Raw genomic sequence first — 144179 nt, forward strand, 5'->3', positions numbered from 1 at the left:
TTTTCGAATTCAGGCATTTTGCAGCATCGAGGCATAATAAATCTCGAAAAAGTCACGTTTTTGCCCCAAAAAACCTGACCAGATAAATTCAAGGTTTAGTAAATAACCCCCTTAATTCTGCACTGTTTCCACATGAGCACCTTTGCCATTCTATTTAACTTTTATAACAGAACATTCAGATACAATGGTCCATGAATGAAAAACCCACAACACTGCGGCATGTGAGTCTTGGACAGTATGAATTAGTTGAGTGTTTTAGATAAGCAAAGCTTAGCAAGGCAAAAAAAAACAACTTTTAATTTAATGAAAATTTTGTAAATACTGTAACTTAAATCGACTTGGTACTTATTAGACGTCCATTAAAAGTAAAATAGAAACATTTAGGAAATTTGGGATCAAAGTAACCATTTAATTGTTTTATTTAACTCAACTCATAAGGTATGATCATCACAGCATGGACACACTTCCTACTGCACCTCTGAATACTTAAACCCTTATATTTTCAGGCATGTAAAGGCAGGTGTTTTGCATCATATTTAGGCTTATTTGCATTTCTGTGCTTTTTTAAATATATTTGTGATAAATGTATTTTGGGCATGTGATGCATTCCAGAACCACCTTTTGGCTGACAGTATCTATGTGCGCCTGACACAGGCACCTTTTCACGTACCCAAATTAAATAAACAGTTTTTATGCAGCTGTGGATTATCCAGCAACGTAAATACATTCAGCAAACCATTACCGATCATTAAGTTTTTATGCACATTCTGTGAAACCTCTCCAGGACAGTTTGGCACCACCCTAGAACTGAGTAGTGCCATTTTCATCGCCCAATATGAACACTGCACATACTGATATGAAACAACAGTTAATTGCAGGTTTTTTCTTTCCTTTGGGTGTGTTTCACTCTTTCTTTGCCTTAATTAGTTACGGTGTGCTTTAGTAATTAATCTTCTGGGCCTCTGATTTCCTGTTTTGTTTTCTGCTTTTTTTGTTTGTTTTTTCTTTTATAGAATGGAAGGGCTGGAACATATATTGTAGGTTTGGCTGCTTACTATTAACTTATTATATTAAAGCACCACACATAAAGTTACAAAGACTTATTTAGAATACAATGCAAGGCATTGGTTAATATTGCTGCCCCAGCAGAATTCTGCACTGAAATTTTTCAAAAGAGCAAAAGTTTTTTTTGTATTGAAAGGGGATGTCCAACATTTTTTTCAATTCACTTGGTTTAAGATTGTTCAACAGAAATAAAGACTTTAACCCCTTTAAATTTGAGACATGTTGTTAGTTTCTCATGTGCCCTCAGTCATGTCACTTATGTCACTGCTGCACTGCAAGTTGGAGTGATATCATCTTCCCCTCCCCCAGCAACCAATGGGAAGGTAACCAAATAAAAGCTTCCTGGTAGATATGAAAATAACACTGAATAGTAAAAATCCAAGTCCCATTGCAACATTACATTACATTATGAGAATCAATAACTTATCTGAAAACATTTCCATTGTAAAGTGCTGGCTCTTTCTGAAAGCACAGGATGGCTACCTACACACCAATATTACAGCTAAAAATATATAATAGTTCAGTAATAAAATTATATATGGTAAAGTGAATTAATTGTAATATAAGTAGTGTAATTTAGGAAAAATCCCTTTAAATAGTTTATAGTTATTTTAGAGAATCTGTTATTAAGCAGGCTATACTGCCGGCTAACACTGATGTGATTTTTGCCTGATGGGATAATCCAGCAAGTTTATTACATACCTTTTTGGGAGGCCATTGCTTTAGACCCATACAGGGGAAAGTAAACCGTTAACGTGAAGTTAGCAATCTCCCTAGGTTGAACTATCTCTTTTTCTTGAACTCTGGAACAGTGAATATGCATTTTCTAGTGTAATAAATCCTTATAGCATCTTTAGCAGCTAGACTTCTGCTGGCATCCACCAAGTCCAGAAGCATCCAGTTGAGTTGAGTACGGGTTTGGTGAATATCAAGAGAATGCTAATTTAATAATTTTCATAATAAACATATTTCCAGTGCTTTACAGAGATTATAAATATGGTGTAAGTTATAGCAGAAAGTGGGGACAACAAGGAAACACAAATATAATAACATACTTTCTTATAGACCTTAAGCACATTACCCTATAATATATATATTTATATAGATACACATATACACACTGTATCTATATGCACATATACTGTGTATCTGTTATAGATACACTAGTTTACAGATAATTATACAGGTAAAGGATCCATTATCCGGAAACCCGTTATGAAAAAAGCTCTTAATCATGGAAAAGTGGTCTCCCATATACTCAATTTTAATCAAATAATTAAAGTTTTTAAAAATGATTTCCCTTTTCTCTGTTTTCTTAATTGATCCCAACTAAAATATAATAAATCCTTGATGGTGGCAAACCAATCCTAATGGGTTTAATTAATGTTTAAATTATTTTTAAACAGACTTAAGTGTATGAAGATCCAAATTAAAGAAAGATCCATTATCCAGAAACCCCAAGCGTTCTGGATAACAGGTCCCATACATGTAAACAAATAAATATACTGTATAACATTAAAAAGCTGTAAATCGTAAACAGAAGGTACTTATATGATGTTAAGTTCTTTGTGGCAAATATGGATGCAGTTCATAGTTGAAACAGTTGCCTATAAAGAAACACTCTAGTATATGCATGTTGAGAAGGTCAAGGTTTTATGTCAGTAAAAGTGATTGGTATAAGAAAAAATCAATTGTACTGCACAAAGCAAAGATAACAGCTTTAACAGTCTAGAAGAAATGGAAAGTTTAGATGATGCAAGGCCTTCCGAATGTAATCCATGAACGCAAAACTTAAAAACAAATCAAATTTTTTTACATACCTCAATTTGCTTTAGTACAAGTGGACTTTGGTTTGATTATAAGAGACCTCTGAATGGCACTTTAATACCCTTGACCGGTCTGCCTTGTTGATTTTCTTTAAAACCCAGGCTGATTATGACAGAATAGTATAACATTAAGTATAATATTATATAGAATTATCTCTGTTGTTATAAGTCTATTTGGCACACCGGGAATTTTAAGAATGTATTTTCAAATGTCCAAAAATGCAGTTCTCAGTTATAAGGGTTTAACATGTTTAATTTAATCTCAGTTTTAATTTTTGTGAACATAAAGTGATGTTTGGATAAAGCACTTGCATTGCATTAGGAACAAATACATGATCTCACTTTAGCAAAGGGATCCAGTTAAAGCTAAAGCTTCCCTAATACAGGTCAACATTACCTGACAGCAGCTCCTAACCAACATTTTGGTGGCCTGTGTATGTATCCAAAATGGTAGCCTCCCTAAAATCAATCAAGAGCTTGGAAAATGCCATTGAGTAAGGGCCACACCAAGCCATGGATTCAATACCCCAGGATCAAACTGATACCAGAGTATCAGATCTCCTACTGAGCCCAGGAGTGGGCCCATAAGCAATAGCAATTCCCACCAGCTCTATAGTCCTAAATAATACTTATGTTTAGCACTATCTACATTAAAGGGATACTGTCATGGGAAAACATGTTTTTTTTTCAAAACGCATCAGTTAATAGTGCTACTACAGCAGACTTCTGCACTGCAATCCAATTCTCAAAAGAGCAAAATTTTTTTTTGTTTTCAATTTTTAAGTCTGAAATGGAGCTAGACATATTGTCAGTTTCCCAGCTGCCCCCAGTCATGTGACTTGTGCCTGCACTTTAGAATGGAACTACTTTCTGGCAGGCTGTTATCTCTCCTACTTAATGTAACTAAATCAGTCTCAGTGGGACTTGGCTTATACTATTGAGTGCTGTACTTAGATCTACCAGGGAGATCTTATCTTGTGTTAGGGAGCTGCTATCTGGTTACCATCCCATTGTTTTTTTGTTGGGCTGCAGGGGGGGAGGGGGTGATATCACCCCAAATTGCAGTGCAGCAGTAAATAGTGACTGAAGTTTATCAGAGCACAAGTCACATGACTGGGGGCAGCTGGGAAACTGACAATAAGTCTGGCCCCATGTAAGATTTCAAAATTGAATATAAAAAAATCTGTTTGCTCTTTTGAAAAATGGATTTCAGTGCATATTTCTGATGGAGCAGCACTATTAACTGATGTGGAAAAAACATATTTTCCCATAACAGTATCCCTTTCAGTACTGTGAACCCCTACCAACAGGTATGCACAGGGTCCCTATGTCATTAGTTCCTTTGGCCCACCATGACTGGACAAGCGCCCAGTCCTCTTTGAGATATAAGTTTACAACAAAAGCAGCATTACAGCAATGTTCCAGCAAAATAATTTGCTCACAACTGACACAATAGAAAATGTCTGTTCTGTTATTAGCCTGAGACAATGATACAAGGTAAAAGATGAGCTCATGAATGAAAACGGGGCAAAATAGATATTTTAATCAATGCATATAGCTGAGTAAATATATTTTAATAAAAATAAATTCGCAGTTTGTGTGCTTCTGTTATATGCAGGTTTTAAAAAACATACACATAAGCAAAAAGCCTGCCCATACTGTAAACGGGGGCACTGGGTGGCTTAAAGCATAGTGTAAATACCTGGTTGTACCTTAACAGTTTAAACATCAGGCAGGTTGTATAAGTCAATTCCCGTGACAGTAAGTTTTGAGAGAAAATCAATAAGTGGTTAATGTGAGCATTGGCGACTGTTGGATATCTGACTCAATAAGTCTGCCCAGTTTTGGAACTGTGGAGGTACCTTCAGGTGTTATTGAGGCAAATAAACAGGCATGCAATAAATACAGAAGCTGACACATAAGTTTATTATTACTTCAATAAATTTAATAAGATATAAACATTGACCCTAAACCCTTTCACCACCAGCTGCTGCTAACACACTATATATGTACACATTGCTACCATGTTTGTTCACAAATGCAAAAGGATTGGCTAGTAAAATCTGCAAACTTGAATAACTGGCACTGGATAAGAAATATGATGACATTGCTAATTGCTGAAACATGGTTCAATAAAGTTGACCATACCATTTGAGACAAGCACTTATTTGGCCAGTTTGCCATTGGGGAAGGATTGCATGCCGATGCCCTCAACATTCAATGGAATTTTCAAACCTGCCCTAGATATACTGTATAGCTGATTTTTGACAAGATATTGGTTGGGCAGGCCCTCCCAATGTCCCATAGAAAGACCAATAAGCTTGTGAATTGGTCCGGGCAGGGCCGCCATCAGGGGGGGGGACAGGGGGGAGAGTTGTAGGGGGCCCGAGGGTAAGGGGGGCCCGGCCACGTCACACTTACTTGATTAGCTGGTCCCCCCATCTTTCTGAGAGCTGCTGACTTCTGGAAGGCATGGAAGTTTAAGGGGCCCTGGCCACCAATTTTCTTATAATGTGGGCCACCCTGCCCACCAATTTTTTTTCTCATGTGGGGTCCTAGCCACCAATATTTTCTAATTTGGGGGCCCTGGCCACAAATGTTTTTTTATGGAGGGCCCTGACCACCAATATCTTTTTATTTTTTATAAACATGTGGGAACCCTAGCCACCAATATTTTTTTTGTTTGGGGGGCGGACCTGTGGGGTGGGGAGGGCAGACCTGTAGGTGGGGCTTGTGGTGTGCGCAGCCCAGGGGGCCCAGGAAATTTTGTCGTATGGGGCCCTGTGATTTCTGATGGCGGTCCTGGGTCCGGGTGCTGAGTCAGCAGCTATTATCAGCCTGCTATGGCCACCTTAAAGGATACCCATGACTATGACACTTTTTCTAATAGAAGACTATGCAGGGAGGAAGCAGACAGAGGGGCTAGTGGAGGGTGGCAGATGGTAGCTTTTAACTTTAGGAGGTTTCATTCTCTTTTAAGTCACATTAGTGTGCACTATTTATTGAGGGCTGAATATTGCAGATTGTTGAGAATGCAAATAAAATTTGTGTTTAATTTGGGGGGTTATTTATTAAAGGTCGAGTTGTGTTTTTCCAGAAAAATTCAAGGGTAGCTTCACTAAATACTGAAGATTATGCAAATTATGGATTGGATTCGGTTTGTTATGCAGCCGAATCTTTCATAAAGGATTTGAATCACAAAATAGTGGATTCAGTGCATCCCTAAAAGGAAGCCACTTTATTGTACTCAGGCCCAGATTTGTGACAATTTGTAGGGGCGACATGTCGCCCAGCCGCATCTATATTTCCAGGTTCCTACAGGACACCCACAGCGGAGTTACAGGGGGAGCGGAGGACTGGAGCCAACTGGAACATTTGCAACATTAACTGGCGCACTAGCTCACATTAGGAGGAGGGGGTGCAGGAGGCAGCCAGCCTAGGGTCTACTCATTCACAAATCCGGCCCTGATTGTATTGAATTATCAAATGTGCAAAAGTTACTGTTTTTAAGGGGGTTATTTAGCAAAAGTTGAGTTTGTAAAGTTTGTGAGGTTTTTTCTATCGCGAATAAACTCACAACTCGAATGTTTCCTTATTTATGAGAAAGCCCATATGTAAAAGACGATTGAATGCAAAGACGATTGAATGCAAAAACCAATAGGTTTTAGCTGCTGTATTTTTGGAGTTGGGCTTTTAGCAGCTTGGGGGAATAATAAATCTCAAAAATTTTTAGGTTTTTTTTCCCCCCAAAAAATTTAGTTTTTAGTGAAACTATCCTCGGAAAATTCTAATTTTTTGGGAAAAACAACTCGACCTTTAATAAGTAAAGCACTGCGTATCTTGACAGCGCTATATAAATAAATGATGATGATGAAGTAACCCCCAAGTCTAATTAGATTTTGCCAAAGCTTTTGATACTACGTCATTTATTTTGTAAATGAAGGTCCGTTTGTTTTGATTCGTTCCAAACATAGGGTTTATAATTTACAAAGTTAATACAAATTCACAAAAACAGGAAGAAAATTAATCCTTTCGCAGTTTTTCTTTAGCTTTTTTTTCACTAGGAATTTAAATTGCGCATTGTGCACTTTTAAGACATGCTTGAAGTTGGCGTAATCTTTTGGCGCAAACAGAAAATCTTTTCCATTAAGATCTATTATATATATATATATATATATATATACTGTGCACTATCACAAACTTTAAAATTCACAATCCACAATAAAATTCCTCCACTGTCAGAGTGGTCGCTAAACAGTTTGGGGGGTTATTTATTAAAGGTCTTTTATGGGAACTTCTGTCCTGGACTAAAAGGGACAATGGAAGGGAGCACATTGTAGATGTGTGAACATTGGAAAGAAAAAAACAACATAAAAACATTTCTGAGCAATTTAAATAGTTGGCTTTTAGTGCATCTCGTGGTTTAATAAACAAGAGCTTATGATTCCACATACTGGCTTTATACTTTGATCGATTGAAATTAAATGTGACTAAGTTAATGTCACGCAGTACCAGATGCCAACAGACTATCACTGTTTATAATGAGATAAAAGTGTTCAGAGTCGGAGTCACTATCAGAAACTATAAAAGTCCATAAACTTAAAAAGAAAAAAAAAGCCTTTATATATTTAATGGGCAACATATCATGGATTGTTCTGCAGATAGTATGATTCACAACACAATGCAAATTTAACGCTATTGTTGATGTATAGCTTGCACCAAAAAGGGGGTGACAAATTATGAGGTGCACTCAATGACACACATTCGGGGGGGGTTGATTTTTTCAGTCCATGGGGCAAATTCACTAACCTGCGAAGTTGCGCTAGTGCAGGGTTCACCACACTTCGCCAGACGAAGTTTCGCCAGGGCGCCGCTAATTCACTAAAATCCGAAGTTGCGCTCAGGGAGGCGAACGGTAGCGAAGTTTCGCTAGCGTTAATTCGTCAAGCAAATCGAAGTTACGCTAGCGATGCCTAATTTGCATACGGCACCAAGTTAAAGTACAATGGACGTATATGTAGCAGCAAATACATTACACTACACAAGCCTGGGAAACCTTCATAAAATAAAATAGAGTTGTTATTTTGCCCTATACATGTGCCCACTGTATAGTTTAGGTGCCATATGTTAGGAAATGTAGGGGGGAAGGAGAGTACCCCCAAAATAAATTCGATCTTTTTCAGCCTATCACCCATAAAAAAAGAAAAAACGCCAGCGTTTTTTGGGACTTAGAAAATTTTTTAACTTTTTCTGAAGCAATCCCTATCTACTCTATTGCACTTCGCCTGGTCTGAGGTAGCGAAGGAAGTCTTACGTAAAAGGTAACGTTCAAAATTCGCCCGTCAGTGAATTTGCGTAGTTACGTCCGTTGCACAAATTCGCCAGGCGTAAGGGTGCGAAGTAACACTAGCGCATTTATGCCAGCATCCGTTAGTGAATCGGCGAATTAACGCTAGCGTTAGGCGCTTCGTCCTTTAGTGAATTTCCGTATTTCGTTATCCTTTCACAAAGGATTCAGGTGTTCAGCTAAATCCAAAATAGTGGATTTAGTGCATCCCTATTAACCACAACCTCTCCAATTATCCAAAAAAATTGATTGTTTTTTTTTTTTCCCTGTTCCAGATTGTTGGTAGAAAAGTGCATAAAACTGCCTTAAAAAAAAAAAGATTTACTCTAAGTGTAAGTTCCCCATAGGTACCCATTATTAGAAATATTAATGCTCCAAAACCCCTTTTTGGTGACTTTTCATATCAATAAATATAATTTTGCAACATTTTGTGCTATAGATTTAAATTGTGTTCATTGTCTCAAGACTCGTGAGCTGTTTAGGATGAAAAACAAAATAGTTCGGTAAACGCTGCAAATTTAAAATAGATTTTTGAGATTTTTTTTGATTGGAAGACACATTTTTGTACAAAAAAATGGGAGGAATTTACATGTATTTAATTAAATAATTAATTTTAAAAATTATTTTATAGACTATCATATATATAGTGAATAAAGTACCCCCTTTTGTAAAATATAAGGATATTATAAGTTAAATACAGGTCATGGAACTCCGAGGTGACTTCTAATATACTCATATTTTGCAACATGGGTACATTATATTATTAATATTATTATTATATTATAATACATATTATTATTATTATTATATTATAATACACAAGTTTCAGTGAGTCCTGTGACAGATATGACATCACTAAGCTCTGATTATATATATCACTAAGCAGCATTTATAAGAATATAATATGCAGGATATTCATGGCTTTTGTGTATTATATATATATATATATATATATATATATATATATATATATATATATATATATATATATATATATATATATAAATAAAACAAACAAGGGAAAGTTGTGCTCACCACTATTTTTTAAAACCATTAGGCGGGGGTGCAATGAGGCTGTGACCACAAAATACATATAGACAAATACAAGAGTCCTCTGCACTCAACCCATTATCAATATATTTAAGACAGAGACATTTTGTGCATACTGCTACTGAAAAATGCCTTACCCTTTAAACAAAACAGGGATTGTTTGTCCATATATTGCAATATATTTAAGCTGGCCAACTACGTCAAAGTCATCCCATATCTGCCCAGTTCTACGCTCAGTTTATTGATAATGGGTTGAGTGCAGAGGACTCTTGTATATACACCCACACACCCACACACACACACACACACACAAAAATGCAAATCTAAGCAAAATTCAAATCTATATGCATTTTGGTTTGAAATCATTAAATTCAAATTGCAGGCTGTCTGGCTATTATTGTCTCTGCTTTCCTGGTTCTGACTTCTGAAACAGTGTATCAAAGTCACAAATCCAACTCAATTAGAATTTTACTTGCTTGGGGGGGGGGGCTGTCCAGATGTAAATGAGCCCTCCAGTGTTTGTTGCTTTTGGTGGGGCAATTGAAATAAGTTTTGGGTCTGGTGCAGAAGTGAACAATGAAACATCCTTTGTTAACCTCTGCATAATTTATATAAATAATTTATATAAATAAACCTAATTGTCTACTTAACTGTGTTATTACATTCTTTATAAATACTTAACAATTGCTAGTTTGCTAGTATTTTTTTTTATACAAAACAGTGCTCTTAAAGGGAACCTTTCATACCTATAACGGCTCCATTATGCAGGCTGACATGTTACTTCAGACCCAAAGGGAAATTCTTATGCACTCCCTGGCCTTTCCGTGATGCAATTATCTGGTGCTCAGTCCTCTAGGGAGACGGCACTCCCCTGGATCCACAGGAAACAAGCAAATGAGGAAACGGCACACAGAAGTGAATGCAAAAGGAGATAGACCCCTAAGGATTTATTGTGTCAAACAAGCACAACGTTTACGGCTGACCAGCCATTTCCTCATTTGCTTGTTTACTTCAGACCCAAAGTCTTGCTATAGAAATAGGTTTAGTGTTTTGCCACTTGCTGCCTGTGAAGACTATGTATGTCCCTATGATTGGGAGTTATAAACAGCTGAATGTGTCGGTTTTATACACCCAATAATATCTTAGTACAATGAGAGAAATCGGGTAATATGCTTTGTTACACAACACAATGTAATATAATGAGGCCAACACTGCAGGAATGAGTCTTGAGACAAATGTCTGTCGGATATCCTATAAAGAGAGTCCAATAAATACTAAAACCATGTTATTAGGTCTGCCACACTCATAGATCATAACAAAAGAAGGAAATTGTGGTAATAAAAGTTACTCTTCCCCCCAAGTGTTGCTAATTGATCTGCAATTAGTTTTCAGAGCAGAATATAAAGTAAAATATGGGATCTTGTTTACTAATTTGGCAAGGTGCAAACAGCTGGCCCCATCTGCCATGTTTTTCCCACAATACTATTCCCACAATTCCAACCTAATTGCACCCTGTCATATAGCACAGTTATAATGTGCAAAGGTAGCCTTGTAGTTCCTTCTGTTAAGTGACAGGTGTAAAGCAGAGCTGGGATCATGATCGGGTACATGGACCATGGTTGGCACATAATGGAGCAGGTCCAAGGTGCACACAAAATACAAAACTGCCAGATGCATAACTGGCATTGTCACCTTTTCTGGAAAAATTCCAAATTTTCTACCTGTCTTATATTCTGCTTGTTAAAATCACTTGGCCTTAAGTGTTATTTTTTAGGCTTGGCTGACCTAGGTGGTAATGCTATTCATGACATTTTCTTATAAAAAAAAACATTTCTAGTTTTTAAACCTACACATTACCAATTAACAGCACATTATTGGCACCACTTCAGCCCCGTGTCTCTAATTAGGACCTCTCTTTGCCCTCTCAATTCACAATTCCATATTTTTGATTTCTTGTTTTAATGCTTCCATGTTGGGCCTCTATACGTGTTATCCCCGACTTTGCTGAAAGGCACCTTCACCATGTGCAAGATGTATATCGGCTGCCCCGCTTACATCTCTTTAAAGGCAGTTCAGCGTACTTTGAATTCGGTAATTAAAAGGTTCAACTTCATGGACTTACGCAATAAAAGGTACAAAGTTAATAAAATAAATTGAAAATGTCCATTTGCATAAGAGCAAAAATCCACGTGTCTATGAAGGTTTACACTTATCCAGGTCATGATATACAGTATCTTGAGATAAGTACCTAGAGATAAGTCTAAAGCAACTGGACTTTCTGAGTGTTCTTGAAAATGGAGTGGTGAAACGTGTTCAAGGAAACTCCGAAAGTCCAGTTGCTTTAGACTTAACACTACTAGTTACTGTATAACCAAAACTGACATTTAGTAAGGCTATCTTCTTGATTAGACAGTTAGTACAGAACCCATTATCTAGAAAGCTCTGAATTACGGAAAGACTTCATTTTATCCAGACAATCAAAATTTTTAAAAATTATTTCCTTTTTCTCTGTAATAATAAAACAGTATCTTGTATGTGCTCCAAACTAAGATATAATTAAACCTTATTTAAAGCAAAAATTGGCCTACTGGGTTTATTTAAAGTTTTAATGGTTTTCTAGTAGACAAAGTGATACTGACACTAAAAAAATACTTTTTAAAATATGAATGTACATTAAAAGTTACCTATAGGTCATGTTGATGTTTTTTTGCTGAGAGGTTTGTTTTTGTAAGTAATTGTCACTTGAAGTTTCTAAACCTGACTGTTTTGCCAACAAGACTGTCCCATCTCAGCCTGACAGTTGAAGTTTCTAATGCTAACGGACTCCTGCTGCACAAATATTGCAGCCCCCTCATACAGGAACATGGGGCATCAGACAGGTAATGTAAAAGCATTGTGTAAATACTTTATGGCAAAGTTATAAGTAGCTTTCAAAGGCAATATTATCAAAGATGTAAAAATGAGTTTAATTTTTGGTGTCAGTATCTATGTATGAAGATCCAAATTACCAAAAGACCGTTATCCGGAAAATCCCAGGTCCTGAGATTCTGGATAATATATAGTGAATAAAGTACCCCCTCTTGTAAAATATAAGGATATTAGAAGTTACCGAGGAGTTTCATGACCATATAAAAACACGAGGCCGAAGGCCGAGTGTTTTTATACAGGTCATGGAACTCCGAGGTAACTTCTAAAATCCTCATATTTTGCAAATGGGGGTACTTTATTTATTATAATACACAAATTTCAGTGAATCAAGTGACAGAAATGACATCAGAACTCACCGTTTATAACTGATGACATCAGAACTCACCGTTTATAAGGATATAATTTACAAGATATTTATAGCTTTTGTGTATTATATCTGTATTATATGATGCACAACCTTTTTTCCCACTGGTACATGGGCTGCTAAACTCCTTTGCATGTTTGTAAAACAATATAAAATTTGAGCAACAGAAAACTTATTTGCACAGAGCAAAGATTGTTTGCATCCAACTTTTAATATATTGTCCCACTAGAACTATAGCACACTTTGGGGCCAATTCACTAACCGGCGAAATTCGCCAACGCTGGCTTTGTGCACATCGCAACACTTTTTAACTTTTTTTTGAGGAACTCCTATCTACTCTATTGCACTTTGCCTGGTCTGAGGTGGCGAAGGCAAGTCTGGTGATAGAGGTAACGTTCAGTAAAATCAAAAACTTTGCGTAGTAACGCTCTTTCGCCACCGAAAATTTGCCTGGCGTAAGAGTGCGAAGTTTTGCCAGAGTCTATCTCCTTGGCCAAATTACGCTAGCTACCATTAGTAAATCGGCGAAGTGCCAAAATGACGTCACGCTGGCGAATTTTCCCCATCGTTAGCCACTTCGCCCTTTAGTAAATTTCCCCCTTTGCATCTTATTACCGCTTTAACGATATGCCAATTTCTGCCTTGTGTTGGCCACTACATCAAAATGCCGCTACTTGCCCCAGGTCACTGATTGGTACTGTGATAATCATGGGTGCTGGCTGATCCACAGCAAATGCTGGTGGTCTATGGGATACATTTTCAAAAGGTGAAACCACAATTTAACAGAAAGAAATCTTACTGCTATTTAAGGGGCTGTTTCTCCTTAAATTCACATTTAGGGCCAGGGCAAACGCTCGGATTCGAAGAGATTAGTGAGTCGCCTGGCGACAAATCTCCTCTTCTTCGGGGCGACTAATCTCCCTGAACTGCCTTCCACCGGCTAGAATGTAAATCGCCGGCGGGATGGCACTTGGATCGCTTTGTTTTACAAAGTCACCAGCAGTTGCAAACTTCGGAAAATGAAGCGCTCGGAGTGCCATCCCGCCGGCGATTTACATTCTATCCGGCGGGAGGCAGTTCTGGGAGATTAGTCGCCCCAAAGAAGAGGAGATTTGTCGCCGGATCTCCCTGAATCTGAGCGTGTGCCCTGATCCTAAGTAGGATATTGAGAGTGATATTCTGAGACAACTTACAATTGGTTTTCATTTTTTTATTGTTTATGGTTTTTGAGTTATTTCGATTTTTTTACAGCAACGCTCCAATTTGCAATTTCCGCAATATGGTTGCTAGGCTCCAAATTACCCTAGCAACCATGCATTGATTTGACACTGGAATATGAATAGGAGATGTTAAATAGAGAGAGAAGTCATTAAAAGTAACAATGTTGATACATGTGTAGCCTTACAGAGCATTTGGGTTATTTTTTTTTTTAGATTTGAAAGCTGGAAAGAGTCAGAAGAATAAGACAGATAATTAAAAAACTATAAAAAAAACAGTGTCTTAGAAGTGGCCATTCTATAACATATACTAAAAGGTAACCTACAGGTGAATCATCCGCTTTAACGTTATTTTTCACACCTGAGGTACTTTCCGTCCCTCTTAATAGACACAACAAACATAATAAAGACATGTGAAATCGCCAATAGCGTGTTTATTTAAACAAAAAACTAGAAAATGATTAGCAATAGATGTGTGAGGAAAAGCGGCTTGTTTGCCTTCAACATGACAGAGAAACACTTGACTACCCCCCTCACAGCGTGTCATGGACGCACCCAGGCAGAAGCCTCACGTTACATGTCGGTACGACAGGGGGGTCAGTGAATTCATTTCCAGGGGGTGCCCTTTAGTCAAGCAGAACATTATCGATCCGCTGCCCTAAAACTGTCGAGAGGACGATTCACCACCGGGTGCAGCGATGCGTTCGCGCCTGTAATAAAGTCCCACACAGAGTCGCCTCCTGGCTGCCAGCCCGCCCACTCCACGTGCATTACCAGACACGGCGGCCTTTCCCGGCCATAGGGCACCCGAGGAACTACTGATGATGATCACTAAGGAAGTTATCTCCCCACTCATCATGTGCTGCTGAAAGTGCTGATGATTGAGATGGGCAGGATACTGAGGCAGCAGCAGGTAGGCAGTGCCCTGGGGTGTCACCAGGTTACCTGGGTGTGTCACGTGACAAGCTCCCTCCTGTATATATAAAGCCTTGGCTCTGGTACCTGGCATCCCATCCTCTCTCTCCTACACTTGTCCCTACCTCTCCTCTCCACAATCCTCAGGTAAGATGCACAAATATATATACTGGCTCATATACTTGTATAAATGTTCAGTTTTGTACCGCTTTTATCCCGATGTGCCATTTGTATCTGTTTGCCACTAGGCGAGACCACCTGGCGACTTTATTCAGTATCATTTATCTTTTTCCCCATATAAAGTACAGAGCAGGAGATTAGACAGACGTCCGCACTTGTCTGATGGAGGTCTGCTGTCCAACGACAACTCCCAGCGTCCCTTCAAGTGCAGAGAGATGCCGGGAGTTGAAAGACAGCAGGGATGTGGGTAGACATTTATAACATGTGTAGTATGTTTGTATGCTACAAGTTTAGCACCCAGTGCAGCAAGGGAAGGCAAACAGGAGCCCAGTCGCCGTTAGGGGCTCGTAGTGTTGTATCTTTAAACTATCGCAAAAATGAAAATTTTATATAAGCTTCATCACACTGAAATAAGAACTTTCTAGATACAATCAATTAAATATTCTGCATTGTTTCTGAAAAAATCAAGTTTATGTTCACTATCCCTCTCTCTCAGCATCAATTTCTTTTCATTCTCTTCATGAAGCAGCTGGGTGTCAAATAGTCATTGACAGTTAGATCCAATATATCTTATAGCTTCCTTTCCCAGCAGATGTATGAGAGCTCACTCAAATAAATGATTCCAGTACAAACAAAATAGCTGCCTTTTGCACAAATTCTGCACGTAGAGAGACAGGATTTCTGGTGATTTTAATAGAGTGAGCTCTAATACATCTTCTAGGCACCTATAAGATATATTGGATCTAACTGTCAATGAATATCTGACACCCAACTGCTGCATGAAGACAGAATGAAGAGAAACAGATGCTGAGTTAGAGGGGTGCTAGGATGTGTAGTTTTGATTACTAAGTGTAACTATTTCTTTGAAGTAAATGCAACTTTCTTTGAAAAGAGAGATGCTCACTAGCAACAGCTTCGTGCAAGTAACTGCCAGGGGTTTGTGTGAATCAGTATAGAATCATTGTAACGCTACATTTATTTAACCCACTATTACCTGTGTCCGTGATGCAGTTGGTTTTAATTGCAAAGGAGAACATGCCAGGCTGTGTGGTTCCAGCTCTCATCAGCTAACGGCATTCCTGCTGTGGGAAACCGTTCCAAGATATCCTTCTGTTTATCTCTCTGTGCCAATGTGATAAATCTGAGACGTAGCATAATCAGGGTTTATGGCCGGGGGGCAGCTGATGCCACTCACCATACAGGGAGTAGTTTGCCAAATCTTCCTGAGTTTCATTTATATCTATAGGGATGTTGTTGCTTTTCCTTAGATCGCCCCTTTCCATGCTTATGTTATCCACTTGTTAAACTGCAGCTCACAGACCTGGGATCGCATCAGACATGTACATGTTTACCTTCAGTTCCTGTTATGAATATGCTGTAGCTGCAGGCAACTGTTGGCATTTGTAAAAACAAAAGTATGTTTAGTAATTACAGGGTGCCAGACAATCAATGTCAGTCCCTTTCATTCTGATGAGGGGGTTCAGCTTGTCTCCAGGTGAAGAGATGCCCCAGGCTTTGAAATAGTTTGGGAAATTAAAAGGGGATCTAAAGCCTCAGTGTCAGTTTTCTTCTAAAAATAACCTTTATGGCATAAGGTAAGCTTGCCCTCAATACAGCTTTAATACAGATTTTCCTACTTTCTGGGTTCCATCGGCATGCCCCTTAAAGGGGTTGTTCACCTTTAAATTAGTATGAAGTAGAGAGTGATATTCTGAGACAATTTCCAATTGGTTTTCATGATTTATTATTTGTGATTTTTGACTTATTCAGCTTTTTATTCAGCAGCTCGCCAGTTTGCAATTTCAGCAGTCTGGTTGCTAAGGTCCACATGACTCTAGCTACCATGCACTGATGTGAACAAGAGACTGGAATACGAATAGGAAAGGCCTGAATAGAAAGATGACTAATAAAAAGTCGCAATAATAATACATTGTAGTCTTACAGAGCATTTGTTTTTCAGATGGGGGTCAATGACCCCTGTTTGAAAGCTGGAAAGAGTCAGAAGAAGAAGCCAAATAAGTCAAATAAATAATGAAAACCAATTGAAAAGTTGCTTTGAATTGGCCATTCTATAACATACTAAAAGATAACTTAAATGTAAATCACCCCTTTAATGTCCTGCCACACTGGGCACAGCAAGGAAGGGCCATGCCAGAGGAAACCATTGTAAGAGAGGCTGGTTTTGCAAGCTTATATCATGCCTTTAGTTTCCCTTTAATCCCATGGTATGCAAGGATGGGCTCTGTTCTACCATGCCTTTACCTACTGCCATGTCTAGTGCAGTGCTCTGGGCACATACCCTGTTGGTAAGGTAAGGTTGGCCCCTAATTGCTCTGCTTACAGACCATGATCTATCCTCCTTCACTTTGAAATACTCTTCCCTCTGGATTATAGCTCTGAAAAGACAATTCTATTGCCATAATAAGATATTCTACTTGTTACAATTTAGGCAATAATATATATTTATTAATATAAATGTTTTAGAAATGTGTCTAAGTAACATTTGCTTCCTTTTGTTTGACCCAGTACGTCTGGAAGTAGCATTACCATGGATAACAAGGTACCCTTGCATTGGTGAAGGGTATGCTTGCAGGGAAACCAGTGTGCACTTATTTGTATGACATGGTTTTTATTCTGGGGGGGGGGAAGAGTCTCTTTCAGTCTCTTTCTGAAAATACCCAACCTGTCTGTAGAATCTAAATGTCACCCAAGAGAACATGATGCCATTCTTTACTCTCTAATACACATAAAATCCACATGCTGCAGGGCAAATCTTTATTTCCTTAGGAAACGTGCCATATTATACTGTACATATAAGCAGACTGATAATCAGCAGTGCAGTATGGGAACTGTATAAATCATTGTTACAAAGGGACAGAAATGCAGTGCACGCCATATCATATGGGGATAGATATAGGAAGTTATCAAATACCAAACCCCCCCCCAGAAAAAAACCCCCAGTATTTGGAATAAGATGAGATGAAGCTTGCAGGTGGAGGCAAAATGTTCGGGTTGCCACCTCACCCGTTTATAATAGGATACATAGAATCCACATCGGAGTGGCTTATTTAATATTTATTTTAGAGGCTTGCCGGAAAGTGGATTGGTTTCTGATATTAATTGCTAATTGGCCACGCACTTGTGAATTTCATCCGAATACAGATTTAAAGAGGTCAGATGGCAACACTATAGCTATTGTGCTGCACTTTGCTTGTTTGGTTAAAAGGAAAATTGGTCAGACTGTTAGTGTGCAGAAGCTGTAGTTCAGCTACACCTGCAGATCCATAGGCTGCAGATCCCTGACCAAGATTATTCAGTATTATAAAAATATATATTTTGAGACGAGCAGTGATTGTTTCTCTCCAATCAGGCTAAACCGGTTGAAGACACTCTCTGGGAACAGGCACCAATTGTAATTAAAAGATAATTGCAATACATTTGAAAGGACTGCCCATGTTTTAGGGCTCTTACTGACAAGCGGTTGTAGCTGCGCTCCCCTGCGTTCCGTTTTTCTGCGTTCAGCCGCAGGGGAGCGCAGGAATAGACGTATTACGTTTTTTCCAATGGGGCTGTACTCACACAGGCGCATGTAGGCGCCCAACGCAGGAACAGTTTACAGGGTCAGCGACCCCCCTCCCAGAGCTGCTTTAGCAGGTGAAAAATGACACTTTGCACTTCAATTTTAGAAATACAGTCACACAAAGATAATAGAAAGTAATTGAAAAAGGTTATTTCTGGTGAACAATTTGAAAACAACTAGGTGTTTGAAGGTGAACTTGAAGGAACTCTGACTGTCAGCTCCAAGGGTGCAGGAACTGATGAACAGTGTCTGTATCAAGATCTTCATCATATGCTGGGGGTTATATAAACAAAGGCTTAAAGGAGAAAAAAACCCTAAAAACCAATATGACTAAAAATACATTATATTTTATATGAGTACTGCACCAGCCTAAAACTTCAGCATCTTTATAACAGTAATGACCCAGGCTTTCAGGGGTCACCATCTCGGATTTCGTTAGGAGTGTCAGTGGCACTGTACATGCACGGTGTGCTCTGGGCAGCTGTTGAGAAGCTGAGCTTAGGGGTCGTCAAAATCACCCAGCATACTAACATACTGTTAGTGATTTAAAGTCTTAGAGTCAGTCTCTGTGTAACTTAGAAAACAAACATAATACATCACATCATTTTATTATATTTTTGGTGTAAAATTAAGGGCACCAATCAAGTGCCCCCTCACTTTGTGCCACCTGCAAAACAGAAGTCAAGCCAGATGGAGACAGTAATAGCCTAAACTGCAGCCCTTCAGTTGTTGAGTTCCCCATCACCAGCATCTGAACATTTTCTGCTTTGACTTGCACTGGCCAGCTTTTTTTTTTAAAGTGCTTGGAAACCCAAATTTTCCATAAGGGAAGTACTGTATATAATTCTACGCACCTTTTCCAATTATGCATTAATTACAGATTTTTAATGACTTGCAAAGTCTTTTGTACATGTAATTGCTATTGGAAGCTGAATCTGTTTGCTACTGCCTGAACTGCTGGTTCTGACTGCATGTACTGTATCATGTTGCAGTAAGGCGTCTAAGACCCCCAAATGCTGTAATTCACAGTTGCAGTGATAGGGACCTGTTTATATGACGTTATCGATGGGATTATTAGAATGCCTGTACCTGTTTAATCACTTTTTATTTCATTTTTAATTATTGTTTGATGATCTTTACCCGTTAAGGCAAGGTAAAATGTTAGCATAGCAAAGGGTATTGTGTCTGACCTCACTGCTTTTTTAAAAACCTAAAACAATTCCCTTTGCATGTGAGTAGATTCCCAGCAGCATTCCAGGCTAGGGAAATGTGGGTCAATAAACCATGACTTATCAGATAAGGGGTCATTGTGTTCCAGGCCTAGCCCCACATTGATCAATCTTTACCTTGTTCCAAAGGGATTCCATCTATTGAAATAAATCTTGTGTTAAAAGAAAAGTCACCTGCTAGAACAGGTTAAATCTATAGGAGCACTGCATTAGCTTTGGATTCTTATCTGAAAGGCATCCATCATCTTCCAGAATAGATTGCTAGCCCTGCTTTGTCCCATACAATGCTCACTGTGTGATTCTTCCATTTTAATTATTTCGCTTAGTGACCCTGTTCAACATGCAGTCATCATATACCTGAATGAGCTTCCTTGGAATGATATGTAAAGGGCTGTTCAGAGCAGATACTGAATAATAAAACGTAGTATTTGATCAAAGGAAAGAACACAATCTGTGCTACCAGTGATATATAGACAGGTACAGGTATTCTGTACATTAATATATAAACGTTGGTCTTTTTCGTGCAGGCTCAGTCTTGATAAATCTTCCTTATTGACCCTTGTGTTGGGGTTACGTACAATTTAGGTGCATTTTTATAGGTGGTTCACCATTCCAAAATGCATTTATTAGTAAAATTCTACATTGTTTAAGCAAGGCAGTTATAGGGGCTCATGGCCAGCTTAAAGGAACAGTAACATCAAAAAATGAAAGTGTTTTAATGTAATAAAATTAAAATGCAGTGTTGCCCTGCACTGGTAAACTGGTGTGTTTGCTTCAGAAAAACTACTTTTGTTTTTATAAATAAGCTGCTGCGTAGCAATGGGGGCAGCCATTCAAAGGAGAAAAGGTTCTTTTCCACTATTTAACCTGTGCCATATAGCCTTTTTCAATTTCTGCCATTGCTACTCAGCAGCTTGTTTATATGAACCATAGTAGTGTTTCTGAATCAAACACACCAGTTTTACCAGTGCAGGGCAACAATACATAATATTTTCATTACTTAAAAACGCTTTCATTTTTTGGTCTTACTGTTCCTTTCATTTAACGTAAGTGTCAAATTGGACCAGTGCAGTTACCTATAGCAGCCAATCAGCAGCTTGTTTTCATCAGTCTACTACAATTTGGAAAGTGAAAGCTGATATCAGATTGGATGTCGTAGGTAGCTGTTGTAGGAAGTCTAATCAATCATCTGGGTTCTAATTTGCTGTGATTACTCTTGCTCTCTCTGGTGTCATTTTTGGACCTGATGCGTGTATTGTAGGAGTTTTTTTTAATCCTCCTCTAATTATTTGTACCGTTATGAACAGAAAATGCCACCGTTTCCTGAAATAGACAACCATGGCTTCAACACTGGAGACTACGTGGATGACTCTAAGCCTGTTTGGTCTACAGGCATCAATCCTGTTCCAAATGGTAAGTGTCTCCCTATAAACCCCCATATGTAATAAAAAGCACTAAGTTTGCACTAAGTTTGCTCAGGATCAGTAACCCATAGCAACCAAAAAGTTGTTTTCTTTTAAACAGGTGACCAGTAAATGCTACCTGCTGATTGGTTGCTATGGGTTACTGCTCCTGGGCAAACTTAGTGCCGTTTATTACATAACCTGCCTAATCTTCCATTGGTATTTTGGCTTACAGTGGCACATTATTACAGTCTACCCATTTCTTATTCCAGACGGCACCCCTTCTGACCCAGAAAAGGAGCTGTCTCCTACATACTCGGCTCTTTCTCTATGCAAAGAAACACCGGAGCCAGAAGAGGTTGATCCTTGGGACATGCCAGAACTCAAGAGCACAGGGCCCAAATGGGCAGGTACAGTAGAAAATTGTCCCCTGTTATTTGGCATTTGTTCAACCATTTATGGTGAGCAGTTGGAAGGGAGATGGTGTGCCGGGGGATAATGATCTTCCTCCCTTTTTAGGATTGCCCTGAGACAGTAAATGCTTTATCTTCTTGCTTTACAGAAATGACCACCAAACAACGAATTCTGTCGGTGCTCCTGGGAATGGTAAAGTCTGTCCTCTTGGTGACGCTGTTGTACTTTTTCGTTTGCTCTTTGGACATTCTGAGCTCCGCATTTCAGTTAGTTGGAGGTGAGAAAGGATTTTATGGCGTTGGGTTTTGACTTATCCAGCATTAAAGGGATACTGTCATGGGAACACATGTTTTTTTTAAAATCAGTTAATAGTGCTGCTCCAGCAGAATTCTGCACTGAAATCCGTTTCTCAAAAGAGCAAACAAAAAATGTTTTGTGCTCTGATAAACTTCAGTCACTCTTTACTGCTATATTGCAAGTTGGAGTGATATCATCCCCCTCCCTTCCCCCCCCCCCAAAGCCTAACAACAGAACAATGGGAAGGTAACCAGATAGCAGCTCCCTAACACAAGATAAAAGCTGCCTGGTAGATCTAAAGGTCCCCATAGACGCAAAGATTTCTCTTGCCGAATGACCGATTTTAGCGAAGTCTGACCAATACTTCGAAATTATCACGCAGTTAGTGGGATTCGAACGATCGTACATCTTACGATTTTTCGCCCGACATCTGTCAGAAAATTGATTGGCCAGATTAAAAAATCTTTATCGGTCCCAGTGCAATCTATGTTTGCAGGGACAAGCAGGCAGCTCCCCTTTGTTTTCCTGGCAATATCGCATGAAATGGTCTTTTTAGTTGATGGACAATTCGTACGATAGTTTAGAAACAATCGTGGTCTCACGATGACGATCAGATCTTTTAAAAATCTTTACATCTATGGCCAGCTTTAGAACAGCACTCAATTAAGTAAAAATTCAGGTCCCACTGCAACACATTCAGTTACATTGAGTAGGAGAAACAACAGCCTGTCAGAAAGCAGTTCCATCCTAAAGTGCAGGCTCTTTCTGAAAGCACATGATCAGGCAAAATGACCTGAGATAAACCTACACACCAATATTACAACTAAAAAAAACGCTTGCTGTGTAGCTGCCGGCACTTAATAGTTTATAATGAAAGTGATCTGGGTTTGGTTTTGGGAGTTTATTTTGCATATTAAAGGATTAGTTTTAGGTTAATGCTGTGTTGTGTGTGGGCAGCTGTATAACTGCTTGCGATTAGGTGAGGAGGCAGCCGCCCAGGCGGGAGGGAAAACAAGATTTAAATTAATAAGTGTGGCTTATTTTGATAAATATGTTGGTCCTGTGTTCTGTTTGTCCACAATGCATCTCACCTGTCTTTTCTATTGGTACAGGTAAAGCTGCGGGAGATATATTCAAGAACCATTCTGTGTTGTCCAATCCTGTTGCTGGGATTGTTATCGGCGTTCTGGTGACTGTCCTCGTGCAGAGTTCCAGCACATCCACGTCTATTGTGGTCAGCATGGTATCATCAAATAGTAAGTGTCATGGGAGTGGGTGGGGCAAAATGACCTCAACCATTAAAGGAACAGTAACTCCAAAAACAATTAAAGTGTTTTAAAGTCATGACAATATAATGTTTCCCTGCACTGGTACAACTGGAGTGTTTGCTTCAGAAACTCTAGTACAGTGATCCCCAACCCGTAGCTCGTGAGCAACATGTTGCTTTCCAACCCCTTGGATGTTGCTCCCAGTGGCCTCAAAACAGGTGCTTATTTTTGAATTCCAGGCTTGGAGGCAAGTTTTGGTTGTATAAAAACTAGTTGCACTGCCAGAGTCTCAATGTAGGTGGACAATCCACATAGGGGCTACCAAAAAGCCAATCACAGCACTTATTTGGCTCCCCAAGAACATTTTTCATGCTAGTGATGCTCCCCAACTATTTTACTTTTGAATGTTGCTCACGGGTTCAAAAGGTTGGGGATCCCTGCTGTACAGTTTATATAAGCAAGCTACAGTTTATATAAGCAAGCTACATGGGGGCAGCCATTCAAAGCTGAAAATGGAGAAAAGGCACAGGATACACAGATAAGCTCTAATACAATGGGATTCTATAAAACTTCTGTGCAGGGCAACAGTAAATTATATTTTCATTCTTTAATGTTACTGTTCCTTTAAGTAGTAAATATTATAGGGTAAAAGATTTCTGTTATTATAGGGTGTATGCTTACATATACTATACTTGTTTCTTTCTTTTTTTTTTCTTTAGTTTTGACAGTCAGATCAGCAATACCGATCATCATGGGGGCAAACATTGGCACATCTGTCACCAATACGATTGTGGCTTTGATGCAATCTGGAGATCGCAATGAGTTTAGAAGGTACCTAAATTGTAGTAAAAGCTGTCACTTGGTTAATAATAATAATAAAGCCAAACACAAGAGGTCCTCTGGACTTAACCCATAATCAATATATTTAGTACCTTGAGACATTTTTGCCTTAAAGGAGAACTAAACCCTAAAAATTATTATGGCTAAAAATACCATATTTTATATACTGAACTTATTGCAGCAGCCTAAAGTTTCAGCTTGTCAATAGCAGCAGGACTTTAAACTTGTCACAGGGGGTCACCATCTTGGAAAGTGTCAATGACACTCACATGCTCAGTGGGCTCTGAGCAGCTGTTGAGAAGCTAAGCTTAGGGGTCGTCACTAATTATCAAGCAGAAAATGAGGTTGGTCTGTAATATAAGCTGATGCTACAGGGCTGATTACTAAATTCTGGTGATAATTGCACTGGTTTCTGTGCTGCCATGTAGTAATTATCTGTATTAATTACTAATCAAATACAAGATTCCTCTGCACTCAACCCATTATCAATATATTTAAGACAGAAAAATTTTGTGCATACTGCTACTAAAAATGCCTTACCCTTTAAAAAAAACAGGGATTGTTTGTCCATATATTGCAATATATTTAAGCTGGCCAACTACGTCACTGTCATCCCATATCATATCCTACGCTTAATTTTCATCTGATTCATTAAGAATCACTATAGTCAGGTGATCCCACTGGTGTCTAATAAAAGGGCAGCCAAGTTTGGGAGTTTTACTTTGAAAGCAGCTAGTAAGTTGCAGGTAAAACTTAGTCCCTTTGTAAAATATATAATGAAGCAATAGAATTCTTAATGAATCAGGTGAAAATTGAGCATAGGACTGGCCAGATATGGGATGACTTTGACGTAGTTGGCCAGCTTAAATATATTGCAATATATGGACAAACAATCCCTGTTTTGTTTAAAGGGTAAGGCATTTTTAGTAGCAGTATGCACAAAATGTCTCTGTCTTAAATATATTGATAATGGGTTGAGTGCAGAGGACTCTTGTATTTGTCTATATGTATTTTGTGATCACACCCTCATTGCACCCCCGCCTAATGATTTTAAAAATTAGTGGTGAGCACAACTTTCCCTTGTTTGTTAATTACTAATCAGCCTTATATTGTGACATTTTTTTTCTATGTGTACTACATATTGTGAGTCAGTCCCTAAGCTCAGTAAGTGACAGCAGCACAGAGCATGTGCAGTGAATCAGCAGAAAAGAAGATGGGGAGCTACTGGGGCATCTTTGGAGACACAGATCTTTACTGCTAAAGGCTGTGGTTGCCTTGGGCTGATACAAAGGCCCAAAACTGTGTGGTTGTGGTTTTTTTGGGAGCTCCGACTTATACACAACAACATATATTCAATCACAGAGCAACTGTAGAATGTTACTGTGCAGTTATGGGCAATATCTTATTCTGCTTAGACAGGAATGGCGCTATCCTCCAATTACTTGAAAACATAAATTGAAAAATATTGTCCCTGTAGCATGCCTAAAAATATTGTGACCCTATTAATATACTTTGCACTTTACTTTGCAGAGCATTTGCAGGAGCCACAGTGCATGATTTCTTTAACTGGCTCTCAGTGCTGGTTCTGCTGCCCATTGAAGTAGCTACGGGCTATTTATTTCATCTAACCAGTGTCATTGTGAAATCGTTCAATATCCAGACAGGACAGGATGCTCCAGACATGTTAAAAGTTATCACAGAGCCTCTCACAAAAGGGATTATTCAGGTATGTTCAGACTAAGCTGTCAGCAAACATTGGCAACATGGAACACACAAACACTTGTGGGGTTATTTCCGGATATTCGAATTTATCTCAAATTTTATTTAAAAAAAACACGACCAAACTCCCATGCCCGATTTTAACTTATTTATTAATAAAAAAAACTCATTCTATTGCGAAAAAACCTGATAAAATCGAGTGAAAACTTGAATTTTTCGTGAATTGCTCGAGTTTTTCGAGTTTCTTGCCTGAAAAAGTCGGATTTTCTGGCAAAACCCCGAAGACCCCATTAACTTCAATTTGAGAGAGGTGCCTCCCCAAATGACTTATTCAGGACCTTTGTCAGGTCTGAGATGGCGGATTTTTGGATTCAGGTTTTTTTGCAGCATCTGGTTATAATTAATCTCAAAAAATTCTAGTTTTTTTTTTCCTTTAAAAATTTGAGTTTTCTATTGAAAAAAATAACCCCCTTGATATGGTATGTTCCTCAGCCCACAGGTAGTAATAAAACCACTTCTAACTTGCTTTTTTCTGTTTTACTGTAGCTGGACAAGAAAGTCATACAAGATATTGCCAATGGAGACCCCCTGGCTCAGAACAAAAGTCTGATAAAGAAAGAATGCAGTTATAAGGTAGGGTGCATGCTCTATACACTCATTATCTGAGCTTCTGATGCAAAAGCTTTTGTAATCTCCTCATATCATCGACTTTTATCAAAGAAGTCATTGTGACACCACAGGGAAGTCATTGTGACAGTGTAATAACACACAAGTAATATTTTCCCATTTTAAATCCTTTTCTGCAACCACAGGGGTAATTTATATGTAACTGTCAACTGCAAGGGCCAAATAATATGCATAACTATCAACTTCGAGGGGTAGTTAATAAGCATAATAAACTGACATGTTCAGCCAGCCCCAGGTTAAAGGAAAACTATACCCCCCAAACAATGTAGGTCTCTATTAAAAGATACTGAGTAAAACAGCTGATATGTAAAACCCTGCTTCATGTAAATGAACCATTATCATAATAATATACTTTTTTAGTAGTATGTGCCATTGGGTAATCATAAATAGAAAATTGCCATTTTAAAAAATAAGGGCCGCCCCCTGAGATCGTAAGATTCACTGTGCACACATACAAACCACATGTAAGGTCACATGAGCCAATTAACAGACAGAGTTCTGCCTTTTGCTTCCTCACTTCTTCCTGTTACAGATAGTGTTGTAGTATTTCTGGTCAGGTGATCTCTGAGGCAGCACAGATACAGTCACGAAATGGTGGTTCAAGGCAAGAGATGTAAAAGGGCAATATTTATTTAAATATACATGCCAGTTTGGTAAGATTCTTTAATATGTCATTCAATTTGATATAAACTATCTGTTGCTTAAGTATTCATTTTGGGGATATAGTTTTCCTTTAAACGTTAAAAGCAAAAATGTCATTAGTTGCCATGGGTTACTGCTTAGGTGCAAATTTGCCCAGTGTTGATAAATGAGATACAAGGATCATTTAAAATGTTGATGGCAAAGGCAAGTTGATATGTAATTAATAGCAGCTAGGGTCAATTTATAGGTAACTATCAGCAGGAAGGGTCTGCTTGCATGTCAGTGATAGCGGCAAGGGCCAGTTTGTGAGTGTCAGCTGCAAGAGCCAATTTATAAAAAAAACTGCACTGTGTGCTTTATTTATTACCGTATATAGGTATCACATTCTAAGGGCTCTTACTCACAAGCCGTTGTAGCTGCGCTCCCCTGCCTTACGTTTTTCTGCGTTCAGCCGAAGGGAATAGACGCATTACATTTTTTCCAATGGGGCTGTACTTACAAAGACGCGTGTTTTCGCCGAATGCAGGTTGAGACGCAACATGCTGCATTTTTCCTGCGTTCGGTGCCTACACGCACCTGTGTGAGTACAGCCCAATTGGAAAAAATGTAATGCGTCTATTCCTGCGCATCCCCTACGGCTGAACGCAGAAAAACGTAACGCAGGGGATCGCAGCTACAACCGCTCGTGAGTAAGCGCCCTTAAACTCATTAAAAAAACTAATTTTTAATTAATATTATTATTAGTTCAGTGTGTCAGTGACTCAATAAAACAAAAATGTTTCTTTCTGTTACAGACCTTAGTGAATATAAGCTTGCCAAGCGCTGAGAACTGCACGTCTGCATCACTCTGCTGGACCGACGACAACAATGTGACATGGACTGAAGGCTTTGAGACCATCAAAGTTAAATGTGAGTGCAAAGATAAGCCCAAGGTTATGAATCTTTTTTTTCTTCATAGTAAGCGTTGTTACAGATTAGTACAGCTATTTCCTGACTTGTATTTCTTTAGCAGGTGAATAGAATTACTGATTCTATATTCATATGATTTCATTCTCTAGGTTCCCACCTGTTTGCTAGCACCAATCTGCCAGATCTCGCTGTTGGTCTCATACTCTTGGCGCTGTCACTCTTTGTTTTGTGTGTCTGCCTGATATTGATTGTGAAGATCCTGAACTCCTTGCTGAAAGGACAAGTGTCTGTTCTTATCAAGAAGGTCATCAACACTGGTAAATATTAACACGTCCCGCTGGTTTCCTCAATGGCTGCCCAAACCTGTATATTAGGGAGCTAGCACACAGGATATTTAGTCGCCTGGTGACTAATCGCCTCTTCTGCGGGGCAACAATCTCCCCGAACTGCCTTCCCCCAGCCTTCCACCTGCTATAATGAGAAAACGCCAGCGTCAATGCACTCGCAGCGCTTCGATTTCCGAAGTCGCCCGAAGTTTCCTCGTGAGGAGGAAAGGCAGTTCGGGGAGATTGTCGCCCCGCAGAAGAGGCGATTAGTCGCCAGGCAACTAAATATCCTGTGTGCTAGCTCCCTAAAAGAAATTATTTAGGAAATAGAAGATACAAATAAAGCTGTAGTTTTCCAGAGGTGAGGAATTATTTACAGACGTGACATGCTCTGTAGAGGACCATGAATAAGCAAATAGGCTATTTTTCCTGAAAACACAGCGTAGCTCGAGGAAATGCAGTCAAACTTCACTAGGCGTTTCATAGATATATTTTAAAACGTAGTTGTATTATTTTAAAGATTTCTAATGGTTACTTAAAGGGGAACGATCATGAAAATATGTCTTAATATAAGCTTCATCATACTGAAATAAGAAACTTTCTAAATACAATCAATTAAATATTCTGCATTGTTTCTGAAAAAATCAAATGTATGTTCACTATCCTTCTCTCAGCACCTGTTTCTCTTTATTCTCTCTTCATGCAGGAGTTGGGTGTCAGATGAATGATCCAGTATATCTTAAATGGGGGGAGGATCCCTTTCCTAGCAGATGAATTAGAGCTCATTCAAATAACTGATTCCAGTACAAACAAAATCTAACAAAATAAAATGATTCCAGTGCCATTGAGCAATGTAGAATGTCCAACTACAGCACCTCTGAGTTGCTTGCAGCTGGACAAACAGTTGAAGTGTATTAAAGGGTAACTGTCATGAAAATTAGAATGAAATATAAGCTTCAGCATACGGAAACAAGAAACTTTTTAACTACAATCAATTAAAAATTTTGTACCATTTCTGTAATAATCAAGTTCATCTTCACTATTCCCTTCTCAGCATCTGTTTCTCCTTATTCTGTCTTCATGCAGGAGTTAAGTGTCAGATAATCATTGACAGTTAGATTCAATATATCTTATAGAGGGGCTCCTTTTGCCTAGAAGATGTATTAGAGCTCACTCATCACCAGACATCATGTCTCTCTACATGCAGAATTTGTGCAAAAGGCAGTTATTCAAATATTAACTTATACAGTATCTCCAGTTGTGGTCAAGCCCATATACAGGATGTGCACTGGGCCCCCACTCCTCCTGATTTACACTCCTGACACACACTTCCCTGTCATTCTATATCTCTCATGTGCTTCAACCCTCAAGCCTTGCTATCAGCCTGGGTCTCACAACTGGTTTGCAATAAGACAATTCTGCTTCTTCAAGCAGATGTTTCTAAACTCACAGTGTCCCACCAACAGCTGAAGTCTGGGAGTTGTTGATCCAAAACATTTGGAGCACTAGAGATTGGCACTTGGCAGGCCCTGATCTAACAGTGGGAAAGGCTAAGCAGTATATTATAGGTATTGAGGTCTTTTTACAAACAAGAAGATCCTGTGAGATGTTGGCAATCCTACCCAGAAAGCTATACATCACCAATAAACGATCTATATCCAGGAAGGATTCTGTGTATTTTTTATTTGCTTCTCAATTTTACAACATCACACTGACATATTTTTTTCTTCCCTTCGTAGATTTCCCATTCCCTTTCTCATGGCTAACGGGTTACCTGGCAATGTTGGTTGGAGCTGGAATGACATTTATCGTGCAGAGCAGTTCTGTCTTTACATCTGCAATGACTCCCCTTATTGGTGAGATGTACAGTATTTTCTTGCTTCCAAACAGAAAGATATCATACTAGCTGGTGCACCCTCCCCATGATTGAAAGCTTTTCTGGCGACCACTCTCACATCCCACAGCCACTAAGTTATGTCAGTAGGTTGTGTGTCTCCCTAGTCAAGGCAATTAATAACAGACATAGATTTGTCAATGCTTGCTCTCAGTATGTTTCATTTCATCTGTTGTATACATTTAGGCATTGGAGTCATAAGCATTGAGCGCGCCTATCCGCTGACACTCGGATCTAATATTGGAACCACAACAACTGCGCTACTTGCAGCTTTAGCAAGTCCTGGTGAAACATTGCAGAACTCTGTGCAGGTTTGTATTATGCAGTAAATCATTTCTTGAGTTAGAGACATCAGTAAAGCAATATATTTTTGTTGTCAGGAATGAGCAAGAGGGATGCCAAAGACCTAGGGGGTTATTAATAAGTCTGAATGCCAAAAACTCAAAAAAGTATAGTTTTTTTTTACTATAGAATCCAAATTTTTTTTTGAGATAAATTATACCCCAAGGATTGAAAATCCGGTATCTCAGACCTACCAAGGTTGTATATAAGTCAATGGGAGAGGTCTCTATCCTATTTGGAAGTTTCTGTGGTCTGCACAGGAATTAGCCAGAAAAGTCTGAAATAGTCTCGATAAAATCAAGCGATTCGGGAAAAAAAATCCCCAAAAAACTATTTTTTCGTGTTTGTCCCTGATCCGATTAGATCAGCACTTTTAATAATAAATAAGGTACAATTGTTAATTCTAGTTTGGTCAGACTTTTTTGATTAAAATATTCTGAAAAATTCGGACTTTGATAAATAAGGCCCCCAAAGTCTGTAAAGCAAAAGGCATCTCAGGTTGGGAAAAGAAATGTATTTAAGACAGGCCATTGAGTCAGGTCCAGAAGGAATAGACGGTGATTAAGGGGTGATATTGCATACACTACATACATCATTTTGCAGTAGGCAGTCAATGAACACTGTCAGAATTGTACAATTGGAACTGGGTATATTCTCTAGGTGGGGGCATTAGTAAACATGTTGGACATGCAAATGTTTTACCAAATGAAAATATTTACATTTTTTTTGCAGATTGCATTATGCCACTTTTTCTTCAATATTTCTGGCATCATTGTCTGGTATCCCATTCCTTTCATGCGTATACCCATTCGACTAGCTAAAGGGCTCGGTAACAAGACGGCCAAATACAGGTGGTTCGCAGTGGTCTACCTGATCTTGTGCTTCTTTTTGATGCCGCTCTTGGTCTTTGGTTTGTCAGTTGCCGGCTGGCAGGCCCTTGTTGGAGTGGCCGTTCCATTTGTGACCATGATTGTCGCTGTGATTTCTGTCAATGTTTTGCAGTCAAAATGGCCAAGAATTCTGCCAGATTTCCTAAAGGACTGGGACTTTCTGCCTAAGTGGATGCATTCTCTCAAGCCTTGGGATGCTTGTATGTTAGGGGCCTCTCTGTGGTGCAAACAGTTCTGTTGCTGCTGCTGCGGCAAACATTGCAAAGGGTGCAAGTGTTGTAAATGTTGCCATGACAAAGAGGATGAGGAGTGTGACATTGAAACCAAACCCCAAGCGCTGGAATGGCATGACAATGTCATCGATCTTTCTGACGAAATCAAGAAACCTGAAAGTGACGAGCAACAGAACAGTCAGAATCTCACCTCATTCTAATAGGAGGTGGACGGGGTTCTAGAACTTTGTGGAACCATTTATATTCTACGTACCTGACTTTAGTCTACATCTACTGAAATTAACATCTCCCTATACAACGTTTTATATTGTAGTGCTGATATGTCTCGTGAAAAAAAAAAATGTACAGTAGAAGGAAAAAAAGAAGAGCTGAGAGGAATCCGAAAATTTCATCAAGGTGTATTTTTAGTGATGGACTGGGATGTCTTTCAACACTAGGGCCCGACAAACCCAATTAAGTCTTCTTCTGTCTCCACCAAGCTTGGCCGTTTCTCTTTTGTCATAAACTCCTCTAGTTTCCACTTTCTCTTCTTTTCTGCCTTTCTTACCTTTGCACTCACACTTCCATTTGTCTTTCCTCTTCATTTCTAATGTTTCATCCACTGTTTTTTCCCTATCACTTTGTGTAGGAATAGTCAGGCTCCATGAAAAGTCTCCTGGAATGTTATTGGGTCATTCTGAGTCCATGTGTATGTACATAAGACCAAGATGAAAGCAGAAAAGCGAGGCCATATAACATACATATATATTTAACTTCTATATTTGTTTTTCTGCTATTAATAGTTATGCGACAGCTTTTCCACTACTGAAGGGTTTTCAACCAAATCTCAAGCAGCAGTTTGCATTTCTGTAGTGAGATGTTGTAGCATCACAGTAAAAATATTTTAAGAGATTAGTAATGCATCGAATCCAGGATTTGGCCATATACGGGGAGGCCCATTTATCAAAGGTCGAATTTCAAATTCATGTGAATTTTTTTTTTAGTTTGAATATACTCACAATTTGAATGTCTAATATGCAATCTAATGGTTCCAACTCAAATATTCAAATTGTATTTGATTTGTACGAATTGAGTTTTTTCTCCAAAAAAAAAAAAACTTGAATATCAGGAAGTCTATTAACATCTCCAAATGGCTCAACGGACCACTGAGTTACACATGTACTCGGCAGGTTTTAGGTGGCCAACATTTGAAATAGTACTGTTTCCATGATCGATGTGTTATAAATTTAACATTCCAATTTACATTCAAATAGGGGGATTAAAATTCGAATGTGTGAATTGGAACACCAAAAAAAATTGAATTTGAATTGAATTTACTATTCGACCCTTAATAAATCTGCCCCTTAGTATTCAGCCATACCATATCCATATTTTGAGACCTATGGCATACTAGGATTTATGCACTACACTGCTGTAAATGCTTAGTGCATCATGGCCCCTGATGTCATGTGAATTTATAACATTGGACAACAAGTTTTTTTGTTCAGAGATACAATTTTTTTGGTGCTACTAAAATACAGCTATTTCCACCCAAATGTTTGCATTTCCGCCATTTTTACAGTTATTATAGTGGATTTTCATGTTGAAATGACTTTTAGTATGTATGTAAAAGTTGATGATGTTCTAAGATGCTTTGCCATTTTAAGGTGAAAATCCCTCTTTAAAGGGATACTGTCATGGGGAAAAAAAAATTTTTCAAAATGAATCAGTTAATAGTGCTGCTCCAGTAGAATTCTGCACTGAAATCCATTTCTCAAAAGAGCAAACAGATTTTTTTATATTCAATTTTGAAATCTGACATGGGGCTAGACATATTGTCAATTTCCCAGCTGCCCCAAGTCATGTGACTTGTGCTTTGATAAACTTCAATCACTCTTTACTGCTGTACTGCAAGTTTGAGTGATATCACCCCGTCCCTTTTCCCCCTCAGCAGCCAAACAAAAGAACAATGGGAATGTAACCAGATAGCAGCTCCCTAACACAAGATAACAGCTGCCTGGTAGATCTAAGAACAGCACTCAATAGTAAAAACCCATGTCTCACTGAGACACATTCAGTTACATTGAGATGGAAAAACAGCAGCCTGCCAGAAAGCATTTCTCTCCTAAAGTGAAGGCACAAGTCACATGACCAGGGGCAGCTGGGAAATTGACAAAATGTCTAGCCCCATGTCAGATTTCAAAATTGAATATAAAAAAATATGTTTGCTCTTTTGAGAAATGGATTTCATTGCAGAATTCTGCTGGAGCAGCACTATTAACTGGTTCTTTTTGAAAAAATTTTTTTTTCCCATGACAGTATCCCTTTAACAACTTGGAAGGAAGCAAAGCATCAAAATGGCATCGGCCATGAAATATAGGGCTAAATAAGAACTGTTGCAGGTTTGAAGAAGAAGTTTTAGAGTATTGTGTTATAGTAAATGCTAGACCATAATCATGCTTACATTGTATCACCTGTACTTGTAGATGATTTGAAGACTTAAACCAAAAGAGCATTGATTGCAGAGAAGCAGGATCAGTCCAATGTAAATGCAACGGCCTCTTTACAAATTTCACTGTGTACTGTGTACATGCTGTAGATATTGAATTTGCTATGTATATAAGAAAAATAAATTCATTTTATTTGAAGGTGTGGTTTGCTTAATTGAAGCTACATATTGGGATCATTATGAGCAGAGTATGACCACCACCCAGCACTGCATAACCCTGACACCCAGGGGCCGATTCACAAAGGGTCGAATATCGAGGGTTGGTTAACCCTCGATATTCGACTGGGAATTAAAATCCTTCGACTTCGAATATCGAAGTCGAAGGATTTTAGCGCAAATTGTGCGATTGAATGATCGAACGATTATTCCTTCAATCCAACGATAAAATCCTTTGAAACGAACGATTCGAAGGATTTTAATCCAACGATCGAAGGAATATCCTTCGATCAAAAAAAGTTAGCCAAGCCTATGGGGACCTTCCCCTTAGATGGCGAACTAGGGGGTCGAAGTTTTTTCTTATAGAGACAGTACTTCGACTATCGAATGGTCGAATGATTTTTAGTTGGAATAGTTCGAGTCGTAGTCGAAGGTCGTAATAGCCCATTCGATGGTCGAAGTAGCCCAAAAAACACTTCGAAATTCAAAGTTTTTTTACTTCGAATCCTTCACTCGAAGTTAGTGAATCGGCTCCTAAGTATGAGAAGGAACCCCAGGTGGCGTATAGACAATACAGAATAAGTCATTGCAGATACGAACAAGCAATGGTGAGTAGGTTGTCTCAAAGAATGTGGCGATTAATTGAATTTTGGAAAAGATAGAATGGATTTCAAAGGGTTTAAAATTGGATTTGAATCTAGACACAGAAGAATCAACAGCAAGCAAGTATGATAAGATGTTCACTGCAGCTTAAAAGAATCATCTTTTTTATGTTCATGCCACTATCAAAGAGAAAGTCATATCAGAAAGAAACAGCATCTGTAGACAGGGGAACTGACTGCTTTCCAGCATGTACGGCCCAATACAACCCAAGACAAGGGGGGTAAGAAGGTAGATTGAAAAGAACAGACTTCACAATTCAGGAATGGCAGGAACATGAAATACATGACTCTTCTTTTCTGAACATGTTCTGGGTCCTGAAGAGTTCAGAAGGCAAGTAATAAAAAATGTGCATCAAATCAAAAACTCCATTTGCTACAGAAGCTTAAAAACAATTGCAAGAGATAATCTTCAGAGAAAGCTTGTCAGATGTAAGCAGAAGAGACTCGGGTGCTTGCCTGGATGGAATTTGGGGATAGAAAAGATAGATAGTATCAGACCCCTCAAAAGAAATGGGTGACTTCAAGTAGATATTATGGCAACACCAAAATATGAAACTCTGGCTATTTTGCTCTCACGTGTCCTTTTCCCCAGAATGAATAAATAATATTTTCATCTAGCCAATATCTTATGCCCCATTTCAGTAGTTCCATACACAGGGGTCATCTACATCTAAAGAAAAGAGTTTTGATGTTAAAGGGATTGTGTCATGATTTTTATGCTGTAGTTTTTATTCCTAAATTACGCTGTTTACATTGCTTAATTCACTCTACAATATAAAATTTCATTCCTAACCCGACAAGTGTATATTTTTAATTGTAATATTGGTGTGTCGGGAGCCATGTCAGGTCATGTGCTTTCAGAAAGAGCCAGCACTTTAGGATGGAACTGCTTTCTGACAGGGTATTGTTTCTACTACTCAATGTAACTGAAGGAGTTGCAGTGGGACTTGAATTTTTACTACTGAATGCTATACTCATACCTACCAAGGAGCTGTTATCTTGTGTCAGAAAGCTGTTATTTTGTTACATTGCCATTGTTCTGCTGATTGGCTGCTGAGGGGGGAAAGGGAGGGGGTGACCACTCCAACTTGCAGTGCAGCAGATTGAAGTATTTCAGAGCACATGACTGGGGGCACCTGGGAAACTGACATGTCTAGCCCCATGTCTAATTTCAAAATTAAATATTTAAAAATCTGTTTTCTCCTTTAAAAAACGCATTACAGTGCAGAAGTCTGCTGGAGCAGCACTATTAACTGATACGTTATTGAGTGCACTTAATGTTTATTCTGACTTCCAGGATCTGTATATCACCTGAAGACTTCCATGATAATTCCATGATACGGGATCTATATGTTTTGAACAAAAATGTAACCAACAGATAATCAATAACATAAAATTACGATTTTATATTTTTTTATGTTTTCAAATGTTAAAAAAAATTAGTTGTATCTTTTACTTTGAGAGACCATTTTGTCATGTTCTGTAAGTCACTCATTGGGTTTGTTTACTAAATTTGACTTTAAAAGTTAATGGGTTTGCAATGACCTAATCACTGATCACCACGTCATCAATCCCACCCCCGATGTCATCAGCCCCGCCCAGACTTTATCAGCCCCGCCATGAAGTCATAGCACCCGCCACCGTCACCTACCCCACCCTGACGTCACCCAGCCCAGAGTTGGGGAAACAAAAAGGTGACAACCCTATTTAGGATAGTGATCATTGTTCGAAACCCTTCTAGGCAATGATGTGCCTCCTACTGCATGAGGGAAGGCTTTTTCCTATTTTGTATTAAACAAACCCAAATGAACACCAGTTGGTTATATTAAAAATGGCAACTGCAAGCCAGGTCTGATTGGCCAACATCAATGCCCATCCCCACTCATACTTCTGGGCTTGAATAAAACCAAATCCCACCAACAATGTTCCAAACTCTTATGAAAGCCTTCCAAGAAGAGACTTTAATAGCAGCAAAGGGAAAGCCAACATCATGTTTTTCCTCTTGGTCTCAGAATGGAATGTTGGAGAGGACGATGTCTGAATAATAATAAAAAAGTACAGGTACAAGGTTGTTTTGGGTCACAGCCAACTATGACTGGGTTATCTCAGGATTTAATTTGATTAATTTACAGCATTCCACAGCCAACTTCATAAGAATTCACATCTATAATAATGTAATTTGTGCAAATCGTCTGTCACTTATTATCCAAAGGCTCAGGTGATGTCTGCCCCCAATGAACTGTTCGAGTGAAACTGAACTTTGCACCTTTATTGTAAAGCAGGAAGCCCAGATAGAGATATATATATATATATATATATTTATATATATATATATATATATATATATATATATATATATATATATATATATATATATATATATATATATATGCATCACAGTTAAAAGGGGAATCAAAAGATACTGCCCATCATCTCCCATCTACAACTTTTAATTACATGTCTGTGCATTTATATACTGCTTCATTCCAGCAGGCTGGTTGTCAGGGTCACTGACCCCAGCAACCAGAAACTGTTTCTGGAGGAGGAAGATTTAGATGATAACTTGGCAGACATCCTTTGTATAAAGTGGATCTACAGTCCATCCCTCCAGGCCACTGTACTCACACACAAATCAAGGGCACACATATGCGCACAAAATATAGACAAATTTGTCGCCAAATATGTTTTCGGCAGTTTATTAACCTGCGGTAACTAGAATATGTTTTCGCCAGTTATCGCATTTGCTTAAAATAACGCTACGTACACATTAATGCCTGGTTTACTAAACAGCGAAATGTATGAAAGACAAAATCAGCGCCAGAATATTCGCAAAATTTTACCGCCGTCTATATAGTAGGGGTAATTTATTTTTTTGCCAGAAAATTCTCAAGGGGACAGGAAGTATCCCAGAACACCTTGTTTTACAGGAGAAGAGAGAAGGGACAGGATAATGAAAGATGTTTTGGATTATTCTTTTGTCTGCTGCTACAGCAGCTTCTTCAGCTGAAAGCCGATTTATTATGGCTAGGAGGGACCAAAGGCTTTGTCAGCCTGGATTAAACTACATTTATATGATGCACACAGATTTATTGGTAAAACTTGTGTATGAATTTTATTTATATGATTCTATTGGCAGGGGGTAAGTCTTGTGACTTGGATGTATTGAAATGTGGATGTATACGTTGCACACGTTTGATTGGGTGAAATCTGTTTACTGTGTTGTTGATAATATCTATAAAGTTTAGCAGTTTTGAAGATACATATCTGCCCATGAATCATGCCATAATAAACGCCATAAAACAAAACTATTTTATAGCATAAATATTCGCAAACGTAATTTGTCGCCAGAAAATTGAAAAGTGCTAAAATTACAGCTAACGTAAGCTGGTTCGCTAACGTAGTTACCGCAAGTGATCGCAATGACTTCTGAGCGCATCGCTGTTTAGTAAACGTAGTAGCTGCGAATATTCTGGCGGAAAAAATATTCACAGTGATAACATGCGGAAACTTAGGGGCAAATTTACTAAAGTTCGCCAGAGTGACGTCATTTCGGAACTTCGGCGACTTACTAACGTGCGCAGGCGTAAATTAACTAGCGAAGGAGATAGACTCTAGCACTACTACACACGTCAGGCGAATTTTTGATCTGGCGAATGGATGTAACTACGCAAATGCACTAAGATGCGGATTTCACTGAAAGTTACCTCTTGTGCCAGACTTGCCTTCGTCACCTCAAACCAGGCGAAGTGCAATAGAGTAGATAGGACTTCCTCAAAAAAAAAAGTTCCAAAAAACGCTGGCGTCTTTTGCTTTTTACAGGGTGATAGACTGAAAAAAACCCATAACTTTTCCCCCCCACATTTCCTAACATATGGCACATAAACTATACAGTGGGCACATGTGTAGGGCAATATAACAACTTTATTTTATTAAGGTTCTCTGGACTATTAAGGTTCTTCGAACTGCTTATCGTATTATCGAATTTTAGACTAGGATCCCGGATTCGGTTTGGGGGTTGGCCTTTTTCAGTAGGATTTGGCCGAATCCTTGTGTCTGACTGAACCGAATCTTAATTTGGAAGAGAAATCACGCGACTTTTCGTCACAAAACAAGGAAGTAAGAAAAATTTTTCCCATTTTTTCCTTTCCCGCCCCTAATTTACATATGCAAATTAGGATTTGGATTCGGTTCGGTATTCGGATAAATCTTTCATGCAGGATTCGGGGATTCGGCGCATCCCTTTTTTAGACATAAAGCATGACGGGACTGCTGCTGTTTGAGGAACAAGAATAAGGCTTAGCCATTTAATTGTACTGTATTTCTCTATGCAAATAGAAAAGTTACTATAACTGGTATAGTCCGTGCAATGTAGTTCTAAGCAACTATTATGTATTGATTTAAAATGATCAGTGCTTGTAAAGTTATTTGTAAATGTCATTTCTATTTCAAGCAATATCTGCCTGGTTGTCTGCTTTTCAGGTTTTGACTCTCGAAATAATTTAGCAGGTGCAACTGATTAAGAGACCAGGAGATAACCAGACTTCTGCCATGCTGATACATTATACATTCGGCTTACAGTAAACTACATCCTGTGCTATTAAGTGCAGCATATCAGCAATAAAAAGACTTAAAATGGCCATACACGGGCAGATTAAAGCTGCCGACAACGGTCCTTTAGACTGATTCGGCAGCTTATCTGCCCATGTGTGGGGGCTCCCTACTGAGTCCTCCCAATAGGCCAAAAATCGGCCAGATCTCGATCGGTCAAGTCTGATTTTTTTCTTCGATCCAGGACCTCATTGGCTAGTTGATGTGGTCCTGTGACCCGTCAGAGCCCATACCTACCATTGTAATCTGATCGTTCAGCCGCCGGGGCCTCACGTTCGGATTCACCCGATATCGCCCAGCTGTTAGTGAGCGTATCGGGTTAAGATCCACTCGTTTGGCGACCTCGCCAATCTAATAGCGTAGGCTAAGAGAGCATGTCAAATAAAAATGAAAATATTTTATTTATCGGAGCCTCTAAAAAAGCAAATTGGCTTAGTGATATCTTTTCCTTAACGTACAATGTTACAGGACTCGTACTGTAGCAGGGAAGAAGGTTTATCTGCTAAAATCCAAACTTAGACAGGGATTTCTTAAAAAAAAAAGATTAAGTAAAATAACTGAGCTATCTGGCCAAAGCGTTCACTTATAATGAAGTGGAAATCTGTTTTGGGCCAGAAATCAATATATATATATATATTTATATACACAATGGATGGAGAGTAATTCAATAAAGAGACTGAAAGGGAAAATTTAAAACACATCTAATATAAGGCTGAAATTAGCCAAACAGCATGAGAATAACTCTTCCCAGAGTTCTACACTGAGTTTATAGTAGGGATGCACCTGATCCTGGATTTGATTTAAGATATGGCAAAATCCAAGCCTTTTTCAGCAGGATTCGGATTCAGCTGAATCCGACTTGACACACAAGCAGTTGGGAATTTGGCCAATTCTTTATTAAAGATTCAGGATTCATCCGAATCCCAAAAATAGTGGAGTCAGTGCTTCCCTAATTTATATAATTGTAGTGGAAATGTTAATACTAGATTGTTCTTGAAGGGCAATGCAGTAAAGTTTTCAGCTTTTGTTTTCAACCTTTTGTAGATCATTGTTAGTGTAAAGCTTCATATCAAACACAAGTGTTAAAAAAAAAACACAATTTGCAAGTTGATCAAATATAATTTATTATATCTACAGTTTATTTAAATGTATCATTTATACAGTGCAATATGCTTGCCAAAATGCTTAGCTTCCCATGAATAAGGAAGCTGAGAGAAAGCAAAACGAGGCAGAACTTGCTGCTAAGTGCTATTTATTGCGCACTAAATATTTATTGCGCAATAAATAGCACTTAGCAGCAAGTTCTGCCTCGTTTTGCTTTCTCTCAGCTTCCTTATTCATTGATTATGCTTACACCTGAAGCGGGGGTGTCCTGCTGAGATTGAGAGCGAAGCTGCCAAACCCCAGTCAATATTCTCAAGTGTTCTTTGAAGCTTAGCTTCCCATATTATTATAGCTCTGGTGCTAATGAAGAGAGAATTCTTCATGTAAACATGTCCTTCTTTTCAAAAGGCAACTTGTGCTCATAGATACTACATTGCACATGTCACACAGTAGATGCAGATAACCACAGCCACCATAGATGCCAAAATATCTCTGTAGTTTCTGATAGTCTCCTTCATATTCCTTATGATAAAGTGAATGCCTGCTCTATGAAATGGTAGAGCTTCTGCCTCAGAGTTGCTTGATCCGTCCCTGGTAGAAGGTTCTGTATGTTCTGTGACTGGTACATTATTGGAATCAGCTGCTGGAGAAGTCACACTATGGACACCTTGCTGTCATCTGGACACAGGATCCGCATCTGCAACAGAGTTATACAGTAATTCTTTATTTGAGCATTCAGCCAAGGTAAAAGTCAAACTAGTCTCAGCTGTTACGACTGGATGTTGCCAGCCCTAAAATCTCACGAATATATCATTGCGGAAGGTAACATTTAATATGAAGTTGTGTTAGCTGCCTTTTTTGTAAAGTAAAAACATTTTGATAATTTTGCACATGACCCTGAAATCTCTCTGGGAACAAGAGGAGGAGGACAAACAATAACCCACCTAAGAAATAAAGAAGGCAGTGTGTTAAAAGCAAAGAAAACCCACAATCAGCCACTTTGCACAATGCCATCTGGTCTTTCCAAACTAGTTCTGGTCTTTGCACTTTGGAACAAAGAGACCTGTGGCTGCCTGCACTAGTGATGTGTCAGGAAAAACTAAACCCAAACCTGATGCTAAACCACAAAACCTTAACTCGCACCACATCCTGAGCCACAAAATGTGCTATTGTAGTACTCAGGGTCAGACTGGGGGGCCTTGGGTCCACCATGGCTGGAGTCTCAGGGCCCCCCTCGCCTGCCGCAAAGCCCCCTCTGTACCCCCGCCGCAGCCAAAACCCCCTTTACCCAGCACATGTACGTATGCCAGAGGCAGGGAGCGATTTGAGCCAGCAGGGCTCACGACTGACAGTGCCCACCGTGTTTTTTCCCAGTGTCCCGCCTGCCCAGCCTGACCCTTAGCCATGTCTTCTCACTTTGTATGCTACTTCTGTGCTCGCCTCTGGTTCCAGGATACGGCATTTTCTGGAGCAGAGAAGGAATGTACTTCCCATGTCTGACTCACATCCAACCCTAACATGCAATGGTCACCCAAATTTCAACCCAATCCCGTCTAAATAGCAGTAGACCTGCAGGTCCCCGTGGCTTTGGGTCAACCTGCACATAACTAACCTGCACTTATGTGAAAAATGCTAAATTATAACAGGAAAATCAATCAGTTATATCTGTTGCTTGCTTTATTACATGTCATAGAGAGCACAATTCCCTTTAAAGGGATACTGTCATGGGAAAACATGTTTCTTTCAAAACACATCAGTTAATAGTGCTGCTCCAGCAGACTTCTGCACTGAAATCCAATTCTCAAAAGAGCAAACAGATTTTTTTATATTCAATTTTGAAATCTGACATGGGGCTAGACATATTGTCAGTTTCCCAGCTGCCCCCAGTTATTTGACTTGTGCCTGCACTTTAGGATGGAACTGCTTTCTGGCAGGCTGTTGTTTCTCCTACTCAATGTAAATGAATGTGTTGCAGTGAGACCTGGATTTTACTATTAAGTGCTGTTCTTATATCTACCAGGCTGCTGTTATCTTGTGTTAGGGGGCTGCTATCTGGTTACCTTGCCATTGTTCTATTGTTAGGCTGCTGGGGGGAGGGGGTGATATCACTCCAAGTTTGTAAGAAAGACATTATTCATGCTCCGGTGGTGTCCTTTAGCTAAAAAAATTATTAGATTTCAGCAATTTTAACAAGGGGAGTTGTGGTATAGTTTTAGGGAAAATATGTAAAATGAACTATACTGTGAAAGCTTTCTAGAGGTGCCAATTCTAATCAGCATTTCCACAGGTCTTCATATTTTTTTATGGCCATTTAATTGTTAGCCTTCTGTTCTGCCTCTTTTCTGTTTGTCACAATCACTGACCCTGAAAACGTATAGCCTTATTGCTTATGTTTCTCTTCAGGCCCTTTTGAGCTTCCATTTTGATTTCTTTGGGCCATGACAGATGAAGCTATTTGTTGCCCGTGAGAGATGGCCTCTCCCAAGGGCAATAAAGTGTCTGAAAATACTTTGCAATGTAGAAAAATGAGGATCACTGTATGTAGAGGTACATAAATAAGTGCTAGTAATCCACAGAGGTCTATGAAGAATTCATCAAGCCTTTTAAATAAAGGGACACACTTCCCTTTCATTTGCTAATAGGCAAGACATACTCTGCCTCTCCAGACCAAAGTCACAGCACATGATTTATGTTCAGTAGTAGAGGAGGTGGTTCCCAGGAGCCAGTGCTGGAAGGTAAGTGCAGACGGAAAACTTAGAACTTTGCAGCTGTAACTTGGAGTCCGTACAGCAGCCCTGTACCTTGCCACTAACAACATCCCTTATTTTCTGCTTAAGCATGGAAACTCTTGCTTTAAGGACTTTATAAATATGTTTTCTGCATTGAAGCCACTTGTACTTTAGCAGCTTTTTCCTTGAAGACGACAATATCATAGTCCACAGGGAAGATAAATAATACAGGGAAATGCTTCAACTCACACTTTGCCCTGTCAGTTTGCTCACTCATCCTTGTTTATTTTTCTGCAGAATATTGCAATGCTTTATTGCTAGGCATCAATGTGCCTGCAGACCACTTGATAAATATATCAGGAGGTAGTGATGCGTGGAATTTGAGTGAATGACGTTGTTAATAAAATCAGGCCAAAATCAAAGGATCTTATATATGAATAATTAAATGAATATGGCACTGCTCAGAGTGAACACATGACATGCTCTCTTTGACTTCTATGGGAATCACTTCATTGACAGGCGATTGTTGCCTTAAACTGGATGCAGCCCAAGCAGCTGTATGGGTGCTGGAGAGTTGAAGGCTGGCCATGCCTGATTTCTGTAGTAGAATCTACAATTCTCCTGCATTACCAGCGGCTTTTATGGCTTTGGCTCTGGGTCCATGTTGCTGGGTTGTGTTTTCTACAGAATTCAAAGTAGATATCAGACACAACAAGAGCCAGAATTTCTATTTAAAACAGGAACACCTGCTCTTAAAGTCACTAACACTCTGTGGTAATGCAGCTCTCTTCTCCTGTTGGCAAGAACTTGGCACCCCAGCACTTTATGGCTGAGAGGCCCCTGGAGTCATGTATAACATAGAGAAAAAACTGCTGAATTATCAGAGAGGTTTTTTAATTGGTCTAGTGCACATCAACTTTGAGGTCCAACATTTTTCAAAGCCTTTAGTGTCATAATGCAAAGCTTTAAGATTTTAGAATAATCTTGCAGAAAAACTTAGATAAGGGAATGAGCATTGTAATTGAACCTATGGTCTAGTGCGGTGATCTCCAACCAACCACTTGGCTGTTGCTCCCAGGTAGTTAATTCTGAATTCTTGGCTTGGAGGCAAGTTTTGATGGCATAAAACCATATGTACTGCTAAACAGATCCCTAATCTGTAATAAACAGAACTCTAAGATCTCTAATGGGCCTTTCTACCTTTCTTCCTACCTTTCTGACCATTCCTCTGTTACTTTTCCAAACAAATCCTCTCCTCCTGTTCATCTTAATGTCGGGGTTCTATACTTGGTTCTCTGTTGTTCTCCTTGTACACTCTCTCTTTAGAAGACCTTATATCTTCATTTGGCCTTAAATATCACCTGTATGCCGATGACATTCAGATATATTTAGACACTCCCTCACTAACCGCTGATGTTCAAACCTAGATAGCAGAATGCTTAGTAGCTATCTCTTCCTGGATGAACCAATGCTGCCTCAAGCTCAACTTGGCCAAGACTGAGCTCATGGTCTTTCCACCCAAGCCGAGCCCTTATTTTCCTTTCACCATTACTGTTGATGGCATGACTATTAGCCCAGTTAACTCAGCACACTGCTTGGGGGTCATCTTTGACCAGCCCCTCTCCTTCTCTAATCATATTAGTAATACTGCCAAAACCTGTTGTTTCTTCCTCCGTAATATAGGCAAGATACGCCCCTTTCTTTCACAAACAACAGCCAAAACACTAATCCATGCCCTTATCTTATCCAGTTTAGACTATTGCAATCTCCTCCTAACTGGTCTTCCTGACTCCCATCTCTCTCCCCTCCAATCAACCTTAAACTCTGCTACTAGGATCCTTCTGCTCTCTCCTAAAAGGGAACCTACTCAACCCCAACTAAAATCCTTAGTGTGGCTGCCTGTTAAGCAAAGGATAGCATATAAAACCCTTCTACTAACATTCAAAGCCCTATACTGGTCTGCTCCTCACTACATTTCTTCTCTTGTCTCTATATACGTTCCTGGTAGTCTTACCTGCTCTTCTCAGAGCCACCTTCTCTTCACACCATCCACATCCACTGCCACCTCTTGTCTCAAACCCTTCTTTCTTGCTGTTTTTTACCTCTGGAATTCCATTCCTGAATTCCTCTGTAAGGAATCCTCTCTCAATCGCTTCAAGAAAAAACTTACCTACCTTTTGGAGCACTAGAACATAAGCCTAGTCTTGTACCTACTGACTATGCCTTACCGTGTGCACTTTTTCATCTCCAATCTGTGCCTGTATGTTAGCCTCCCATCCACTGTAAGCTCTACGGGGCACTTCCCACTATGTCTCTTACCACATAGCACTTAAGTTTTTTGTCCTGATATAATTCTGTATATATTTATTATTTGATTTGTCTTACCTGTGTATACGTTTATATATATATTGTACTTTTATGCAATGTACAGCGCTGCGGCTCCTTAACAGCGCATTACAAATAAAGTTATACATATATACATACAAAAGGCCACTATGGTTTATTTCCTGTGCAAATGGAATGAGCCACAGTTATATAGGCCATAATGTTATTAAGTATAAGCCAGTTGCTAGGAAACTTATATAAACAATGGACAAATTTGCACCTGGGCAGTAACCTATAGCGACCAATCAGTGATTAGCTTTTTTGCAGCCAGCTGCAGGTTGAACGGTGAAACCAATGATCTGATTGGTTGCCTGGGTTACTGGCCAGGTGCAAATTTGCCCCACTTATAACTCCAGTTAATAAATATACTTTTCTTACCTTGCGCTAACCGAGTTCGCAGGAATGCACTGGAAACTGCGACTGACAGTAAGAGGGATCCCAGTCCATAGATCTAATGAGAGTTGAGGGAGGTTTCATTATAATGAAAGTCAATGAAACTTCACAGTTACAGACAGAGCTAAGGGTCATTGTACACGTACCAGAGATGAGCACAGGACTGAATGCCATGCAGAGTGGATATGAAAATAAATCAGCATAAAAGAACAAGGGCTTAAAGATTCTTCACTGCTGTGACTCTGACACCTGCAATGCAACAAATAAAATGGAACATTACATGGTATTTAATTGTAAGATAAATACAAACTACTGGTCATATTATTATTTGTGTGCTGCCAGGGGGACCCTTGTTGGTAGGACGTATGGTTAACCCAGTAGGTTGCCAAGTGTGGATATAATGTCTGACAAATTAAACCCTGTCTCACACATCCGGATTTTAAACTGCAGGATATACTTATAGTTTGTTTGATCTGTACACCATAGTGTAGGATGATTAGACTTTATTGCAAGTTAATTAGTGCTTCCTACTTAGACTGAGATTGAAGCTGAAGAAGTCTGTGTACTCACAAGAGGCAGATTTGCATTCTGCATGAATCCAGCATTTGTGATGATTATTTTGGAAAACAAATAAAATGACTCTATTAGTCCATTTGCTAGTCAAACACATTGACACAAGTCCATGGTGGTTCAGAAAGAAGAACATGAACCCATTGGGTCAGCTGCCAAAAAAACAGGTTGGACAAAAATCTTTTTGTAATAATCCTAACCACAACCTTCTTGCTAAAAGGTCTTATTAAGCATAATTGTGGAATAATATAACATGACTGCCTATATAGTAAGGAATAATGTGTAAATACAGTAAAGAAACCTTATCCTGTGCAAAGACTGAAACTGGGGTCAGATGAGCTGGAAACAACTCAGCTAGATACTTCACCTAGGGTCATGCACTATCTTTATCTGAGATTAAAAGGACTTTAAATCTTTCTTATAATTATTTACTTTGTATTTGTGTAATGGAAATATTTGGAAATCAAGCAATAGTGAACATCTAGCTATTGAACTGTATCTGCCTGTGTGATTTGCAGAACTTAAACTACATGCTAGAATTCCATGGGGCAGATTCACTAAAGGGCGAAGTGCCAGACGCTAGTGTCAATTCGCCAGAAATCCCATCCGCAGGGACATCGCCAATTCACTAACAGGTGTAGAGGACAATTCGCTAGCCAACGAGACCGTCACTAGCATTTGTTCACTCTCTATCGCCAGACGACTAACGGTCATTAATCTGCAAATTCAGTAAAGTGCAAATTTTACCTCTCGTCTGAGTTTACTTCGCCACATCAGACCAGGCGAACTGATAAAACGAAGCTATATCTTCCTCAATCTTATGTCAGTGACATCATATGCTGTATGTCGGAAATGCATTTATGTTGTCAAAAACGCTGGTGACTTATCTAATTTGAGGGGCATGCCACATTTGTTTAAGGGTGGGCTCATGTCTAGGGCATTAGAGGTTCTCTTCTGTCTTTATTATGGCTCATTGGACATATGTATTTAAAAGTGTCCACTTCAAGTAAATTGCAACAACATTATTAATAACGACGTCTATATGACTTTTAGGTACCCGCCGTATTTAAATTGACTTAAACATAATAGTGATATCAAAGTTTCGCTAGGCAGAAATGAGCGATAGTGAAAAATCGCTATGAAATCCTCGCACAGCCGAAGTGACGCTAGCAAAAATTCGCCAGCATTCATCTGCTGAGACGTAACTTCATATTTTAGTGGATTAGTGTAGTGGTAACGAAGTTGCGCCTGGCGAAGTGGCACAAAGTATGGTGAAGCAATTGAAAATTCGCCCTTTAGTGAATTTGCCTCCATGTTTTTTACTTATAATCTTATGTCCTCCTTCTTTTGACAGTCTGATACTGCCCTTACAAGACACCCGCATGTGGGTACAACCAGGGGTTGTGGTGCTGTATCATTGTAGTACGTCCAGCAGATAACGCCCATACATCAAGGAGACCAAGCAAAGCAGCAACAAGAACAACTGCAAGTTTGCTCATAGACTGTACACATGTGACAGGCATAAAATGTGTTTGATATCATATACTAAAAATGTATTTACTACACCAGCTGTAATAATGGATACAGTTCTGTAGCCACTAATCCACTACAATAGTGCCATAATAGTGTTTTGTGTACCATTTCTTTTGCAAAAGCCAACTACAGTGCACTTTTAAAGGAGAACTAAAGCTTAACTAAAGAAGTAGCTAGACAGGTTAAATTATGTTTTGTGCTACTGTACCAGCCCAAGGCAACCACAGCCCTTTAGCAGTAAAGATCTGTGTCTCCAAAGATGCCCCAGTAGCTCCCCATCTTCTTTTCTGCTGATTCACTGCACATGCTCTGTGCTGCTGTCACTTACTGAGCTTAGGGACCCACTCACAATATACAGTACACATAAAATAAAAATGTCACAATATAAGGCTGATTAGTAATTAATACAGATAATTACTACATGGCAGCACATAAACCAGTGCAATTAGCATCAGAATTTAATAATCAGCCCTGTAGCATCAGCTTATATAATAGACCAACCTCATTTTCTGCTGGATAATTATTGACGAGCCCTAAGCTTAGCTTCTCAACAGCTGCTCAGAGCCCACTGAGCATGTGAGTGTCACAGACACTTTCCAAGATGGTGACCCCCTGCGACAAGTTTGAAGTCCTGGGTCATTGCTGCTATTGACAAGCTGAAACTTTAAGATGATGCAATAGGTTCAGTATATAAAATATGGCATTTTTAGCCATATTCATTTTTAGGGTTTAGTTCTCATTTAAATCTTTGAGTTGAAAGGCACTCATTCTTGCGCTTAAGGAATTGAACACAAGTAAGACGTGTGCAGGTACAACACCTTGAATGGTGTATACGGGTATGGGATCTGTTATCTGGAAACAGGTTATCCAGAAAGCTCCGAATAATGGAAAGGCTGTCTCCCATAGACTCCATTTAATCCAAATAAATCACATTTTCAAAAATTATTTTCCTTTCTCTGTAATAATAAAACATTGTACCTTGTACCTATCCCAACTAAGATATAATTAATCCTTATTGGATACTAAAACAATCCTATTGGGTTTAATTAACGTTGAAATGACTCCTAAATAGACAAAGTATGGAGATCCAAATTATGGAAAGATCCCTTATCCAGAAAACCCCAGGTCTGTCCGGAGCATTCTGGATAACAGATCCCATATCGGTTTTCTTACCTTTGATAAAGCTCTATTGTGAGGGATTCACTGGTAGGATGGAGAGATCTGTCTATTTTCAGGTGCTGTAATATGTGATCTGGTATGGAAATGCCTTCTTGAACAAGCTGGGCTAAATTATAAAATCCCTTGATAAACGGAAAAAAAAAATAGCATACATGGTTTTACACATTATTATTTATAGGATTTATAAAGATGGTTTAGCAGGACTATACATGCCAAATTGCATGGCTCTTTATTAAAAATGCCAAGCTATTTTTACTTATGCTTTTGCATCAGATCTGATAACACAAAGGGCACACAAAGTATTGTAGCTTACTCCTTACCTGGGAATCACCTTGTAATGCTGCCTGTGTGTACAGCCTCAAAGACATACTCAGATCTCTGGGTTGGTTTTTGCCACCATAATAATACAGGTCACCCAGTTTCAGTAAAGCTAGAAACAAAAATCGAATTGTCAGATATTGTGTACAGACTGAGAGTACATAGATAATTCCAGTGAGCCATAAACCATTAAAGGCTGGCTTACCCATGGGAAATAATTGAATCATAGGCAGTGCTTAGCATAAAATAGTTACTTTAGTGCATTTGTATTTAAAAAAACAAACAAACCGTGCACTGTCACCAAGGGGTCCATGCTCTGAGACATTCGCCAGGCGCAAATTAGTTACCACTATGCTAATTCACTAGAATGCAAAGTTGCTGGCGACTTTCTGCTAGCGATACGCCTCCAGTGCGAGCATTTCATAGTGAAGATTTGCTAACGTTCGTATATGCCTAGCAAAAAGTCGCTAGTGATCTTACGCTTAGGTCAATTTGAATAGTGCGGGTACATTAAAGTCATATTAGAGATGTTGGTGCAAATGCTTGAAGTGGCCACTTAATTAAGACAAAAGAGATCGTATAATGCCCTAGACACGTGCCCACTGTAAAATTAAAGTTCTACTGCCCTCAAATCTCTGGGGAAAAATATTAACCCAAAAAAGTTCAAGTTAGGAATTTTGCAGGCAATTCCGCTTAAAAAAAGGAAAAGTTGCCAGCATTTTTTCAATTTTAATGCATTTTCGGCAGACAGGATATGATGTAAGTGACGTAAGACTGAGGAAGATGTAACTTCATTTTAGCAGTTTGCTTTGTCTGAGGTGGGAAGTCAACTCTGGCGAAAGAGGTAACGTTCAGTAAAATCCGCACTTTAGTGAATTTGCCTAAGAGAAAAGTCGCTTGACGATAGAGTGCGAACGAACAATAGCGACGGCCTCTATCACTAGCGAATTGTCGTCTGCGCCTGTTAGTGAATTGGTGATGTCCTTGCGGATTGCGAATTTTCGCAACGACGGCCACTTCGCCCTTTAGTAGACCTGACCCATATACATTACATCACTGCCCTTAGAGCTTAGAGCAGTCATCCCCAACCACTGGCTCATGAGCAACATGTTGCTCACCAACCCCTTAGGGTAAGGGCACACCTGGAGATTCGGGGAGAATTAGTCGCCCGGCGACTAATCGCCTCTTCTTTGGGGCGACATCTCCCCGAACTGCTTCCCTGTGTCTTCCGTCTGCTTCAATGAAAAATCGCCTGCAGCAATGCACTAGCGGTGCTTCGTTTTCCGAAGTTGTCATGAGGAAACTTCGAGTGACTTCAGAAATCGAAGTGCCGCAATGCAACTCGTGTAAAAAAATTGGGGGACCCCTGGCTTAGATGGTGTGAAGGGGAATAATAAGGAAAGTGAGGCTCTTAATTATATTAGGTAACTGGCTGGTACTGTCCTTCGCCAGGCTGTGGCATCTGATTAATGATTCAATCATTCAATTCCTATAAGGAAATAACTTAGAGCATTTTGTGTGAAGATTATGCAGTACCTACCAATAGAAGGAGGATCATTTTGGTGTACTGAAAGGTTATAGTATCGCAAAATACAGGCATCACTCAGATATGTAGTAGCGAACTCCTGAAACCAGAACAAATAGGTGAACACTTTTATGAATGGGAGATGAAACACGTGGCAATTCATGGGAATAGAAGAACAAAATACTTACAGGATGTTCTTCACAAAGATAAGCCATGTTAGTCTGTGAAACTTCCACTCCAGCCTCAGCCGTTAGGATGTAGTTTAGAACCGATTTGTGTCTGTTGGGAAGCAATGAATAGCAGATCACACATTTGTAATACACAGCTTTGCAAGATTGTACTCTCAGATGAGAGAAGGAGAGAAAAAGAATAAAATGCTAAACCATTAAATGACAGATGACCTAAATGTAATGCATGAAGCTGTTGTCTTCTTCTATTTCCTATTGTTGTTTGAAGATAGCAGAAGAGAAAAGGGAAGGGCTGAGCAAAAGGTGAAGGGGGAGAGCAGAAGAGGTATTGTTTTTGTTACTAAATTACACGGTGTACATATCAAGTAATTCCTTCAACCATTTAAAATGTTATTCTTGAACCAATACATTTATTTTGTTTTGTATTTTGCTCTCTCATTTCCATTTCCCCTGAATGAGAAAATAATATTTTCATCTAGTCTATATCTTATCCCCCATTTCAGTAGTTCCATACTCAGGGGCACATTTACTAAGCTCGAGTGAAGGATTCGAATGAAAAAAACTTCGAATTTCGAAGTATTTTTTTGGGTACTTCGACCATTGAATAGGCTACTACAACCTTCGACTTCGATTTGAACTAAAAATCGTTCGACTATTCGACCATTCGATAGTTGAAGTACTGTCTCTTTAAAAAACACTTTGACTACATACTTCGGTAATTTAAACCTACCGAGGTTCAATGTTAGCCTATGGGGACCTTCCCCAGCACTTTTCTAAGGTTTTTTTTATCGAATAAAAATCGTTCAATCGTTCGATTAAAATCCGTCGAATCGTTCGAAGGATTTTATCGTTCGATCAAACGATTTTTATTCGATCGATCGGTCAAAGTATTTGTGCTAAAATCCTTTGAATTCGATATTTGAATTAGAAGGATTTTACTTCGAGGGTCGAATTCGAGGGTTTATTAACCCTCAAAATTCGACCCTTCATAAAAAAAACTTTGACTACCTACTTCGCCACTTTAAACCTACCGAGCACCAATGTTAGCCTATGGGCACCTTCCCCATAAGCTTTCTAAGCTTTTTTTTTGATCGAAGGAAAATCCTTCGATTGATGGATTAAAATCCTTAGAATCGTTCGATTCAAAGGATTTCATCATTCTATCGAACGATTTTTCGTACCACATAAAATTTAATTCCTGAACCAGCAAGTGTATTTTTTTTAGCTGTAATATTGGTGTGTAGGCGCCATCTCAGGGCCTGGTCATGTGCTTTCAGAAAGAGCCAGTGCTGCACTATGGAACTGCTTTCTGATATGCTATTGTTTCCCCTACTCAATGTAAATGAAGGAGTCATGACTTGGTTTAGCTGCACTGGAATTTTTACTATTGAGTACTATTATATCTACTGGGTGGGTCATGGGAGCATTTTTATCAATGCAGGTGCCAGGGAACTGTTCCTTGTTACCTTCACATTGTTCTGCTGGAGGAAAAGGGAGGGGGAAATATCACTCCAATTTGCAGTGTGGCAGTAGAGAGTTACTGAAGTCACATGGTTGAGAGCACCTGGGAAACTAACAACATGTCTAGTCCCATGTCAGATTTCAAAATTAAATATAATAAAATCTGTTTCCTCTTTTGAAAAATGGATTTCAGTGCAGGATTCTCCTGGAGAGGCACTTTTCACTACAGTTTGTAAAAAATATGTTTACCCATAACAGAATCCCTTTAAGAATTGGTTAAAGAAGTACACCAGAGTAGAAAATGGGGTGGAGAAAGAGGAGAAACCGAAAAAGAGTAAAGAATAACGACAATGAAAAAACAGAAGAGTAGTAAAAGAGAACATCTGGCCAACATTTAAACTTGGGATTTACTGCATTACTATGGGGTTGCTGCTGTAGTTGATGAAGTGTTGTAAATGGGCAAATAACCTTATTAGGTTCACATGTATTTGTTAATCACAAGTTATATGTATTCAGTTCAAAATGGATAGGATTTCCATGGTAAAGAAAATGAAAGGCAAGTTAATGACTAAGTAATTCCACAGAATTTATGGTAATCCTTTGCCTTTTTTATTTTATAAGGAAGTACGTACCTGTAATTTGATCTAATTAGTGTATAACAGCATCGCTGTGTAAAACTGTCTTGTATTTATTGATAGTTATTTAGGCCAATGGCACAGGCAGCACTTCTCAGTTGGCGTATTTTAGCCTTCAGTGGCTTCTACTCAAATGATAGAATTCATGGTTTTATAAATAAGTTTTACTAAATGTTCCCTGCTAATTGGATCCAATAGATGACCAGAAACCCCACAATGATACTAGCAGTCTACACTCCACATTGAAGCTTCAGATTGCTCTATGAATTCACTCCTAGAGCAGCTAAATGTAGGATCTTGCCTACCACTAGCTAGTCCTTGGTAATGAACCCCTTGCCTTTTGAATTTCTGGGTCTTTGTCCTCACTGAGGCCTTCCTTACCCCAGGTTCTCAGCACCATCCACCCTTCTCCTTGAGGGGAGAGAACTAATATGGCTACTGTCCTACCTTATATATACCACTAGGGAAAACCACCTGACACTCCTATACTAATGTGGATTTCCAACCCACCCAGAGGTCATGCCTACACCTACATGTGCTATATTTCTTTTCCACTATGCTTACAAATTACGCAATTCCAGTGTCCTAGTAATCAGTAGGCTTAAAGGAGAAGGAAATGCTAAAATTAAGTTTAATTAATCAGAAAGGTCTATATAAATATACCTGTAAACCCTCAAAGTAAGGCTGCTCTGCGTTCTCTGTCAAAAGAAACACAGCATTTTTTTCCTTCTATTGTGAACACATGGGCTTCTGTATCAGACTTCCTGTTTTCAGCATAAACCTCCAGGGCTAGGGCTTGAGCATGCTCAGTTTGCTTCTCTCTCCCTCTTACCCTCTCTTTTCCCCCCTTCCTCCTCCCCTCCCTGCTGCAATCTAAGCCCAGAGCTATGAGCCAGCAGGGAGAGACTCAGGCAGGAAGTGATGTCACAACAAGTTAATATGGCAGCTGCTATCCTAAACAAAGAGAGACAGAATCTAGAGCTGTTTACTTAGGTGTGGTAAAGCATTCTGCAGAATAAATAAAGTCTTATAGCTTGCATTATTATGGCTAATCTATTGGCAATAAAATGCCTCGGGAGCTTTCCTTCTTCTTTAATCCCTCCATTAATTACATTATTTTCCTAAGAACCATTAAAACCTATTTGTAGCAACCCAAGTGTGGCATTAGCTTTAGGTATGTAGATACACAGGATGACATTTGTCCCCCTGTTTATTACCACTTAAGTAATAAAAGCACAGAATTCCACTTATCTTATCTTAACTGTTATCTGCTAAGGAGGCCCTGCAGCGTTATGCATCTTCTGCAGAGAAGCTTACTTAAGGGCTAGTCCACACGGGGAGATAGCCACGCGTTTGCGGTCGCGGCGACAAAGCGCCGCGCCAGTCGCCGCGACCGGCGCAGGCGACAGTTTTGTATGGGCGCCTATGTAAAAACGCCTGTGCTAACCACAGGAGGCGATGCGCTTTTCAACAGTCGCCTGAAAATGCCTCGCCAGGCTTTTTCAGGCGACTGTTGAAAAGCGCATCGCCTCGTGTGGTTAGCACAGGCGTTTTTACATAGGCGCCCATACAAAACTGTCGCCTGCGCCGGTCGCGGCGACTGGCGCGGCGCTTTGTCGCCGCGACCGCAAACGCGTGGCTATCTCCCCGTGTGGAATAGCCCTAAATGAGCAATCATGATTTCTACCAATTCTCCCTTTTATTTTTTTTTATTGTTCATTAAACGCCTTTATTGTTGATGGACATGTGTTAGAGTTGGACAGAAGAACCACTAAAGTATCACAGATGCAAACTGCATTATTAAGATTCCATCCTTCTATGTATTTAGATTATTAGCAGTTACAAACTCACAGCATGCATAAAAAAAGTCTTATACTTTATTCTCAGAGATGCACTTGCCATCTTATTACATGAGTTTTTTATTGTACAGCACAGGGAAATGTTTTCTGGGAGTGCAGCCCAGTATCTGCTAGCTAGGGTTTTCTTATGAAGCACTGACACCCACTACTGGTCATGAATGGAAATAATAATTTCAAATTAAATATCAGATTTTTTAAAAATTAACTGCTCCAGCACAGTCAGAGTATTATTTTATGGAGAGATTTTTATCATCTAAATGAAAGATAATATTTTCATCAGTATTAGCCCTTATCTCACCAGTCCCTCCCCACTGGAGCTTACAATCGAGGTCCCCATCAGATTCACTCACACTATGGTCATAATGAGCGAGTGCCCCAGCGTGTGACGTAGGATGGGATGGACGTTGACGTATCTTACATTACACACATGCACATTATGAGTGGGCTGGGGCGCTTGCAAGTGACAACAGACATATTTCTTGTTCTGTACAAAGTCATAATTAATCAGATAAACGCTGTTTAATGATGGCAAAAGTCACATGGCTGTGATACTTACAAAGACCTGTCCAGATATGCATTCAGAGCTCTCCTTATGACATGTCCTATATGTCCATTTTGCTCCGCCACTGACTTTGCCCGTCTACAAGATAAGAAAATAAAAGTTATTTAAGCTAACAAAAACTAGATAATATATATATAAACAATTCTCCAAAATTCTCATGTAAAAGCCGTCTTGTTTGACTGGGTGCAGGACAAGCTGCTCGCATTTGAAAAAAGTCCACACTCACAGGTATTATCAATGATCAATCCAGGTATGAGACCTGTTATCCAGAATGCTTGGGACATGGGGTTTTCCGGATAACGGATCTTTCCGTAATTTGGGTCTTCATGCCTTAAGTCTAATAGAAATTAATTTAAAGATTAAATAAACCCAATAGGCTGGTTTTGCTTCCAATAAGGATTAATTATATCTTAGTTGGGATCAAGTACAAGGTACTGTTTTATTATTACAGAAAAAAAGGAAATCAAAAATTTGGATAAAATGGAGTCTATGGGAGACAGCCATTCCGTAATTCGGAGCTTTCTGGATATCGGGTTTCCGGATAAGGGATCCTATACCTGTACTTCTTTATTCTGGGGAGACTCACGTTTCGGCTACCTCCATAGCCTTTCTCACTTTGAGATATATATATATATAGTGAATATATATATATATATATATATATATATATATATATATATATATATATATATATATATATATAAAGTCAATTGTGGTGACCGCACTCTTACCGGATTTTTTAGATGATGGGTGCGTTGGTCAAGTTTTTTGCATATGTAGTAAAGAATGGACCCGCACTCCAATGTTCTTAGTGAAAAAATGATGTGTTTTATTCACAATGCATATCCAACGTTTCGGTCCACGCTGGGAAAGGTCCCAGCGTGGACCGAAACGTTGGATATGCATTGTGAATAAAACACATAATTTTTTTCACTAAGAACATTGGAGTGCGGGTCCATTCTTTACTATATATATATATATATATATATATATATATATATATATATATATATATATATATATATATATATATATATAGTGAATAAAGTACCCCCTCTTGTAAATTATAAGATAATTATAAGTTACTGAGGAGTTTCATGACAATATAAAAACATGAGGCTGAAGGCTGAGTGTTTTTATACATGTCATGGAACTCCGAGGTAACTTCTAATATCCTCATATTTTGCAACAGGGGGTACTTTATTTATTATAATACACAAGTTTAAGTGAGTCGTGTGACAGAAATGACATCACTACTCACCGTTTATAACTGATGACATCAGTACACACCGTTTAGAAAGATATAATTTACAGGATATTCATGGCTTTTGTGTATTATATACATATAAACATATATTCTACATTTCTAATATTTAAAAAGCAAGTGGCATTATATCAATTTATATATAGTCATCTTTTTTGAACTGGAAAGCCTGTATGTGGGCTAACATATTTGTATAGTAAATTAGCTACTTTGCTCTTATATATAAAATAAAATACAACAATACGTCTAACAAACAAAGGTACAGTACTAAAAGCACATAAAACTGAACCCAAGGGGGTGGGGAAATGGCATTAGTCACATGGTTTCCTTTGCATTTTTGCACCATTTCTGCCTAAGCCCAATAAATAAGCTCATGCCAAAAAGAGGGGCATATTTCCCTTTAATATGCAGCTGTACAAATACAGGCAAAGACACTAAACAAACACAGAGCAGACATGAATGTTTGTTCTTTATAATGATCCTACCCAGGAAGATCTATTAAACAAACTGAATGTGGTTACACAGTTACATAATTTACTTGGATGGAAAGTCAGCTGTCCATCTGCGGGAGGAGGGGGTTATTTTTCCACTGTATAGAGTTCTGGTAAGGCCCCATCTAGAATATACCGTACAGTTTTAGTCTCCAATGCTCAAATGGGACATTTTGGGACAATTAAATTAGAGAGGGTCCAGAGAAGGACAACTAAGCTGGTAAAAGGTATGGGAAATCTCAGCTATGAGGAAAGACTGGCCAGGTTGGGGATGTTCACACTGGAGAAGAGGCACTTAAGGGGTGATATGATGACTATGTATAAATATATAAGGGTGTAGTACAACCTCTCTAATGCTTTATTTATTAAATAATTTATTTATTATTGCTCATATTGCAAGTTGATCCAAGGACTGGTCCGATTGCATATTGGAGTCAGGAAGGAAATTTTTCCCCTCTGAGGCAAATTGGAGAGGCTTCAAATGGGTTTTTTTGCCTCCTCTGGATCAACTGGCAGTTAGGCAGGTTATATATACTGTATGTATATATATATATATATATATATATATATATATATATATATATATATATATATATATATATATATACATATACACACACACACACTTTTCCTTGTTTGTTATAGTTTTACAGGAGCAGTGACCATGTTGTAGCTCCCACCCTATCCAACTATAGTCAGGTGATCCCACTGGTGTCTAATAAAAGGGCAGCCAAGTTTGGGAGTTTTACTTTGAAAGCAGCTAGTAAGTTGCAGGTAAAACTTAGTCCCTTTGTAAAATGTATAATGAAGCAATAGAATTCTTAATGAATCAGATGAAAATTGAGCATAGGACTGGCCAGATATGGGATGACTTTGACGTAGTTGGCCAGCTTAAATATATTGCAATAATGGACAAACAATCCCTGTTCTGTTTAAAGGAACAGTAACGTCAAAAAATAAAAGTGTTTGTAATGAAAATATAATGCAGTGTTGCTCTGCAGTGGTAAAACTGCTATGTTTGTTTAAAAAACACTACTATTTTTATATAAATAAGCTGCTGTGTAGCAATGGGGGCAGCCATTCAAAGGAGAAAAGGCTCAGGTTACACAGCAAATAAGCTCTGTCTGTCTAATGGTGTTATCTGTTATCCATTAGTTAACCTGTGCCATATAGCCGTTTTTCAATTTCCGTCATTGCTCCACAGCAGCTTGTTTATATGAACTATAGTAGTGTTTCTAAAGCAAACACATCAGTTTTACCAGTGCAGGGCAACACTACATGATATTTTCATTACTTTAAAACACTTACATGTTTTGGTTTTACTGTTCCTTAAAAGGGTAAGGTTAAATTATTTTTTTCTTATTTATTTTTGTAAAGATTGAAGTTGATGGACTTGTGTCTTATTTACTATGTTGCTATGTTACATTCAGCCCATCAGTGTATCTCCTTGTGCCAATGATCCACGTTATGTTATTAGATGTAGCTCATACACTTGTATCCCTGTGTATCTCTTTATAGTCAGTGTTGTGGAGATCCTAAGAACTTCCTCTTATTTCATGTACTAGACAAGTTCTTCCTATGTATCGTTTCAGGGGCCTATGATAGACAAATATTGCACATCTATAATCCTACAAATGTGAGAGGCCTACTCACGCAGAGAGAGTCTTATGGGTATTAAGGAGATATATGTTTCTATGAATAATCAATACAGGCATGGGACCTGTTTTACAAAATGCTTGGGATGCTAATGGATGTTTCTGTAATTTGGATCTTCATACATTAAATCTACTAAAAAATCATGTACATTTTAAATAAACCCAATAGGCTGATTTTGCTTCCAATAAGGATTAATTTTATCTTAGTTTGGATAAAGTACAACATATTTTTTTATTATTACAGAGAAAAAAGGAAATATTTTTTTAAAACTGTGGATTATTTAGATAAAATGGAGTCTATGGGAGCCTTTCCATAATTTGGAGCTTTCTGGAAAATATACATTTTTTTTCAAATTTAAGAACCCAATTTTTCCATTAAAGTGACAGAGACAAAATACATGTGTGCACCAATATACATTTTAACCTAATATTACTATAAAGGTTAATTACATAATTGCTGCTTGTGGATTCTTTGGGATACTCTTTAAACTTCCCATCATTATATATTCGATTAAACGGATGGTGGCCTCTATATGGCCTCCTTCTGAAGCGATAGAGATGTACTCAAAAGCCCGTGTCTGTAAAGAGAATATAATTTAGTGTAGTGTTACCTAGTTACCAAGCCCATGACAAGATCATCAAGTGCAAGTGATGAAGTTCATCCTTCATATACATTGTCTAACTCCTTACCTCATTAATTCCTGGCTCCCCTGGGTATTTTCCATTTAAATACAGAAGTGCAATATTAAATGCAGCTTCTGAATTTCCCATGTCATATGCTCTCTTCCAATACTTGGCAGCGTTGACATTATCCTTTTGGAAATGATGGTAATACCATCCTAAACCATTAAGTGCTTCATGCTTTCCCTTTGAACACAAAACATTTAAATACTGTATTCAGTAACATGTTTAAAAAATCATCAGCCATTTAATATGTGAAATGATGCATCTCATTTACAAAGGGGTGTCCAAAAATATCAAACCCCTTGCATCTATGATATGCAATATATTTATAAACATTTATACTGCATCATATTAATTCTTCTCTTGGTCACCTTGTCTGCTGCTTTCTTCATTAGCGTGAAGGCCAGCTTTATGTCCTTTTGGATAACTTCACCCTAAAATAAAACAGTAGTGGGTAATATTTATAATCCTAATATCAGATAACCCTCTGTAAAATTGTAGTTTACAAGGAACTTATGAAAGGAAGCAGTGGAAGATAATGAAATGCATCTTGTACAGAAAACTGGACATCAAATAAAAACTGAATCAAGCCTAGCGAATCTGCAATTATTTTACATATTATTTACTTGAGATGTTAGCTAATATCACTAACCAATAATTAAGCAAATCCAAAAAATACTAAAAAACAATTACCTTAAAAAGTATTACAGCATAGTCATACATTATTATGGGGTGTTCATTCTCTAGCGCGCCTTTCTTATACCACTCCAAGGCTGCTTTGATATTTTTGGACACACCTTGCTGTCCCCAGAAATGCATCTGTGCTAGTCTGTGCTACAAAAAGAAAAAAAGGTTTATATAATATTAACCACAGACATTCAAAGACTAATTTAAGTTCTTTCTTACTTTTTTTTTTTTTTACTAAATTGCAGTAAGTGTACATTGCAAATAATTCAATCTATTTCTAAATCAACAGTTCCATTTTAGTCATATTGGTATGTAGGCAGCCATCTCAGGTCAACTGCTTTCAGATAAGCTATTGTTTCCCTTACTCAATGTAACTGGAGGAGTTGCGATCGGGCTTGGGTGTTTTACTATTGGGTGTTAATCTCATATCTAACGCTAAGTGGGTGCATTTTAGCAATGCAGGTAACCAGATAGCAGCTCCCTGTTACCTGAACTGCTAAAATGCACCCACTTAGCCCATTGTTCTATTGAACGGTTGCTGGGGAGAAAGGGAGGGGGTGATATTACTCCAGAGTGACTGAAGTTTATCAGCACAAGTCACAGTGGTGAGGACACCTGGGAAACTAAGAACAAGTCTAGCCCATGTCAACAATTTAAAAATTAAATATTTAAAAAATCTGTTTGCTCTTTTAAAAAATGGATTTTAATGCAGGATTCTGCTGGTGAATCGCTATTAACCAATGCATTTTGTAAAAAACATGGTTTCCTGTGACAGAATTCCTTTAACATATGAGTAGATGGCCCTTATGACCTGGATTTTACATACATATGGGATTTATATCAAGTATATGTAGCCTCTGGCCTCAGAAACTTCCAACAATTTAATCAAAGTCATAGGGCACTGGGTTACATGCTGTAGGGCTGCATAATTACCTGGGCATATGGATCCCCTCTTTCAGCATTCTGTTTAAGCCACAAAAAAAAATCATCATCTTCTCTGGTTTGTACTTTGAGCATCTTATCATCTGTGAGCTTAATGTCTTCTGCAAATGCCTGCTGTAAAAAAGGGTGAGATGTTTAATGTTGGCAGTCTTTACAATGAGCATTGTGTTTATTTTGTAGAGGTGTCTGTTGTCTTTTTGGGTGCCTCTGCCAGATGACAGTAAGTACTGTGAAAATTCAGGAGATTCCAGGATGCAATTTAAGAAACCTGTTTATCAAGGGAAGGAACACGATGCAGGCTCAGAGCCATTAGTCCTAGAGGTACATTGTATATACGGGCAGTTTGTGGGCTAATGTGTTGAGAAGACAAAGAGACTGATCAGAGTGCGAATTGGAGAACACAAAAGGTCGATTGATAACTGTGATTTGGATAAAATCAAATATGTTACTCCGGTTAGCAGACATTTTAAAACCCATGGGCATAATAGTAAACACTAAGATGGTTGGTACTCCAAGTAGTTAAATTTCCCATTAGAGGTGGCGACCAGGATAGAATATTGTTACAACAAGGGGTCCTGTGGCTAGAGAAATTGAATACACTAGCTCCAATGGGATTAAATGAGGATCTAAGATATTCTTGCTTCTATTGATGGGGGAATATGTATTGTGCCTGATTTTGTAAAATTGAGATTGTTATTACTTTTTGACTTTTAAAATTTTATATACTTCTTTTTACAGTTTTATCACAAAGGGATCACATGATTATATGGACTATGAGCACCAAGGGACTATCAATAGTATTGAATAATCACCTTATTAAGGTACTATGGATCCTTTGTAATTAAAAATGAATTTGAAAATGTCTTATACCTATGTTAGTTAACTTGATGATGGTGGGGCTTGCGATTGACCTCCCTTTAAAAAAATCTCTGTTTGCACATTTTGTAAGTAGCACTGGATGAAGGGGCATGTCCCCGAAACGTTTGCTGGGATCTCACAAAAATAAAAGAAGCTTTTTTTCAAATTTTTGCAGAAGCAGTATGTGGAGTGTGCCTATGTTCTATTTGGATTTGAGTATAAGAAGGCTTTTTGTTTGCAGCATGGCCTACATGGAGCACCTCCAGTGAGTTATCAAGTTTAAAATATTTTGTTTATGCAGAACAAGTTTTGCGGGGAATGAGTTTGGAGTTTGTGGGCTAATCTTGTTTCTGGTTGACAAGCTGCCATTAGTGTAGAGTAGTAATGCCAGATTCTGTTATACACCAGGTATTTAATGTAATGTTTATTATAAAATGTTAGATGGCCTTGTTGCCCTGCAAACGGTGTGTTTACTTCATGACAGCATAAAAAAAGGCCAAAGTCCGGAAGTCCAATGTTTTGGACTTTCTCACCAAATAAGGATGGAAACGTTGCACTTCTTTGTATACATAGTGGATAATGTACCCCCTACTGTAATTTATAAAGATATTATGTCACCGAGGAGTTATGTGACCATATAAAAGCACGAGGCCGAAGGCAAGATAACTCCGAGGTGACTTCTAATATCTTTATAAATTTCAGTAGGGGGTACATTATGCATTATAATCTACATTTTGTGTGAAATGTCGGGAGGGGAGTGGAGGGGGTTGGCGTCCAATTCTAGTCGCCGGCGTCCAATTTGGGCACGCCAGCATTCAATTTGAATGTGGCGGCATCCAATTCGGATGCGCAATGTCAAATTCGGTGGCCGGGGATCCCTGTTATAAACGACGCATTCTGACGTCAGAACTCACTGTTTATAAGGATATAATTTACAGTCTGGTCCCACAGGTAAATGACCAGACTGTAGATTATATAAATTATAACTGCACACCCCGAATTATATAAATTTTCTGGCTTTATACCCGAAGGAAAAAAAAGTCTTAAGGCCTACCTTGCCTTGAAACTTGTAATTGGACTCACAAACCATACTTGCCTAGGGGTTTAGATACAATACAACAGCTTGGGGGATTTGGTGCCCTAGACACCTCCCTTAACTACATTGTATTGCACAAGATACTTCTGCACATATTATGATTATTAATTAATCCTAAAATGTCATTATTAAAAGAGCCTTATCCATAATGCATGAATAAGAATCAACATGTGACCTGTAATGCATGCCATAATTTACACTAATGATGGTTTTATTCATATTCATACAAGTGCTGTTCTGTATTGCTGAAGTACTATTTAGTCACACTGCCAAGTTGATTTGTGTGTGTATGGTGGGCATAGCTCATGTTGTGAGCAATACATTTGCAAAATCTGCAATCAAGTTTGACTTGGTGGTCAGTTCCATGGACACAGCACTGGGCCACTGTAATTTATAATGGAGGCAAATAAATAATAGTGTTACCTGTTCTTCATGTTTGTTTTTTTGATCTTTTGGGGTCTTCCTTGCTATATTAATGTAATAAGAACACGACATGTCTAAATCCAGCGGGTAGCTATCAATTCCTTGGAAATGTTTATAGCCAAGTTTCAGCAAAGCAAGCCTGTCGTCCCCTTGTGCTCCAACCAGACTGTATAAGAGCCCCTAGAAAGAGTGAAAGAAGCACTTTATAAAACAGCTAGCCTACATTAGGACTATCTGGATGGCATATCCTATCATAGTTAGATATGTTGAAAATAGCTATTAATTTGTTTAAGACTCCCTGTAAGTATTTTCCCATGGCTTTCCCACATTACTGACTGGTCAGTGACAGTTCTACTCAGCATAGTGTTTTTACTTCTCTGTGACCTTTTACCTGTAACAGATGCTAGGCTTCAACCCCCAAGACTTTTTAACTCCATAAGTTGTCTCTTCATACTCCAAAAATTGTTTAGTCTGTTAAATTGTAAATCTTGGCAGTCTCTACTGGTTAGCCTCTACGTGGAGCTTAAAGGCAAAAGGGCAGAATCTGAGCTACAATTTGAAGATCACAACTTGTCATGTCCTACATAGGCTTAAAGGAGAACTAAGCTCTAAAAATGAATGTGGCTAAAAATGCTATATTTTATATAATGAACTTGTTGCACCAGCCTAAAGTTTCAGCTTGTCAATAGCAGCAATGATCCAGGACTTCAAACTTGTCACAGGGGGTCACCATCTTGGAAAGTGTCTGCGACACTCACATGCTCAGTGGGCTCTGAGCAGCTGTTGAGAAGCTAAGCTTAGGGGTTGTCGCTAATTATCCAGCAGAAAATGAGGTTTGCCTGTAATAGAAGCTGATGCTACAGGGCTGATTATTAAATTCTGATGCTAATTGCACTGGTTTCTGTGCTGCCATGTAGTAATTATCTGTATTAATTACTAATCAGCCTTATATTGTTACATTACTATTCTATGTGTACTGTATATTGTGAGTGGGTCCCTAAGCTCAGTAAAATTGTGTAAAGTCAGGGAAATGTATTATGCATTATATATTGGTGGGACCAAAAAAAATTGTATAAAATATGGAAAAATTTAAAATGAGGGTAAATAAAATGGAGACGTCACTGTATCTGAAACTCTCGGATAAATTCGCTGGGGTAAAAACAATTTGGACAGATATGACATATTTTGGAGATTGTAACATTGCATCTATAAACAGAGCATTACCTGCACTTTGTCTACAGGCACTTGTAAGCCGGTTTCATACATGACTGCCAGGAGGTAAGATGCTTTGTGATATCCAGAGCAACTTGCTTCCATCAATGAGGGCACAGCAGCACCAATATGGTCCAGACCACCTGACACCTTCTCTATAATACTGTCATATATTAAATTCCCAAATCTCATGAGCAGATCATTTGATGAATCTAGAGATAATAAGATTTAAAAAAAATTGTTTCATAAGGCAATACAATACAGGCATTAAAAAAAATTATTGATAGAGTATGTATTTCCAACAGTATTACCTTCTGACCTCCACCATTTTAAAAATAAGAAAACCAACCAAAAGAATGTTGACTAGCACTCAACCACTAAAACCATGTGTAAATAAGGAATATCTTTCTGAGATATAGAAGCCATACAAAGTTGCAGTACGAAAAGTAGGAAAGCTTCCCATAGTGGAGATGATAGATATTGAAATAAGAATAACTAATAAAGAGTTGATCTATCATTTGCCTCTACTTGTGGACTGTTGTGAGATGTCGGCGCTGGGTAGGTGTTCTTGGTTCCTGAGCCTATTGAGCACTATATCAACAAGGTGGCAGTATGATACATAAAATAACTTTTGGCATTGTCCTATGGACTCCAAGGAACATGAGGCAACAGAATTGTGCCACATACATCCACCTATTGTTACCAAATGCCTATTACCAAGAACTACTTATGCATAAAGAGCATGTCAAATGAAAGTACACAGTATTGTCTATGGGAGCATACACACAATGTTTGTTGCACACACATAAATATTCTCTCCCTACAGCTACATATCCATTTGCATCTGGCATATAATGAATATTTATGAATTACACTGCTCAGAAAAGTGATCTTTGTCTGCCCTGTGGGTTTGTGCCTATAGATACAGGCATGGTTGGTTTAATAAAAAAAAGGCATACAATAATGAAATTCTAGCATCATATGTTTACCTAATGGCATCCAGTCTATGGACTGCAGCAGGTTGAACAAATGACTGTATTTCTCTTTTTTTTTTTTCCATGGAAATGTCTTGCAGCAAGGCCTTCTTCCATATTGTAAATGCAGGTTCAAGTAGTAGTTGTGTGATGTATCTGCATAAGAAAGAAACACTTTATCATAATCATTTCAGTGCTAAAATATGCATAGCCAACACAAAGGGGCCATGTTTTATTAATGAGTCATTAATGTAGTATTGTTTAATGTTAGAGAAAAATGTAAGTGTTTCCTTCTATTTTGCTCCATGCACCCTTCTTTCTATTTCAACAAGATGCCCAGTCTATGAAGTTGAAAAGCAGGCCGCTGTATGATAGTATCACCCCCATACTTTACTGTAGATGTGGGGATTTTGAGGCGTGAGCAGTGTGCTAGATATATAGCCATAAATTTTGTCCAAAGGCTCTTTTTCTCATATGAAAACAAAACCTTTTCTAACAATGAAACGTATTTCTGACTTCTTGCAAAGGACAAATGTTCTCTGACATTGGTTTGAGTAATGGATTATCGTGTGCCTCCCATACAGGCCAGTGTTATGAAGAGGTTTTGATATAGATGATCCATACCTACAAGGAGTATCAGCAGGCACTTAGCATCTTGATCAAATAAAAGAAAAATTTTTAGTTTCTGTCTTCTGCTAAAAAAATTGAAGCTTGGCCACATATTTATCTTTCAGCAGAACAATGATCCCAAACACAAGACTAAAGTAGCAGTTGGAGAAGCTGTCAGAGGGGACAGACTGGAATGATTAGAGCTCGGCACTTAGCGATCCGGTAGAAAAAGGATGCACATATGCACGATCCTAAAGGAGGGACGGGGCACCAGAAAAGGCTGGCCTCTGGGCGCCCTCAGAGGAAAACTGTGACTACGCCACAGTGGTTACAGACTTCATCAAAACATGCACTGAAAAAAAAACAATCCAATAATTTCCCAACCAGAAACCATGGGTTAATTCAGAGATCCGACACAAGATCTGCAAGCGCATACGTGCATTTCAGTCTGGAGATGTGCACCAGTAGAAGAACTGTCCACCATAAGAAATGCAGAACACGAGTACAGCACACAAGATGCTCGTCATATGTGGTGGGGAATTCAAACATTAACGGACTATAAACCACGCGCATTCACTGCTGGTGTATCACTTCCTGATGACGTAATACATTTATGCACACTTTGAGTTCACAAAGCCAGATCCTCCATCGCAAGCTCCCAATAACGCTGCAAGATGTCACATGCACTGTGTCTGTCATGGATTTAGAAAAGGACTTCTGCTGGTCCAGACGGAATCTAAGGTCGTTTTTTAAAAACACACTTTTCTGCTGTCTTAACTGACATATTTAACACCTCTTTGCAGAGCTCAACTGTTCCTGTCTGCTTCAAAAATACAACCATCATTCCTGTCCCCAAGAAAAACAAAAGCACTAACCCCCATTGCAATGAAATGCTTTGAGGGGCTGGTGCTAAGATACATTAAAAGGATTCTGTTATGATTTTTATGGCTTACTTTCTATTTCTAAATCACACTGTTTACATTGCAAATAATTCACTCTACTATTTAAAATGTTATTCTTTTTTAAGCTGTAATATTGGTGAGGAGGCAGCCATCTCAGTGCATTGTGCCTGATCCTGCGTTTTGAGAAGGTGCTTCACTTCACTTCAGGATGGAACTGTTTCGAGACACCCAGGGGGTTATTTATCAAAGTCGAATTTATCTCAATATTTTCTGCTACAAACGCCGATTTTTCTGAAAATTTGCTGGGGGAAAAAAAATCAGATTTTCCAGATTTTTTTCAGATTTTTGGGAATTTTCACCCGAAAACTTCGGGGTATTGCACAAAACCCAGCACACATGAAAAAATCATTGGGACGTCTCCCATTGACTTATATGCAACCTCGACAGGTCTGAGATGCCACATTTTGATAGTAGTAAGAACATGATAAAAAACATGATAAGTGCAGATGTGCTCATAGAGAACAATTGTATCCAATGGCTATTTATTTATACAATGGTGTACATTGGCTGTGCAACGTTGTGGTATATAGTAAGGTCAGATGGAGTGTGTGTGTATTTAGAAGAAGACAGATCTTTTTGTAGCCTTATTGTAAATAGTAAGAGTAAACAGAACATTATTGTTACTTTATTTTATTGTAATGTTGCTCTGAGCGTTAATTGTCTAGTCTGTGAAGAAGGCATTCAAGTAAGAATTTCATTGTACTGTGTACGCTGTACTCTGTATTTGACTCTTGAAACAAAATACAGCATTCCTTCTACATTACAATAAACCTTAATAATGATAGTGTTGTATCCTATCAGTACAGAGTATCATCACAGAGCCTAGTGAGAGACTGAAAGTTAATGCTTTCTTTATTTTGGCAGCTACTTGTAAAACAGAACACTATGCACAGAGCCTCTGAAGTTTACTCTGCTAATCCAGTTTCTTTACAATTAATATACTTACTTTGCGTCTCAAGTTTATTTTCCTTTCCCACAACACTGGCATACAAACGGACAATGTCTTGAACATTGGTACATCTTTGGTAGTAAGAATCAATCTGGTGATAAATCTCATCCACTAGAGGGTTATCAATCTGAATGAATCATAATTAAGGAACAGTATCAATCTCTTTCTCTATTAAGGACTAGTTAAAGCCTATAAATGCTTTGCAAATCTTTAGTGGCACTAAAGATTATCAGTATAAAGTATAAGAGGAACATTTCCCAACAAAAGGTCTAGATTCTGGATATTAACATTTAGATAAAGTCCCTAGAAAGTAGTTTAATCACAGAGACCAAGACATTTCACCAGAGTGAGAATCCTTATACCCCAAATAGAAAATAAACTAGAGCTTGGTTGGGATTTTCATGTGGTGCTAAAATAAATGTGTTGTGTATGCCGACAGCTGTTTTTGCCGTAAAGGAGACATGAAAACCTCACCTCAAGTGGCACTTCTGAAAGAGATTCTTGGTAACAAATTATGAACAATAATCTATAACGTCAGCAGACAAAGACTAACTGAAGAGAACTAACCCAAATGTACTGCCCCAAATGTACTGCCCTCCCCAAGTCTAGGAAGTGTAGGGGTAGTGAAGACGTCAACTTTCCCCTGTAATATTTAGGTTATGTCCTGTTGGAGGAATGTGTTCCCTTCGGCCTAGGAGAATGTAGAAGATCCTTAGTCTATAAGTATGAAGGGATCCCAATGTAGGAAACTGTGGGAGATTCCTAGTAGATATGTAGGGAGGGATCCCAGTGTGGGAAATAGTGGGAGATCCATAGTCTATACATAGGAGGGGATCCCAATGTTCACACACTTCAAAGACATATGCCAAAGCACCCCAAGGGAAATGATGATGTTACTGGCTCTTATGATACTTTCAAATAAGTCATATAGAAGAAATGTAAGTGTGTAAGTCAGAACAGACAGGCTATGGTTCTTTATAACAGGACAGTCTGTTGAAACTGCCTGCCAAGGGGATCATCTGAGCAACAATGAACAGGCAGTAATGCCATTATTGGAAAAGCTGCCCCATGTGTGGTTTGTGTTTTTGTTAAAGCAAAATTTATGTTTTCTCTGGTTTTCCAGCCAACAATTACATTTACCTCCTCACTTTTGAGAGTCCTGAGTCGATAATAATTTACAGGCCCAAAGAATCCCGTAATGCCTCTTACAAACTTGGTCCCCCCAAGGGCCACATATCCAGCAGTATCATCATGTATTACATCTTCCCGCAGACTGACAAAGGAAAAAAAGTAATTTTAGATGGATATTAGAACTCAAAAGAAAGACAGTGCCTCTCTCACCAGATCTGTTTTCTGCATGGCCCTCTTCTGTCAATAATGATATTATAGGGTCCATTTATGTTCAAAAGAGCAATAGCAAAGAACAAAATTGCATCAATGCAATTACCAAAGGAACTTGTGTCTGTACTTGACCCTCTATTCTTGTGCCTTGCATCAAAATGGCTTTTGCGCAATGTGCAAAATACAACATACATACAGTGGTTTGGTAAAAGGCAAAAGTATAGAGACACAAGTATGTTAAGGATGCTGAATTTGCAATACAATATATTTAAAAAAAAGTATTAAAACAACATACTGTAGAGTTGTTTTTCATGATAATTGCCAAAGGTGTGCCTATTTGGTCAATTAGGTTTTTCCCCATGCATACGAATTGCTTTGCCCTGAATAGCAACTATTAAATTGGCTTTTATGAGAGGTAATGTAATAAAAAGCACAAGGCTGCAAGAAGTCTAGTTACAAATAGCAAGTAAACGTGTTTTTAATAGGGAACCAAAAAATGCTTTGCAAGATTGGTTGAGTCAGCTCCAATGCCCTGTTAACCTAGAATATCTGGTACACGTACAATCAATGGCCAGAGTCCATTCTTATACTGAAGAGTGTTTTACGTACAGCACCAAATTTTCCGACGATAAAATGCTTTTGTTAGATATATATGGCTATTATCCAGGTTCTGAGATGTATATCTAATAAAGGCATTTTTATCATATGGAAAGTTGCAGCTGTAAGTAAAACATTCTTAAACGAAAAAATGCTGCCTGCCCCAAACTAGTGCAAACTTTGCCCCTGAAATTACATAACCCCTATGGCTGATACCCTGCTTTAACCGGATACATTTCTACATGCTTATTGAATAAATAGAACTTTATTGAAAGGACAATTTTTTACTATGAATGCATACAATGAAAGAAATATTTGCTTTATTAAACATTTTCCCTGTACAGTTCAGATACAGGAAACACTATTTGCATCATTAGGACAACCCTTGTTAGTTAGATAAGAATTTGTTTTTTTGGGTTGGATTTATCTGAAAATCCTATAATATAGGTGGGGCAGATTCTGGAGATAAATGCAGAGACAGCAGAAAATTTCTTCTGACAGTTAATCCTATTATTTCCTATGTATGGCCATGTTTACCCCCATGTAAGAATTCAGTCACATCACAGGTAATGTGTGAACACAAAGTTCAAAAATTGTAAGTAAATTATTTGGAATATTGTTTTCTTACTTGTATATTTCTTGAGCAAACCCTTTCAGTTCCTTTCCAAGAAGTACAGTAAATGTTACCTAGTGAGGAAAGGAGGATGTGTCTGTTACCTTAGGGAATCACAGCCACGTGAAATTTGGCACAGTTATTTAAGAAGATAACTCGTCTTGACAATAAGAATGCATTTGTTCATTACAACAATATCCTAGCAAGTGAACCGAAGGCTTGTCTGTCAGATATCCTGAAATATGGACCCTGGGCAATATGATAGAATATTTAGCAATTTGGTCACATACAAAAATGTCAGATTGCAGTGATAAGCCTACTCACTATCTGACCCAACTAATCAGAGCCCACATTGATCAACCATTGCTTCATTGCTGAATGAAAAGTGGTGAGATCTTGTTCTGGCTTGACTATTCATTCACCAACGGAGTCATCATTCAACTAAGCTTTTGATTCCGGGCTATGAGCTCCGGTGCAGTTACACTAATATGTGAAAGTTCCAAAAGCGTCTTTGAGGGAGTGACACAAAGCAGTGTCAACATATGACCATCTTTCCTTTCTTCTATATCTATCTTGCTTTAAGAGACAAGGAAATCGATTGTTGATTTGTGGGCTGCAAATATTTTTACATATTTTTGGAAGATGATGTGTAAGAGTTTGCTGATAGGCACGGGTCAGATACAAAGCCCTAAACTCTTGTGCTGACAGTCCGTACAACTATAAAACTCAGGGGGCATTACATGTATTCTGATAACTCTATTGATCTATATCAGGGGTGTCCAAAAGGTAGATCAGGATCTACCAGTAGACTTTAGGGTAAGGGCACACCCGGCGACAAATCTCCTCTTCTTCGGTGCGACAATCTCCCCGAGCTGCCTTCCCACCAGTTACAATGAAAAATCGCCAACGGGATGGCACTAGCGGTGCTTCATTTTCCGAAGTTGCCTCACGCTGAAACTTCGGGCGACTTCGGAAAACGTATCGTCGCGAGTGCCATCCCGCTTGCGATTTTTCATTCTAGTCGGCGGGAAGGCAGGGGAAGGCAGTTCGGGGAGATTGTCGCCCCGCAGAAGAGGAGATTTGTCGCCGGGGTGACTTATCTCCCCGAATCTGGCCATGTGCCCTTACCCTTAGCTGGTGATCAGTAGATCTCAAGACACTGTCAACAAACAGCTTGTCTAAATAACCCTCTTGTTTTGTTCTTTTAATTCAGATATTTATTAGGTTAAGATTACATAATAAATATAGCAATATACATTTCTCATAAATCAGTATTTAAGTAATAATTTCCATGGAACAGAATGCTAACAATGCTTTTATGGATGTAGATCATTAAAAGTAGACCTCACATCATTAAAGTATGGGCACTCCTGATCTATATGAATGGCATGCTCGAGGTAGATCCAAAGTTTCCTATACATTCTACAAGGGCAAAATGCGCAAATAATATAAATATAGAAGTATACTTTTAGTGCTACAAAATCAAAGAAAAAACACAAATTCGAAAAGGGTAATAGTAACTAATAAAATACCTTTCTGCCATAGCCGGCAATATCCATACGGAGCCATCTGTGGAACGGAACCTTAAACCTTGTTAGGAATGCGGTATCAGTTCCAGGAACTAGCCTCATCTGAACCTGGATCTGACCTACACAAATAATAAAGACAATGAATAGCTATAGATATATATTTTAATCGTAGAAGACATGTCTGCTTGGTATGTAGACTTAACACAGTTTTGCTGGAGTCTAACCATTATGTGCACACAGGTTACAGTTTAAATACATGAATATTTTCTGCACTGTTTGCATAATAGCAATAAAACTATTTGAGCCCTATTACTAAAACAAAAGGGCTTCATTTCCAGTAATGACTGGGTGCCAAATCCACGAGATCATTTTGAAAATTATAGGCACATGCCTAAGTCCAAAAAGCAAAAGGAGCCCTCATTGTGGGTGGTGCACAAACACCTGATAAACTGGGACCATTGCCATTTTGATTCAGTAAATAAACATTTGTACATTACTGGTAACACTGAAAACACGTTGGCACAAACTCCATAACATGCCAAGAGATGGCAACCTTACCTGGGTAACAAAAAGTATCCCAGGAGGCCCATGAACCAAGCCATTAGAAAATGTGTTGGCCACATGATACTGAGCTCCTCAAATTAAATGGGAAGTGGGAGGAAAGTCAAGAAGCATCATCAGACTAGATTCTCATTATAGTGAATGTATTTGTTCCTTTATATTGTGTATTTCTTGTTGACTGGTCCAAGGGCTACACCGGGATCCCCATTCAACAGGAATGCTGTTGTATTACTATAGTTTAATAAGCAATCAATAGGGACACTAAAAACTTCTTTTGGAACACAATGCAAATGATTTAACAGATGACCTTGTAGGTGCATACAAAGATGAGTATTGTGAGTTCTATTAACCTATAACAGTGGTCCCCAACTAGTAGCTTGCGAGCAACATATTGCTCACCGACCCCTTGGATGTTGCTCCCAGTGGCCTCAAAGCATGCGCTTATTTTTGTATTCCTGGCTAGAAGGCAAGTTTTGGTTACATAAAAACTAGATGTACTGCCAAACAGAGCCTCCTGTAGGCTACCAGTCCATATAGAGACTACCAAACAGCCAATCACAGCCCTTTTTCTGACTTTTTCATGCTTGTGTTGCTCTCCAAGTCTTTTTACATGGTGGAATTTACTGGTCACCTGTTTGAAAGTAACCACCTAGAATTAACGCTCTCCACACTTACAGGAGCACATGGCAACTCACAATTACTAACAAATTATTACTTAATCCCCATTTGCACCTGCCTAAAAAACCAAATGTGTTGTTTCAAAGAATCACCACTCACTGTTGTTGAAACTACATTCCCTTTAGGAGCACCGTTTGTAGAGAGCTATTGGCTCATGGCCTACTCCTCATACATAGAAAATATAATTGTTGGATTCAGTGGAATACCCCATGGGTCACAAGAGATTTTGGGCACCGAATCCAAATTGGAACCCTTATTTGCATATTCAAATTTAAGATACATTTTTAAAACATGAATCATCTGTAAACAAAAACAAAATGTCAAGTTCAATTGTACAGAGCTTTAGATATTAGATGAATTTAAATCCATAACCTCAGGATTTGGCCAAGTTTCAAATCCAGTCTTCAAGCCACTGATTCAGTTTCAGCAACTGCATCTACTATAGAAATTGTAAGGATCTCAGCTTTCATAACCAACTGACTTTTTAGAGAAATGCTGTATGAGACATGGGCTGCAAGTGAAAAGTAGGCCTAAACAATTACCCTCTGCAATTTACGGGCTGTGGCAATAATCATTTGATATCAATTGTACACTATTCAATAGATTTCTGTGTATAATGTTTTTTACTTGCCTTTATTATTGAGGAACAATAAGGGTGTTGCATACTGTTTAGTGTGATCAACATGATGGATAATGCCACATTCTTTATGCGAACAATTATTCAGTAAATAAATCCAGACTGAAAAAGTAAACCTGTAACGGGAAAATTCAGTTTCAGCTTTCAAATGAGTTATGATCTATCCTGTTCCAGTACTGTGTTATATCTACCGCACTCCTGCAGTTCACTTCTACTGCAGTGGTGGTGCTGGCCCCCCGTTGACCCGGCAAGGTCCCCCAGCAACAGCTACTTTTGTTCACGGATCCGCAAACACACAATTATCTGCAGTTGGGGACAGTAACGGAACTAGGTGGGGGCAGGCCCTGGTGCGGGCCGTGCTGCCGGGCCCGCCCCCACCCTGGTCCGTGTGATTTTTCAATGTGGCTGCAGCCGAATCCAGCCGGCTGCAGCCCGTGCGATCTGCCGGCAGTTACGCCCCTGGTTGGGGAAGTGACCTCTCTTGTTACAAGATCCTGAAGATGCCACCCATGAGCTCCTCTGCACTTACTCTGCACCGATACATGAGCAATGTATTCGGGACACTTTCAGGGGTAATGAGCTATACAGGGGAAGCAGAGTGGGGGACAATTTAGGGTAGTAGGTAGGGGCTTTTCTTATTGGGGGGTTTAGTTCTCCTTTAAATATTAAGCTAAATTACTACAGAAAGCACTAAAGAGAGGGGACTGGATTTAAAGATACATAGAGGGAATCCAGATGGATCTGGAGACAAGAAGAGCACTAAAAAGGACAAAAGCAGCACTTAATTCTTGTCATAGGGCAGGGTCTCACCACAGCCAGCATCCTCTAATACCAAATTAAGCTCAAGTTAGGGGACAGGTTGGGGGGGTGCCTACTTGCTGCCGTTCACAGGCTGATGGCGGCACACAGGCAATTTTGCACCCCTCTTAGACTAACTTCCAGGGCCTTTGCAAATAATGTCCCAGATTTTAAACATCTGCCAGTTTCAGTACGAATATCAATCACACATTGTGAACTAAAGATTGACTAAGTTGTAGAAATATTTAGAAATATTTTTAAACTATGGGGTCCCCCTCTTACTCAGTTATTAAAGAGATACTGACATCAGAAATTAAACAGTTTTTACATCTTTCATAACATTGTCTTTGCACGCTTTAACATTAGGCAACACCAATTAGAAACATATAATACAGTATCAATCATTAATCTGTACTTAGGTGACAATTATACATCAAAAAGACCAGTTTATATTTATTCTTACTTTGCATTATTATTCAACTGTGTTCTTCTTCTCAACTCCAGTTCTCGGTTCCTAAAGTTCTGAAATGTCCTGATAACGCCATTGTGTTCACTGCTGGAGGCAAACGGAAAATCAAGCATCTTCACAGCATCTAAAATGTAAAGCAAAGCATCTTATGACTAATTCTATAACTTAATTAAACATGAGTTTCACATAACAGCAACTGAATTCAGGCTCAGTTATGACCCATGTGCCCCTATCCCCTCAAGTCACTGATTTGTTACTGCCTGGTAACCAATCAGTGGAAACCAAGAAAGCTGCAAAGCAGGAAGTAGTGTTCTGGCTCTTATGTTACACATCCAACCTTTATACATTACATTTTTGTCTAACTAACTATATCATTTATTTTACACAGCCTATCTATTTACCCAGTTTTTATGTTTATACTGAGCAATTCCTTTAAAATTCTGAATTGAACCAGCAAAGGGTGGTGTGTCAGCTTTACTAGATATTTTATTTAAACGTTAGCTTTAGTCTTCATCCTTACAAGCATTGGGTAGTTTGGTTGCAGTAGGGCTGGAAGCAGAGAATGTGTCAGGTGAAGCTGAATGCAGGTTTGGAGTATATTCATTTATAAAACAATATCTGGTGTCAAACTAATTAAAAAACAGGTTCAAAGGGGATTACTATACTGTACTGTATACTGGTGTCTTACTTTAAAGGGGTGGTTCACCTTCATGATAAATGTTGGTATGTTATAGGCCTAAACTTAGCAACTTTTCATTCAGTCTGCATTTTTATAAATTTTTTTAATTATATGCTTTCCTGCTGTCAAATTTGAGTCACTGATTCCAGCAGCCCAGAAACTATTGCTCTATTGCTCTAAGGCCAACATTTTATTGTTACTTTGTATCACTAATCTTTATATTAAGACCCTTTCCTATTTATATTTAGGGTTGCCACCTTTTCTGGAAAAAAATACCAGCTTTCCTATATACTGTATTTATCTTTTTTCCCTATTAATAACATTGGGAACAACCATAATTTTTACCAGCCAAAAATACCGGCCAGGTGGCAACCCTATTCATATTCCACTTTCTCATTCCAACCACTGCCTGGTCACTTGGGTAATATAAATCCTATCAACCAGATAGCTGCTAAAATTCCCAACTGGAGAGTTGATGCATAAAATTTTAAACAGTTAAATAAAAGGTAATGTAAAGGTAAACATCTGCTTTAAAGGAAATTAATCAATGTCAGTTCAGCATTCAATCAACTCAATCACAGGTATGGGATCCTTTATCCAGAAAGCCCTGAATTACGGGAAGGCCACCTCCCATATACTTCATTTCAATCAAATAATTCCGAATAATAAAAATGAATTCCTTTTTACTGTAATGATAAAACAGTACCTTGTATTTGATCCTAACTAAGATATAATTAATCCTTATTGGAAGCAAAACAAGCCTATTGAGTTTATTTAATGTAATACAGGCATAGGATCCGTTATATGGAAACCCTTTATTCAGAAAGTTCCGAATTACTAAAGGCCATCTCCCATAGTTTCCATTTTAATCAAATGATTAAAAAAATTAAAATATTTTCATTTTTTCTGTAGTAATAAAAGTGTAGCTTGTACTTGATCCCAACTAAGATATAATTAATCCTTATTGGAAGCAAAACCTGCATATTGGGTTTGCTAAAGGTATGGAGATCCAAAGTATAAAAAGACTTATCAGGAAAACCCTAGATCCCAAGCATTCTGGATAATAGGTCCTGTACCTGTAATAATAATTTTCTAGTAGACTTAAAGTATGAAGATCCAAATTACAGAAAGATCCATTATCCAGAAACCCCAAGGTCCCAAGCATTCTGGATAACAGGTCCCATACCTTTACAGACATTCTTTTAATCCAATCAAAAATTCTAGTCTGTACAAGAGATTATCTGATTTTTATTGTAATTATCATATTTATCCATTTCAGCTAGTGTTGTTTTCTGTAACCTATATAGTATAATTTATTTATAATCCCATTTCCAGAGCTATCTTGAAATTAAACCACAGAATCTTGCATTTCAGCATGCAGACTGATACCATATGTAAAATAGGGGCAGTTCCATGAGCTAAATAAAAGCACTCTGCCTTCACTTCATGCTTTTATAAATGTATGGAACTCCTAAGGGGTTTATAATATGCTAATATATTTACAATAGGGGGTATATTCATTTTTATAATACACAGGTGTCAGTGAATCATATGACACAAATTACATCACTGTGCACCATATACAGGAGAAGTATTAATGATAATACTTTATTGATAACACATCATCAGAGAACATTACCCATCACCATGAAGATACCATTACTCTGCTTACCAGATTCACATGGACAAACAAACATTGTATTTTCTCTCTGTCTCCTTACTTGCTCAAAACCCCATGTTAGACATATCTGGTGATCTTTGTAAGGACGAAGAAGAGGTGGAATAGTGTTCAGGACGCCATATGTCTTTGCTGCTGCAAACAGAATGGTTTCAATGTGTTTTACATATGCTGTATCACTATGTACAAGCCAGGCTCTGACTTCTGCATAATATACATCCACAGAGTTCCTTAGGAAATAGTCATTCCTATAAATCATAATGCTAGGAAATTTCAAGTTCACTGTACGGGTCCTTGGCTGATGGCTGTATGTCTCATCCGTCCATCGTTTTTTAAACACTGAAACTCCTGTCCGGAATTCTGAGGAGGCCACAACATCAACATGGACCCGACAAGGCCTGGAGCAAATGTACCTGACAGTGATAGCTGAGTTGCTTGTGTTTCTTGGCAGGTTCAGTAACTCTATCAAATCTTCTTGGTTTACTTGTTGATCTTGCAGTTTTGTAACTGAAGATGTTTCCTTGGTGCAACATAGAGATGGAATCTGCAAGACAAGAGAAATTTAATGTCATTAATGTGATGCGCTGCTGTAAGTGGCTCATTTCTTAAGTGGGTATTCCATACAATAGAGAAACAAGAAACAGGAACGTAACGAGAGTTCCTCTTACAGAGTTATAGAAAAATTATATACAGGTATTGGATCCGTTAGCTGTTATCCCGAAAGTTCCAAATTACGGGAAGGCCGTCTCCCATAAGCTCTATTTTAATAACATAATTCAAGTTTTAGAAAAGCATTTCCTTTTTCTCTGTAATAATAAAACAGTAGCTTGTACTTGATTCTAACTTAGATATGATTAATCCTTATTGGAGGCAGAAAAATCCTATTGGGTTTATTTAGGGACTTATTTATCAAAGGTTTTCCCGAAAAATTCAATTTTTAGCGGGTAGTTTCAGTAAAAACTCAAATTTTTTGGGATAAAAAAATCGAGCATTTTTCGAGATTTATTATGCCCACGAAGCTGCAAAAAGACTGAATCAAAAAATACTCCTAAAACCTGTTGAGGTCATGTAGAAATCAATGGCAGAGGTCCCTTCAACCATTTGAAGATGTTTCTAGCCTTGATGATTTTTAGTTTTTTTCAGTGGTCTGTAATAATAAAACAATACCTTGATGCAAACTAAGATATAATTAATCCTTATTGGAAGCAAAACCAGCCTATTGGGTTTATTTAATGTTTAAAGGATTTTCTAGTAGACTTAAGGTATGAATATCCAAATTACGGAAAGATCCGTTATCCGGAAAACCCCAGGTTCTAAGCATTCTGGATAACAAGTCCCATACCTGTAATGGGAAGGAGTGCAAGTCCCTGTCGACCCTTTATTTAAAAAAAAAATTCATAAGCATGCTCTATAGTTAAAAGCATCATTTTTAATTCCATCATATTAAAACATCAAAATAAACCCTCATGGACCCTGTCGACCCTTTAAACTAGAATAAAAATCCTGGAATTCGCCACCCCAGTCCACTCGTTGATCTTGTACTTACGACTTACAACTTAGTTCTTAATAGATGGTGGCAAACTTATTTAAACATACCCTAAGCTGTATATACATAACCCTGGTCTATAAACACGCTGGGTTAAGCTGAAATGTGAATAATGTGTCCATTTTAAATGCTTTCCCCACTGCCCCGTGGTATACACACAGCTGCCCAGTGCACTTTATGTGGCAAACTGTATTGGTTTCAGGGTACACACACATATACACACTTCCCACAATTGTAATGTTACATTTTAAAGGGATACTGTCATTAAAATCAAAATGTTGCTCGTGCCTGTGAAGCGTAAAGTATGCAATACGGGTCTTGGATATATTATCTGTCATTCTTAGGACCAGAGGTCCTCTGCATAAATGATCTTTCTGTAATTTGGATAACAGTGCTGAGAAAAATCATTTAAATATTATATAAACTCAATAGCATCTTATAACTATGTTATAGAATGGTCAATTCTAAGCAACTTTTCAATTGGTCTTCATTATTTATTCTTTGTAGTTTTTGAATTATTTGCTCTTTCCAGCTTTCAAATGGGGGTCACTGACCCCATCTAAAAACAAATGCTCTGTAAGGCTAAAAATGTATTGTTATTGCTACTTTTTATTGCTCATTTTTCTATTCAGGACGGCGTCTATTCATATTTCAGTCTCTTATTCGAATCAATGAATGGTTGCTAGGGTAATTAAGACCCTAGCAACCAGATTTCAATTGCAAACTGGAGAGCTGCTGAATAAAAAGCTAAATAACTCAAACCCCACAAATAATAAAAAATTTAAAGCAATTGCAAATTATCTCAGAATATATACTAAAAAAAATGTATACTAAAAGTTAACTCAAAGGTGAACAGCACCTTAAAAGGCAAGAAAATTGCTCAATCATACAGTAATAACCGATACTGAGGCACTACTTTTCATATGGTGTTTTCTCTGATATAGAAGGATTATGAACAGCCAGAGAAGAGAGTGTTTGTTAATAATGGATCTGAAATGGAGAAGAGATCAGACTACCAGGGGTTAATTGGCTCCTAGAGTGCAATACCTCAGAACAAACAAGGCTATAGATGACAAGAATGCAAAATGATCTAAATATAATGGAGGAAATAAAGGAAGAGTGAGCAGCTTGTGTATATAAGGAAGGGTCTCTATGTCACCCTGCAGGTGGGCTGTCACTGAGAGAAAATGTCATTTAGATATGGCACCAAAGATTTCTCTTGGGACTTGAGCACCAGAAAAGATGTTTCCATGAGATTCCAAGAGCTCAACTCACAGATGCAGCTCCCTTTCAGCGGTTTAGACAGTACAGAGACAGTACAGAGGCAATCTCACATGGCAGAGGAATAGAAAAGAAGAAACTTAATACCAGGTTCTCACCAAGCAGAGGAGTAGAAGGGCTCTGAGGTCCTGCCATGTTACACGGGGGACTTGAGCCCATTCCAGCATTCTTCTCTCCCTCCTGAACGCCACACTTTGTACCTGCCCGCTACTGTACTACTCCCTCGGAGAGCTTGGGACAACTCACTGCCAAGGTGGAAGCTGAGAGGTGTGTAAGGCAGGTTCACCGTCTCCTCCCAGAGTGGGAGGTTTTGCTTCTGCATCTCTGCAATTTGCAACAGGAAATCTTATTGTTTATGTCTCAGAGACGTTCACACATAATAACGTGTAAGCTCCAGATATATCCCAAAACTTGTTTACATACGAGCAGTCATTTCGTTTACTGCTAATCTCTGTTCTGACTCTTGAAACAATGCAGCAGAAATCATTTGTTAATCAGCTAGCTAAATTCTTTATGGAGTTGGAACCAGCAGAGCAGAGAATATAAACATCCAGACCTTTACTGCTCTCAATACCAAATCAATTTGAAACCATTGAAAATGTGTATTTGGTACGGGATCCAGAAACCCATTACCCAGAAAGCTCCGAATTACAGAAAGGCTGTCTCTCATAGACTCTGTTATAATCAAGTAATCCAAATTTTTAAAAATGATTTCTGTTTTCTCTGTAATAATAAAACAGTAGCTTGTATATAAAGTAGCTTGTATATAATTAATATAAAATTAATCCGTATTGGAAGCAAAAGTAGGTTATTGGGTTTATTTACTGTTTACATGATCTTCTAGTAGACGTAAATTATGAAGATCCAAATTACGGAAAGATCCATTATCCGGAAAACCCCATGTCCCGAGAATTCTGGATAAAAGGTCCCATTCCTGTATATTAGGAAGTTAATTAGAATACCTTATACTTTCGCTATGCAAAAAGCTGTGTTTATCCCCTTGAACATGTCGTTGGCAGAAGCAAAATGAGAAAAATGAGGAGCAAAATTTAATTTGTTTTCCTATTTTGCTTCTATCCAACCTGGAATTTTAAATTGAAATGCTAAGGTCAGCAGAAGAGGCAGAACACACAAAATTGTGTTTTCAGCATAAATACAATGGAAGTTTTTCAAAGATTGGCAATTCAAGTTATGTAGCGCAATCATGATACTCACAATTATGTTTATTGTTCTCATTAGTCTATAACATAGTGGAGCTTATACTCTGAGGTCACTACAATGAACCCTGGTGCCACTTTTTCAGAAGCCAATGAATCAGCCAACATGTTTGTGGCACTTGGGAGCAAATTAGACTACCTGGAGGAAACCCACACAGACAAGACAAATACAAACTCCATGCAGATAGTGCCCTGACTGGAATTGAACCTAGGATCCAAACACTTCCAGGAAGCAATGCTAATCACTGTGCCACTGTGCATTGTACACTGTATCTGCAAAACCTTCATGTGTCATGTATATAAGCGTCAAAATGTTGCATATTAAGTAGTACAAACCAATCATATAAAAGTATCCAAGTATTCCAGACTAATCTGTCAGTGTAATGTATGCCAAGTTTAAGTTTGTGTAAGTATTTTGACGTTAGTAATGACATTTTGCTGGCATCAATAATGTCATTCATAAATATGCAGGGCCAGATTTATATAGCGGGTGCCCCTAGGCCCGCTGCTGTTCGTCACCCCCGTCCCCTCCCTTTTATTCATGCAAATGTTCATCATTGGGCAGTGCCGGGCCACGCTGGGCAGGTGCCCTAGGCAGGCCCGGCAGTCACGGCGACTGTTTAGTGTGCTCCTGCGGGAATTTGCGCTCGTACGCATGAGCGAATTTGCGCGCGCATGCAAGATTTTCCGCTCGCGTGCGCATGCGCGCAATGAGCATTGCTGTATTTCAAAGCCTTCTGGATAACTGATTTCTGTATAATAGATCCCATACCTGTAGTTATAGGATTGGTCTTACTCATTGGGCAGAATAGATAGATGTAGGGTTTCCAGCCATGTGGGTTTCAGCTGGACATCTCAGCTGAACAATGTTAACTCAGCTAGTAACTCAAATTAGACTCCTACAAATGTCTGTGTCCTTAACACTTTTTCCTTATTTAATGTTTTCCCAGGCTTTATGTTTTTATTTTTCCACAGTCCCTTGAAAAACGTTAATTCTGGGTTCTACTATAATAAAGAAATAAAAACGAACTGCAAATTGTCTCAGAAAATCACTTTATACTCTCTGTACTGAAAAGTTAATTCAAAGGTAAAGAGTTGAAAAGCTGAGGGCTGCATTGCTGAGACTCACTTTGCCTAGTGTAAGGTTTGAGCTATAACTTTACAATGAAAGGCTTATTAACAACTCGATTGCAAAAGGAGAACATATTTGTTACACATAACAACTGCTTTATTTGTTTGATGTGCAGTGCTTTGTAAAAATATTGGCAAACCTTGTGTATAGTACAGTGTGTATAAATAGCGGAACCAAGGTAACAGAGCTCTGTTTCTTCTAGCTGGGGAACAATTTAAGCGGAGCTCTCGCTATTAGCCAATCAGAGCCAGGCTTTCTTCAGTGCACGCGATCTCAGCAAATCATATCGAGTAACACATAGGCGGGTTTGTCTAGTGTCAGTGTCCTTGTTGCTTCCTGGTTTGCCCTTTTCTCCCATGTCTGACAGAGGTTCCTTCTGATCATGTCCAGAAACACCAGGATAGTTCTTATTTTCGGTGGTTTTATCACTGCAGTGGCTGCTGCTTTCTACCCGATATTCTTCCACCCGCTCATGCACATAGATGACTACAGTAAGTGGCAAGTCCCTGGTACAAATAGACACAGGGCAGCAGTGGAATCTAAGTGACAATACTTTATGGTCAAATGTTTATTTCTGGAGACTTTAGATTTCAGACAGTGGCGAGCATAGGGACATATTCATTTATTTTCAACTGTAAATGTAAAGCTAAACATGGGCCTGTCATTTTATGCAAATACCCAGCATACAAGCATTTCACCTTTTCCTTGGTATTCTATGTATGTATATTCCTAATAATATATTCATTATTCTCAAGTTAAAATACTTTTTAATTCATGAAGGTTATATAAACCTGAAAATATGATATAAAATATCATATATCACAATATTCAGTGGTATAAAAGTCATTTGTAAGTGTGCCAGGCATGCAAGGCTGATTTCTGCTACATTGATTCATAAGTCAGAACCAGTTATATATAACTTTAATAACACATAATATTTGTAATGAATATATACCCCTTTAAGAATCACTGACAGCTGTTATATAGTGACAATAATGAATACATTAATTAATACAGGTATGGGACCTGTTACCTAGAATGCTCATGACCTAGGGCTTCCCGGATAACGGATCTTTCCATAATTTGGTTCTTCATACCTTAAGTCTACTAGAAAATCACGGACACCCTAAATAAACCCAATAGGCTGGTTTTGCTTCCAATAAGGATTAATTATATCGTAGTTGGGATCAACTACAAGGTACTGTTTTATTATTACAGAGACAAAGAAAATAATTAAATAAAAATTGGATTATTTGGATAAAATGGAGTCTATGGGAGACGGGCATTCTGTAATTCGGAGCTTCTGGATAAGAGGTCTCCGGATAACGGACCCATACCTATAGCAATATAAATACATATCATTTTGACTTTATATTATACAGAGCCAGGTGCACTGGCTTTTTCATTCACATCGAGTGAATTTGTTGAACACACTTTTAGATATATAGTAAGGTATATCAATATTTCTGTTTGTTGTTTGTATTAGAGAAAGAACAAGCAACAAACAGAACTGACGTCATCCAGGAAGATGTACAGCCCCCCGGTAAGTAGCCTCCATATATGATTTAACATTAGCACACTGGGAATTTTACAAATGTTACTCGTTGTCTGTTTTTTGGGGGGGAAACCAGCCCAGGACTCATTCCTGAGTATATGTATATCTGTGATGAAGAAGATTTCTGCTAAATTCAATGTGCTGATATGTGATTACCCCTTTCCTTATTTGAAGGGTTGCACACACAAGATTTGCAGTGTTTTTTTTTCCAGCAAAATTGTAAAATCCCCACGTTAACTGCACCAGTACTTAACTCATATCAGCCACTTAAAGGGGTTGTTCACCTTTTGTATGATGCAGAGAGGGTTGTTCTCTACAGGTATATTTTTTTGTGTTTTTTGAATTATTTAGCTTTTTGTGCAGCAGCTCTCCAGGAGATTTTCAGCAGCTATCTGGTTGCTAGGGTCCAATTTACACTAGCAGCCAGGCAGTGGTTTGAAGGAGAGACTTGAATATAAATAGGAGAGGGCCTAAATAGAAAGATATGTAATAAAATAAAAATTAAAAATTGTAGCCTCACAGACCAGTAGGTTTTTTTGACCTCCATTTGAAAGCTGGAAAGCAAACAGTTTCTGGGTAACATATCCCACATGGCACTTGAATTATTTACAGCTGTATGTGTAAATATGCAGGGAAGTGTTGCATATAATAAAGACCAACAGCATGCAAATGGAGTTATACTGAATTTCTATATTGTCTGGGAAATATAACTCTGTCATAAAGCCAGTGGCGTAATTTGGTAGCGTCAGGCCTCCCGCCAAAAAATCTACTAAGGGCGCCCGGCGCCAACAGTCCACCTCCCTTGCTCCCCCCCGGCCTGCTGTGGTGCACCTCACAGATCTAGAACGCAACGCTATTTTGAAGGTAAAAGATAGGTCGGGAGGGGGACTATGATATGGAAGACCCCACTGTGTTGATATGTAAAAGTGGGTTCATTTATGTTTGAGTGTGTTTGCAATACGGGGTGTTAAAGTGTAACTTGATAAATCAGCCACTAGGTGGTGCAAGAAGGTAATAGAAGTGTGGATGCAATATACTCCCCCGTCACTAGAGTGAGTCTTCAGGTATAAAAAGGGATCACACCCTGGTTTTATGGCCTTATGATGGCTATACACTATAAGATCCGCTCGTTTGGCAAGGTCAACAAATGAGCGGATCTTGACCCGGTATGCTCACTTACGGCTGGGCAATATCGGACGAATCCAAATGTTCAGCCCTGAGGCCGTACGATCGGATTACGATACTACGGATGGGCTCCAACAGGTCGCAGGACCGCATCAACTAGCCAATGCGGTCCTGGATCGTCCAAAAAAAATCAAACTTGACCGATCGATATCTGGCCAATTTTTGGCCTGATATCGATCGGTTGGACCTGTCGGGAGCCCCCACACATGGGTAGATAAGCTGCTGAATCGGTCTAAAGGACCCGTGTATACCCACCTTTAGTCAAGAGGGAACAGCAGAGAACAGAACACTGGAAGAAAAGAGATCAGAAATAGAAGCAGTCTGAGAGTAGGAAAGAGGGAGTATAGGAGGCAGGCACTAAGGGGCACATTTATCAAGGGTCCAATTTCGAATTAATGTGAGTTATTTAAAACTCCCATAAACTCGAAATTCAACCAATCGAAATGTATTGATAAAATCGAATTTTCTCAGCTCGGACGGATTTAATCTATCCGAAAACTCGTATCGAATTAAAAAAAACTTGATTCATTTTACTATTTTTTTACAGGACTGAAAGTCTGGTCTGATCCTTTCTCCAGGAAATAAGATGGAAAGTGGAGCTGTGCAGTTACCTCACAAAATGTGTATATTATGAAAAATATGCCTGTCTAGTCTTTTGTACAAAGTTTAAATAAAGCAAACATTTTCATTTCTGTTTCTAGTCAAGCGAAAAAAAAAATACAGAAACGTTTTTTCTGACATCTCTCCGTAGTTTCCAGTTGTCTAATCTTGGTGAGGAAGGCATGAGACTGAGGTGATACTGGGAACTATAACAGAACGCTGTGTTTTATTTCTGTGACTGTATGAATACATGTTTTTCAATGTTTGTATAGTTGTAAGATAAAGAAATCTGCAACATGAGGATGTTAAGAAGGGTGATAACTTCTTCACCTCCTCATGTAGCAGATTTCTTTATCTTAGAATTATACACTAAAGCCATAGACTTTTTTTTTTTATTTACGCCTCTATTTGAGGTCCAAAATTGGCACGCCCCTCCCCCTTTCTTTTAATAAGGTAAGGGTGCCAGGGCAAATCAAATTCTAGATGACTTTTAAGTTGGGCTAAAATGAATTCTCCTCAGTGCTAACCAGGGCCGGACTGGGGGTAGAAAGCAGCCCGGGCAAAAAAATCAAAGCAGCCCACATATAATGATCTTGTACACATCCACTTATATATTAGGGCAAACTGCAAAAAGTTATGTGCATAAACAGCTGCCTTTCTCACTTAAGTGTAATTCGTGTAAAATATTTTAAAGATTCTGCAGCCTTGTGCCTTTATATGGTCACAGAAGAACCCCTCCGTTTCTTGTAATATCCTTATCATTTACAGTAGGAGGTAAATTATCCCTTATAATACATGAGTGATACTCAGAGTTCCCTGTATAACTCAGCCTCCAGTCTTGTGCCTTTATATGGTCACAGAACAACCCCTCAGTGACTTCTAATATCCTTATCATTTACAGTAGGAGGTACATTAACCCTTATAATACATGAGTGATACTCAGAGTTCCCTGTATAACTCCGCCTGCAGCCTTGTGCCTTTATATGGTCACAGAACAACCCCTCAGTGACTTCTAATATCCCTATATTACAGTAAAGCAACGTTAGCACTATAGTGTAATTTTTAATTAATGTAATTAAATGCAATGTCTCAAATGACTGCCTTACAAAACACAAACATCATCATGCCAGTAGCTTGCTATTAATCCCTCACTTCGGCACATGAAGGCCCCACATAGCTTGTTCCCATAGTGCTTATTGCTCACCCTCCATCCTGGCTCTTGCTACAGGGAGTTACTTGGCTTGTGTCCAGGGTCAATGGGAACAGCCCCCGGTAGGATCTGCCGGAACGGGAGCCTTGCTGTGCAGTTGGTAAAAGCCTGAGCTAAGCAGCATCTGTTAAACCTACCTACAAGCGGCATGTGACGGAAGCAGGAGGCAAAAGGCACAAGTCCCCAGCGGGAGTGGGACCAGGCAGCACACAGCGGGGTACATTATATATAATGAGGAGTGAAGCCCCGGTTTTCCCGTGTGAGCCACTAGCAGGGCCCCAAGAAGCCTGGGCACTGAGCAGTGGTGTAAAGAAGGCACCTGGTGACTCTGCAATGCGGAGGTGGTCCTGGGCCATACAGGACTGGACTGCCCCCCCCCCCTTCAGAACAGTGAACAGCCTCTTTGAAATCTTTAGATAACTGCCACTCTGGTTGTTCTGAGATGATGCATGTCTTGTCTTAACAGTGTCCACAAAATGGCTCCTGCCTGTTGCTATGATTATGAATTCCCAGCTGGAACGAAGAGCTCCATTTAAGGGTCTAGTCACTAGTGATGTGCGGGTCGGGTTTTTGTTGACCAGCATCCGAGCCCACCCGCACCTGCCTCCTTCCCTCTATTCATAGGCATGTGCTGATCCGCCTCACCAATGACATCACAAAAGGGGCGGGCTGAGCGCGCCTATAAAAATAGAAGCCAGTTAAATTTAACCCAATTAATTTTCCATTAAATAAACCCAATAGGCTGGTTTTGTTTCCAATAAGGATTAATTATATCTTAATTGGGATCAAGTACAAGTTACTGTTTTATTATTACAGAGAAAAAGGAAATCATTTTGGAAAACTTGGATAAAATGGAATCTATGGGAGACGGCCCTTCCATAATTTAGAACTTTCTGGATAACGGATCCCATACCTGTAGTGTAGTTGACAAACTCTTGAAAAACACAATTGTTATTTTAACCAGCAAATGGAACTCTACAATATACTTGTTTTTCTACATAGAACTTGGATTATGTGTTTAATTGTTGAAGGATGACAAATAATTCATTGCTGATTTAGGAGTGAAGCTTTGTCTTTATGAGTAGGTCCATAATGTTCTAGTGACTTGGATTTGAATTTGATTTTCCTGCTTATGGGCAGATTTATTAAATTCGTTTTTTTTTTGCCACAAATAGTTTTTTTGGGGGTTAAAACTCACATTTTCGGGTTCAACTCGAATATTCGAGATTTATTTATTATACCTGACCTTGAAAATTTGATTAGATGGATTCCAGGTTTTTTTGCCCAAAAACGCAATCAATTCGAGTTTTCGGGTTGTGGGACTCAAACTCGCACATTTGGGTTTTTGCCATTCAAATTTTTTCTTACACAAGATTACATTCCAGTTTCGAGGTAATTCGAGTTTGTTCGAGGTAAAATAAACTTGACCTTTGATAAATAACCCCCTTAGAGTTTAACCTTTATATAATTATGAATACACATTCACAACCAGCATTTTCTGTTGAAAAGGCCTAAATGATGAGATGAGGGGAAACACAGGAGCCTTCATTATAAAGTATGTTCCTAGTATATAATATTTTCACTTGGCAATAAATAAAAACAAAACAATTACTTCTGGACTCATGACATATTCCTGCTACATCTTCAACATCAACAGTCAAATCCTGCAACCAGGGAAGCCACCAAGGTTTAAGTATTTTTGATTGGTCAAATTAACAGTTGTCTTTACCTTATATGCCCCCCAGAAATATATGTGTAACATTCTGGAAATGTTACTGTATAAAGGGCATGCATCTGCATTAAATTATTTAAAAACTGCAGTCATAGCAGAAGAAACAACCAACCAGTTGTCTGTTCAAGGCACGTGGAGCCCATGTTTATTGCTATCGGCCTCTACAAAATACTGGATGTCCACCAGCTGCACATAAAGTTTCTTTAGAAGGGCAAAGCAGTGGATGAGGCTCATCCTGGAAGCCAGTTTGAAGTGGCATGTGGATTTGGGGGGCTCTTTGGGTTAAAGGGGATACAAACCCTAAAGAACATTTTAACTAAAGCTTTGCTATCTCTAAGAGCTGCTTTATTTCAAGTATTTTTCTTTTTATTTGTGTAGATTATTTTTTCTTGGCTGCATTTATTGTATCAAACATAGAGATAAAGTGCATTGTGACAAGGGTTATGTTTCACACTCTTACCACACTGCACCCACGGGAATCAGCCGTCACCTTTCAGAGTGAGTGCAGGCACTGAGGGGTGCAGGATAGGTGCTTTAGTACAGGGGGTTATTTTTAAGGAATATTAAGTTTTCAATATTGATCACTTTTGGTATGTGGCAGCTCCAGCCTCTGGCACCTGTGTATAATCAATGTATATCAGTATATTGGCTGGTCCCACACCCTCCTGCCTCCATTTTTTTTTACTATTTATATCTTTTAAAAAAAGAGTCTTGGATTTAATTAGGCCTTGTAAACACATATTTTGGGGACCTTCCATCCTAATAAATAATCCCAAATGTTTTTGTTTGGTTAATCAGGCAAAATACGTTTTGTTTATATCAAATAATTTAGCTAAACCTTCATTACCTTCATTCTTTTGGAATCTAAAGTCACCATTTTGTGAAAGTTGTCATTAAAGTGATGAGAAGCTCTGTGACTGTCCTATTTTGCCAAAAAATTATATGACCACTTTTTTGTGGCATTTTTTATGCAAAATGCATTGAAGCCAATGGGTGGGGGGTTTTTGTTGAATTTTTTTTCAGATGTATTTTTCATGAACATTTTATCAGAATTGATCAGAATTAGCCTTTTCAATATTTTTCAAACAATATGGATTTGGTCATCATATATGTCTACCCGAAGCTGCTGCTTTAGGCATGCAGAGAATAATCCTGCCAGATAAAGGAGGTGTTTACCTCATTAGAGCTTACAATTTAAAGGGGTAGATCACCTAAAAGTAAACTTTATGTATGCTATAGAATAGCTATTTCTAAGCAACTTTTCAATTTGCTTTTATTTAATTTTTTTTTTATAGTTTTTGAATTATTTGCCTTCTTCTTCTGACTCTTTCCAGCTTTCCAATGGGGGTCACTGACCTCTAAAAAAACAAAAACAAATGCTCTGTAAGGCTAGAACTGATTGGGTAATTTGGACCCAGCAACCAGACTGCTGAAATTGGAGACTAGAGAGCTGCTGAATAAAAAAAAACTAACTCAAAAACCACAAATAATAAAAATTAAAACCAACTGCATATTGTCTCAGAATATCACTGTCTACAACTCTACATCATACTAAAAGTTCATTTAATTAAACACAAGATGCAGACTCAGAAGGTTGAAGGCACAGAAATCAGGTTGTAGAAATTCTTAGCTTAACCACTTGGAACCAAACTAGTAACTGTATCTGACATTTTAACACAATTTAATATGCATTCTCCTGCATTAGTCAGTAATATATATATATATATGATAATGGGTTGAGTGCAGAGGACTCTTGTATTTGACTATATGTATTTTGTGGTCACACCCTCATTGCACCCTAATGGTTTTAAAAAATAGTGGTGAGCGCAACTTTCCCTTGTTTGTTATGGTTTGTGCAGGAGCAGTGACCAGCTCCATGTTGTAGCTCCCACCCTTCCCAACTATAGTCAGGTGATCCCACTGGTGTCTAATAAAAGGGCAGCCAAGTATGGAGGTTTACTTTGAAAGCAGCAAGTAAGTTGCAGGTAAAACCAAGTCCCTTTGTAAAATGTATAATGAAGCAATAGAATTCTTAATGAATCAGATAAAATTAAGCGTAGGACTGGCCAGATATGGGATGACTTTGACGTAGTTGGCCAGCTTAAATATATTGCAAAATATGGACAAACAATCCCTGTGTTGTTTAAAGGGTAAGGCATTTTTTAGTAGCAGTATGCACAAAATGTCGCTGTCTTAAATATATTGATAATGGGTTGAGTGCAGAGGACTCTTGTATTTGACTATATATATATATATATATATATATATATATATATACTTTCCAATGAGTATCCGCAACCCAAAGCTGCTGTTAATGGCGGGGTGCACAGTAATTTTGTATGTATCTGCACTGATTGGTTTGAGATGAAGCATTTTTTTATTTAATGTGAGTTTTTAAAGTTTTGTATCATCCTTGAAAAAGGTCCAAATGTGGACCAAAACGTCAGGTATTTGATACTATGCAACAATAAAATTGCCAAGTTTTTAAAGGGAGTGCTGGTCTGGAGATAATTGATATATATATATATATATATATTCACAATAATATATATAGTCAATATAGTACCCCCTCTTGTAAAATAAAAGGATATTGTAATTACCTCGGAGTTCTATGACCATACAAAAGCATGAGGCCGGAGGCTTTTTATACAGGTCATGGAACTCCGAGGTGACTTCTAATATACTTATATTTTGCAACAGGGGGTACTTTATTTATTATAATACACAGGTTTTAGTACATGACATCACTACGCTCCGATTATAACCAATGACATCACTAAGCACCGTTTATAAAGATATAATTTATATGATATTAATGGCTCTTGTGTATTACATACATATTGGGGCAGATTTATCAAGGGTCCAATTTCGAAGTAATGGGAGTATTTTTTGAACTCCCTTAACTTCGAAATTCGTATTAAAAAAGACCAATCGAAATGTATTAAAAAAAACTTACGTTTTTAACTGCGGGTGAATATGCTGTATTCGAATCGACGTTTTAGCACATTCGATCAAAATTCGAAAGTATTTGCCCCAAAAAACTTTGATTTTTCAAAATCCACCAAATGACTCCAAATAGGTTCTAGAAGTCCCCCATAGGCTAAAACAGCAATTCTGCAGGTTTTAGATGGCGAATGGTCGAAGACGAAGTTTTAAAGAGACAGTACATGATAAATATCGATATTAGAATAGTAAATTTTTTTTCAAATTTGAATAGAATTTTGGACTATTCGATAGTCGAAGTACACTACAAAATATGTATATGTATATATATATATATATATATATATATATATATATATATATATATATATATATATATATATATATATATATATATATATATATATACACACACACACACAAGAGCGGTACTGGCTTGAATCGTTCCAGCATTAATATCATTGGCCTTGTAAAAGAAAGACTGGAAATTAGAAGTATGTCTTTTCCATTACACTGCTGGTAGGTGATATCTACAAATCACTCACTATGTTTGAACAATTCTCTTTTTCCAATACTAATCACTTCCATACACACATGCAGACAAGCTGCTTTATTCTCACAAAGCCTCAGCCACTTGGACATCCACTTTGAAAAAGATCCAAATTACATATTATTTTCCACTATTTTTTTTTGTTATTCAGGGGAATGAAGCTGACATGAATAATTAATTGCTCTTTTGCTCTGAACCCTTTCCCCCATAGTTTCATAAGAAACAATAAAACTGCTCTGAGAGGAGGGATTCATATTCATATGGAAGCAATGACATTTTTTATACTCTAGGGAATGTGTTACATTTTAAACAAGTCCTGTCTTTTGTAAAACTGATAAACACAAATGTTACCAATATGCTCCAAAAAAACGTATTGAACATGGAGTAACTTTGTTAAAAAAAAATTGTTGCACACTAAATCCATTCCATATATGGTTATTAATATTAGTAACATAAGCGCTGATATATTCCGCAGCAATGTACAATAAATGGAAGTATGCATTGAACATACAGATTCACAACCAATAACTGATACAAGAGGACCCTGCCCAAGAGAGTATTCTAAAGAAGAAGGGGTTTATTATTCCCTTTAATTTTTCAGAAAAAAAAATAAAGCCTAAAAAGGAACTATTTGTGCATATATGGACTATTGATGTGCAGGTCTAGAAAACCTTGAACGGCACCAGACCCAGACCCACCTTCCCCTCCCCTCCCCCTCCATTTATAGATCCATGCTGACCTGCCAATGATGTCACAAAAGGGGTGGAGCTGGCGCAAATCTATAAAACAGGAAGTCGGAAGCCGTCAGTCTAAGGTCACGGTTGGGGAGAGCAGATCCGCAAGAGGAGCAGCGAGATCGGTAGGTAAACCTGCGGGTATCGGGCCGGCCCACACATCACTAATATGGACAATCAGAGACACACACACTCGCTGAGTGCAATTTTTAACCACAATTGCCATGCTTTTTGCAGCATATTTACCATATGTCCAGTTTAATTGCAGTCGCCAGTGGGGCGTCACACCAAATTTCTGTGACAGTGACGTTTGCACCCTTTTCAACTGACGAAGTCTAATGTGAGAACTCTTCAACTACCATCTGATTTGGAGGTGGTGGTGGTAGCTCCAGGGTTCCTCTGTCTAAGGAGTGAATGTTGACATACCTTTCATGAATGGGATTTTTGTGCAACTGACTGCGGTTCACTTAGCGCAACCACAACTGTATTTATGGTAATAAATGACCCCTCATATTTTTCACCGGGAATATATATCTCTGTAGCACATTCACCTTTTTGTTCTTGAGCCTCCCAGGTTCTATTTTGGCCTGGTGTTGGGATGGTCCCCCTGAAAGATAAACTTTTGGCCAAACTTGAGTTTTTAGCATTCATCCATTCTACCATTGTTTTAATTAAAAAACCCAGTATCTGCTAATAAAGAATAAAGATCTATCACATGCATGATGCCACCCCCACCTGCAGTGATGCTTGATGGTGATCCCACTGTGTGACCTATAATATAGGCTCCATTCTATCTGTTCATCATAACCTATGTCTTCCGATAGAAAGTCTTGCAGCTAGGAACCTACTGATAATCCTTCCAGCTTCAATAGACTGCTGAGTGTCTGGCTTTAGCAGGATAAGGGAAAAGGACTAGGAGAATATTTCCTTGCTGTATTCAGTGTCGGACTGTGAAGCCAGGGGCCCACCTATTATTCCTCCTATCCGCACTTAAAAACTCTTTATTCTCCTAGTCTTTTATCTCTACTTACTATACTCTGTTCTTCTATTATTAAGACTCTTTTTTCCTATAAAGAAATAGGGAATGACCATAGGCCAAATAATTAGAAGCAAGAGGCCCACTCTATATCAGACTGGGACACCAGGGTCCCACACAAAAACCTTAGACCAGGGGCCCACTCTCAGTACTATTATTATTCTTCTCCTTACTCAACCTCTATTCTCCTAGTCTCTACATAATATAATCTATTATTCCATCTATTTAGCATCTTTGTTCTAAAAGAAATAGGAAACGGATAGGGTTTTTGTTTTGCTAAAGTGTTGAATTCTCCTTTAAGTATATGTAAAGCAGTTTCATACTTTTCCACCTGAGCTATAGACAAGAAGCCACTTCTTAAAAGATCACTTTGTGATCATACTTGAAACTATACCCCGAACATTGTCTCACGCAAAACAGCACATATGTAAAATATTGTTTCATATAAATAAAGTCATTTCATAAAAATATATTTTCTAACAGTAGAAGCCACTGCATAATACCATATTAAAACACTGCTATTGTCTTGTATGAAGCACTGTGCTCACACACAAACCCATGGCACAAGTTATATCTTTTACTCTTACTTCTTCCTGTTACAAATACAACATGCATTGCTTCCTGTCAGGTGATCAGTGAATGACACACATAACATCACAAAATGGTGGCTCCAGGTATAAGATGCAAGAGGGCAATATTTACTGATGTGTTTATGTCAACTGGATATAATTTATTAAGTCACTTATTGGGATATAATTTTTATTCTGAAATTATATCTCCTTTTAAGGTAAATTTCACAGAAGATTTGTGTCCAGTTCCTTTAGAAACATCAGCCTCCCCTTCCCCTGCTTCTTTACCTATACCTGCTATTTCTCAGCTTTCCTATCCAGTTCCACAGAATTCTCAGAGGCAGACCCTTTTGATAATCATCATTTTAAAGATGGTGCTTGGGAGCGGTCAGGAAGGGAAGGCCTGAGCGGATATGTCTGAAGAACACTGGAGGCATCTTAATTGAAGTAAAGATGAACAGACCACCTACCGCATGCAGTTCTGCCCAAAGTCACGGCATTCACATGGGCGGTTGTGCCTAGAGTTCAGTCTGCAGAGCACACTCCAATATCTATAATGTATGATGTCCAGGCCTCCACACTGATGGCTCTGCCTATAGCTCTGGTGCTTGTAGTCTCCAAATGTTATGTCAGGGTATCTTTACTCCTTGGCAGGCTGCAAACCCAGCTTCTGATTTTCTGAATGTAATTTGTTTTCATTTTCCCTTACATTTTCCATGGCTACCTCCCCTCCTGTCCTTTTCATGTCATACATAGCTCTAAATATTATTGAGTATATCCTCCACTTGCTTCCCTCTTCATTATACACAGTACAGACCCAATCTCTGCAATTATTCTGCTTCTAGTCTATGTGACTGAATGTCTTAGGTTGGGGATGAGGCTCCCCAATTAATTTTTCTGAGCTTGCCCAAGATTTCCCTGTATGAATTTGTCATTATAATATATTCCTGCCCACTAGTATATTGTAAATGCCTTAATTGTCCCCACTCATCTGGCAAAAGATAAAACAAATCTTGACTTATTTTTAACCCTCTTGTTTTATGTTACGTAATATGAGCTCAGAACCTAAGACTCTTGTTATTAAACAGACATTAATAGCTTTGGCCATAAGAGACCCATGTGTGGGTGCAAGGCATAAATTAAAAACAGACTGCAAACTTTCAGCTCCTTCAACTATGACTTAAATGAACATTAGTCTTCTCCATGATTTTTGTAGTGTGTGGTTGGTTCAGTGGTTGTGTAAGGGTCCACTTTGTGATTACATTCTCCTGGACAGTTGTGTTTGGTACAAGGGAATATCTATGCTGATATACATTTATGGCATTAATCCGCTCTGCTTCCATTTACCCTCAGAAATAAAGTTTGCTAGTCAGGGCTGGAACTAGGCACTTGCCTAAGGGGCAACAGTTGAGAAGCATTGGGCACGTACATCTTCTTCCTGCATTCCAATAGGTCGAGACTTTATCCAAGACCAGCTCGCTGAATCACCCAGATTCAAATGCACTACTGGATAACAGGGATTCAGCAGGGGGCATGGGAGATTGGGGCAGAAGTATGTCTTGGGTACCCTCCCTTGTAGATCCGGCCTGATGGATGCTCTAAATATCTGTCCCATGTTACTGGGCCCCCAGCAAATTAATATCAGGGCCCCCAGAAAATCCAATGGTTGTTCTGTTTTACAAATACCGTTTAAATACGTCTAAATTGCTCTTTATTTGGGCCTATACAGTCATATGAATAAGTTTGGGAACCCCTCTCAGCCTGCATAATAATTTGCTCCACTTTCAACAAAAAAGATAACAGTGGTATGGCTTTCATTTCCCAGGAACATCTGTGTACTGGGGTGTTTTCTGAACAAAGATTTTTAGTGAAGCAGTATTCAGTTGTATGAAATTAATACAAATGTGAAAAACTGGCTGTGCAAACATTTGTAATTTTGCTAATTTGAATGCATGTAACTGCTCAATACTGATTACTGGCAACACCAAATTGGTTGGATTAGCCCGTTAAGCCTTGAACTTCATAGGCAGGCGTGTCCAATCATGAGAAAAGGTATTTAAGGTGGCCAATTGCAAGTTGTGCTTCTGTTTGAGTCTCCTCTGAAGAGTGACAGCATGAGATCTTCAAAGCAACACTCAAAAGATCTGAAAACAAAGTCTGTTCAGTATCATGGTTTAGGGGAAGGCTACAAAAAGCTATCTCAGAGGTTTAAACTGTCATTTTCAACTGTAAGGAATGTAATCAGGAAATGGAAGGCCACAGGCACAGTTGCTGTAAAACTCATGTCTGGCAGGTCAAGAAAAATATAGGAGCGGCATATGTGGAGGATTGTGAGAATGGTTACAGACAACCCAAAGATCACCTCCAAAGACCTGCAAGAACATCCTGCTGCAGATGGTGTATCTGTACATCGTTCTACAATTCAGTGCAATTTGCACAAAGAACATCTGTATGGCAGGGTGATGAGAAAGAAGCCCTTTCTGCACTCATTCCCAGGGCAGCCATCGGGGGGGACAGGGGGGAGTGTTGTAGGGGGCCCCGAGGGTAAGGGGGCCCCGTCCACGCCACACTTACTTTATTAGCCGGGCTCCCCATCTTTCTGAAAGCTGCTGACTTTGGGAAGGCATAGACGTTTAAGGGGCCCTGGCCACCAATTTTCTTATAATGTGGGGGGCCCTGGCCACCAATTTTTTTTTCTCATGTGGGGTCCTAGCCACCAATATTTTTTAATGGGGGGCCCTGGCCACAAATGTTTTTTATGGGGGGCCCTGACCACCAATATCTTTTTATTTTTTATTAACATGTGGGAATCCTAGCCACCAATATTTTTTTCGTTTTTTTTACTGTGTGGTGGGGTGCGGACCTTTATTTGATCTGAAAGGTTAGTGGCAGGTCGGGAGATGGGGAAGTCCAATTGTACGAGGATTCGAACGATCAGATCTTTGCATCTATGGCCAGCTTTACATATATTTACTTATCAGTTTCTTTACCTCTGTTTTTTTACCTTCCCATTTGCTTTATTCCCAGGGTGCCTCATTATGTGGTTTAGAATAGTAGACCTGCAATAATCAAAATGAGCAGCAGGTGGAGCTGTAGGAAGCTTTTCTAAGGTTTCAGAATAGTTCTGTGCTGTGAATAAGGGTTATAATCACAATAAATTAGGGAATATGGGAGATACACAGGGGTGTAGTAAATGAATAAGAACAAGGAAGAATATATCCTACCACACCATTACTTCTATAACTAGTCCAGTGATGGGCTCCTCAAAAAGTGGGCTACTGTGTGTACCACAATAAACATATGTTCTACTGAAAATTCAGGTGCTTCTCAGTCTTCCTTTAGTTCCTGCCTGGTACATTACAGTATTGGTGCCAGGCTATGGAAATTCAGAGCAGCCGTTGGGGAGTATGATAAGTGCATTTGTACAGGGTTTCTTTGGTAGTGATACCTGTTGAACAGAATGCTTGGGACCTGGGGTTTTCTGGATAAGGGATCTTTCCGTAATTTGGAACTCCATACTTGAAATAATTTAATTTGCCTCTAATAAGGTTGAATTAATTCGTAGTTGGGATCAAGTTCAAGATTCCCTTTTATCATAATAGAAAAGGGAAATAGTTTTTAACGTTTGGTTTATTTGGATAAAATGGAGTCTATTGGAGAGGTTCTTTATGTAATTCAGGGCTTTTTGGATAACAGGTTTTCCAGATAACGGATCTTTCCGTAATTTGGATTTTCATACCTAATACTAAAAATTAATGTAATCATTAAATAAGCCCAATAGGCTGGATTAATTATATCTAAATTGGGATCAAGTACAAGCTACTGTTTTATTATTACAGAGAAAAGGTAAGTCATTTTTAAAAATTGTGATTATTTAGATGATATGGAGTCTACGGGATCCTATACCTGTAATTGGAGATCTGGGATGAATTCATTATTTTTCATTCATACTGGTGGAGGTTGGTGCTATTCTAGGACAGCCACAGGACAACCTCTTCATAGGTATGAAACCTCTAGCTTTATGTACTACAGGTATTGGACCTGTTATCCAGAATGCTCAGGACCTAGGGCTTTCCGGATAATGGATCTTTCCATAATTTGGATCGTCATATCTTAAATTGTTACTGACACTAAAAAACTACTTTTTAAAATATGAAAGTATATTAAAAGTTACCTCTAGGCTGGTTTTGCTTCCAATAAGGAATAATTATATCTTAAGGGATCCTGTCATCGGAAAACATGTTTTTTTCAAATCAGTTAATAGTGCTACTCCAGCAGAATTCTGCACTGAAATCCATTTCTCAAAAGAGCAAACAGATTTTTTTATATTTAATTTTGAAATCTGACATGGGGCTAGACATTTTGTCAATTTCCCAGCTGCCCCCAGTCATGTGACTTGTGCCTGCACTTTAGGAGAGAAATGCTTTCTGGCAGGCTGCTGTTTTTTCTTCTCAATGTAACTGAATGTGTCTCAGTGAGACATGGGTTTTTACTATTGAGTGTTGTTCTTAGATCTACCAGGCATCTTGTGTTAGGGAGCTGCTATCTGGTTATATCTAGTATAGGTCAATCTAAAAACTGGTTACCTCCCCTTCCTATCTGGTTACCTTCCCATTGTTCTTTTGTTTGGCTGCTGGGGGGAAAAAGGGAGGGGGTGATATCACTCCAACTTGCAGTACAGCAGTAAAGAGTGATTGAAGTTTATCAGAGCACAAGTCACATGACTTGGGGCAGCTGGGCAATTGACAATATGTCTAGCCCCATGTCAGAGTTCAAAATTGAATATAAAAAAATCTGTTTGCTCTTTTGAGAAATGGATTTTAGTGCAGAATTCTGCTGGAGCAGCACTATTAACTGATTCATTTTGAAAAAAAATGTTTTCCCACTACAGTATCCCTTTAGTTTGGCTTATGTAAAGCTACTGTTTTATTATTACAGAGAAAAAGCAAATAATTTTTTTGCATTTTGGATTATTTGGATAAAATGGAGTCTATGGGAGAGAGCCTTTCTGTGATTTTGAGCTTTCTGTATAATGGGTTTTAGAATAATGGATCCTATACCTGTATTTATACTTGAGGAGGATCTCTCAGTCTGAGGCAGAGGCACACGGGGAGATTATCTAGAGGGAAGTCACTTTTACTCCAAAGAAAAACACGTAAAAAGCCATTTTAAGACAATAAGGTTTATCTACCTTTCTCAGGCAAACGGCTGCAATACTATAGAAATCATAGCGCCGTCAGGAAGGGTGTCCCCTTTATCCAGGACATTTCTACTGACTCTGAACAATGGTTATCACAATGTACAAAGTACGACACCGTTATCCGACAGCAAAACGCTGTCCCTACTTGATAAACATTCAAAAAAAGGCCCCGGCAGATTCTGAGCTGGGAAATATTCATGTCCGCGCATAGAACTGATTACGTTTTCCTCCAAACTACGGGAAATTTGGTGCTTACCCTCCAAAATGACCTCAGCCTCACCAAATGAAAACAGGAAATATCCAAGTTTGGCCCTTGAACTTGTTATCTGGGCTGTGTTAAGTTTATATTTCCCACATATGTTTAAAACAGGGAAGATTATATGACAATATATCACTATTGTCTTGCGTGTTATTGGATTGCCCAGTGAATTATTGGCAGAATCAGTGTTGGAGCAGCTATTTCTGAAGTCCAAAGAGTGATCTTGGAGAATTGTGTGCACCAGTATCAAAAGCTCCCTCTCAGAAACCTGAGAATCTCCCCATTCCTCCCATAAAACAAAGCGGTAAATCGGTGGCCCGTTGCCAGTTCTTTACAGTACTAAACTGTCCTTGAGCTAATGATGTACCGTAAACCTTACTAGTTTTTCCTAGTAAGATGCCGTAATTGTCTAGACATTGTCTAAACATTTTGTTGGCAAAAATGCAGCCAAATGTTACACGGACGTTAGAATTTTAAAAACAATAAAAATAATTTACTGATCTTTTGCTGTGCCAAACTATGGAACTCCAGCGCCTCCTGCAGGATGATTACTAAACCTGCTAACGATTGGGAGCACTACTGTTAAGGGCCTAGTGAATACCCTGGGGCAGGGGGTATTTCCTGAGTTCCTGAGCAGAAGGCACAGATCTGGTCTTGTGCAAGAAGAAAGCAATATTAGAATGGTGCCTCACTCGCATGCCTTACCTGCACTTACCTGCATTATTGGCAATTAGCACACAGAGGTAAGTTGCTGTATATTCATTAATAAAGTAAGAGATAGCGCCAGCTTCATGGACATCAACTCCATTCAAAGATAAGTCCGGTTCTGTTCAAAAGCTTAAGAAACTAATTTACTCATCATCTATCCAACAATCAGATTCTCCAGATTTGCAACCATTGCACTGGGTAATGGGATCCTAGGGACTCTTATGCCCCCATGATGGGGTAGGTGAAGGCATAAATTAGGGTCTCTATTTGTATTACTGCACATGGAGTAATGTTAGGGGGCAGAGGGCACAACCACCTAACCCCAGTTAGAAAAAAATCTGTGATTATCTTAATACCTCATACCCCACCTCTGACAGAGTAGTGGAGGGGGGTTCTAGGGCTCAACACCCTGATTGGAAGGTGGCCTTGGGCTTCGCTGTTGTTCTTCCCATTCCTCAGTCTTTAGACAGGAGAAATTAAGATATGCATCTGAGGTAGAGACCTGCCCAGTCTGTTTTTAAGACCTGTGCCCAACCCATACCTGCTTACCCTAAGCCTAACCGGACCTACTTACCTGCCTGCTCAAGCCCATCGATTTCCACCTGACCTGCTCCCTGCAACAATCACAGGGCCGTCCGGAAATGATGTTCTGTTAAAAGGAAGAGACGTCACATATTCATTTGAGTTCCAATTGCGGGTATTCTGCAGGTACCTGACCCGATGCAGGAATCAAATCTGAAGCTTATAGTCAGGGCTGTATTTACCATATAGGAACTCAAGGGCATGTGCCTAGGACATCAACTTTAAGGGGATGGCCCTCGTATGCCTAGACAATATACATTTTTTGCAAAAAAATCCTCACCCCCTGGTGGGGAGTATGGGGTATTGAATGCAGGTTCCGGGCAGAAGTGATGTCATAAACATGTGAGATAAGATGTGACAATGTGTGTCATTTTCACCTACCTCCTTTGATGAACTGAATGGGTAAAATGCGGTGAACCAAGATTCATTATGGGAAAGAAGTATATCACTTTGTCCACATGTTTCCATTTTGCCCCCATTTACTAAATGTGCCACAAAAGCTGCTCCCTTTGAGGTACAAAAGAAATAAAAGATGGCCCACTCTGTAGAGCCAGGCCCTCTATTTGCATTTGGGATGCATTATTGTATATGACCTGCTCCTGCTGTTCAGAATAGAAACACTGACTCTTTATTAAAACTAGATCAGAATCATTTATAAAAACAACACTGTTGTTTGGACAAAGGGAAATTCTGACAATGATTATATGGAATCCTTACCAGTAACAGTAACCCCCTCCCCCTTGCACCGAAAATGAACCGCAGTTTCAATTGTCTCCTGGGCAAGCAGACTATGAGCAGCATGTTTTACTGTACACTTACATAATAAACAAGGTTGAAGAGACCTAAATCCATCAAGTTGAATTTATTCCCAGTAACCCAAAGGAAAGCAGATATAAAACTCCAGTAAAACTATTTCCAACTTCGACACCACTGGGAGGAGAGAAAATTCCTTTATATAAGCACACGAGGGTCATCTCCTTAAAGCTGCTGTTCTAAGCAGAGGGCCTTAGATATAAATACAGGCCTGGCACTGCAGAGTTTAAAGGGCATGTAAAGGCAAAAAATAAAATCCAATTTTTATTTTCTTTAATGAAAAAGAAACCTATCTCCAATATACTTCAATTAAAAAATGTGTACCATTTTTATAAAAAACCTGACTATAAGCAGTGAAATTCTCCCTTTATTTACTGCTGTGGATAGGAATTGTCAGACGGTCCCTAACTGCTCTGCAGGGAAACAATCATACTTATGAACAGCAGGGGGAACCCCTCCTTACTTCCCAGCCATGCAGAACTCAAGCAGCTTTGTTTGTTTCCCTGTAGAGCAGTTGGCAATTTTATTTTGGCTTTACATCCCCTTTTCTGTTTCCATCTCCAGCTGCAGGGACAAAGATCATGGAGCCAGATATAAACAGATGAACTGAGATTCTATTTGGAGGATTATTTTGCTGCAGCCACTGGTTCTGCAGAGTTGGAGAAAGTTTGTATTAAAAATAGAAAAACTATAAATTCCACATTAGATTACATGACAACACAGGACCCAGTGCAGTCTGTATATTCTAATTATTAATCAGTCTTGTTCTATCGGCTTCTGACAGATATTATTTGATTTGTGCTGTTTTGATAATTTATGACGATCCCTAAGCAGCCCAGACCACACTGAGCATGTGCACAGTCTTAGTCTTGCAAAGAGGTTTAACAAAGTTACAAATGGTGACTCCCTGTGGCCAACTTTGAAAGCATAAATCATTTGTTTGATTAGGCTTGTGGTGCAGTAAGTTCATGTTTATGTTTAGTATACAAAATACAGCATTTCTAGCCTAATTCTATTTTAGACTTTACTTCCCCTTTAAGAGTTGGGAGGCTGGTTCCCTATAATATACCAATTTAAAAGAAACATTATAGACATTTTGAAATCCTATCAGCATTCATGCAAAGGTAATGTAAACCTTCGAAATGCATGTGAAACTGCTCCTCTAAACACATTTTCAATAGATTTTTTTTTTGTAGATTTCAAGATATTAGCACATTTCCATCAGAAAGTTTTCTGTTCTTCTTCTAAACTTTTCTCCTGACTGCAGCATGGTTTGCAGAACTGACCAGCAGGTGACGCTGTTTTTTCTATTTCATTGCATTTTAATTGCTAATATCTCGACATCCAGAAAATAATATCCCTGAAAACTATACAAGTGCTTAGAAGGGCACTTTGAGCATTTTTTACATTCAGGGTTTACTATCATTTTAAGAAATGTCTATGTTGGATTGTTTTTGTTTTTTTTTGCAATATTCTGAGCAAATGTACATTTGGGTTAGATGGACCAATGGGAAAGAAAAAACGTAACATAAATACAGTTCCCGAGATGCCTTCTGTTTTTTGTTATTATAAATAAATCTGCTGTTTTTCACTTGGTAAATGCACTCGATGCGTCGGGATGTTGTACAGAAACTACTAAATGTCACTCTTCCCCCTTCTTTTTCTTCCATATATTTATGTTGAAGATAAGAATATTGCAGTTTTTGGACTGCTGCCCAGGAACGCCGTGGGGTAAACGGATGTCAGTCTGAATGTTATTTCTGGACATATTTTTCTCAATACATACAGTATATACTGAAATTCTTTTTTTTTTTTTTTCATTTTCTAAAATTTCCATGCACAGATTTCTGGAGAGATGATTCCATACAGAATGTTGAGCTCTGTGCTGCATGGAATATTCACAGGGTCGGACTGGGCCGGTGGGAAACCGGTAAAATACCCGATGGGCTCCGTCAGCTCAGACCAACTCCCTGCACGAATCCTCTTCCTGCCCCCGACCTCCCTTCTCCGGGTCAGTCATGGCTAAAACACAGTATGCGCAAGTAGCCGGGGGGGGTAATGAGGGTTGCGGCAGGGGGCCTGGAGGGGAGCCCTGAGACAGCAGCACCGGTGGGTCTCAGGTCCCCCAGTCTAACACTGGAAGGCAGATTTATCAAGGGTCGAATTTTGAGTTCATGGGAGTTTTTTTAAACTCCCATGAACTCGAAATACGACCAACAGTAATTTATTAAAAAAAAAAAAAATCAAATTTCAGGTGATTAGGATCAACCCTAAAACTCGATTAAAGTTTTTACTGCGCACAAAAATCGAATATCGGGAAGGCTGCAAAGAACTCCAAATTGATCCCAGGACGTCTTCCATGGGCTAAAACAGCAACTCGTCAGGTTTAAGATGGCGAATAGTCGAATTTGAGTTCTAAAAGGGCCAGTGTATGATAAATCTCGAAAAATCAAGTTAGAATTTTTCAAAAACCCGAATCGAATTTTAATAATTCTCTAGTTGAATTTGACAGTTTCGGACATAAAAAAAACTCCAAAATTTGAATCTGATAAATCTGCCCCTGAGTGTTCAATACAATTGTATGGTCACTCACCAAGCTCCCTGCAGTCCAGTTCCCAACAGGCAAGTGCAAGGCATCAGCAAATAAAGGTTTTCTTTGTGATATACTTACTGTAGTTGCGGGTTTTCCAAAGGAGGAGCATTCGTGTTTTATAATTCCCTAATAAACTATTAAATTGCTGGATTCAGGAAGGAGATATGTCCCTGCCATAATAAATGAAACAGCAAAAGCAACCCAAAACCAAATGTAGATTTTTGTCTTCTTTTTAAGGTTTATGGAATTTCTTTTGGAAATGCTTTATGAGAAATGCAAATGACATGGATTTATCAGCACAGTACATTAACAATATATTAGTCTACAGTTTGATGACTGTATGAATCCTGCAAAGAAATTACATCAGCCGAATACAGGAGAAGTCCACTGGGCCAATGACCCACACAATTCCTCCCTTTGATAAACGACATACAGTGGATTGGGATGTTATTTCTCTCTCTCCAGAAGTTGAATAATGTGTTTCCTCTTACCTGACCACGAAGCTCTTTCTATGAAAGCAGATAAATTAGTCATAAATGAGGTAACTACTCAGCCTACAGCTTTCTTTTCTGCTGTACAAGTCTGTCTGAAACCTCATTTTCTTCCTTTTGCACATGCACTAGATTTACAATAAAGAGCATCACTTCTTGCAACTGTTTGGCAATGATGATGATGAAGATGAATCTTAAGAGAGCTCATAAATAGACCATTAATAGTCTGCCTATTTTGTAATGCTTATTGATGGCATGGGACATTTGATAGGCAAGAATTTGAATGACTACAGTTAGTACATAGCTAATGTTGCCATTAGCAAAACAGCCAGAAAGACGTTCAGTTTAGGTGATGGAGTTAAAACCAGGGTTCAAATGATTTCCTACAATAAACAGGTATCAATTTCTTATTATTATCTTTGCCTCGAACAACCAGGGATTTTAAGGTGTATCCACAAACACTGTGTATTACTGTATTGTGTATAGTTGCGGGTTCTTTGAATGTAATTCCACAATCCTTGTTGCACAGATTGAAGAGCTCTGGCCTTACCGCTTGCCATAGAGAATTCTATCAGACACTCAATTTCATATTCTTTAAAGTACAGATATTTGACCTGTTATCCAGAATGGGGGTTTTCCAGATGAGGGATCTTTCCATAATTTTTATCCCCACACCTTAACGCTACTAAAAAAAATCATTGAAACTTTAAAGGAACAGTAACACCAAAAAATTAAAGTGTTGTAAAGGAATGACAATATCATGTGCCGTTGCCCTGCACTGGTAAAACTGGTGTGTTTGCTTTAAAAACTTGACTATACTTTATATAAACAAGCTGCTGTGTAGCAATGGGGGCAGAAATTGAAAGCACAGGATACACAGCAGATAACAGAGACATTCTGAAGAATCCTATTGTATATTACAAAGCTTATCTGACATCTGCTGTGTATCCTGTGCCTTTTCTCCTTTTTCAGCTTTGAATGGCTGCCCCCATGGCTAGACAGCAGCTTGTTTTTATAAACTATAGTAGTGTTTCTGAAGCAAACGCACCAGTTTTACCATGCAGTGCAACAGTATATTATATTTTAATTATTTTAAGATGCTTTAATTTTTTGGTGTTACTGTTCCTTTAAATAAACCCAATAGGCTGGTTTTGCTTCCAGTAGGGACTGTTTTATTTTTGCAGAAAAAAAACAAAATCATTTTTAAAAATTAGAATTATTTGAGTCTATGGCAGATGGTCTTCCCATGAAGCTGAGCTTTCTGTAGAATCACTGGGTGGTACTAAGTTGTTAGGCACCCCCAGTGATTATATTTGCTTACTTTCTACTCCCAGCCTGCAGGTGCAGAATATACCTGGGAAACCAGAAGAGTATGGTGAGAGAGAGTATGTGTGTGTTTGGGCCCCTTCACTCAGAAACACTAGTCCTAATACTTATGGGTTCAGTTCCATACAGCTCCTCAAACCTTGTCTAAACCCCAGTATTTTAATCTCTTCATTCTGTATTTTGCATTCAGGAGACTGATCCATGGCTCATTCTCATCCTGCAGACGTCATCTGACACATTTAGGGATCTACTGAGCACTTTCTTTTCTCTAGTTACTGAAATAAGAATTTCACCCACATACCAAAGGGGCCACACAGGGATACCAGCTGTATTACTTCCAGACTTCCAAATAACAGAATGTTTCAGCTGGAGGCCCTTGAGCCCAATGCATTCTTTTAATGTCAGTCTGCTCAAGGACTCCTCAGACTTCTTGATATGACATCAGTATCGGACTGGCCCACCGGGATACCAGGAAAAGCCCCGATGGGCCCAGGTGTCAGTGGGCCCTTGTGCTGCTAAATATTTGGCCTGTTTCATGGTCAGTCAGTATTTCTATGAGAAAAAGAGGCTAAATATATGGAATAATCGATTATAATATGTAAAAAAAAAGAGACTAGGAGAATCGAGGTTGAGTGAGGTTTTTTGGTGGGTCCCTGGTGTCCCAGTCCGATACTGTATGACATCATGATCTTGTTAGAAGCCGTCCAGCAAGTGTCTAGTGTGCCATAAGCAAACACACCAGTTTTCCCATGCAGTGCAACAGTATATTATATTTTAATTACTTTAAGTCCCTCTCTGCATGAAAATATATCTTTGACGTCCCTGCTATATGGGGTTGTTTCAATAAATATATTATTAAAATTATTAACATTTTTGTCCAAAGTTCCAGATTTTATATAATCCCTGTCCCGGATAAAGTTCACAATAGGCATTAACTCTCGAACCCCCATTCTAACTTGCCTTCAGACCATCTACTGCATCTGGTCCCAGCCCCAGGGGAACTTCTGATATAATGGAACATAAAGAAAAAGTTACTTGATTCCTAACAGAGCAATGAAGCAGGTAATGCTGCATTGCTGTTAGTACTAGGTATATATCTTATTTTGCCATCTTCAGTTCAGCCAGGTTTGCCTGCAGTACACAGACAGGTGTGGGCAAATTAAGTCAGTATCTAGATTCATCAGCTGAATCAGATTTTATCTGTAAATATATCAGTTTTGCTTAGAAATTCTGTAAGGGAAACAGATAAAATAATGGTTCACATGTCTTGAAGACTTAAAGAAATGGGAAAAAAGACCTTCTTTAAGCAGCGTAGGGTGAACCTTATCAATATGATACATCACTAAATATTCAGCTATCTGTGACAGTTCCACAGTCTGCTCCATAACATGTTTATTAAAATTCAGAACTACTAGTAAATATGTGAGGTTGGGATTTCCTCTGCTTCACAGGATAGAAATGTTACTTATTATTTGGGCTTTTGTTCCAGCCCAAGGCCACCACAGCCCTTTAACAGTGAAGATCGCTGCCTCCAAAGATGCCCCACAAGTCATGATGCACCCAATCCAGGATTTGCTTCGTGATTCTGCCTTTTACAACAGGAATTGGAATCGGCCAAATCCCAAAATAGTGGATTCAGTGCCCTATCCACAAGCCACATTGCTTGGATTAATTCCACATTCCAGCACTATCCCAGCACTCCTAACAGAGAGGTAGAAGCTGCATTAACATTCACCATGGATTGCTATACAAATGAGTCAGCACTTGGTTAACGGAACTCGTAGACAGCCACCCATTCATTTTTTTTCTTCTAACCGTTCTATTTACCATTTGTGAATCCTACAGGGAAAGGCAGCTCTCCTAACTGGCCACCGCTGAAATAAACAAGTTTGAAATATAATTTATTTATATTTTATACCACTAATGAAAAATCTTTTTGCCCTATGCAATGCTCCCCATTCATAAGTCGTAGCAAAGTATCGATCAATGTGTCCCAAAACATCTCATAGATAACATCCAAAGATGGGGAGCTGTTATGGGCAATGGTGAAGGCATAGGACATTCCTGTTATAGGGCTGCAGAACTGTTTTGTGTCAGGAATCCAATGCCATTGGTAACACTTTATCAGTATCACTTTAAGCACATTTAACTGCAGTTATTAGGTATGTTTCACTGGAATGGGTGCAGTCTCTTGTTTTGAGGAAAGAACCAACAGGACGCCAACTAGAGCATTACTGCTGCTCTGCTTGTGATGCAAAAATTAAGATGGTGAACTAAAACAATGTAACACATCTTTATAATGCATATGGCATGTACCTCTACTCCAAACAAACATTTCCATTTTATACAGGACAGGGCATTGTACACAGACATATAACCCAATAAAAGTCGGGTGCCCTCACAGAAGGAGTATGTGAGTCACCTTAGTCATCTCAACCTCTAGTGGAGAATAGTCTAGCGAATTAAAGGACATGTAAACCCCCTCCAAAAAATTTAATCAGTGAACAGCCTCTTTGAAATCTTTAAATACCAGTCATACCATTTGTTAAAAGGTTAATAGTAAGGCTGCAGCATCCACTATATCACTTAGGATTCCTTCTCCTTCTCTAACCCATCGAAGCAGAACTATTATCAAAGTAAGTTCTCTCTATGCAAGCCTGCATTCTTCATTGCATGAACTTTACAGCATACATGTACTGTTTGTAGATGTGTCATAGGTAAAAATGGCCACTGGATAAAATCTGTTATTTGTTTCAGGAAAATGTGATGGTGCTAGTGAACAGGGGGATGTATGCAGTAAAAATAATGCAGTTCCGGGTGGGTGAGATGTGTCCTACTTATATACACGGTAGGAAAATGTAGGGATTGCGTGTCCTTTAACCACTGGAGTCTCAGGTACAAAGTGATTTATATACATATTTATAAAGGTAAATTCCTGTTAATCACTTTGCAGCAGATTTACTCCAACTCCACATTCAGACATCTTGCCCTTTGCTGATTAACGTACATACAAGCCCATTGCACTAGTTCTCCTAGTTATACACGTCCCATCCATAAAGCACAGGGCTTGCAAGTTCCATTATATAATAACCTGTAGTGTTCCAATTTTGCAAACCAACCTTGCAACAGCAGATCTTACTACAAGATTACCCATTGTGGTTTATCTGTTTTACTCTTTAGCAACAAGTATCACCTCAGAAATTGGCATGTGTTTCATCCCCTGTGGTTGCTGCTGTTCAGTGACTCAGAGTATTGAGTTCCTGCTGAATGTACTTCATGCAACTTACTATAACATTCTATTTCTGGTGCCGAGCATGTCCCTGCAGGACGAGCCTGCAATAGCATGTGAGTAAGTCACTGTGGGTCCTTTGCTAGTAAAAAAAAAAAGATTTGAATGTCACTTGGCAGAAAATGGGTGATATGCCCACAGAAAGTAGCAGTATGAATTATTAGTCTAGACAGCTGCCCTCCTACACATGACAACTAATAACAGTTGGTTGTAGACTTACCCCTCTCTTTGATGTTGCACTCCTACACAAACCCTCCACTTACATTAAACAATAGGTTTGATAATGCAAGTGCCCACTACAAGTTTAAAAAAGAACGTTAGTGCCCAGGGACCCCCTGCAAGTTTTGGTGGTCAGGGCCCCCTACAAGGTAAAGAAAAAAAACATTGATGGCCACAGACCCCCAACAAGTAGGGTTACCACCTTTTCTGGAAAAAAATATCAGCCTTCTTATATTTTTGCTATTTTTTCCTATTAATAACATTGGAATCAAGCATCATTTTTACCAGGCAGGCCAGTAAAATACTGGCCAGGTGGCAACCCTACCTACAAGTTATTTTTAAAATAAAATTTATTAGTGGCCAGCGCCCCTACAAGTTATTAAAAAAAACATTTGTGGCCAGTGCCCCTACAAGTTATTTAACCTGGACTTCACTGGTGAATCGGAGCACAGGAAACTGAAGATACAGGCCCACCCTCCCTTCAGAACAGGTCCGGACTGGCAATCTATGAGTTCTGGCAAATGCCAGAGGGGCTGCGGTAAGATGCAATAGTCACTGTGGAGTGGGCTGGTGGGGAGCTGTTTGGGCCTCTCTGTACTTAAAATACCAGGGCCTATTTTGACTCCCAGTCCAGACCTGCTTCGGAAGTCTGCAGCTCACTGATGGCAGGGGCCAGGCTATGCAAGTAGGGTTGCCACCTTTTCATAAAAATTTTAACGGCCGGCAGTGGGGGCAGGAACAAAAGGGGTGCGTAGTGCTGCGAAAGGGGCGGGCTGTGTCGTGAAAGGGGCGGCTGTCCACCAAGGGGTGGAGCCATGGTGCGCGATAGACAAAAGGTGGAGAAAAGCTACGTTTGGAGCGATTAGGGATGGGAGAAGGGCTTTTGTTAAGGGTATTACAAATTTACCAGCAACTACATTGCTGGTAAATTTGTAATACTGGCCCTGGCATTGCCAGGTGTTTTACCTGCTAGGCCGGTAAAATACCAGCCAGGTGGCAAGCCTATATGCAAGTAAGTGCAGCACAGCTGGGTAGCACCTTAAATCCCCAAACCATTTGTGCCCAGTACCCCCTTTCCCCCCTGATGGTGGCCCTGACGGAGTCCATAAAATGATTAAAAAGAAAGCTAGCATAAGCCACGTATTAAAATGCTGGGCAATGCTTTTCACCAATGTTGCAATGTTTGTCTGTACAAAGCCAAAGATATTTTAGTGTCTTTTATGGGCAGCCAGGTATAAATGCCCAAATGAATTCTGAAAACATTGCTACCCAAGGGGAAAAGAAAGAGTTTGTTTTAAGAGTATAATTGTTTTTTTGGAGGTTCAATCTATGTAATTGGGTTTAAAGGAGAATTAACGTATAATAAACGCTGCACATTATATTTTGGGGCTCTGTACCAGCCAAGGGCATTTAGCAGTGAATATCTGTGTCTCCAAAGACGCCCCAGTAGCTCCCCATCTTCTTTTCTTCTGATTCACTGCACATGCTCTGTGCTGCTGTCACTTACTGAGCTTAGGGACCCACTCACAATATACAGTACACATAGAATAGAAATGTCACAGTATAAGGCATATTAGTCATTAGTTTGGCTTCTCATTACATAGCAGCTTACATGCATAAATACATTGCAAATCACCAACCTCATTTCCATCTTGGTAAATTGCAACAACCCCTAAGCTGACACATGCGCACAATGCGTAAATAGATTGACACTGAGCGTTATATCCTAAGTGAGATTCCTGGCTGATCTTAGGCTTGTTATTTGACTACTCTTCAGGTTTTCCCTGGTTGTACTGATTCTGCTCCTGACTCCGGCCTGACTGACTCTGCTTCTCGTCTGAATCCTTTCCTCCTACCTTGCCTTCGATTACAGTTAAGTGCCTACAGACTGTATTTCGGCACCTCTGTTACTCTACATCTGGGCTTATTCCTGTTTGCATTTCAGGCTCTGAGTTCCAGTGAGACGCATTGGGGAGGCTATTACTCATTATTGCCATCTAAGAATCCTGATATTAGCCATTCATAGTATCATCAAGTTGCCTTAAGGTGGCTATAGACTCAAAGATCTGCTCTCGCCAAACGAGCGGATCTTTCCCCAATATGCCACTAACGGCATGGCTATATCGGGGGTAATTCGAACGTTCAGCCATATGGCCGAACGATCGAATTACGATGCACCAAGGGGCTCCGACGGGTCGATCAGTTAAAAATCAAACCTTCCCGATCGATATCGTGGCCAGATATCGATCGGGAAGACCTGTCGGAAGCCCCCATACATGGGCAGATAAGCTGTCAAATCGGTCCAAACGACCAATATCGGAAGCTTTATCTGCCCGTGTATGGCCACCTTTAGTGTTTCTTTTAAATAATCTTTATATGGGGGAGGCAAATATTGTATAAAAGTCAATATTTTAACTGGCATTTCCTATTTAACAACCTAGGTTCTAAAAACAACCTTCAGTCCTGCTCTCTTATAATTTCTCTTTTGCTGTACCCACCCCTCAGGCAATAACTGAAAATACATCTGCTCATAAATCAATGTAACCCAGTCATGCGCTATGTTCCCTTACCCCTTTGTCCCCCAACATATACTGCTTATTGGTTTGCAATTCACACTCCCTGCCTGTATCCAAATAAACAGTGGTCTTGGCTCCCCCACAGGTCGCCCACACCTTATATATCTCCAACATTCTCCTTTTAGATTATCTTCTCTTGCAAACACTGATCTCTTCCCTACTGTTTCTCCATGCTCTATATTTGGAGTAAAGTTAATATGAAGGGTGAGGCTTTACATAGCACTTTTCATTATATTGATGTGCCTCATTAGACTTGTTATCTGTATTCATGAGAGCGGTATCAAAAAAATAAAGAAATGCTTGTGGTTCCACTAAGAAATCATTTTGGAAAGAAAGTGCTGTGACCTTGTCTCTTCACACTTAAGAGGAAACCCAGTTGCTTTCTGTAGAGAATGAGGCATCAGCACCTCTGTAACAGCTGGTTAGCTCAGCAACACCACATCAAGAACACATACATTACAAACCTTCACCTTATTACTAACCCTGTGGCTGATAAAGATGAAGTCAGCGAGTGTCTGTCCATCTAGAAACCTCCAGTAACATGGTTTGCTCTGTGCTGCGGGTAGAAGGTGCTTTAATGGGCACATATATTGCAATATGTTGGCATTCTAAAAATACATGTTAATAATAAATAATAATATGTATCTTTATGCATCTGGATAGCTTCTTGACCAAGCCAAACATCTAATGGAGATTTTTGGAATCAGTATTTAAAACTGTTGTTTGAACTCCCAGAAAGGTGATCATTTTACACTATACAATTTATTGGGTGGCCCTATATCTGGTACTCAGGCCTACTGAGCCATTGCAATAAGAGCAGGGAGAACATGTATTTATTCTAAGAAAAAAAATCCCCTAAAACCCGTTCTTTTTAAAGCAGTTACAGCACGAGGCAGATTATAAATGGCTAGTTTATATTTAGCGTAATAAGATGTGCACCCAGAATAATGCATCTCCCGTCTATAAATAAGTGAAACTGCATTTACAGAGAAGAGTGAAACAGGATGCATAGTACATTCCCCATTGCTATTTTCTCTTCTCATTTTTTGATGTCTCTGCCCCCATGTTAAGCAACTGGCCCAATTATAGATTATAGGAAAGAAACACCCCCCACTTAACATTTCCTGTAGGCGCTGGGTGTGATAATTCTTTACAATAAGACAGGGGATATGTTATAAGAAATGGCAAATTGTTTCTTCTGAGTCACCTGATTTCTTCAGATAACATATTCATTGTGGCAGATGCCAGTGACAAGAAAATGATGAGCCCTTGCAGGGGGTTTTCATGCAGCCTATTCACCGGAACCCTTTCAGATGTTGCCAAATTACAACCTTCAGCACACCATTCTGCTATCAGTTGCATACTGGGGTTGTAGTGCAACAAAATCTAGAAGACAACAAACTAAATAGGCATGATATTGTGCAAAAGATGAGAATATTTTTGCTGAATACTTATTTCCCAGCCACGGGCCAGGCCAAAATTTTATCTTATAGTATTATTATATACCAATACAAAGAAGTGGCGAAACTACCAGGAGTGCAGCTGATACAATTGCACCCAGGCCTGTACCCCCTCCAGGCCTGTTGGACAAGCACCCTGGCATGAATTTGGCACAAGTATTGTTTCTAGAGGGGGAGTAGGGGGCCCGGAACTACTAGTTCCATTATTGATAAAAAAACATATTTCCCTGGTCACTATGGCAGCATTCACACTAAGGGTTTTACCCCGCCTCCTTAGCCAATAGGACAGGTTCTCTTCAAATCCCTCCAATGAAAAACAGTCCTTTAACCCTATATACCCCTCCTACTCCCTCTTAACTCTGTCTTTTTTCCTGTCCTCGCTGGTATAGGACATGGTTTTTTTGGGAAAGTTTTTTAAGCTTTAATAATTTTTTATTTTATGGCTCACTAGGACCCATTATGGGACCATGATCCTGGGGAGTTCTATTGCCTCTCTCCCTGGAAGGGTCTAGCGTGATGCTGCCTCTCAGAGGAGCAAGCTGACCATAACCCCGTTTTTAGGCAGCAAGGGGTTAAGAGAACACATTTTGCCTATTGCAGAGGTCGATGCAAATCGTACAGCTGAGGCGTTTTCTAATGTGAGAGGGATTACCTGTGTGTTACACCAGGTTAGGGCGGCACCAGGGTCTTCTTTCCTTTCCTGCAAGTGAGTATAGCTGGTGTGTGAAGCACATTGACGCGCACCCATGCGCATAGTGATGACGTCACTTCAGTGCGCAGAGGATTAATACACGCAAGGAAAGCCAGCGTTTGCACCGTGTTGCAGGGAAGCTGATTATAGTGTTTCTTGGACACCAACTTGTAAGTCTGTGAGGCTTTGTCTGAATTTATGGTGCTTTATTTTAAAAGGCATTCATGGGGTATCTTTTCTGTAATCAATTTAGATCGCTCACTATGGAGCCACAGGTGCCTAGTAGCCCAGAAATTGCTGCCCAAGGTGTTAGGAGGTGAGCCATGGTAAGGTAGGTTTGTTTTGCAAGGGTTAAAAGAGTGCATTTTTAATGGAAGTATTTTCTTTGGCAGTGTGTCTTCACCCAGAAAGAGGAGCAGCAAAGAGAAGAACAAAGTTTGCGTGGCATGTAGTAATACAGCACAGAAGCATTCAAAATTTTGTGATCGCTGTTCCAGAAGGTTAGCTGGAGATGCAGCGGCAGATACTGCGGATATACTAAAGTGGATTAAAGAGGCAGTAGCGGAAGGAGTTCAGGCAGCCACAAAAAGGCCTAGAAGGGAGTTTGAAACAGAAACTGACATACAGGTACAGCGAAATAGCAGTCAATTTTCTGTGGATGAATTGACCGATGAATCTGCAGAGGAAGATTCTGATGAGGAAGAAATTAGGTCTTCATTTAATCTGTCACTTGTGGAACCATTAATAAAGGCGGTGCGAATGCAGTTAGAATTGCCAGAGACGCAGGAGGCTCATTCCTCTTCATTTAATCCTTTTAAGTCCTTGAGGAGGGAAAGAGCTACGTTTCCCGTTCATGAGGTTATTAAGGAAATTGTATCTAAAGAATGGGAAAAGACAGAGGGGAAATATCCAATCCCAGCAAAGGTTTTTAAGAAATATCCTTTCCCGGCACAAGAGGAACAAGTGTTAAGCAAGCCTCCCAAAGTAGACGCAGCAGTGGCTCGTTTATCTAGAAGGACAGCATTACCAGTGGAGGATGTAGTAGCATTTCAAAATCCAATGGATAAGAAAATGGAAACATCTCTAAGAAAATCATATGTAGCAATTGGAGCTGCTACAAAGCCATCATTAGCACTAACATCGGTGTCTAGGGCACTTCAATGTTGGGTCCAAAACATAGAAAAGGCTCTTAAGGAAGGAGTAAATAGAGCAAACATATTAAAATCGCTTGCAGAAGTAAAGCTTGCTACAGACTTTATAGCAGAGGCATCTGTGGATTTGGTTAAGGCATCATCAAGAGCCATGGCTTTATCGGTAGCAGCCAGGAGGGCGTTGTGGTTAAGATCATGGACAGCAGACAGAGCGTCTAAAGTAAGTCTTTGTAATTTGCCATTCGAAGGGACAATGTTATTTGGAGAGAAATTGGAGGAAATCATTAAGAAGGTCACTGGGGGGAAGAGCGTTTTTCTCCCACAAGAAAGAGTAACGATGAAAAAGGAAGATAGCCAGAGTAGGCAATTTTTTCAGAACAGAAGATTTTCAAGAGAACAAAGATTTAATAGATCGACAAGACAAAATTTCACCTCGGAGCAGTGGAAAGGAGGTCAAAATTCTCTGTTTTCGCAACCAAGAGGAAGAGGATCTAGAGGTGGAAGTCAAAGCAAGAAATCGTTTTGAAGACGAGGCAGTCCAGCCCTCCTTTATACCCAGAAGATTACAAGATTTCGTAGAGGTCTGGACAAAGTCAATAAAAGATCAATGGGTATTACAGACGATACGAAAAGGGTATTTGCTGGAGTTCGAAAAAATACCAGAGAACAATGTTTTTGTAAGGTCCGAAGTACCACTTCAAAGAGAAAAGAGAGAAGTCATGCACAACTATGTAAAACAGTTGCTCAGAGATGGAGCCATTGTCCCAGTCCCAGAGGAGTTCAAAAGGAAAGGATTTTATTCAGCAATGTTCCTTTTAGAGAAGAACTCTATACAAACTCACGTGCACACTCAGGCCCTTTCTGCACGGTCACGCTTGGTGCACAGCTCTTCAGGGAGACGGCCCTCCCAAAATAAACTTGAAGAAAGCAAAACAGGCTGGCACACAAAGCTATTCAAACCGGGGTGCAACCCCTGGTACGTTTATTGCGTCACAATGTTTCGGGGGCGTGGCCCCTTCGTCACCTGACGAAGGGGCCACGCCCCCGAAACGTTGTGACGCAATAAACGTACCAGGGGTTGCACCCCGGTTTGAATAGCTTTGTGTGCCAGCCTGTTTTGCTTTCTTCCTTTTAGAGAAGAAGACAGGAGATTTGAGGCCAGTGTTGGACTTGAGGCCAATAAATGCTTATTTAAGAATAAGAAAATTCAGAATGGAATCGATTCAAACCATTATTGCAGAGATTCAACCAGGGGATTGGATGCTGTCCCTGGATTTGAAAGACGCATATTTCCACATTCCAGTGGAAGTGTCACATCAAAGATTTCTTTGATTTACTGTGCAAGAAGACAAGCATTTCCAATTTACATGCCTACCATTTGGATTAGCAACATCTCCCCGCGTGTTCACAAAAGTGCTGCAAGCCTTGATAGCAGAGATCAGGAAAAGAGGAATTTTGATCTATCATTATTTAGACGACATCCTTTTGAGGGCAAAAGATCCAGACACATTGGAGACACACAGAGGTGTTGTAGTGAGAATGTTGCAAGAACATGGATGGGAGATCAATATGAAGAAGAGTCACCTCGTACCAGCACAAGATTTGATATATCTGGGGGCGAGGTTTCTGACGCAACAGAATCTGGTAACATTGCCGGAAGAGAAGAAGGCCAAGATAAAGAAGGTGATATCACATTTACTACAGACAGAAATAATGACAGCAAGGGAAATAGCCAGTATTCTGGGGCTGTTAAATTCATCAGTCCCAATGGTCAAGTGGGCCAGGTGGCATGTCAGGCCGTTACAGCAAAGTTTCATTCAGCAGTGGAAGAAATCGAATCGGTCATGGAATCAGAGTTTAATGATTACAGCTCAAGTTCAGGAAGAGATGAGGTGGTGGCTAGCAGAAGAAAATCTGGCCAAAGGGAGATCTCTGAGCGAAAGACAGTGGACAATACTGACGACAGACTCCAGCCCGTGGGGTTGGGGAGCGCATGTGGATCATACATACCTCCAGGGGAGATGGAAGAGAGAGGAGCAGGATCTGTCATCCAACATTTTGGAATTAAGAGCTGTTGGAAGAGCAATTCAACAGTTGTCACACCAAATAGAGGGAACTTCCTTGATGGTGAGAATAGACAATTTGGCGGCGGTCATGTATATAAAGAAACAAGGAGGAACTCGCAGCCAAAATTTGTTGAAAGAACTAAGTCCAATTATGAGTTGGGCGGAAACACATCTACAGGACTTGTCAGCACTATACATTCCAGGGAAACAGAATCAAGTGGCGGACTTTTTGAGTCGCACAAGTTTCAACAAGCACGAATGGGAATTGAACCAAGAAGTATTTTTTCAGATAGTGCAAAAGTGGGGTCAGCCAGTAGTGGATCTAATGGCGACGGTGAAGAATCGGAAACTGTGTCAGTTTTATTCGAGGACGGAGTGTGGCCAAGCAGTAGCGATGGATGCTCTGTTACAGGACTGGAGTCAGGGTCTGCTGTACATTTTTCCTCCGTACCCCTTAATTTCGAGAGTGCTCAAGAAGATAAAGAGGGAAGGGGCCAATGTTATAGCAATAATTCCAGATTGGCCGAGGAGGGTCTGGTATCCGTTATTGATATCAATGACGAAGGACAAGCCATGGTCTCTTCCGTGGAGGAAGGACCTTCTAATGCAGGGGCCAATAAGGCACCCCTGCCCCCAGGAATTATCTCTGAAGGCTTGGAGATTGAAAGGGGAAGGCTAAGAAAAGAAGGACTTTCAGAAGCAGTGATTATGACAATGTTAGCGGCTAGAAAGCCGTCTACAAATAAGACTTATCAAAGAGTGTGGAAGATATTTTTACCGTGGCTACTTGAAAGAGGAGTTACTCCTGATAAAGTAGCAGTAGCTGATGTGTTGGATTTCCTACAAGCAGGGTTTGACAAGAACCTCAGTGGAAGAACTTTGAAGTTACAAACCTCAGCCATTTCAGTACTAACAGAAAAACAATGGGCAAAGGATTCAAAAATAATGAAGTTCTTGACAGGGGTGCTACATTTAAGACCGCCATTCAAGAAGTTTTCGGCTTCATGGAATTTACCTCTGGTGTTAAAGAGATTAGCTATAGAGCCGTTTGAACTGATGGAAACGATTTCAGAGATGTTATTAACAATAAAAACAACCTTCTTAATAGCGGTCACTTCAGCAAGAAGGGTGAGTGACTTGCAAGCTTTTTCGTCAGAAGAGCCATACACAGTGGTTCAAGCAGATAAGGTATTGATGAGAACAGTACCAGAATTTCTGCCAAAGGTGGTAAACGACAAGCATTTAAATAAGGAAATCGTTTTACCAGCGTTCTTTCCAGAGCCAACCTCAGAGCAAGAAAGAGAGTGGCATAACTTAGACGTAGTGAGATGTTTATCGATTTATTTGGAAAGAACAAAGACTTGGAGAAAGTCTAAAAGATTGTTAATAATCCCGTCTGGAAACAGAAAGGGTCAAGGAGCTTCCACTACAAAAATAAGTAGATGGATAGTGAACTGTATTAACAAGGCATACCAAGAAGCCGGAATTCGGGCTCCAAAAGGGGTAAAGGCACACTCTACCAGGGCAATCAGTACTTCATGGGCTTTTCAGGCAGAAGTACCGATCAAAGAAGTATGCAAAGCAGCATCTTGGAGTTCTGCAAATACTTTTTTAAAACACTATCATTTAGATGTGCGGTCTACCCAAAAAGCGAATGTTGCTTTAAAAATTCTAGAATCAGTATGTGAATAAAACATTTATTTCAGCAGTATAGAAGTTTGTGTTGTTATGTTGTTTTTATCCCTCCCTTACGAATAGCTCAGGTATATCACCCTTAGTGTGAAGGCTGCCATAGTGACCAGGGAAAAGAGAAAATTTAAATTCATACTTACCGGAATTTTCTTTTCCTGGTTACTATGGGCAGCATTCACACTAACCCTCCCAAAAACAAAAGGCTCGGACAAAAGACAGAGTTAAGAGGGAGTAGGAGGGGTATATAGGGTTAAAGGACTGTTTTTCATTGGAGGGATTTGAAGAGAACCTGTCCTATTGGCTAAGGAGGCGGGGTAAAACCCTTAGTGTGAATGCTGCCCATAGTAACCAGGAAAAGAAAATTCCGGTAAGTATGAATTAAAATTTTCTCTTTTTTATACAATAGCCTTTGTAATAAGAAAAATCAGGTTAATTTCTCATTAAAGTTAAAATGATTATATTTTGTTGCAGAATGTCTGAGCTGCCATGTGTGTGAGTCTGAATTAATTACTAATCAGCCAATCATGAATAGAATTCACACTTTCTATTGGCAGCCTGTCCAAACGCATGCGACGTGTCAGATGTTTTACATAAAACGGAAGTGAAGGAGAAATCGCATGTTACAACTACATTGATTTAACCCGACAGTCGGATCAATTATACAAAGTAAGTTCATCAACTGAAAGCCTTCCCTGTATAGGAAATATATACCTCCCCCCTTTTGACATGAGCACATTTGGTTGGGCTTATGTAAAAAAAAAGGTGCACGATCACTATCTGAACTCTATAAAACCTTTATATTTTTTTAACACAGACATACCTGATTCTAAAAAGGAAGCCATCATAGTCTGGCTTTTGTAGGGACTCTTTCCCAACTCCTATAAGGCTCTCCATGTCATCCATCCCCTATCTTACCTTGTTCATTGTGATGTGATGGTTTCTGGGACTTGATGTCGTTCTGCTTTCCAAAGTGGGTGATACACAGATTCTCTGGAAAGCAGACAGACTTCAAGTCCTAGAATCCTTCACTTTACTTTACAAGTCTGTAAGCTTATGGGGGGATTGGGAAGTGGTTCCTTTGAGTCAGAGACTCCCTTGATAAATAAGTCCTTTGCATGCAAACTCTGGATGTGCAGGATGGAATAATTGAAGCACTTGATTAGGCCAAATCCCGAATCCTTTGTGGAAGATTCGGGCGAATCCCAAACCGAACCCTTATTTGCATATGTAAATTTGGGGTGAAGGGGGAAAGAGAACCACATTGCTAAGAAATTTTTGAATTCCATGTTAGTGTAATGAAATGTCATGTGATTTTCGGGCCAGGCACTTGGATTTGGCCGAAGTCCTGCTGGAAAAGGCTGAATCTTGGCTGAATCCCGAACCGAATCTTGGATTCAGTGTATCCCTACTTGATACTGATTTAAAGGCACATTGCACTGAATCTTATTATGTCTTGTTGACAAATCACAACAAGTTTTTAATGCCTGAAACACTGTGTTTTAATAAGCATAATTTGTTGTGGCTTTACCTTTTCCTCGTAAGTTCAAGTGAATGAGCTGATGTAAAAAGGAGATGCCTCTTTACCCTTTAAGATTTAGTTCTTTATTAATTATCTCCTGTCTATACTACATAACCTCTTTCATATTGGCCTGCCGCTCACATGCTTATCCCCTCTACAATCACTTTAAAATACTGCTTCATGACTTATTTACACATCTACCTCACCCATCAAACCACCTCTCTTCAAGTCCTTACACTGGCTAACAAATAACAATACATTTTGGCACAATTGTTACGGGCCCAAACATAAGGGGCCGATTCACTTCGAATTTCAAAGTGTTTTTTGGGCTACTTCGACCATCGAATGGGCTACTACGACCTTCGACTACGACTTTGAATCAAACTATTCGAACTAAAAATCGTTCGACCATTCGATAGTCAAAGTACTGTCTCTTTAAGAAAAAACTTCGACCCCCTAGTTCGCCATCTAAAAGCTACCGAACTCAATGTTAGCCTATGGGGAAGGTCCCCATAAGCTTGGCTAACTTTTTAGGATCGATTAGATTAAAATCCTTCGAATCGTTCGATTCAAAGGATTTTATCGTTCGATCGAAGAAATAATCCTTTGATCGTTCGATCGCACTATTTGCGCTAAAATCCTTCGACTTCGATATTCGAAGTCGAAGGATTTTAATTCCCAGTCGAATATCGAGGGTTAATTAACCCTCGATATTCGACCCTTTGTGAATCGTCCCACAGTGTCAGATAGCACTTGTATGCATTATATGACAACCATTGTACGCCATGCCAACCATATTGCTGCATGCATGCCCAGTTTAAGATTGTAAAAGGAATGCAAGCTCAAAATAGAATCTGAAAATCTGCTGTGGGTTCCATTCTCGTGTTTGTAACTACACAGGAGCATAACTTCATCAAGACCTATATAAAATAACAAATATGAAAAAACGCAGTAAACCAGCTTGTTCTCAGCATTTCTATCACAGAGGGTTACAAGGCAATGACCACTCCTCCTTTGTGTTGCAATTTCCACATCCCAATATTTTCCTCTAGAAAGTCAGCACAAAACGAAATAAAATGCTTGTCTTTGATTTTTTTGGAGCAAAAAAAAAAAAGCAATGTCAAAACAACACAGAAAATGCACCCGAATTACTGCTTGTGCTAATAATACGAAAATATGCCATTAAATGACATCTCAGCCATGGGTTGTAATAATGCAAAGTCCTTTTTTTTTCCTGAATACTGAATAGCTGTAATATCTGCTGCTTATTTTTCCAGTCTATGTAACATATCTCTATGCAAAGAACCAAGCAATATGCTCCCTATGAGGTAAGGCACATGCATTCAGGCAGTTCTAGTTTCACTGTATTTTTGAGATGTTATGCATTATTATGTGGACAATATTCCATACATTTTTTGTACATACATACATATTAGTGATGCAAAAGTGTTTTTGGATTTGGAGCAATGTTTTGGCTTGGTTGTACGTCTGTCCTGACCTGACATGGTAACACTAGTTCCAAAGCATCATTGGGGCTCAGTGAAACCATATGGTCTGCAGGACCTCATCACTTTCTCCCAAAACTGTGCCTAGTGGTGCAGGGCAGATTCAAATTTGGCTTGGAAAATTGGTTTTGTTCTCTCCCTAGTTTTCTGCAGTTAGAAGCAATAACACGAGACTGGAGGAAATTCGTTTCTGCCATTATCATAGGACAGTGGTTGTTAGATGTATTTGGTTAAAGCCCCCTCTTGAGTCCCAGCATTTGACCAGGGCCCCATTCAGCTCATAAGACATGGCATTTGAAAACATTACTGAATTAGCTATTCATGGATAATTCCATGAATATATTGAAAATCAAAGTTATATATACACTCTCTAACTGACCTCCAACTTGGGCTGGGTATCTAGGAGAGCAAATCCAAATCTGTCTATCATTACCTTTCAGGTTGGACCCCCCAACTAATGTTCTCATAGGAGGTCAGCCCTAGAGTTTAGAAAACATTGGCATAGGAAGTATTTCTTTACTTTAACGACTGTCAGGTTCTGGAATTTCCTGTAAAGATAGGTGGAGTGAATGATTCATTGATGAACCGGTTGGATATCTTTCTAGCAACACAGGGCATTTATAAATATGGTTCAATTAATAATTTTGAATAATTGATACATGGAATGATTTGATTGGCCATGTTGGGTTCAGAAATAAATAAATGTTTCCCCATTATGATAATATGGCAGCCTCTCAGCACACATTCACTAATAAAAGTACTTACCTGACGTCATGTGCTTTTCTAAAAGATTCTGCCTTAGTGTTTATTAATTATTCTTCTAGTTAAATTATTCTGTGCAAACATTAAGTGAAACTGCATAAACTGAAAACAGATAGAGGAAGGAGATACTTTCAAAAGCATGTGATGGGCAGCTCTTAAAGTTCTATACAGTTTAATGTCTGGGTCAGCACAGAAGTACTTATGTATATTGTCACGGGAGAGTCATGTGGGTTTAGAAGGGGCTACGCCTACAATCAGTCTTATTAGACCCACGATAAGGAAGCTTCCAAGTGCAGGAGTGGGTCAACTAATAGAACATTTGGCGTCAAGGACTGCTAGTTACCTTCCTGAATGTCTGTCAGAAGTGGTTTAGGAAAACAGAGGAGCAGACAGGAATTTGTTATATTTAGTATGACAAAGAAAAATAAAGCATCTCCATATAATGAACACAGACCAAACAGTATGTTACTGGAAGCATCAACATAAGAAAGAGATGATTTAAATGTAAGTATCGAAGCCAAGGGTAGTTTTAAGGAAATCAAACATAGTACTAGGCTCGACAACAAGAAGAGTAACAAGAAGAGAGGAAAACCAAAATATGTGATTGTTCGTTATGATCCTCCTCAATATGGTCAGGCTGAAGTCTTAAAATATAATTTTATTTAAAAAATTAATGAACCTCTATAAATGTGATTAAAAAAGCATAACGAAGGCTCATCGATGTGCACAACTGAAAGACATTACAATCAAGGGCCATTGTGGTCACAACATTCTACTCTTTTTCTGTGGATAGAACCGAAATCCTTGGACATGCAATATATAAATGAGACAGAATTAAGCACTCAAATTAAAACCAAAAATAACAATGCAAATATAATACTAAATTAACCAATTCATACTTGTAACCTTTATAAATACTCCCATAATCTTTAATTTACATATATAAACATCACTTATGTAGTTGTAGGGCATTGGGATTTTGTCCTTCCCTTGCTTAGAAAATCGCTATTAGGGTTAACTCAAACTATGGGCTATTGGTTGGGAAGGGCAAAACATAAATAGAGGTAGCTTATAGGAAGCTCTTAATTGGCCAGGGGTCTCCATTGGGTCCTATAGTTTATAACAGGGTAGTGATCCCTGTATGGTCCTAAAAAGATAGTAGGAATTAGCAGGAGAAAGAAGAGCACAAGGTAGGTGGGACTAGTTAAAGTGAAGGCTAGCTCCTTGAGGAGATACCACTTGGAGGGCATTGTGCCAAGTGAGTACTACAGAAGGCTGCATCTAATACCCTGCCTATGTCTGTAACGACTTAGAAGCTATATACCGTGTACCATTTTGTAAGATCTTTGAAATCTATTAAGAAAACCTGCTGATGAAAGTCGTTTGTGCAGTTTCAGCAAGTAAAGCAGTGTTTTTAAGAACCCTGGCGCCCAACTTATTGTGAAACAGTGTGTGTAAGAAATCCTTCATTCAGTAGTACAACAAGGGCCCACCCAAGAGAGAGTCCAGAATTGGGCAGGGACGTGTAAGTGCTAAATAGCCTCTAAATAGCATCACATCCCATTCTTATGGTTCTGCTTGCCATTAGCAAGATTTATTTTTCAAGGACCTCTCTTTTGACCAATAAAGCTTTAAAGTTTATTAGGTTATGACAAGGCAAGGAAAAGCAATTAGGGAATAAGGAACCTTTCCCAGAATACTACATGTAACAAACTGGCATTCTTGAACTTTCACTGTAACTTGGGATGTTTAGTAAAATGTTTTATTTGTGGTTGGGAGCAACAGTTTGGATTTTCAGATACACAGAGCTTATATAGAATTTTAGATATGAAGTTTCCTTGGCCTGAAGAGGGGGTCATAAAATCAGAAATTCGATAGGGGAGTTATCTTGTGCTCATCCATGAAGGCTGGCAAAGTGCACAAAGGAAACAACTGTTCACAACGGAGAGAAGTGATCCGATTATGCCGATTTATGCAATTTAAGGGCAGAGACAGACGATATTATTCGGGAGATTCTGGCGACTAATCTCCCCGAACTGCCTCCCCAGTGGCTTGTATCTAAATGAATTTGGAAAACGAAGCGATCCGAGTGCCAGTCCGCCAGCGATTTAGATTCTAGCCGGCAGGGAGGCAGTTCAGCGAGATAAGTCGCCCCCTGAGAAGAGGCGATTTGTCACCTGGCGACTAAATCTCCCCGAATCTTCCCGTCTGCCCTAACTGGAGGTGGAAGCCAACCGTCTAGTTGAAGATAACAGGGCATAAACACTAACAGTCAGTGGAAGACCTCATTTTCTAAAGCTTTGGATCATAATTAAAGATCTGAAACCTTGTTTCTCCTTCACCATGTAACTAAATGTAAATGGTTTATCCTTAATATAATTGTCAGAATATATGCTACTGATCTTTGCAGTCAAAAACATATAGCTACCTAGTTGTTACCCCAAACTTTTACAAACATGTTGGATAGTTAAAACCGAAGTCCATTATTTATTGGTAAATGTATATTTGGTATAAACGTGGCCTTTTCTGTCACCCTGCCTTATCCATAAATAATTGAGTTAGTTGAAGTTGCCACTACAAAGTTCGTAAATACCATAAGGCAAGATACCGGAGTGTGGTTAAGAGGATGTATGATCTCTGTTGTATGACTTTTAGTATACTGAGAGAAGCCACTATATAACCAGACAGTTCTCTCTGTGGTGGCTTAGGCTAATGCCAAACTAGATGGTTTCTCTGCCAGTGGAGAAACCACCATTTTCACCTGATGTTGCCTCATCTGTGCAGTCACATACAGGAATGGTATCCACCAGACACAGTCTTCTCCAAGACCATTCTTATTTTAAGGCCTTGTTTAGGGTCCTCCTTCAAATGTCTAAACACAATCATTTGGAAGGTATGTTGCATGGATCTTAGTTTGGGTGGGTAGTAGGCAGGGTTACTTTAAGAGATGGCCAAATGGTCTTTTGGTCAGAGTCCACCGTTACCTAACTCTAGTGTCATGCAAGAGGCATCACCTCTGACCCTACTGACAGCTATGTTGATTCTTTAAGGAATATTGTAGTTACATTATCCCAAATGCATTTATTAGCAATAGCGATGGCCGAATTTATTTGGCAGGCATGGATTCGCTGCGGATTTCTGCATTTCGCCACCTGCAAATAGTTTCACTAAACTGCTACGAAAATTCACCAGTGAAAAATTTACTTGTGTAAAAATTGTCGCACGTCAAAATAATTTTGACGCACATTGACTTTAAAGGGGATGTTCACCTTTAAATTAACTTTTAGTATGATGTAGAGAGGGATATTCTGAGACAATTGGTTTTCATTTTTTATTATTTGTGGTTTTTCAGTTATTTAGCTTTTTATTCAGCAGCTTTCCGGTTTCAGCAATCTGGTTGCTAGAGTCCAAAGTACCCTAGCAACCATGCACTGATTTGAATAAGAGACTGGAATATGAATAGGAGAGGCCTGAGTTGAAAGATGAGTAACACAAAGTAGCAATAACAATACATTTGTAGCCTTACAGAGCAGATTTGAAAGCTAGAAAGAATGAGAAGAAGAAGGCAAATAATTAAAAAACAGAATAATTTATAATTTAATAATGAAGGCCAATTGAAAAGTTGCTTAGAATTGGCTATTCTATAACATACTAAAAGTTAACTTCAATGTGAACAACCCCTTTAATGCATTTAGAAAAAAAAAGTCGCAAATTGTCGAGCGCATAAAAGTTGTCTTGCGGCAAAATTATTTTGATGACCATTGACTTTAATGCATTTGGACAAAAAAGTCGCTTGTGTAAAAATTGTTGTGCAGCAAAATTATTTTGATGCCCATTGACTTTAATGTGTTTTGCAAATTTTTCTAAATTTTTTTTTCGGGGTAGTGAAATGAGACAGATTCGTCCATCACTAATTAGCAATAGTCAGGGTAAAATTACCAGAAATTTGATGGGGGGCTATGTGCCCCACAGATTAAGGGGCTTATTTGCTTAAAATCGAATTTATCTGGTTGGGCTTTTTAGGGCAAAAACTCAATTTTTTGTGGAAAAAAAACCTTGAATTTTTCAAGATTTATTATACCCCTATGCTGCAAAAAAACAGAATCCGAAAATCCGCCATCTCAGACCTGTCGAGGTCCTGTATAAGTCAATGGGAGAGGCACCTATCTCAATGCACTGGGTTTTAACCTGAAAATTGGACTCTTTCAGGGTTTTCGGGCAAAAACTTGAAAAATTTGAACGATTCAGGAAATAAAGCCCGAAAAATTCAAATGATTTGTATTTTCGCACGATTTTATTTTATTAATAAATAAGGTTGCATCGAGCATGGAAATTTGGTCGTGGGTTTTTTTTAAATAAAATATGAGATACATTCAGATTCTAGTAAATAACCCCCTAAATATTTGACCTAGTGTCTTAAAATAGTCCTGATATCATCTGTTGACTTTTTGTTATGTGCAAGGAAAAGTGCCAACATTATCCTGAACCCATTATATTTATGTATATTCCATTCCCACCTTGGGATCTCCCTTTCTACGAATGTAACCCTTGTACCATCACATACTGTACAACTGAATGGTAGTCTGGGTTCTTATGACTCTTCTGCTAATATAATGTTTCATGAAAAAATTAAGGAAAATTAAATACATTAACATGTCACCTTGTTTAGATAATGCAGTAGTTCTATGATGATGATATTTCACACATTTTAATACTGAATAAGCAAACATAGCCATAATATTTATTCAACATTTATGTTATTTCTGCTTCTATAGTATTTAGCTGAAAATGCAGATTGTATTTGCCTGAGTCAATTTTCCATTCCAGAATATGATAACCAATGCCAGGTTTCCAACAGGAGGATAAAACTTGGCTTCTTGCAGTATTTATATCTGATTTGGCTGCTCTGAACTGTCACACATCAATAAAGAAAATGGGCAGTGCATCTGTATAGTGAAATTTACTGGGATATAAATATATCCTTGCGTCACTCAATGTGGAGAAGTTTTCCTGCTATGGGGCAAATTTACTTACCTCTGAAGTTGCACCAGCGTTGGCTTCGCCGCACTTTGCCAGGTGTAGATTCACGAAGATCCGAAGCTGCACACAAGTTACCGATCATTTGCGATAATGCGCTAGCGATATTACGATCAGCGGTTCGAAGTTGCGCTAGCGATGGCAAATTAGCATACGGCGTGCAGTTAAAGTACAATGGACGTATATGTAGCTGCAAACAAATTACACTAAACAAGGCCAGGGAACCTTAATAAATGTGTTCTAATGCCCTACACATGTGCCCACTGTATAGTTTAGGTGCCATATGTTAACAAATATAGGGGGGAAGGAGGGTACCCTAAAATTTTGATCTTTTTCAGCCTATCAACCTATAAAAAGTAAAAGACGCCAGCGTTTTTTTGGGACAAAGAAAAAATTTCAACTCTTTTTGGACCAATCCCTAGCTACTCTATTGCACTTTGCCTGGTCTGAGGTGGTGAAGTATAGTCTGGCGATAGAGGTAACGTTCACGAAAATCCGCAACTTAGTGAATTAGCCTAGTTATGTCCCTTCGCTAGAGCGTGACTTCGCCTGACGTAAGGGTGCAAAGTAGTGCTAGAGTAGGTCTACTTCGCTAGAGAATTTACGCCAGCACCCGTTAGTAAATCGGCGAAGTGGCAAAATGACATCACACTGGGGAATTTTCGCTAGTATTAGCCACTTCGCCCTATAGTAAATTTGCCCATAAATGTTGCATATTAGATACCCCTCAGCAATGGATTTGGCACAGGCAAAGCACACTTATTATTCTGTAAAATCCCCTTGTAGGCTTCATCTCTTGTAACCTGTCTATAAGGAGCCTTTTTAGAACGTTGTGTAAAATAATGGTCACCAAATATACCACACATAACCAGGCATCGCCGTGCTGTGTATTGATTTTCAGTGACCATGTACCTCTGTATCAAAGTAAACAGCCTTTTGGAAATACAACCATTTATCCATTGAAGTTTTTTTTCTACATCGACTTCAACTGGCACTTGAATTTTTCTCATTGATGGATTAAGTGAGGTTTCTCTAAGAAACTTGATTGGTTGCCCTAAGCCGCCAGGGAATGACACATGAAAACAAAGTGGGTAACTTTGCTTATAATTTTGACAGAGGCATTACATAAAACTCTATTTTCAGTGACCCATAGAATCCAATCAGAAAGCAGCATTTACTTGTAACTTGTTTTAAAGAAAACATATGATTGGTTGCTAAGGCTGAGAAGACCTAGTGCAAAGTTTACATATTACATGACATTGAATGTAATTTTCACATATGCAGTCAATGCTCCCCAGATGTTCTTCTGCACTTTCTGTCTACTATTCCCATGTCCTCACCCTTCTGACAACCATATTGTTCTTTCCTTAGAGATTTCCTTAGACAGTTTTATCTTCTGATGCTTTACAGCATTGATCTCCAACCAGTGGCTTGTGAACAACATGTTGCTCTCAAACCCCTTTCATGTTGCTCCCAGTAGCTTATTTTTGAATTCCAGGCTTGGAGGCAAGTTTTGGTTGCATAGAAACCAGGTGTACTTCCAAACAGAGTCTCCTGTTGTCTGCCAGTCCACATAGGGGTTACCAAATAGCCCTCGCAATCTTGTTTGGTACCCCCAGGAAGTGCTCCCCAACTCTTTTTACATTTGAATGTGGCACATGGGTAAAAAGGTTGGGGACCCCTGCTTAACAGCATTCAATTTGGCCAAATATCCGTTGTCGCAGCTAGAATGGGTGGGGAAGACACCAAGTAGGGGCAAAGGGAGACCAGTAGGGAAGATGGGAGTTCTCTCTCTCTGCTGAAAGAGTTTACAAATAATAATTCCTTGATTGGGCTCAAAATAAGCAAGTTACAGAACCACAAATTGTGATTGGTCCAGATAACTCATTGGATTAAAACTGTACACCAATCAGTAGTTGCCACTTCTTCTTTTTTTTAAATACTAATTCAACCTTTGGATGACATTTCAAGACTTGTGTAGTAGTTGTAGTAATCTTTACTTGATCAAAAGGACAATCCAAAGCCATTCTGGGATGAGGCAGAAATCCATGCCTCCTCTCCTATAGTTTAAGGCCTTGTCCTCAGAAATGGCTTTATAATAAATTGCCAGTGAATGCTGGAAACAAGCATAGATGCCAGAAGCACCATGATGTCACTGCCAACAGACTACAGATTTATATTGTTATTGTCTCTTTGCTAAGTGCTAATGGCTATCTGCCAACACTAGCAGCATTACTTACTGAGTCACCTCTTTGTCAATAACGCTCTTTGTATAATATAGACCCATAGGCAAAAACGTTTACATTGAAACGGTTGAAATACACACTTTTTACGGCATGTCCAACAGCTTGTAAATGTTCACAACACATAAGGAGTAAGGAGAAGAAACTCAACTCCTATGCTAATGTATGTTATTTTTTGCAGACTATTCCTTTTAAAGAGTGCAGTCTGATGTACATAAAGAATTCAGAATAGCAGCAGCAGGTTATAAAACTTTAAAATAATACCTTTCATATGGACCTTTTTGTATGAATTTAGTGTCTTAGCCAATAATCTTTGGATCTATGAACAATCCCAAATTATATGGTAGTCAGTCCCCACCTCCATTTTAAATTTGTGATGTGTCTGGGGTCCTGGTGGATATATTGTTGGGACTATGTGGTCTGAGGTGGGCCCTGTGAATACATACTGTATGAATTAATATATCCCCATTTGAGATTGTCAGCTCTGGAATTTGGAATTTGGTCTATATTACAGTGTCATTCCAGGCCTCCTCATTGAAGTCTGGGAAGTGAGAATACAACTTCCTCTGTCGTCATTCAATTGGTTTGTCCAGGCGCTGGTTATACAAGGGATGATCTAAAAGCATAATAACTGGAAGGAATGTTGTCTCCCTTTACCTATGATAGATGCTGTGATTCTCATACTACTTGTGTAAGATGTGCCGGGAGATCTGATTCCTCGTTTACCTCCCGGTGCATCTCTCTTCCTGCTCCAGTGCGCAGGCGCACACTTCCGGGTTATTGTTTTTGATGCTGGCGTTTGACGCCCAGCGTCATGACGTCACTACTTGGCGCCAGTTTATATCTTTTGGTGCCCAATCCTTGTTAAAAGCCGGATTTGCCATTTTATCAATGCCCAAGCTAGGCTTCAGTTTACTGTTCCTGCTAAAGCGTATTTTTGACTTTGTTCTCCTGGTTTTTGACTTCCGCCTGACCCTTGACTACGATTCGTGCCACCTGCCTTGAACCTTTCGCCTGATTCTTGACTACGTCTTCTCTAACTCCTTGCTGGTACCTTGCTGACTGACTTGTTTCTAGCTACGCACATCCTTGATGGTTTCTCCGGCAGAAAGCCCGGGGCCCCAAAAGGGAGTCGGTGAACACCGGAATCCACCGGAGTCCACCTGTGCATTGGAGTGTATCCGTCACTGCGCAAGGTTCCTGATAACGTGAGTGTTACAACTTGTCTTGGTGGGAAGCAGTGACTCAGGGTGGAAATTGCATTATGGACACTTGTCCAGCATATTTTTTACTATTAGTATTATATACTGTTGTTTATTATGTTTATTATAAAACACCTTATGCATATGTGGGTGCAGCAATCAATTATTGTATCTAATAGTTAGCACCCATCATTAAGGTGGCCATACATGGGCCTATAAAAGCTATAGACTTACCCCCTCCATGCAAGTCATTAGTTTATTGGCCCATGTTTTTGGCATTCGGAAGGACATGTTGCCTGACCAGTATCTGTACAAAAATCAATTTGTCATCACACCAAACAAGCACAATCTCAACGTGGGTGGCCAACGTTAGTGTCCTCTCCCAGTGGAGTTTTATAAAAGGGCCAGTAGACTAGGACAGTGAAAAGGGGGAGTTTGAGGAGGTAATTATTTTAGTAAATGGGCGGATGTAGTTTTGCATTAGACTTCACTGGACACCTGGACACTTTCATCTTTATGAAGCATGGGAGGTTAACTGAATCATATATATATATATATATATATATATATATATATATATATATATATATATATATATATATATATATATATATATATATATATCCACCATCACAAAAACACATTACTAAATTATATGCAGACTTGATGAAACTTGGTTTTTTTTTTCTTTTTCATTATTTATTAACCAAGTGACATCAGAAACTTTTGTGGTGTATCCCCCGAAGTGGATTTTCACTTTCCAACAAATACTTTATGGTCTAAATGGGTAAATATGTCAGAAGATCATTCCATGTCTGAACATTCCCTGCCTGACCATTTTGTTGAACGTCAGAATTTCAGAAGAAAGTATGGTGGAAAGTATCACTTTAGATGCAAGAAGGCAACTTTCACTGCCCTTTTACATTGTGACAGAAAATAAATGGGTCTTACTGTGAAATTCAATCATTTTGGAGAAACTACCAGTTCTGCTATTCCCTTTCAAGTCAGCACAATAATCTATTTAGAGTTTTCCTTTGTGGTTTTGCTGTGTCTTGCACATAGCTACCACAGGCCTCTGAGTCATTTTCATAGCAGCGAGCACTTCTCAAATTTTTCTTTCACTCAGGTTAATTGATGTTTTGAAGTGCACAGCAGACATGTGGGCACAGATAAAAAATGCCCAGTTACAAAGGGGGAATCTGCCGTGAGTCAAAGTAAAATGCGTTTTGCGTTTATCTTACATATTTCCTGCTAGTTCAAATGAGTCAAATGATAAATGCCTAGTTGTGAGCACATACGGTATTGCGGCATGACATTCGATTTGGTTTTCATTTGTAATTTAAGCTTGATGTTTCCATTGTCCCAGAAACAAACATTGTATATTGATTGATCTTTTGTTGCCTGTAGATATTTCCCCACCTCTGCTTCTTTTTCTACAGCGAGTCTTCTCTACAAAGGTGCCAGTTTCACTAAAGGGATGGAAAAGCAGAAGGTGGCTTAAAGTCACACGTCTAGTTGGTTCCTATTGCTCTGCACTCTAGAAAATGAAATGGAAATATGACCCAATGTTAACCTCAATGTAGAGCAAACCACATCACTAAAGACTATATTTTTTATGACCGCTAATCATGATAGTCACCCACTTTAGGGTTGGCTGCAGATAGTGCTGCTTAGGTCACATGAAGCTGGGATAATAAGGACTGCATGCCATCTTTCAAGCCCTTCTTGGTGGATGGTGAGGAGCTGCCGGTGTGGCTTTGTTCATCGACTTTAATGTACCAAAATAATCGTTATTTATGAACTTGTACCTGACATGAATGGCTAAAAACCTAGCGAATAGGTATTCTTTTGTACAAAGCATTTTGCTGAGCTCCTCGCTTACTATAAAGTTATGTTTATATAAATATATTGTTGTACTGGGCATTCCATGAATATGTAGAAAAGTAAATAGAGCAAACAATTGATTCCCCAACTTTTCAATCTTATTGGCCATCAGAATGGGCTTCCACCAGTGTAGTAAATAGAGCATTCACCTCAGTCTTACCCTAACTGGTGTTGGTATGAGCAAGTGTTTGCTTCTGAAATAACTGAGCATGCACTGCAGTTGCATTTTTAAAGTCAGAATTGGCTTCTGTATATATAAAACAATGAGTGTTTGTGTTCATCTAACCAGTGTTGGGGGATTTACACCATACACAAGTTAAATGCACTATATTGTTCCAGTTTCTTGCGCCACTAATAAGCTACCTAGCAACTTAATTTTTTTTTTAATTTTTAAATTTTATAGAAAGAGATAAAAAAAAACAATTAGATTGCCATTGGAACCTGTAGAGTCAATATGCATCTATGTTAAACATTAGAGTCTGCAAGTGTATCCTGCAGTACAAGCCATGGGCCCAGACTGCGTCAAACATTTTTGGGAATCCTCAGGCCAAATAAGGCAATATTTGACTAGAAAGGGTATTATTCACCAATGTCCAACAAAAGGTGAGGGATGGATGAGCTGTAAACTTCCAGTGGAGTAAGTTATCCTTTTTAGCAAAGTAGAGGAGCTGAAGGCAGCAAAGCTTGGCAGATGGGCGAAGTTCTAGGTTGTCAGTCACTACCAGCAGACATACTAGTGGGATTTGATACTTGGGACATTCAGGGCATTCATGATATATTGCAATACCGCTCCCCAAAAACATTGAATAAGGGGACAGCGCCAAAATTGCCCACATATTCACTACATTTTACAGATAGACCAGAGGTCTTCTGGTACAACTTTACTTTACTTGGTTTAAGAACTTCACTTGTATGCATCTGCCTTGCACTGATATTGTGATGTCTGGAACCTATTTCAGTGTGTCTACCCACATTTCCTTGTCAAGACCTGGTATAACTCTGAACCGTTTTTCTTGAACTTTGGCCAGGGGATCAGGATAGTCTTCCCATAAGATATACCTACTGTAAGGAACTTACCCTGGTGTACAACGGGCCCATGAGAAAGAAGAAGATGGAAGAAACTCCTGCTATTCCGCAGACTACTGAATTGCTGTACTCAACCCTCCTCCAGCGCCTTGATGAACAAGAGGGAAGACAGAACTTCATTATTCAGGGTCTTCGGTCTCTTTCCGAGAGGTTGGATGCACAGCAATCTGAGACTCCTGAAGGGTCTGTTCCGTCAGCTACTCTGGGTAATAGAGGTTTTTCCCATGACCCAAAAATCCCCTTTCCTGATAAGTTTAGTGGGGATAGAAGTAAATTTTTTGTTTTTCAAGAGGCATGTAAGTTATACCTCAGTTTTTTCCCTCACAACTTCCCTACTGGTGAGGATGAAGTAAGGTTCGTTATGACCTTACTACAAGGTGACCCACAAGTCTGGGCACTAAGATTACCTCCCTCTGACCCTGCCCATCTTTCCCTAGAAGCATTTTTTGCTACCATGGCCATGTTATACGATGACCCGGATCGTGCTAGTTCTGTCGATTCCGCTATTCGTAAACTCCGTCAAGGGAAAAGAGTTATTGAGGAGTATTGTACTGAATTCCGCCGCTGGTCAGTTGAGACGGGGTGGAATGATACAGCTCTTCGTAGTCAATTCCGGGTGGGTCTTTCTAGCTCTGTCAAAAATAGCCTGGTTAATTACCCTCCTTCATCCACTTTGGATGACCTCATGAAGTTAGCCATCCAAATTGATAGGAGGCAAAGGGAGATACGAGCTGAGGGGGTTACTGATTTCCCTACTATATGTAATAACGAGTTACCAACTTCCTCGTTTCCTAACCCTCAGGGGGAACCCATGCAATTGGGGGCTACACGCTTGTCTTCTGAGGAAAGGGCCCGTAGGCGATCCCTGGGTCTATGCATGTATTGTGGGGATAAGGAAAAATTGTCCCAAGAGGCCTGGAAATTCTCAAAACCTTGGTGGCGAAGGGAAGCTCCATTTGGATAGTGAGATTTCCTCTCCCCAATTTGCCTCAAAAAATTTAGTACCTGTAGTTTTATCCTGGCCTGGGGGTTCTGTTACAGTTTCGGCCTTAGTGGATTCGGGGGCCGGGGGAAATTTTTTAGATGCTGCCTTCGCAGAAAGGTATAATATTCCCCTTAATCCCCTCACACCTCCTATGAGGATTTCTGCTATTGATAAAAGCCCACTGGGGTCAGGTTTGGTAACCCAAAAATCCAAAGCATTATCCATGTGTGTGAACAATATGCATTATGAAAAGTTAGCTTTTCACATTCTTGATGGTTCCTCGTCCCCGTTAATTCTGGGGTTACCATGGCTACAGGTGCACAACCCCCACATTGATTGGGTAACTGGGGAGGTTATTCAGTGGGGTTCCAAGTGCCAAGATTCATGTCTAGCTTCCACTCTGATGGTAGCTGGTACTTCCTTAGAGAAACTCCCTTCTGTTGAGCATAGCTCTAAGTTTTGTTCTGGGGTACGTAGTTCCCTATCGGCAGTTCCATCCGCTCAAAGAGCAGTAGTTAAGCCCCATAGGGAGGTACCCAAATTTCAGGTTGGGGACTTGGTTTGGGTTTCCACAGGGAATATTAAGCTTAAAATTCCAGCTCTTAAGCAAGGGCCCAAAGTTATAGGTCCATACCCTATTGTGGAAATTGTGAACCCAACCTCTGTCCGCCTTGAGTTACCTGAGTTATTTTTATTATCTAACCTGTTTCATGTTTCTGTGTTAAAACCAGCCATACAGGTCCACCAACAATCAAGTCCTCTTCCAGTGTTGGTGAAAAATCTGGTCAAGTCTGATGCCAGGGTGGACTACCTTAGGAGACAATCCCATCCCAGGTCTCCTGGTAAGGTTGAGGGTCCGGTGGCCCCTCCTAGAGAGGGGGGTACTGTAAGGAACTTACCCTGGTGGTCTAGCGGCAGCGGGGTCCACGCCGCGTCCTCGGCGTGGACACCCGCTGTGCTGCTTTCTTCCTCTGCCGGTTCCTCTAGGGCACGCGCGCAACGCGCGTGCATTATTTAAAGGCGCAGTGACGCTGGCGTGTGACGTCAGCGCGCAATGGCGCCAAATTCAAATGTATTTAAGGGGAATTTAGGTTTTGGCAAGTTGCCCGTTGTTAGGTTCAATTTGCTTGTTCCTGGGTGTTATTATCTTGATTCCTGACCTGATCTACTGTGTTTGACCCTTGCCTGACTGAAACTTTGCTGACTTCTCCAATCCTGACTTTTGCCTGCCTATTACTACGTTGATCTCTCCTATCCTGAAACCTAGCCTGTCTATCGAAGATTCTACGCTCTCCATCCTGATTTCGGCCTGTCTGACTATTCTTACTGCTTGTGCTGGCCCGGCCTGCCTGTTCCTGGTGGTTTCCTATCTTCTAGTACCCTTGTAAACAGTTGTGCCCCATTGCCTGCCAGAACTTATGCCTTGCACCTCTCGTTAAGTCCAGGTGGCATCTGAGTAAGCCGAGGGCTCCTCCCAACGCCAAAGGCGGTCACTTAACTGGTGAAGTCGAGCCGTGACCAGGGTGCTTGGCATCTGTTCTGGTGTTGGGTGCCGACCGTGACACCTACTAATTCTCTCTGGAGCCTACTGTGACACAGAGCTCCAGACAAACCCTGAGCTTTGCGCAGTCGAACCTTGTCCTGTGCAACAACTCATGAATAAATAAGAAGCTTGCTATTTTTGGAAAATTGCCTATTTTTGTGACCCGAGATGCTCAGTCAACCCAGCTACATTTTCAGACATCTTTGTAATATACATCTTTTCACTGCTCTAGAGTCCAATGCTTTGAATACAGTATACTTTTAATGCAATATGAATGGAAATATAAAGCATCTTTTTTCATATTTTTTTTCCAGCCCTTACTATCTTGTATTGAGCTGGTTGGTTCATTAACATCACTACCAAGGTTATTTATTAAAGTATGAATGCCAAAAACTTGAAAAAAAATTAGTTTTTTTGACTATAAAATCTGAATTTTTAGAGGGGAATAAAATCTAAAATTTTTCGTGATTTATTATACCCCGAGGACAATGGAAAAAGTCTGAATCTGAAAATCTGGCATCTCAGACGGGAGTCCCTAAGATATCCTGATCTGCACTGGGTTTCATGCAAAAATCCAAAGATTTCATCTTTTTCGGGCAAAGATATGAAAAAATCAACGTTTTCAGGCAGAAAATCTTAAAAAATTTATTTGATTGGAATTTCCATATGTTTTTTTTGAGTTTTTTCCCAATTTGGATTTTTTTGGGAGAATGTATTGATAAATAAGGAGAAATAAACTGATTTGGTTAGAGTATATTTCAGAAAATGGGATAAATTTGGATTTTGATAAATAACCTCCCAAGTGTCTGGATGCACTGTTCTGTTTCAATCGAGTTGCCTTCCTCCATGTACAGACTGGGCCACGGCAGGCGGAGAAACCTAATCCTTTGTATGCTAAACACCGAAAAATGGTATGAAAGTAAGAGGTTAAGTTAAGGGAGCTCCTTGCACCTATAGTTTGTAAATCAGCTTCTGTTTCTCAACGTCATTTATGAACAAAATGACAGACAAGCAAATCCAGCATTTTTACGATGGTCTTTGGACAAGCTCTAGGTGGAACGCAGCCGATTAATGCAGTGTATAACCAAATAAAGCTATTACATTTCTATTAGTTTGCTTTAAGTTTATTCACTTTCCACTGAGCTTTAATGCGCTTGACTTTTCAAGCTGCCAGTAAATTTCATATTCGGAAATTTCCTATGAGCAATTTACAGACTATGTGACTTAGGAAAATGAATGCCATCTGTATTTAATTTTCTCTTTATTTCTAAGGGTAAAAGCATACATATATCTAGCAATATGAGGAGACCATAAACAGTTGAGGTCCAAAACATGTTTATTTTTAGCCAAACATTCCTAGTGTATGGCTGAAACTGAAGAAGAACTGGGGTTATCATAAGGGACATGCATATGTTTAGTTTTTATCTACTATTTGTATTTGCCAATTAGAATGGATGACTATGTAAAATGTCCTTTTCTTTAATTTCCATGGTCTCAATTAAGTTTCTAGTGCATTAGCTTATAGGTTAAATCCCCATTCTTCACTGGCTGGCTGGGCCTGAAAATCGTATCACCTAACGCATTATTCCTATAGTGTCACTCTTTTGAGCAGTGGTGCCTTAAGGGTCCTGTCACATGCTCTATATCTCCTTTAATGCCTCCTAGTATGTGTCAAAGATTAGGTAAGGGGCGCTGTGGAGGCTGATGAGGGAAGGGTGAGTCCTTGAGGCAGGGCCTGTATGAGCCAAAGGGAACACAGCAAGGAAATGCAAGAATGGGGTGACGAGGGCCATGAGTCAGACTGGAACAGGTGCAGAACAGAACAGGATGGAGAGGGCAGAAGATCAGGACAGGAACTGTTCTGGATGGGACAGGATGGTGCGGGCGTAGATTGGGAGCTGACTGAAAGGATAGTACAGGATGGTGCAGGCGAAGATCGGAGTAGCAAGAGAGCTGGAGCAAAAGAGGACTGGAAAGCAGGATAGCAAGAGGACTGGATAGTGAGAGGACTAGAACGGAAAGCAGGAGAGGACTGGAGCGGATAGCAGAAGAGGACAGGATAGCAGGGGAAGATATGATAGTGGGAGGACAGGATAGCGTGAGGACACTGGAGCAGAAGGAGAGAGGACTGGGTAGCAGGAGATGAAGGACAAGGCAGAGCAATATGCAGAGTGAGATGAGGGAAGATATAGACAGGGTACATGTCAGAATAGAACAGGAAGCAAGAACAAGGCAAGGTCAGGTCAAGGTCAAGGCAGAAATAGGTTAAGGCAAGGTTAAAAGTAGGACTGGAAGGGGAAGGCGAGACAGATCAGGGTAAGGTAAACAAGATAAAGTTCAGGTCATGACAGGGAAGGGTTCAGACAAGATAAGGCAAGGCAAGACAGGGAAGGACAAGGCAGATCAAGGCAAGGAAGAATGACAGGGAAAAGGTCAACAACCTAGCTAGGAGCACTGTCACAGTACCAGGAAGGCCAATAATGCTCTGGCAAGGAGTGTTGGAGGGCTGGCCTTAAATAGGGCAGAGTCAGCCCTGATTGGCTGACTGCAACCAATCAGGCTGCTGCTGGGCTGGGGCTGCAAAGCCAGGTAACTTTTAGTGAGCAACCCTGCAGGCTGCTCACCTGGCCCAGTGGTTAAAGCATCGAGCCAGAAACCCAAAGATCCCTGGCTCAAATCCCAACAGAGCCTGACAGTATGGAGATACGCCGGTGGTAAAACATCCGTATGTGTAATTATCAGAAAATGAAGGGAGAAGGCTATGTTTGGAGCTCATGCGATACAACTGGTTTGCCACTGTTGATTCAAACTGCCACAGATGTGAATCATTGGTGGCAACACATTTATATTGTGCCAGTGGTTCCCAAACTACGGGGGCTTGGAGTAGTGGCAAGGGGGTCTTAAACCTGAAGCCATTTAGGATTAGAATTGGGGGGATGCCAATTTACTGTCCTAGTAAATCCCAATTTGAAGGGTTAGGGTGAGATTTACAGTGAAAATGTATTTGCCTTCCTTGAAACTACTGTATGGCTGAATGACTAATACACAATATGTTCCTATATCTGTAATCTTGGTACAGGTATAAGATCCCTTATCCAGAAACATGTTAAACAGAAAGGTCTGAATTACAGAAAGGCCATCTCCCATAGACCCCATTTTAATCAAATACTTCAAACATTTAATATTGATTTCCTTTTAATAAATAATAATAAAACAGTAGCTTGTACTTGATCCCAACTAAGATATAATGAATCCTTACTGGGAGCAAACCCAGCTTATTGGGTTTAATTAACATTTAAACAATGTTTTAGTAGACAAGGTATGACTATCCGTACCCTGAGTTTGGAAAACCATAGTTCCCAAGCATTCTGGATACCATGTCCCATACCTTTATAAGCAAAGGGGGGCCCTTAGGTTCAACTATGAACTTTGCATAAACATCAAATTGTGGCATGCACAGAAAACTTGCACACATACAAAGATAATTCATATCATCAAACTACTTTGTACAATGTTTATACAATGTCCATTTAATTGAGTGTGTCTGTATAATTGAAACCCACTCATGACACTGTATTGATTTGCTTATGTTTTGTAGAAATATGCACAAAGGGAAAGCAACCTACAGGGGGTATATTATGTGGCACATCATTTCCAGGGGTGTAACTACAGAGGAAGCAGACCCTGCAGGTTGCAGGAGGCCCAGGAGGTATAGGGGGCCCAAATCATGAGCAATTTCAATATCTATAGGTAGAACAGGACAACCTCTGGATATGTTTGGGGCCCTAAAATTAATTTGCTGTGGGGCCCAGTAACATCTAGTTACGGCACTGATCACTTCCATGCTGGTAATACTAAGGTTGTTGGACCAGCATTTGTGTTAGACTAAATTTATTTTATATTTATATATAGTTCCATTTTACTTCTCATATTTAAAACTACTCAGGACTTTTTAAAAGGTCATTTAAAAGGCCATAATACATTATAATTTCCCTGTTGAACTCAGCTTATTCTGGGGAAATACAGTCCCTGTGCTGACATAAGGGGAAATGCAGAATAAAAACACAGGCTCAGACCTGCAGAGCTTGCTAGCATATTTGCTAAATCTTGAATCCCCCACCCCAAGCCCTCACGCCTTGCACCAGCTGCTCAGTGTTGCTCTGAATCTGTCAAAGCAGGTAGAAACTCAGCATCATAGAGCCACAGCCTCCTATAACTGTCAGTTCCCCTAATAGTTTTGTTATATCTTTGCAAAAGTCATGAGTATGAGGACTGTATGGCCACACCCACAGTGATGTCTGATCACACTCCTTTAACTAATAGGTCATGACTAGCATGTGGCATCTTGTAAGGGGATTAAAAAATACATGCAAGTAAATTAGTAACAGATTTATAGAAGCTAAGCAATTCTCAACAGATGTGTATTAATACCTCTATTAGATATATACAAAGGGTAAAAATCGAAAGATATAGTGACCCTTTAAAGGGGTGGTTCACCTTTATGTCAACTTTTAGTATGTTATAGAAAGGCTAATTCTAAGTTTTTTATAGTTTTTAAATTATTTGCCTTCTTCTTCTAGCTCTTTCCAGCTTTCAAATGGGGGTCACTGACCCCGTCTAAAAAACAAATGCTCTGTAAGGCTACAAATGTATTGTTATTGTTACTTTTTAATACTCATCTTTCTATTCAGGCCTCTCCTATTCATATTCCAGTCTCTTATTCAAATCTGTGCATGGTTGCTAGGGGAATTTGGACCCAAGCAGTTTATGGGATACGGTGTTCTCTTAAGATTTCTGGATAACGGGTTTCTGGATAATGCATACCATACATACCTACTGTATATTAGAAGACTTTGATTCCCTTACTAAATATTCCATGCTTCTTAATCATCCGGCTTCGACTATACTGTTTCAAGAGTTAGAACCAACAGTGCAGAAAACAGACACTAAGGGGCAGATTTATCAAGGGTTGAATTTTAAAGTAATGGGAGTTTTTTTGAACTGCCATAACTTCAAAATTCGAATAAAAAAAAAAGACCAACCGAAATTACATTTTTGTTGTTTTTTTTGCGGGTGAAAAGGCTGTATTCAATCTTCGAATCGAAGAAAGATCGAATTCGAAGCATTTTCAAAAAAAAACTTTGATTTTTCAAAGTCCATCAATTGACTTGGAATAGGTTCTAGGAGGTCTCCCTTAGGCTAAAACAGCAACTCGGCCAGTTTTAGATGGCGAATGGTCGAAGTTTTAAAGAGACAGTACATGATAAATTTTGATATTTGAATTTTCCTTCTTTTTTTAAATTGAACTCGAATTTGGACTATTCCACAAAAGTACACAAAAGTAGCTCGAAATTAGAATTTTTTTTCTTCCAATTTTCAATTCAACCCTTAATAATTCTGCCCCAAATTAGTAATTGCATTTACCAATAACTCTCTAACCTCTGAAGACGTTAGATTAATACAGTACATTGTTTTGTGGTTTGTAAAAGTAACTGCAATTGAAAGCAGCCTCTGTCCATTTCTACACTGCTGGTTCAGGAGGAGGCAGATCTCCTCCAGCCAAGGCTGCATTTCCCACAATGCCTTGCATGCTGCCTCCTCGTTCTGTTACTCTGCAATAGCCGGAACCAGCAGTTCAGACAGACAGATACTGACATTTACAAACAACTTTAAAACCATTGAAAATGTGTAATACATTTTT

General features: G+C 39.2%; 3 protein-coding genes across 5 annotated transcripts; 2 read left to right on the forward strand and 1 right to left on the reverse strand.

The window, feature by feature from the left end:
• The first annotated feature begins 14685 nt into the window (after positions 1 to 14685).
• Positions 14686 to 33240, forward strand: slc34a2.L (solute carrier family 34 member 2 L homeolog). Of its 3 annotated transcripts, none has more exons than XM_018244506.2 (13): positions 14686 to 14710; positions 21009 to 21114; positions 21377 to 21514; positions 21667 to 21795; positions 22928 to 23071; positions 23803 to 23914; positions 25454 to 25649; positions 26189 to 26275; positions 27766 to 27880; positions 28030 to 28197; positions 29946 to 30062; positions 30287 to 30411; positions 31175 to 33240. In XM_018244506.2, the coding sequence occupies exons 2-13, from the start codon at positions 21012 to 21014 to the stop codon at positions 31763 to 31765; spliced, it is 2025 nt and encodes a 674-aa protein (XP_018099995.2). In that variant the 5' UTR covers positions 14686 to 14710; positions 21009 to 21011; the 3' UTR covers positions 31766 to 33240. The 3 variants fall into 3 exon arrangements, with proteins under 3 accessions (XP_018099995.2, NP_001165586.2, XP_041435535.1); NM_001172115.2 differs by lacking the exon at positions 14686 to 14710 and adding an exon at positions 14817 to 14859 and having other exon boundaries at positions 31175 to 31906; XM_041579601.1 differs by lacking the exon at positions 14686 to 14710 and adding an exon at positions 17430 to 17452.
• Positions 33241 to 40781: 7541 nt separating this feature from the next.
• On the reverse strand, positions 40782 to 81387 carry sel1l3.L (sel-1 suppressor of lin-12-like 3 L homeolog). Its single transcript, XM_018228989.2, has 24 exons — positions 81232 to 81387; positions 78301 to 78850; positions 75944 to 76073; positions 74677 to 74798; positions 72810 to 72925; positions 71293 to 71351; positions 69867 to 69999; positions 68724 to 68853; positions 66222 to 66362; positions 65245 to 65444; positions 64021 to 64200; positions 61635 to 61757; positions 60708 to 60848; positions 60386 to 60448; positions 60021 to 60197; positions 59781 to 59908; positions 55915 to 55998; positions 51404 to 51494; positions 51231 to 51315; positions 49693 to 49802; positions 49367 to 49494; positions 46237 to 46339; positions 46076 to 46148; positions 40782 to 41280 (listed from the first exon to the last, which is right to left on the reverse strand). Exons 1-24 carry the CDS (start codon positions 81298 to 81300, stop codon positions 41258 to 41260), a joined length of 3159 nt encoding a protein of 1052 aa, XP_018084478.2. The 5' UTR covers positions 81301 to 81387; the 3' UTR covers positions 40782 to 41257.
• Positions 81388 to 83732: 2345 nt separating this feature from the next.
• Positions 83733 to 86914, forward strand: LOC108698057 (small integral membrane protein 20). The gene is made up of 3 exons (XM_018228996.2): positions 83733 to 83973; positions 84969 to 85025; positions 86770 to 86914. Exons 1-3 carry the CDS (start codon positions 83865 to 83867, stop codon positions 86805 to 86807), a joined length of 204 nt encoding a protein of 67 aa, XP_018084485.1. The 5' UTR covers positions 83733 to 83864; the 3' UTR covers positions 86808 to 86914.
• Positions 86915 to 144179: the final 57265 nt, after the last annotated feature.

This window comes from Xenopus laevis, chromosome 1L (assembly GCF_017654675.1).
Source record: "Xenopus laevis strain J_2021 chromosome 1L, Xenopus_laevis_v10.1, whole genome shotgun sequence".
Lineage (NCBI taxonomy): Eukaryota > Metazoa > Chordata > Amphibia > Anura > Pipidae > Xenopus > Xenopus laevis.

What these genes read in the sequence shown, in the direction of transcription:
- sel1l3.L (XM_018228989.2), bottom strand. Translation starts at nt 81,300, where the DNA reads ATGCTGGAATGGGCTCAAGTCCCCCGTGTAACATGGCAGGACCTCAGA. An exon ending in TTTGCTCAAGAAATATACAA is followed by an intron (nt 70,000 to 71,292) that starts GTAAGAAAACAA and finishes TTCCTTTGTCAG; the next exon opens with TCTGCGGGAAGATGTAATAC. An exon ending in AAATAAACTTGAGACGCAAA is followed by an intron (nt 66,363 to 68,723) that starts GTAAGTATATTA and finishes TTTCTTATGCAG; the next exon opens with ATACATCACACAACTACTAC.
- LOC108698057 (XM_018228996.2), top strand. Translation starts at nt 83,865, where the DNA reads ATGTCCAGAAACACCAGGATAGTTCTTATTTTCGGTGGTTTTATCACT. An exon ending in CATGCACATAGATGACTACA is followed by an intron (nt 83,974 to 84,968) that starts GTAAGTGGCAAG and finishes TGTTTGTATTAG; the next exon opens with AGAAAGAACAAGCAACAAAC. An exon ending in GGAAGATGTACAGCCCCCCG is followed by an intron (nt 85,026 to 86,769) that starts GTAAGTAGCCTC and finishes ATTTTTTTACAG; the next exon opens with GACTGAAAGTCTGGTCTGAT.
- slc34a2.L (XM_041579601.1), top strand. An exon ending in CACAGGGCCCAAATGGGCAG is followed by an intron (nt 21,515 to 21,666) that starts GTACAGTAGAAA and finishes CTTGCTTTACAG; the next exon opens with AAATGACCACCAAACAACGA. An exon ending in AGAAAGAATGCAGTTATAAG is followed by an intron (nt 26,276 to 27,765) that starts GTAGGGTGCATG and finishes TTTCTGTTACAG; the next exon opens with ACCTTAGTGAATATAAGCTT.